Source organism: Ictalurus punctatus, chromosome 19 (genome assembly GCF_001660625.3).
Source record: "Ictalurus punctatus breed USDA103 chromosome 19, Coco_2.0, whole genome shotgun sequence".
Classification (NCBI taxonomy): Eukaryota; Metazoa; Chordata; class Actinopteri; order Siluriformes; family Ictaluridae; genus Ictalurus; species Ictalurus punctatus.
The window spans coordinates 18939400-19063325 of NC_030434.2; the positions used below are offsets into that span (position 1 = coordinate 18939400).

Here is a 123926-nt window from a genome sequence, read left to right on the forward strand (position 1 = left end):
TCACAGTGCTACATATTTTCCCATAATGCATAGTATTTAACAATAAAATACCGTACTGTTTAAAGGTTTTAAAATATCAAAAGAATCGATGCAATTTTTCAAATTCATTTATTGTGCTCAAGATCGTTAAGAACAGGATTTTTACATTATCCTTTCATTGGTACGAGATTTTCACAATAAGATGCCTCACTTAGAGCTCTCAATCATTTTCTTCAATTTTGTTCTGAGTTCTGTGTGGTCCAGAGATGCCCCTGACATTACAAGAGGGGAAGCTGGTGTACATGGGCTAACAGGGCCGAAGTCTTTCAAAGCTAAAAACCCATGAAAGTGAGGTTTAATTTTTGGCACTAATTTCAGACTATTTGCTATTAACAAATGTCTTTTGGAACAGCACCACCACCGGTCATGAAAAATACAGAGAACAGTATGAAGAAGCGAGGCTGGGGCTGACTTCTTTCTACCCCAGACTGTAGATTCTTGCAGCCTATCCATGACGGTTATGTCAGGCGACAATCGTGTCATGCCCTCTAGATTTCCTCTCCATTTGGGCAGATATAGTATTTCAGTATGTTTCGACTGACACATCCATAATGCTACATCAGCAGTGATAGAAAAGACACACATGAAGCAATCACAGGTGTAATGAATACACTTGGGCAGGGGCGACTCAACGGTTAAGTCTCAGTTTACTAATCAGAAGGTCGGGGGTTCAAGCCCCAGCACTGCCAAGCTATCACTGTTGGGCGCTTGAGCATGGCCCTTAACCCTTTATGCTCCAGGGGTACTGTATGGCTGACCCTGTGCTCTGATCCCTGTTTCCTAACAAACTGGGATATACTGTGCTGTAATGTATATATGACAAAATAAAGGCTGCTTCAAACATGATCACAGTCTAAAAGTAATCAAAGTCATCAAAACAGGGATAATCCAATTTTTCTTAACAGAAAATGCAAATAAATCACAGCCTCAATATGTAGGGGATTTCGCCTTGTTCAAGTTCAGCTTCAATAGAGGACAGTGTATATTATCACCAGATATGGCAATCACAGTTTAAACTATGCAAGACCAAACCATTTCAAATAGTTACATCTGACAATATGGCAGTAGGAAAAGTTTTGAGCTCCTGCACCACACGATACCCTCAATCCACAGGAGTTGAAACTCCTAACATTTTATTTGCACACTTGTACGGGTGTTGTGTCATACCATCGCAGACATTACACATGATATAACTCTCTCAATATGATATTTCGTTGTCATAAAACAAGAACACATTCATCCAGAAGTGGTAGTTAACCGAAATATTGTCATGAACGATTACATTTACCACTGGTGACATGAAATCTACCAAGCAAACCCAAGAGCGAGCTTCTCTCCCACACTTCTCACTGAGCATTGTGTAGTGTGTGTGTGTATGTAACCAGGTGGTAAATGGTCTGTTTTTGTTTCTTTCCTTGCATTGTATGAAATATATTTCATGTTCAGATGAACGTTTCTAGCTAAGTATAAAGGCAAGAAAAGCTGTTATTGCCTTAGTTATGCTGGAGGTGTCAGTAAGTAGTGATGTTAGATATTATATATATTATATTGATGTTATGATATATATAGTTTCGACTCAGGACAACTTTCATTTGCTGCTATTGTCAAGCAACTATTTGATGGTGTACACAACAGCACTTCACCTTCGCACGTTCGAGAGTAGGTTAATGATTGAAAGGCAGGAGTAGTTGCTGCAAGCCTTTTATAATCGACCAATTGCTGTGGGCTAGAAGGCGGGCGAGAATTACAGAGAGTGGTTAAAGCAGTGCAAACGTGCACACATGATGTGGTATTAGACCATAAGCACATCATAATGAAACTAACGCTGAATCCCAGACATTTTCTCAAATTTAGAAATCCCTGCCGGACGCTTTTTTAAGGTCTGAAAAAGAGGACGTGTCTGGGGAAAAAGAGGACATGTCTGGGAAAAAGAGGATGTATGGTCACCCTAATTAACAGGTCATTATAGTAGACCTGTTTCTAATTTGATTCACTGGCTGATGAGGAAATTTAACAGCTAAACCTTTAACTGCACACAGGTGTAATTAATAGGAAGACAGGAAGGAAAGCAGCAGGTGATGAATCTCAAATACATCAGCAAAGTTAGAACCGTGACCTGAACCACATGAACCTTTTTTAAGATTGGATTCTTCTTTTTGTATTACAGGAAGTATATTTGTTGAGAAAAATCCTTGAGACATGAAACAATGATATGCCTAAATATAACTTATCTATCAATTTCCTGAGAGGGACCTTTCCATCCTGAGCCCACATGAGCTGGTGTTATATGAGCATTACTGTGAGTACACATCCACCTTGCTCAAAAAGCAGATCAGGCTCTGTAAGGGTGGATGTTTAATGATGACACTGACTCAGAGCACCACTCAATACAGCATGACTCACGATCCATGCTCCTTTAAACAACACCTATGATATGATATGAACGTCAATTCAACCAATATCCAATGTGAATTCTCCCCATTATTCATATTCAGACAACTGTTTTCACTCATCAATATAATTGGCAATGAATTATCATTAATTACCATTCTCAGATGGCTGATAATCAGGATTTGTATCCATGCCAAATGGTTCAGCACTCCTCTTCAGTAATGAAGGAGCCAATTAAACCTCTTTAGGATCCCTGAGCCCAGTGTAATGCAGGAGCACCACATGCTATCTTTTTGTTCTTTCATGCTGTAAAAGTCCAAATTAAAGGAACTGTCTGTTCCTGAACACTATTCACTCTATTCACACGAGGATCTACAGTGAATGTGCCAAGCACATGCTGCTTTGGTCATGAACACTGTTGAGAAAGTTACTCAAAAAAAGTAATCCACTACAGATTGCTAATTACTACTTTAAAATTTCAATCTGATTACATTACTGTTTATTGCATGTAAAAAGTAATCAGATTACTAATTACTTTACTTTCACGTTACTGTCAAAACCTATCAAACCTACAAAAAAACACCACAAAGTGAAACTCATAGTTCTTTCAGTAATTTTAGTGTGCGTCAGTGTGTGGCATGATCAAACAAAAACAAAAAGTTGGATTTTTCATAAAACCTGCCTCGGGTGTTGTCACTGTTTGTAGGACTATCAGATCGATAAAATATAAAACATTGTAACTAGTAGTAGTTTGGTAGTTTGGTGTCGCTAGCCAAGGGAAGGCACAGCTAAGCTATCATTGTATGGGTTTAGCTGCTACAGGTGTTATTCTCTGCTCATATCATATCAATGGTTTATGTAGTTTTCTACAGTTGGTGGGAAGAGCTGATGTAGGTGTCATGTAGCACAATGTATATTGTCCTTCAAAACTGTAACACAAAACAGGAAATTAACTTTAAGCTTACTTTAAGTTGACTGTTTAACAATGGTATGTGTGAATGTAGAAGTGGTTTATTAATAAGTCTTTTCAGTATCAGATCAATAACGATTATTTTTGGAGCATGATATTGCGACCTGGCTACCTGTATGTGTGTGTGTATATATATATATATATATATATATATGTGTGTATATATATATATATATATATATATATATATATATATATATATATATATATATATATATATATATATATATAATGTGGTTGGCTGGGAAAACCATCAAATGATTAAAATTTGCTACAATATAAATTTCTGTCTACCCCCAAAAGTAAGAGCGGAGAAAATGGCATTTGTAAGATTTCATTCAACTCCACTAAAACACACCAACGCACTGGTTCCTAAAAGCAACTGTTATTTAATGATGTATGGATTTAAACACTAAAACAACATAGACAAGCATGATAATTTATCATAATTTCATTGTTTTGGTGTTGTTTTTTTTTTTTTTTTTTTTGCAATTCAATCACAATGGCATCTAATGAGTTTTCAAAATAGATTTTTTAGGTACCCTATTATTATTATTATTATTATTATTATTATTATTATTATTATTATTATTTGCAAGTACCCTTTAAAATAAACGGGAGCTTGTCAACAACACTGGAGGCTTAAGAAAAAAAGAAAATCTAGTCTCTTCACTATTTGCTCCCTGTGAGGTGTGATTCTCAGCTCTTGGCTCTCAGCATGCTGTCTCAGCTGATAATGAACCTGATACACTGCAGGGGGTGACATTCGGCAGCCCTGCTGCTTTATGCCCCATGAATGGTGACAAAAAGAGAGAGCTGAAGAGAAGCTTAGGCTGTCCGGATGCTTTGTCCTCACATCTGTCTGTGAGAACCTAATTCATTTATCTCCAGCTTCTGTGGGTCTTCAACTCTGGGTGAATGTATGTCTCAGGTGTGCACAGATTGTCCCTTTGCTGTGAATTATGTGGACAGGCTGTGAGATCAATATCAGATTTGTGGTGCATTCTATCACATTCTGCCTACAAGTCACTGAGCTGTTATATGAATTGCCACATGCAAATGAGCTGTATTGATTTATACCTCTGTGCTTGGCTACTTTTGTGTGTGTGTGTGTGTGTGTGTGTGTGTGTGTGTGTGTGTGTGCATGAGTGTGTGTGTGTTCTATGTCTCTAAAATCATCAGCAGGAAGCGAATAGGAGCTGTTAAGCAGCCAACCATCTGCTTTGCTCACTGCTCTTTTCTACCAAAAACCATCTCAGTAGGAATGTGAGAAATCAGATAAAGTTAAACCCGCAAATTGCTAGAGCTTTTCACTACAGTGCTAAAACACCATGCCTTCCACTCTTACTCACAGCAGGCAGAAGAAATGAAACTGATAACATCCACAGATATTGCAATCATAGGGGGCATGTCTAGCAGAGATACCATAATGTGAGAATTTGTCCCAAATTGATAAACAATAAATAAATCCTAAAAGTCTGTATCACATTTAGGGTACTTTTGAGTTTATTTAGGCTTGTTTAGTCTTATTTTGTGATAAAGATGCGTTTATGTAGCTTCACTATAAAATTTTATTTTGTCTAACTCAAAATACTTTTACATCTAATTAGTACCACATCTACCACATTAATATGTGTATATATAAAATGGTTGATGTGAAGGATGCTCGGGAAGAAACATCTACTGGTACGGTAAGCACTTCATCCTGGTAAGTGTCGTGGTGGATCCGGAGCCTATCCTGGGTACACTGGGTACACCTAGTCCATCTCTGGGCACAATGTTCACACATATTCACACGCTCATTCACATCTAGGGGCAATTTAGTGTAGCCATTACACCTACTGGCATGTTTTTGGGAGGTGGGAGGAAACCAGAGAACATGGAGGAAACCCACATGGACATGGGGAGAACATGCACTGAAACGCCACAGAGACAATAACTGAGCTCAGGATCAAACAGGGGACCCTGAAACCCTGTGAGGCAAATTAACAATGTTCACATGTAGACAAGAAGGTAGGAACAAATATGCTAATTAGTATATTATATTATTATGTATAAGACATCTATACTGTAGCTATGTGATATATATCAATTTAAAGCTAAGAAATATGTTTCATAAGACATGTTTTGGGTATGCATGTTTTAACAGCTCTGTTAACTTTATTCTGCTGATGTGGTCATATTGCTTGTGAATTCTTAGTAATCACCAGACACCTGTTAATGTCAGCCACTCGAGAGAGAGAGAGAGAGAGAGAGAGAGAGAGAGAGAGGTGTATCTCAAGCAAAAAGCAGAAAAATATCATTATATTTCCTTTTATCCTGGCATATGGCACAGCTGCTTGAGCTTCTCGTTAGTTCAGAGATCTTATGTAAGGATTCTCCTATTATATAACGTGTACCTGGTTTCATAACAGTCATTGAGGAATGGATGGAACATTAATTTTTTCAGTCCAGCTTCTCCAGAAATAACACCCATACACCATCTAATAAACCCCTACCAATTTCCACAAGATGATTTTAAAGGAGAATGATTGGGGTTCTGACCTAAGTCCCTGGCCAGAAAACCAGTATGAGTAGACTCTATTTTGTGGGTGGAAAACAGTGCAGACTGGGTAACAATCTCCAACAACATTTGCCTCTCATGATAATATATCTCATTTACCCTGTCCTCTATATAAATAAAAAAAAGGCAGGAGTGGATAAATGCTGCCATAAATGAGAGACTACCATAAATACCATTTGTGAAACATAGTGGATGATCCAAACAGAGTCTTGTTGGGCAAAGTGTGTGAGCAATTAAATAGGACTGGAAAGACATGAATTGCCATGTTGGTGTGAAATTCAAGTGGCCTGCACCTAGACCTGACCTCAACCACACTGGACACTTTTGGGATGAATTGGAACTCCAACTGCATGCCAGACCTCTTCATCTGACATCAGTAATGCTCTTGTGGTTGAATTGGTAGAAATCCTCACAGCAACATTCCAAGATCTAATGGAAATGGGATGTTTAACAAGCACATAGAATTGTAATGGTCAGGGGTCCACATACTTTTGGCCATATCATGTATATTTCTCAAACATAAGCACTATTTCACTAAATTAATGCTAACAAAACACTATGTTGAACTTCCCTTATATGTACAAAGTGTAACAAGGACTCAATACATTTCCCCATCTCTGCCTGCAGATGTCACACTCACCTGAATTGGATTTTCGCTATATAAAGAATTAATAAGCATTCATTTAGTATTAAGTCTTGCCAACATTGTGTTTGAATAAGTTCTGAGACTTGTTTAATGCTGCCTGATTTGTTGTGCCTTGAACCTTTGTTCTGTTTATAGGATTTGTCTTTTTATTACCCTTTTGTCTTTTTATTATTATATGGACTTAATATATATGATCAATAGGGTTATGGTAAGGATTAACTAACCAATGGATGCCAGAACAGATATGTTGCTTGATGATGATACTAAGGTGCAAAATTTAATTTACAAACCAGATTTATCTTCCCTGGAAACCAAGATGTATACTCAATAATACAGATTCCCATAAGTGAGACTGCTTGGCAAGATATAGTACCTGAAAGAAAAAGAGGCCAGAAGAAGGGTAAGTGGGCTGTCTTCACCATAGTACCACTCAGTTAAATTATTCTCAATCATAGGCCAGCAAAGCATCAGTAGTATTTCCTCCAAGAGCTAAACCTGAACAGCGCTGGAACACCATTTGGAAGAAAGAGTTATTACATACCATCAGTCCTCAAACCTGAAAAGAGAGCAGCACTATCTCCCATGGTCAATCACCATCACAAAAGTGGGTGTTTATTAACTTTTCAAAAACATAAAGTACTAAGCAGCACCAGGTTTTGATGTGATACTGACAAAGTAATGAACAACTTTCTATTGCTACGTTTACATGGACAGCAGTAATCTAATTATTGACCTTAATCTGAGTAAGATAATAATGTGATTAAGGTGTTTACATGAGTCGCTTTTAGAATACTCCTGTCAGGTTCCCGTTTTACATGATTTAGAACATAATTAGATTAACAGCCCGCGTCATTACGTCACGGCACCACGCCGTCCGACGTCCAGTTTGTCTTCGTTATGGTACCGTATATACAGTTTTGGGTGCTTTTATTATTTATTTTTTTTACGGACGCTTTTGTCATGCTGTACGTGCTATTAGACAACTGCTTGAAGCAGTGGGTGTGACCCAAATCGCATAGTTACTGTCTATATAGTAGCCGAGATACATGTATTTTTCCCCACAGGGAAAAGGCCTATTCTATAGGCCTATAGTAGGAAAGTATGCGATTTGGGACACAGCCGAACTCTTTTGTTCGTCGTAAAATGTAAAACTGCCGTGTGTGATCGTGTCCTGTCGCAAAATGCGGTGAAAACTCCCACACGACATTCATAATGTGATTAAGGTGTTTACATGTCACTACTACACGTCCATAATGCGACTAAAACAGGAGTACTCCACCAGTCTGAATTAGATTATTGCTTACTTCAATTATGACCTTAATTAGATTAAGGTAAGTAAAAATTGCTGTTTACATGGTAGTTTCTTAATTAGAGTATGGTCTTAATCAGATTAAGAGTGGATTATTGTTGTCCATGTAAACGCATCTAATGACGACCTAGTAAAATAAACCTGCTGCTATTCTCAGTCTGGCTGGGTAGGGTAGTAAAGGAAAGCCCCCAACAAGGATCTAGCACCACCCAACTTTTACTATGACTTATATTTGAGCCTTGATCAAAGATCTAACAATAGCAGCTTTGGAAGTACCAGGATTCAAACTCACAACCTTATAATCAGTATGTGAGTGCCCTAACAGCTGAGTCACTACTGCCTCATAACTTACTACACTGACCAGTAATCTCTCCATCTACAAGGTGGACGCTTCTATCAGGCATGATGTGCAAAGGTTCAAGTGGGCCTACATTAAAACTTCAGTTTCCTCTGAGTGTGTTTAATGGTCATATGAGGTAACATGTGATATGGTGGCTTCACCTGTCTTGGAGGAAGCACATGTTAGCCCTCACCCTACCCAGTTGGTTGCTGTTGTGTAATATAGGGCAGCTAAGTGGTGAGTGAGCATTGGCAAATTCTCCCCAAATTGGGAGGATATGGGGAAACTAGGGTTAAATAAACACTGCCCAGAAGGGCATTGCAAAAAACACTGGAGACTCAAAGCACCAGCCATTAACAGCCACAGCCATCCACTAAGTTTCCAAGATCAGGCAGACCAACCTAAACTATGCTTGTATGCACTAGAGGACAGCACAAGATGCCAGTTAAAATACAACTGCCCAGGTTACCAAAATGTGTAACATATACCAAGTAAATGCACTATCCACACTGCTGTTCAGCACAGGCCTCAACCAAATCACTAATAAGAGAGGGAATGGATACAGATGGGGCAACAATCAGCCACTTATAGTTGGATGACATTGAAAGAGACATTGACCTGAACCTATCCACCTGAAGATTGGAAAAGGACGGTCAGAATTCATCAATCACAATACCATATAACAGACATGTAGAACAGCTACAAATACCAACCTTTGGGTTTTCTTTTTGTTTATTCACAATCCAATCACAGGGATCCACTTATCACTTGGGAACCACAAGACACAAACTAGAAAATCAGAGACAGCAATGTACCTCTAGAGAGTAAAGCAGGTCCTTAAGAGACAGATGAACAACAATAATAAGATATATAAGATTAAATAATGAGTATGCCCTGTCAGTCATCAGATACTGGCAGAATATGTTGGTCAACAAAAGAACCATAAGCTGCTGCTATCAAGACCCAGAAATGTGTCATGATGCATTGCACGTTGCACTTTCCCCAGCATCCAGACTGAAAAAAGAGGGTGTTAAATCCAATGTCCTGGATCAAAGATAACGTCCACCAGTAAAATGAAAAAATGGTACCCAGGAGTGAGATGCTAAGAAAATGCCTCAAATAGACTGGGGAGTGGATAATGTGGAAACAGATAGAACGCCATAGCAGGTTAAGCCTTTCCATTGAATGTACCCTGCCAGATGTGAGGTGGCTGAAATTCGGAAAATCACTCCAGTGGCTCTACAAAACGGGGCTGAAAGATTGCACATTGCGGAATTAATCATGGTAGAGCAATAACAAGCATTCATAGCTACATTAGTCAAATAAGGGGTGTATCACATCAAGCAAGACCAAAGGCTCAACAAGAAATGTGCAGAGAAGTCTTTGAATTGATTGTGATTCTAGGAATTGATTGTGTGTGTGTGTGTGTGTGTGTGTGTGTGTGTGTGTGTGTGTGTGTGTGTGTGTGTCATAGTAGAGCAATAACAAGCATTCATAGCTACATTAGTCAAATAAGGGGTGTATCACATCAAGCAAGACCAAAGGCTCAACAAGAAATGTGCAGAGAAGTCTTTGAATTGATTGTGATTCTAGGAATTGATTGTGTGTGTGTGTGTGTGTGTGTGTGTGTGTGTGTGTGTGTGTGTGTGTGTGTGTGTGTGGTTGTCTGAGAGTGACAATTTTTTTTTCACACCAAATTGTTGAGGCCCCCTGGTCGGCCCCCACTTTGAAAACCACTGCCTTAGACCAACCAGACACAATTATGATTGATAAGATGAAGAAAATAGTAATGGTGATAGATATGTAAATCCAGAATGATGGAGAAGGAAATAGTAACCCTTTATGAGTCATTTTTAAATGAGGATGAGAATATATTGACGGCAAATAATGTTTTTTTTTTTCTTCTCTGTGTTAACTCATTAAATTGTTAAGCATATTATGCAAAAAAAAAACAAAAAACAACTCCATAGTTTTTGTATATTTATTTAGTTTACAGTTATGTCACTCATGGGCTTTCCAAAAATAAATAAATAAATAAATCAATAAAAATGCAGTCAAGGGCCATAGAGGGATTAGATTGCAGGTATACATTACCAGTAAAAGAACACTCAAAGTTAAATCAGACAAGCTAACATTAGAATCAGAGAACAACTAGAATACCTACACCTAGAAATAAACAGGAAATGGAAACTTAAACATTTAATCAATAAAAAAACATATTATGATTACAGTAGAATTCACAACATCATACATTTAAGTGCGGCATGGCAGCGCAGTGAGTAGCATTGTCGTCTCTCTGTGTCTCAGGTGTTTCCTCCTGGTTCTTTAGTTTCCCAAACAGTAACTTTAGATGGACTGCATGTGCTAAATTGCCCCAATGTGTGAATGAGTATGTCAGTGTGTGTGCAGGGTGTCTTACAATGGACTCGTGTCACATCTAGGGTGTATTTCCACTTTGCATCCAATGTTCCCAGGATTGGCTCTGGATCTACCATGACACCCTGACCAGGATAAAGCATTTCTTGAAGATGAATGAATGTATGAAAAATGAATATGTGGATGGATGGATGGATGAATGAATGACTAGATCTTATTAAAAGATCAGACTGAATTAAATCTACATCAGTTTCTTTTACACAAGTTAGTGGATTTTGAAGGGAGTCTTTAAAATGCAGTTTTTTCCCATTTTACTTGTGTAAAATGACAAAATATCACCGTATGAAGTATTTACCAAGGCTACACATTATTCATTCAAATTCAAACCATTTTTTATCTTTTTAACTTTTGTAACAGTACCCTGCAGTGCGTCCACATCCGTTATCCGCTTGATTCTATTTCATTTGAAGCGATTCCTCTTTCCACATGACTGCTGCTCACACACGTCTCACTGGAGGCTGTAGTGGAGGTCTGTGATGGACGCCAGCTCTAATTGGGGTTTAATTACAACTGTGTGAAGCGGAAGAAACACCACCAATACCCTTCCACCCCACCTCCCAGCCCACCACTATTGACTAGTAACGGGGTTGCTGTGGTAACAGGGCAATCAAACAGCACGCCTGATGAATAGTGAGTGCCTATCATTGTCACACACACATGCCCATATACACACCTACACAAACGTTGTGTACAAACACATAAGAAATATGTCGACCCATTTACTGACCCTGTTTATTTATTTAGTAGCCTACATTGGTAACTGACACATTGCATTTTAACATGGAGTGATGATGTGAAATATAGAAATCCACATTAGCAAGCAGGATGTGTTCAGAGTAACTCTGATTTGACTCTGTTGATCAAAGCTGATCTTGTGCATGGTCTCTACATTAAGTATGTTTAGCCCTATAATGGTAGCCACATCTGTAGGACAAAGTGGGACCAAAAACAAGCTTGCTTAGCCAGTATGTTCAAAATAATTACTGTATGTCTGAACATTGAGCATCTAGCATTGATGTTACAGTAGCTTTTATAAAGACTGAACAGATAAGCTTTACAAAATTAAATGTAACTACTGAAGTATAGACTCAGTTCAGTGCAGTTCACTGAGACTTTGCAGTCACTGCCACATGTGCTGTACTTCTGTATTTTATTCATCAGGACACAGAATTGAAAAAGGAAATTCCCTCTATTATTTTGAATTCAGTCATACATTCATCTTTAGAAGCTACTTACTCCTGGTCATGGTTATGGTGCAGACAGAGCCTATCCCGGAAATACTGGGCATGAGGGACCCATAATTTGGGAGGTGGGAGGAAACCAGAGAACCCAGAGGAAACACAAGTTGCCATGGGAAGAACATGGAAGACTCTGCACAGAGAGTAAATGTAGATAGTGTTGACAGTAACAACTCTACCTGCCCTGCCATCATGCCACCCACTGCAAATCATGAGCTAGTTTATATATAGCAGATCGTCTAGAAATTCTAGTTTTTATGGAACATAATAAAAGTTTAGAAATAACTAACAATGTACTAGTTTTTTTAAAATCAGTATACCAGAGATAAAGAAAACAAGCCAATCATAAAGAAAATGTTCTGAGTGGAAACAGAACCTTGCAGGCTTCAGGGTGGCAGAAGGAGCATCTGGGATGGAGCAGTGGAGAGTTTGAGCCTTGGCATAGTTACCCCAAATCTGAACTCATTCACACACTCATTCACACCTAGGGGCAATTAAGCAAAGCCAATCCACTTACAGTACCTACTTATTTTTTTTAACAGTTGTAGGAAACTGGAGAATGTAGAGGAAACCCACACCAACATGGGAGATTGCAAGATTGAACTGTAGATTATGAAGCTGGTAAGAGTAATGCTGCACCACCATGCCACCAGTTGTCTAAAGTTGTGCGTGAAATGTTTTAATTAATTTTTTTTTAAACTACATAAAAAACTTACATACTGTGTCCACTTGATTCATTCTTTTTTAGCCATCATTTTTCATAAATTCCGTTTAAATTACAACACTTGAACCAGAGTCAAAACATGTGCCATTTTCAGTTCCTGCTGATTTGTGTCTTCCCTCTTATCATCCATCCTTCTGTTTCCTCTTTCATCACCTGATTTTTCCACAGGGAATCATTCATTTCAATTGTTATGCCAGAGTCATCCTGTCTTTTCCATCTTCTTTCATGCAGTTTTTCCTGTTGCGTTACTACACACTACTACTGCAATATTTTAAACCCTGTCTTCAGAATCCTTTATTTTTTTTATCCATGCTGAACTCATTCCATTAAATTCAGTTTGTCTGTGTGCCTGGCTGTTGTTTCCATTTGCTCTTACCCTTCAATTTTCTTGTATCAAATGACTGTCTAGGTTGGGTCGGCACACTAATGGGAGCATTGAGAGGCGGTCTGCATATAAAATGTCTTTGCCAGAGTTTCACTGTCAAGTGTGCACCTGACACAAGTCATTCTGATATGCTAAACCACGTAAGGATAAAACATAATAGGGTGTGTCGTTATAGAAGATAATCAACAACATCCTGACGTGTATTATTCCTCTTATACCACAGCAATTTAACAACTGTTACAATCTGTATTTAATAAAGAATTATATGTCGTATTTAAAAAAAAAACATTTATAGCATTGTTTTTTATAACAGTTATAACATTTGCACCATATTCCGTATTTATATCTCCTTTCATGCAGTTTTCCCTACAGAGTTACTACACACTGCGATTTGAAACCTTCTCTTTAGTGTCCTTTTGTCCTTTATTTCTTAGAGGCGAATGTTTTAGTAGATATTTAAAATGTGAGTTGCTCAGTTTTGTTGGTTCGAAGACATAACAACTGTTTCTAGTACTGCATTTCATTTTAACTGTGAAAAATACCATTTGTAGTTGTCTCTGTATTTTGCTTCTTTATCCATGCATATTTATTCCTCTTGAATACTCCACCTCCACTTCAAAGTTTATTAGTTGTTACATTATCAATTTCCTTCAGTTGCTAGTTCACTTTTATTACTTATTTACAGTGCATTGTTTGTTTTCCTGAACTTTTTTCTTTTTTTGCTGAAGAATTAGCACTCATAGTGGATGCGATAAGTACTTAGGATAAGAATGAAGAATAACAGGGCCAGAGAAAAATAAGTGAGAAAAATTATTCTGTTGAACATTGCAAATGTGTTTCTCAGCAAATTAATTCCCATTATATGAGGCCCAGCATTGACATTGCCAGTGCAATCCCCATCGTGATGTGTAGGCTTTTAAAATCATCAGACTGCACACACAAAGACAACAACAAATCAAGCAATAATGGCTTGTTGTGTCTCAGCTGGAAAGCCACATTCTCTCTGTAAATATAGAATAATTTGATACAAGAGCAATTTAGGATCCTCTGTGAAGAGAATCTTCACTCTGCCCTGGGGGCTTTTAGTAGTGGTGCACCTTGGAAACTGAAATGTAATTATACTGTTTAGCAAACAAACCGGGGCAACCTTGCTCCTGAACTCAGTGGCACACTGCAGTTCTGCAGCCTTCGTTATAGAGACATTAATTGAAAAGCTCTAAAAAGGTTTGCTTGTAATAAAGGTCAGTTCTCGGAGTTGGGCCATTAGTCTCATGGCCTCTGTTGCTTGACTGGAGGAGGAGAAAATGTCCCCAAAAGGATAATGGTTTATAGTTTTTCTAGATGCAAAACTGTATGTAGTGTATTTTATGGCCCTTTTATAAAACTAAGCGATATATTAAGTGATGAAGTTTAACCTTAGCAGTTTCACAGGTATTTACAGGTATTACTGTATGTAGAGGGTAAATTATAGATCTTCTTAAAAAAACAAGAAACAAACAAACTTTAATTGGAAAAACAGACAGAAGTTTATGAATATAGGCAGCCATGCGTGAGCAAGGAAATCATTATGAATGCCTCATACATAAATTGGCATGACATTTAACAAAATTGCTTTTCCACTTTGAATTTCCTCGACTTGTAAGCAAATAAAGTTTGGGCAAAAACATAGTTAAGAAGAGGTAAAGGTAGGCAAAGACAAAACATTGAAAATGATATGGAAAAAATGAGGAAACGTGAATATGTCTAAATAATGCTACATACACCGGACATGTTTATCAGTTTGGTGTGGACAAATGAGGTTTCCTTGAAAAGCCCTTATTGACTGCAATGAATATGCTTATCTAGCTGTTCCACCCTTTTATAACTTCACCTAAGATAGTAATTAGTGATGTAACCAAATGACAATATATATTTTGGAATGAACTGTTTGTCATTTTCAGTCCCACCTGGACTGTGCATCTCTGGAGGTGGGTGTATTTTTCATGGATAAAACGTCTCAACATTTACTGTACTTTACGCTTGTCCTGTTCATTTTAGAGTTTTTAATAGGTCTAGCTAGCTAGTTGTTACTAACTTAGTCAGTATATCTGATTTTAAAAATGCCTTTTGATGCCATTAAAGTCCCTGTGAAGTGCCTTGAAACACGCAGCATTATGCAATGTGTTGACATTATTTCCACTGAAACAGGAAGTCGGGGCGGGTCAGCGTTTAGATTACCTCACAGCCCAGGAAAACCGTACTTGACAAAAGAAATTTAAGTTGAAAAAAATTAAAGTGAATGAATTCAAGCCATTTCCTTCTTAACCAACTTACAGTTGGAAAACTGAATAAAACGCACACATTTGAGCAGCCAAACACACATTTATGACTATGATCCGTGCTTGCTGATATGATTTATCTCGCTCAACAATGCAAGTTGATTTGGGGCAGTATGTGACATATTCTAGAGAGAATTTTATTGGACAGAAAATTATGATCTGTATTGGTATGTGTAAGTGGTAGAGAGAGACTGTAAATTTTTAATGTATGTATCTTCTAAATGTGAATTTTGCCATTGTTTTGGAGCACACTAGCATATAGATAACCTTATGGCTAACATATTCATACTAAAGTTAATTTTTTTTTCAATTTTGATTATATGGGGACAAGGCCAAACACCTGCACATTCACCCACCCACCCACACACACACACACACTCACACATATATAAGATCATTTTGTAAAATCCAAATAAGCTTTACAGATCTTTCTTGGAAAGGGTTTAAACAATGTTTTTCATGCTTGTTCAATGAACCGTAAACAATTACCGGTCACAATTACAATTACTTAGGACACTAAAGAGACCTTTCTACTGACTCCACCAGAAGAAAGATGTCTCGGGTTCCTGCTCACCTGCGTGAACATGCCAAAGCCTGCTGCAGGGAGGCATGAGGACTGCAGATGTGGCCAGAGTAATAAACTGCAATGTCTGTAATGTAAGACGCCTAAGACAGTGCTACAGGGAGACAGGAAGGACAGCTGATCGTCCTTGCTGTGGCAAACCACCTGTAACCATGTGTTCCCCCAGACGTGACCGAGAGCTTGCAAATGCCTTGGTGGAAGAATGGAGTAAATCTGGTGCAGTCCATGAGAATGAGATGCACTGTAGTACTTAAAGCAGCTGGAGGCTACCACATACTGACTATTGTCTCATATTGACCAATGTCTCAAATGTCTGTGAAACTTGTTCAGTTTATCTTTCAGTTGTTGAATCTGTTTATGTTAATACAAATATTTACACATGTTAAGAAATTTGCTGGAAATAAAAGCAGTTGAAAACCACCAGCCACCCCTGCACCTACTTGAGACTGGAGGTGTGTAGTAGGACTGGGATATTACCAAAAACTGCATGAACTCTAATCTTGAACATAGGCTGATGTGGCAAGCTGTAATTGAAATGCATAATCTGTGCATATTATTAAGGCAAGAGGAGTGAAAAGAGGCTAATGCACAAAATAAATATAAAGTAAGTATAAGTAAGTATAAGTAGTGTGGCCTAAGAGCCTTCACCAGCCCTTGAAACACTCTAAACCACTTTAATAATCACTTTACCAATCACACACTCTAGAACTGCAAGGCTGGCTAAAGAATCTCTAATAAAAAGCGATTATATAACTGAATTATATTTAAAAAATAATAAAAAAAAAACTGAAAAAAACCTCTTTCATGCTTATTCCTTAATCTTCTGATTTATAACACTATGAATTAATTGGTTAGATTCTAACTCGCTTAATGAATTATGTTACAGACAATTGCTTATAATATAATTAGATGCATATTATAAAATGCTTTACTCAGTTTATATCCAGTGCAAATCCAATATATGAATACATTCGTGGTACTAGTGCTGAACTTTACTGACATATAGTTGTAACTGTACAACTTTTATAAAAATAAATAATAATAAAAAAACACAACAAGAGCAACAACAACAACAAAACGTGCTTACTCACTCTCTACTGTGAATGTTGTGCATTTTTAGAGCTGTCTATTTTCTTTCTGTAGGCCACATACTGTATGTTCAAATAATCATTTATTGGTGTCTTTCTTATCAGGTTAGTGAACAAGCCTGAGTGGTTGTTAAGGAGATAGGAGTCTATATGAGTAGCAGTGCTCCCAGAACACATAGTCCTATATTCTCCACACATTGATGATTCACTGCACTTTATACATATTTATATCACAGCACTGCTGAATTCTCGAATCTGATAAGTGTTGATTCCTTTTTTTTTTTTTTTTTCCGGTCACAACAGCTCGAACAATAGTTCCAGCTGTAATGCAAATCACAGGTTTATATTCAGGTACTCTAATACGTTCTAATACGTTGTTGTTTTTATAGCAACAAGTCATTCACAGGGACTTGAATGGCGGGTGCACCACATAATCTAGGACTAATAATATATCGATTAAAAGTGTTTTGTTATGTAACAAAGAAAAATGTACAGTATATATTGTTGATATGGTTAAGTTTTTTTTTTGTAAGGAGATGTTTATTTGACATTTATGGAAGGAGTCTCCAGTGTCAGCGCTTTATATAACTATAAACTGATCAAAAGTATGCTGTCATTCTTTAATTAATAAAAAAGAATAATTATTTATTTTGCAAAAGGTTTTACATTACATTGTACCAAGGTCACGAGCACAAATAAAAAGCTTGAATGTACACTATATGTACCAAAAGTATATGGACACCTGATCATCACAACTATAGGTGATTATGGAAAATCTAATTCCAGATTAATCGCCTTTTGCTATTAATATAACCTCCACTCTTCTGGGAAGGGTTTCCACTAGATTTAGCATGGCTGTGGGGATTTGGTCAGTCAGCCACAAGCACATTAATGAGGTCAGGTACTGATATTGTGGTGCAATCAGTGTTCCAATTCATCCAAAAAGTGTTTAGTGGGGTTGAGGTCAGGGCTTAGTGAAGGACCCTTGAGTTCTTCCACTCCAAGCTTAGCAAACCATGACTTCATGGACCTCGCTTTGTGCACAGACACACTGTCATGCTGTGACATGCTAGTTCCAGTGAAGGGAAATCTTAATGTTACCTCATAAGACATTCATAAGACAAGTGTGTGCTTTCACTTTTGTGGCAACAGTTTGGGAAAGGCCCACATATGGGTGATGGGCAAATGTCCACATACCTTTGGTCTTATAGTGTAGCAATAAAGCATCTGGTCCATTGCTGCGAGACTCTGTAAGAGCTTCTTCCTTGAGGCAGTGTCTCAGTCTCATCAACAGCCTCTTGTCCCCAACACCCAACTAAACTGAACTGAACCACCTCACTACGTGCACTACACCATCGTACCTGCCGGAACTTATTCATATAGCTTCTGGACTGTATTCAATTCTACAATTTACAATCTGATATCATGTGGGAATTCGTATACTGATCCGTGGCATGATGGTGCAGCGGGAAGCTACATGATTCGATTCTTAGCTCAATTTACTGTATGTGTGGAGTTTCGCAACTTCTCCCCATCATGGGTTTCCTCCAGGTTTGCTGCCACCTCCCAAAAACATGGGTGGGTTAGCTAAGATAAATTGCCCCAGCATGTAAACGAGTTTGTGAATGTGCCTCATGCACAATGTTCCCCGGATAGGCTTCATAGCAACCTTGAACCTAACCAGGATAAAGCGGTTACTGAAGATGGATGAATGAATATGCTGCTAATGATAACTAAATAATCGAGTTTTGCTTGGCTTCTGTACATTATGTCATCAAACTCCCATGATGCTCTGTACAGTGTATTTAGAGTATTTTAATTTCATGAGTATAAAATCTGGGTTGCCAAAGTTTATATCATCTATTGTTATGGAGTGAAAAGGTAAATGCACTTTTTTTATGTACTTTTTTAAAAGTTTTTTTCAGGGTAGGTATAAACTGCTTATATTGTGAGTGAGTACATAACATTTGCATTGGGGGGAAAAAAATGAGTCCCATTGTACAACTGTACCTGCAAAGTAGCACAGCTGTAACAAGGACTTGGTCACCACTTAAAAACATCAGGAAAAAAATCGATTTAAACTGTCATACATCCTTTAGTTTGTGTTATATACTGTACCTTTGAGGGTAGTTTGGAAAGTATTTCATAAGTCATGACAATAGATCATTGGATATCCATTACACAAAGAAGCACATGCAGAGCAATCACCCATTTAAAGATGTCTTGCAATTAATTGATGATGTACTCTAGATCTTATAAATATTTTGTCATTTTTTTTTATTTTTGTTTAAATTTTTTTCCATTTAATTTTTTTTGTTATACTGTATTATAGTCACCATGATTACAATGGTATGGTATATGGTTACTACGAATTCATCCTGTTCCTGTGTTCAAACTAGCATGTGACAAGTTACTCATGTCGCTTGTAATTTGTCTCTTGTGGGTGTGGAGTGAGCGCTACTGTTGTCGCTCCTGGGCATCTACTATTCCTTTTTTTGAGCCAAGGAGTACATAGGAACTAACTGCAGGTAGAATCTAAAGCTTATTAGAGGAGGATGCTGTAGCAGGTGTACCTTAAGATTGGCCTGAGGAATCATTCCATCTAGTTGTTGGATTTGTTGCTTTACCACGTGATACCTAATCTGTATAAAGTTGAGAAAATCTCAACGCACTTGTCACACTGTCACCAAAATTGTGGATACGTGTCGCACATGTACATGAAAATGAATGGTCTCGTGTTGCTTTGTCACTCACCAGTGTGAACGCAGCTTTATGAGGGTGGAAATAAGTGCATGCGTCTTTTCTGCCTCACTGCTGCCCACTTTGGCTACTCTTAACAGTCGGAACCAGTCGGACCAGTTTGAAGCTAATTGCAATATATTTTAATATACATAGCTGTGTTAAAATGGAACCAGTTCAAGTACCTTTAATTTAATTAATTTAATTGTACTTCTTTACATTTCATTTCAAATACACTTTTATGCTATTCTTGAAGTACAGTTGTAATATACTTTAAGCTTCACATAAATGTGTTTCCAGAGCATTTTCAATAGCATATCAGCTCATTAGTACTGTAATGTATTACCAGTACACTACAAGTACAACTATAAGTATTTTAAAAAGCGATGTTATAAAACCATTCTGTATGACAATAATTTTTTAATACTGTATTAAATATACAGTGCAAAATGCCCCTTCAGTACTATAAAAAAAAAAAATTAAACACACACACACACACACACACACTAAGGCCGCGTTATCCCAACAGGCATCATAGGCTGCAGCCCAAGGCTCCGGAAACTAGGGGGCCCCTGAGAGGATACTCTTTTGCATTTTAAAATGACACATTTTTGTCCAGGTAATTATCCGTACATAGATCAGCGTGGACACACACACAAGTCACAAGTCATGATCAGTGCCTCATTAAGCCTTCGCGGGGCCCAGGGCTAATGCATCCCTTGGGGCCCCAGTAATATGCCAGTTAAATTCCATCAACTGGTAAATCAAATGTGCAATCAAAGAACCGTAAAGACTGAAGGCACATGGTACTTGGCAAACAACAAATATGCCAAAATGCTCAAACAAGGAGCGCATAGTGAACACTTACATTAAATTTGTTGATCAAATAAAAATAAAGAGAAAAACAGAGAGCATATCATCAACCCATATAGGCTAACAATAATCCACATAAATTAAACAATGATATCGAGTAATTATTTTACATATCAGAAACAACCCAGCAAATAAAATTAATTAAATCTCACTCATCACTAAAAGGGCTTCTTCCTGCTCTTTTTCCAAAGACAATTCCTTGATGAAATCCTTAAAATCAAGTTAATGCAGAATGTCGTACTCACTTGACATCACTGGCAAACAGTTAAGCCTTTGTTCAGGCATTGATGTCCTCGGTTTTTTATAAGCCCCAATTTTGAAACACCTGTTTCAGAAGTGTTGGCCGAAGGAGGGGGCATATCATCATCTAGGTGGATGCTACACACTGGTGTTGGTTGAGGAGATTTCCCCTATACAGTGTAAAATTCTTTCAGTGCCTAGAAAAGTGCCATATAAATCTAAGGAATTATTATTATTATTATTATTATTATTATTATTATTATTATTATTATTATTTTATTCGGCCTACCTAAAGTGGCAAGGTCGTCTCGATAAATCCAGTAAGCCCTCGGTCCGCAGCTGATATTGATAGTTGATGTAGTAAAATTAGCCTCATTGTTGTTTATCAACGTCTAGGAGTTCTTCTATATATATTTTTAAAGAAAGTTGAAAGTTTAGGCATTTTGCTTAGAGTTTCTTAATTTCTCTGTTTTTTTTTTTTTTGTTGCTGCTCTTTTCTCTTTTTAGCACCACTGTCATATTTTCTGACATTTTTGTGCGACATGTTGTTGAGGTGATGTTAACATCAGAATCAGCAAGGGCAATCTGAATGGAATAAGAAAAAAAGCAGGGGTGTTATAACAATGATTCCCACTAAATAAAAAGTAGGCACTATACTACTGGATTTTCTGAAGTGGTCACACAGACACACAGCTAAAAAACATTCTTATTACAACGATAACATTTTGATTTTCAAGGTGAAAATTAAGCTGTGAGATTTGAACTTAAGCTGTGAGATGAGCCTCTGTTCATGACCTCTACGACATCTTTGAAAGAGGCAATGATCACAGGAAACTCTGGAAGGAAAAAAAAAAAATGCAGTTGCAAGTATGTTATACAAAGTTAGGGCAGTACTAACACCTAGTTTGGTTTGTTCTTCCATTTGCAGTTTACTGTCTCTTGACTCAACACTGGGATTTGTTTTGTAAAAAAAAATGCAATGCTGTTGCTGCAGTACATGTTTTTATTATTCTCTTGAATTTGTTGTGTCAAGGCAGGAAATCCAGAATTACATCTGGGGAAATTTGGTTACTGTTGTTAAAGGTTTGGGTCAACTATAAAAATCTGAATACAAGAGATACAGCCATACAAATGTACAATGGCCATAAAGTAAAGCCTACTTTTTCAGTGTATCATTTGTCTAATGTTAATAAATGTGGCTAAAACATCACGGTATTGTATGATCTGGCCAGGCCTTACAAGACAGAATAACATTTTTTTCAACTCCATCTTAAAACAATACTCACATACCCATGCCTACATAGACATTACTGTTATTACTGAGTCACCATAATGATTTCTCCTGTCCATGCTGACCGTGAAGAGATACTCTCTCAAAAAGACTGCAACTTGGGGCGCACGTTCGCCTCACACCTCCAGGGTTGGGGGTTCGATTCCCGCCACGGCTCTATATATACATATACAATTCGTATATAGTATATAGTGTTTGTATATAACTCATAGTTATAGGTTTTTCTTAAATTTTTCACGTCAAACAGTACATGGGCGTTAATTGCAGGGCGTAAACTGGGCGTAAACTGAGGACCATACGGCCATAGGATTGTTCTGAGGAATCAATCGAGCCAATCATTTAGATTTGACGCTTTATAGCACTGCCAAGCTGCCACTGCTGGGCCCTTGAGCAAGGCCCTTAACCCTCAACTGCTCAGATGTATAAATGAGACAAATGTAAGTCACTCTGGATAAGGGCGTCTGCCAAATGTCGTATTAAATGTTAAATAAAAAAAAAAATTAACTAAATTTCATACAACTGAGAAACTCTCAGTTCAAATGTTGTCCTGAACACCCATGGGAAAAAAAAGATTGCAGTTGTTCCAGCTCTTCCTTTTATCATTAGAGGATGTTTGTATCACATTGAGGAAAAATAGATGCAAACTTTTTATTGCTATCACTTTATCATTGTATGCAATGGATATCAACTTGTGGCCACAGTGTAACTTATGCACATATCAACTGGATGAACCGTGTGCGTCCAGCAGACAGCGTCGAGTGTCGGAACACTCTGTGCCTTGTTTTCCTATTGGCTCTTGACGAAGCACGCTGCAGCGCGTCCACTCTCTCCAAAGCGTCCGCGAGTTGCAGGTGCCAATGAATGAGACGCACGTGGACGCGTCGCGCACGCGCTTCCCTTTCTCCTCGCGGTCAGCAGCGCACGCGGCGTCCTGATGAATCCTCGCGCGCGCGGCTCCTCCAACATACAATGGATTAACAGGAAAGACATGAGCGCACGCACCGAGGACGGCGTAAGCCTGTGCCAGCGGGCGCTACAGATCATCACCGAGCTGTGCCTCGCCGGCCACGTCAACCGGGAGAAATGCGCGGACATCTTTCCAACCGAGAGCAACATACCAGGTAAAAGGAGTTCAGGTAAATGTGACTAAAACATAGTTCATTTAGTTTTAAAATAGCTGTTTAAACGCTGAAGGCTACTCTTTCTGACTTTACTTCACAATTCAGTTGTGCCAGAAAGTTCTTCCTGTCAGTAGGAATACTAGAAGAATGTTTTTCTAGCACTTTATTATTATTATTTTTCCTGAAAGGAATTGTAACATTCTCAAAAGACCTGCAGCTGGAGTGCAACAGGTAGCCGCATGTTGTTGTTTTTTTTTCTTTCAGCATGACGCATAATTTTGAGGAAAACTACAGTTAATCGTTTTGTTTACGCGGTCGTGCATAGAAAATATTGCACAGATAATAAAGATTGCCTACTAAATGTGTCAGAACTGTGGAAATGTAATCCACCACTTATTTCACACATAATAAACTTGGACTATAATTAATTATCCCACGCCATGTGTTCAAGCTCACTATACTGACTTTATTCCTAATTAGGAAGAAATTATCACATTATAGCCTATTTAGTGTGGTATCTTGAGGGGAAAAGCATATTCTCAAACACACTTCATATTTCCATCATTATATGATTATATAGCCTATGTTTGTGCTTTTACAGGTGACATATGCATGCAGGCATGCTAATTAAGAAATAGTTGCAGGATTGTAAATGTCGAAAGACACATGCTCCTGACACAAAGGTAAATGTTTCTGAAGGATTAATTATTCGATTGAGCAGCAGGACCATGAAGCCTAGTCTGCTGCTATGGTGACACATGTGTCTTAGAAACGTGTCTATTGCATTACCTCCAGATATGACAAGATGGGACCACCCCTCACTCACACACATACTCATAGATATACATATACATATACACAAACACACATGAACACATACCCATGTGTAGTTTAACTTGTTTGATGTTTCACGTGTTGATTCAGGATGTATCCGTTCTTTATTGGTTTGTAGATGTGTAAAAGTAGCAGATTGTATGCAGATATGACTTAGATTCTCAGACACTTGTGACACTTTAATAAAAACCCATGTCAGATTGATTAAACATGAGGAATGACAATGCTGATAAACTGTGTGATTTATTCACACTATGACATTGTGTCATTTTTTTCTATTAAAAGTTTGACTGCATATAATTCTGTTCCCTTCTCTGCAATACAGTATTGTAAGTCTTCTTCCTTTCTTATGCATTTCCTTCTTTTTTCTCTCTCTGTCTATTACTCTCTTCCTTGTGTGTCCTACACTTTCATTGCTGCTGGCCTTTTCTGTTTGTCTCATCTGTCCTTTCAATTCTTCACTTTACCCCATCATCTTTTTCTTCTGTGCTCATTTCTCAACCTCTCCTGTTCTTCTCTTCCTCTCTTTCCTCTCCTCTATTTACTCTCAACCTCTCCCTCTGCCCTCTCAATGTTCCTCCCCTGAACCATGTCTCATTGCCTGTAGACATCTCTGTAAGTCTCCTAGCTGTGCTCGTGGGTTTCTGTGGACTCGCCCTGTTGGTAGTCTCTCTCTTTGTGTTTTGGAAGCTGTGCTGGCCCATCTGGAGAAGCAAAGCAATCTCTTCACACAGCGAGACTGTCTCCCAAGGGGTGCTGCCCGAGGCACCAGCGCCCGCACCTCTTGTCCCGCCGTCTCTTCCAGAGCGCCAGGGCTTACAAGCCGAGAAGCAGGAAAAGAAAGAGGAGGAGGAGGAGGAGCAGAGGAGGAAGGTGCCTGAGGTGAAGGTAAACGGTTGTAGGTCAGTGAAATCTCTTGAGGCAGCCATGAAGATCAGCCAGACATCTCCAGACATCCCGGCTGAGGTGCAGCAGACAATACGCGGACGCCTCAGTAAGAAGACCAAGATTCAGAAACAGAGCACTGAACCCACCTCCTTCTCCAGGTATCCAGATCCTCCTAGCTTCTCTCATGAGCTTCTCTCTATTTGAACTCCCGTAACTCCTCTCAGCTCTCCAGGTTCATTAAACTCCTTTCAACTACTTCTCTAAAAAAGCTCAACTCCTATAAGCTTCTCTCTTCTTCTCCTAGTTTCCTAAAACTCTTACCAGAGATCCCAGGTCCCTATAGATCTGAATTCCTCTCACCCTTCAAATCTCTGACCAGTTTCTATCAACTCCTCTCAGCTTACCTAGCACTTTTTGCTCTTCTTGTTCCATGGGCACAGCAGATCTTAAAATGATACATTAAATTTTTTATACAAAAAAATTAAACAGTCCTAAAAACAGTGTCTAGCATGAAACTATAAAATGTTTGCTTCATTTGCTCTAATTATTAAAAAATATTTTAAAAGATTGTGGCATTGGTAGTTTGCCACTTCACTTTAGGGTCATGGGGTTGATCCTGAGCTTGGGTTACTGTCTGTGTGGGTTTCCTCCCAGTTCTTGATTTCTTCCCACTGTCCAAAAACATGCCAGTAGGTGGACTGGCAAATGTAATTTACCTGACCAAGATAAAGCGCTTATTGAAGACAAATTAATGATTTATATGAAAAAAAAGACGAGTTTCATCCCTGTGACAGTTCCTCCATCTATTTTGCACAACTGTGCACATACATACATGGGCCATCAGGATTTGGGGTGTGGTTAAACATTCATTCATTTATTAAATCTATACTATCATTTATATTTACAGGTCAGCAGCTCCAAGGTAAGGGGACTTCACATTTACATCATCAAATTCTGAGGCCATTATAAAGCAAATTTCTTTTTTCATCATAAGCAAAAATAAATGCAGATTATAATACAGGTCACTATATATTACTATGTGCAGTATAAAGGAAAAAGGACACACAGTTGAGTCATTTGTTAGTTTTAATCCATTTGCATTTTATATATGAGTAAAGTAGAGTCTGAAAAATAGAGTCCAAATCCAAGAATATTTTTTTATGTAATTGTGAACATTTAGCACAGATTTGATCTTTAAAATGCTATATAATATATTGAAATTTTAGCAGATTTCTCAACCAGGTAAACTATTTGTCACATTTGTCCCAGTTTTATAAAAAATAAAAATAAAAAAATAAATAAATAAATATATATATATATATATATATATATATATATATATATATATATATATATATATATATATATTGAACAAAGTATGAACTGATTAACTTTGTATTTACAAATGTAAAATGAAAACTCCATTTAGTAAGGGAAGCAGAACTTGTAGTCCTTGCTGCCTCACTAGTTATCAAGGTTGTTGCAATTAAGGAAAGAAATCAGTGCACAGAGGATTCAGTATTAGAACTAATTAATAATGTTTATATCAGATTTAAAAGCTTGTGACGGCATCGTTTGCTATTTTCACTCCATGTCTGACAGGGCTGAAACAAGCCCCCTACCTTCTTTCAGTAGCCCTGTAATCACTATAGCCTTCCAGCCTGAGCATCCAAGTCACGCTGCCATGACAACGGCAATTAAACAATCAGCTGTTCTCCTCTTTGTTTGGTTCTCGACACTACACTTAAAGCGAAAGGAGTTGTAATTAGTATTGCCATGCAATAGAACCGACATACTGTAAGAGCCTGTGCTGCTGGGGACGTAACGAACAGCTGCGCTCCTCTACTGATGGTGGCCATTATTGAGTTCCCACAGAGCTGCCATTAAAACTCTGATGCAGCCTAATAAACTACGTATCTCCTAAATTACATGTTGATAGGATACAGAGAACGGGCAAATGAGGGAGCTTAAAGGTCAGCTGTAAAAAATGGGACAAGGATCGTTTTTTTCTCCTGCTTCATTCATTTAGACGCTGTCTCATTGGTTTCTATCATGTCTTCTACTTTATATTTTATTATGTGACCTGTTTTTCTTTTGCTGATTATTTGTATGGATTATACAGTTACTAGACTTAACACATGACCACAGTTAATTTCTGGTTATTTTCTCCAGTCACGTTTACTTGGAGCTGCTGAGGTGGTTATTCACAGTTCCCTCCTATTGGAACAGCAAGGCCAATTCATTTGCTTTGTCTGTAGACTGGAGACATTTGGGTTTAAGATCAAAAGATGAATATGAGAAGAGAGGTTAAAATTTTACCCTTTATTTTCTGGTATCTATAGGTAAATTTGTTAAACAACATAGAACATAGCACATTTTTGTTTCAGAACACCCAATTTGTAGGCAAGCAAAAACATTGTGGAACATGTGACTGACAGGTGTGTCCTGTTAGATTGATTGTTTAAACAATAAATAGCTCTGAACATCTACTCTTGGTTTTAGCTTTCCGTTTAACATGTGAAGACTGCAGTTGTTGTTAAAAAAGATAAGCCAACAAGAAGATCAGAGAGCTGTCTATGGGAGAAAAGCAAACCATTTTGAATCTGAAAAAGAGGGAAAATCTATCAGAGGCATTGCACAAACACTGGGCATAGCCAATACAACAATTTGGAATGTCCTGAAAAAGAAAGAAACCACTGTGTACTGAGTGACAGACATTGAATGGGTTAGCGAAGGAAAATAACAACAGCTGATGACAGAAACTTTGTGAGAGCTGTGAAGAAAGACCCAAAAACAACAGTCGGTGACATCACCAACAACCTCCACAGGGCAGTGGTGAAGGTGTCACAATCCACCATTCGAAGAAGACTTCGAGAGCAGAAATATAGAGGCCATAGCACAAGATGTAACCGACTTATCAGCAGTAAGAATCAGAAAGCCAGATTGGAATTCACAAAGAAACACAGAAATGATCCACAAAAGTTTTGGAACCAAGATTAACCTCTACCAAAGTGATGGAAAGGCCAAAGTGTGGAGAAAGAGAGGATCTGTTCATGATCCAAAACATACAAGCTCATCTGTGAAACATGGTGGACGTAGTGTCATGGCTTGGGCTTGCATGGCTGCTTCTGGAACAAGTTCACTAATCTTTATTGATGTTGTAACTCATGATGGTATTAGCAGAATGAATTCAGAGGTTTACAGGAACATTTTGTCTGACAATTTACAGAGAAATGCATCCAAATTAATTTCGAGGAACTTCATCATACAGTAAGACAATGATCCAAAACACACTGCCAACACAACCAAAGACTTTATTAGGGTGAAAAAGTGGAAGGTTTTAGACTGGCCAAGTCAGTCAACAGACCTTAACCCAATTGAGCAGCATTTCAGGGGAGAACTGAAGGGAGAACCCCCCTGAAACAACAACAATTGAAAGAGGCTGCAGTAAAAGCCTGGGAAAGCATCACAAAAGAAGAAACCAGCAATTTGCTGATGTCAGTGAGTCGCAGGCTTGATGCAGTAATTGCAAGCAATGGATATACAACCAAAAATTAAGTGTTATTTACTTTAATTTACTTCAAGCCTCGTTTGTTCCTATAATATTGCTCGCCTAAAAATTGGGTTGTCTGATACAAAAGGTTCTGTGTTTTATGTTGTATAGCACATCTAGATGTAAAATACCAGGTAATAAAAGCTGAAATTCTAAACTCTCATCTCATAACCATCTTTTGTTCTCAAACCCAAATATTTTTGTTTTGGTGTATACCAAAAACAAATTAATTGGCCTTACCATTCCAATAGTTTTGGAGGGGACTGTAATGATGTGTTACTATGACATAATGTTATAATGTTGTACAGACTACAAAACAATATTGAGGCCAATATAGTATTAGTATAGCTATTACATGGCAACTATTTTATTTACAAATGTTTGAGGCACTTAGAAATCAATTGAATTAGACCATTCTTGTCACATGAGCCTAAGCATGAAGATGACTGATACTACTAATATTACTAATGCTACTTATTACTACTACTAAAAAAACCCTTTATTTAAATCTGGAAATGATGCATAAAAACATATTGAAGTCACTGACATTGTGACATGGAAATCCTTTAACCAAATACTCAAAGCAAAGAGAGTTTTGCTCATTTCTGCCAAATAATTAAGTGAATAGTATGTATTGAGTATGATGTTTCACAACTTAAGTTGTGGCCTCAAAATATTAATTCAAGGCCTCAATGTATTAATTTGTGGCCACACCTTATTAAAAACTACAGCTCCATACTGTTCTCCATTATTCTTTTTCATGTGGACAGTAAGCCACTTAATTCTATGCAATACATCCTCAGTAGTCCCAGTGGCCTTATACCATATTGGCCAGACTTCCTTGAGAACACAGTTACATGAGCAGTTTCATCTTACTGAAAGAGAAATGGGTTGTCTTTCCCCGCTTTGCCTCTGTTGGCATGTCTGCATGGTCACATGGCACAGTGGAGCAGCTATGTTAAAGTATAAACATGCCAAGAGGGCTGTGCTGTTGATAGCCTGAAAAAAACACAAGCTGTTAAATGTGTGAATCGTGCCGCTTTTGTCCTCTGTGGTTGCTTGTTTTTCTCCTATATGCAGAAGCAGAGATCTCCTACAATTTCCTCTAACTGCATTCTAGAGAATATCTAGAGAAAACCAATGAACGAGAAATAAATAGTGTTTGTCATAAATACTTTAGAGCAGCACTTAGAATGAAAATGTTCAGTCATAAAGGTTAATTTGTGACAGGAACACTAAGTTTTTAATATGGGTTCAGTCTGTGAGGAGATAATGGCTTTGAAATTGCCACTTTCTGGCCATCTGGTTGTTAACATGGACACATTATTCTTGCGTCAGGCTCAGCTGGGTCTGGCCATGTTGGGCAGCTAATCACCAGCTGAGGAGAGCCAAATGGAGGAATGAGAGGCTTATTGTAATGATTTTTGTATTCATCTTGAAGAAAGAGATAAAATGGTAAACCTAGACAAATTACGTTAGCACTATCCCTTATGGAACAGTTAAACTGACTGAAATAATTTCCTTTTTAATACAAGACTGCCCACATGAGATTTGAAGACACCAGAGAAACACCAAAAGAGAATAATAACAATATGACACAGTGGATTTCTTATTAAGAAGAGTCATGCATCAAATACCACGGAGGGGATATTTTTTTCTCCCCTATGGAAATGTGAGTGTTATTGGACTGAGCTGAATATCCCTATGAAGGATTATGTCACAATTATTAGTATTATTTACTGAATTCATGTGGCTTGTTTGCAGTTTGATCGTCACAGACTTCTAGAACATGACTCTGCTACTGAATATCGAAAGGTCTGAGCAGTTGTTCAGCATTTGTCAGTAAAACTTCATTATTTTTGCTGATTCTCATGACTCATTGAAAGAATCTGCTGCTCACACACTGGCTATTCAATCATATTATTCCTTTGAGTCACATATTTTGTAAACTCATTAATTTGCTAATATTCAAATATTACAATTATTTTTATAACAGGTGAGCAGTACAGGCACATTGATACAGTAACAGGCCGAGAGCAGGTGGAACTTTCAAGCCCTTTTAGACATGCCATATCTATTGTTGACCACAATTACAAGTGTCAAACACCTTTCAAAGGTTTGTACCGTAGTGTGCAGTCGCAACTGAGTGTAAACAGTTTTTTTTCTACCGCGAAAAGTGCCAGTTGCTAGGTGACATTAAGCCAAAGTAAAAAGCCATGGTATAGTTTAAATATGGAAGTCATTATGCATCTGAGGACATGGGCTGAAGATCCATTACCGGAATAGGGCTGTTTGTTCATTTAACAATAAATTCTTAAAAACAATCTGAGTGGCTCTGTGAGTCAAATCTACAACCTCTCCAGCAGCAGAAGAAGTGAGAAATGAAGCAAGCATCTGACATAATTAATATAGTTATTTGGATAAATGGAGATGGGGCCGATTGGGAACAAGAAGTAGCCGTGAAATTTGCTTTAATGTGGCCCCCTACATTTGTCCAACAAATAATAGTGCATCACCAAGTATCACGACCTGATTGGTGATACTCTTAGAGCTTCTCCTCTGCTGGGGCCTGCAAAGTTTCCTCTTTGGTTCACTTGTATTAGATATCACATGCTTTCACATAAACTACAGCAATCAAATAAGCAATATGCTGAAGGCATTGAAGCCATTTGTGTTAACTTTATGAATATCTTTAATAAAACATTGACTTAATTGAGTGGTAAGCAGTTTTTCTGTCAATTTCAATTTTACCAGCCAGCATGTCCTTTTAAGTAGATTAGGAAATTTTCTAAAATTCTAGTAAAAATTCTAGCACAACACAAACAAGTTACTAAATACAGGCTGTTGTAAAAGAATGCCTTATTTTGCTATCTAGACCCTGCCATTGAGTATTTGCTTTCTCAGTCCTGCTCTCCATATCATCACAATCAGCAGCAGCCAATTTGGAAATAAAAAATTAATTCATTTTTTTAAACAGCTTGCTACATTTACAAGCCCAGCTTTTTCTTTATTTCTTTTCTCACACTGTCCCCAACACCTGTTTGTTTCCCTAGCTTTGTCTCTAGTGTTGTCTAGGAATATTGAGTCACCCATAGGGAAAATTTCAGAACTTCCTGATGGCTAGTCCGCCTTGAGCTTCTAGGCCTACCTCTGAAAATGGCTCGTTTTTTGGACTTTGATATGTCTATATTCTTCTGGAATAACTCATCTCATTTCTTGCTAGACACAATTCCTTTCGTCGCCTTCTCCGACGGCAGATGAATGTCACCAGTGTGGACTTTACCATGGACACTCTGCCAGTGAGACAATCCTCAGCAGTCAGCATTGGACGCATAAAGCCAGAACTCTACAAGCAGAAGTCTGTGGACTCAGAAGAAGGGAACAAGGAGCCAGTGGAGACATGTGGCAAGCTTAGCTTTGCACTGAAGTACGACTATGAGGAGCAGGCTTTAGTTGTGCGCATCCTTAAAGCGCTGGACCTGCCAGCCAAGGACTTCACAGGTACCTCCGACCCCTACGTAAAGATCTACTTGCTCCCTGAGCGTAAAAAAAAGTTCCAGACACGGGTCCATCGAAAGACACTCAACCCTACATTTGACGAGGTATTCTGTTTCCCGGTGGAGTACGATCAGCTGTGTAACCGCAAGTTGCACTTCAGCGTCTACGATTTTGACCGCTTCACGAGTCATGACATGATCGGCGAGGTAGTGGTGGACAACCTGTTTGAGCTCTCAGACCTGTCGCGTGAGGCTGTAGTCTGGAAGGACATTCTCGCATCCACTACAGTAAGTAGATTGTGTTTTCTGTGAGTGTGGTATTAAATGTTTTCAATGTTTCTTTAACTCATCCTGTTTGCATTTCAAAAGAAAGAAAAACCACAAGTATAATCAACATAATCAATGATCCAGATCATATACTTACTGGCAGGCCATTGTCTCTCAAAAACTACAGCCCACAAGCACCAATATGGCAAGAGGATTACAGGGTATTTCATTAACAAGTGAATTGATCTGTTATGCAAACCCAGGTGTGAAGGAGGGCTCAGCACAAAACTGATTCACCCTTCCGGACACCCACACACCTAATCCAAAGAGAGACAAAATTAGCTCCCTGCTATGCCATGGGGAACTACAGACATTAGACATGACTAATGCTGCAGACTTTGATTAGCCATGTCCTGCCATCCCACTTCAGTGCTGTAGACATGATTCTGGAAAAGAAGGCAAACATGACTTGTTTTCTTTCCATGTCAGCCTTTGGATATGTTCTATTGTCTGGTTGGCTTCTTCATCCCACTCCAAACGACGCCTCAGCAGATCTCTCAGTTTATGTAACAGCTTCAGTCATAGTGTGTCACAGCCATGTTTTTTCTCTTGAAAAATGCTGTTATCTTTTCACACGGAAGTCTTCTGTGCTATAAACAAGTGTTCTCATCTTAAGGACGTAGAAGTGACTATTTCCCCAGTCTTAAGAAAAGCACTATATACTTAAAAGACTACCACAGCACTGCTGAATCCTCTAATCTGATTGGTCAGAAGGTGTTGATTCATTTTCAGCTCGGACAGTAGTACTGGCTGAATTCCAGATCACAGGTTTCAAATCAAGTGCTCGTTGTAATACATTTCTTTAGTAACCACTAATTCACAGGGACCTGTAAAGCACATGCATTACAGAATATACAGTAAATGGGTTGGAAAAAAACAAAGCAAAGTCTATCTCTAATCATTGATATGGTGAAGCTTTCTGTAAGGAAATTTATTTATGTTTGACAACATAAAATGTAACCATCAAAGGTTAAAACTATGATGACTTTTTAAAATGAATAAATAAAAAATTGCAGTTGCTGTAAATTTCTGTGGTATAAGAGCAATAAAACACTATAGGATGTGCTCTTATATGACTTCATGCAGCACACCACCCCAGCATTGGTTATTTTCCCAAAACTGCATTCCTTACTTGTTCAACTTCTATACAAATAACATAAAATATGCATATCAACAAACACATAAGCAGATGCATATCTTAGTCTTTTTTCCTTGAATAGATGCAAGCCACTCTCAAGATGTATTTGCCCCCTCTGTCACCAGCAGTGTACTTGTTTATAATCTGGTAGTTATTATAAGATAATAAGACAAACTGGAATTGAAATATCAAATTTGACCCATGTTCTAAAATATTCATCAGATATGAGCACAAGTACAATTAAAACATTTGTGGCTAGACCTTATCAGACTCAGTTAACTCTCAGTGAAGCAAATGTGTTTTCTAATTAAGTCCACTTGCCCCACTGCAAAGCTCAGGTGGATATAAGGAAAGTTGACCCTTTTTTGTTTACTGCTGAAAGTTGTGTTCTCTCTGCGGTGACTCACTCACACTGAGCCCTAATCTCCACTCTGGAAAGTTTGACACATCAGTCGCCGCAGGATTGATAAACACTGATTGTTGTGTCCGCGCATTTCATTTCATCTCCTTATTGTTGTTTAGATGCCTCCGAGTACTTCAGTCTGTGTACAATTTTGTTGGTATGGCTGCGTATTATTGTCCCTGTCACGTTTTGACGGTTTGATGTGTTATGTCTGTGAACTTGTCATTCTCTATTTCTTTGTCTGCCAGTCCTTATTTGCTTATCACACACGTCTTAAGCTCTAGTCATGAAAAGCCACAATATCTCACAGGAATTATTTAATTGAAAAATTATGCAGTCCTTCCAATCTGGAGGTGTGGCTCTCTAGGACAGCTTAATCTTGGATAAATACTTTCTATTGTATTTTTCCTCGTCAAATTGTATTGCATCAGTACATACAAAAAGGTTGTACATTTTAAGATTTTGATTTGTGTAATATTTACTGTTTATTTCATGGTTGTTGTCACAGAAGATTGGAAGTATATCATAATAAATTGAATATCATCTTTATTACTAGTCAATATCTGGTAAGATGAAAGAGCTTGTAATGGAACCAGCTGCTCCCTGAACTACAACTGTAGAGACAATCTGGTTACTCAGATCACCCAGAATAGACCATGCCATTGATTTGCAGCCTTGAGAAGTCACTCTTCCCCCTCACATTCTAACACTCCATTTCATCCCAAGTTGACACCGTGAAGTTTAATTTGGGTACCGCATGTTGCTGCACATGCATCCTATGGTTGAATGATGGTTAACATTACAAAAAAGGGGCAACCCCTTACACTAGTGTTCTTTCAGTTCAACTCAATATACAGTATATTTATACCTATATGGCTTTTAACAATAGACAATACCACAAAGCAGCTTTATAGAAATCCAAATGTACATCCATAACGATCAAGCTAGAGATGACTGTGTCAAAGAAAAACTCCTTGAGATGACATGAGAAAGAAACCTAAAGAAACCAGACTCAAAAAGGAACCCATCCTCTTCTGGGTGATAGCAGATAGTGGGATAATAAGTATTTATTCTTCTACAGCTATATACTATAAAGGCAAGCAGTACTAATTGTTTTGAAAGGATGTCCCGTTCAAGTGAATAAAAGTCTTGGGATGAGCACAGGTCAGGTTTTATGATTACAGCAGCAGAAGCAGTAAGCAGTTCCTCATTAATGCTTCAGTACTTAAGAAGTCAAATGTTAACATGGTAGGTAGTTCTTCATTAATTACTCCTCAGTATAATTAACTGTGATTTTGATGATTAGTAATCATTGTGAACCATTATTTAAAAAAAAGAAAATGATCTGGGAATCAAATGGTACATATAATAAACATTCCAATGCATTTTAAATAAGAAAGATTTCTGCTTAATAGTGCACCAGTTTCTAATTTATTTGACCATAAACACAATATTATTTCAAGAGCATGATTTAGGGGAAAATAGCATTTCAGACTGAATGTGCATTTCAACAGTAGTGCTGCTGCAATTCTAATAATAATAATGCTTAATGGAGGACTCAGGTCAAGTAATACCCAGTGTACAGTACATTCTGGACAGTAATTTCTCTGTATCTAATAGGAACATGCAAACAATTACCATGCCCTCCACTAATATTGGCACCTTGGTAAATATGAGCAAAGAAGGCTGTGAAAAATTGTCTTTATTGTTTAACCTTTCGAAATTTGGGTCAAAACATTCACAAAAATACTCTGCTCTCATGGATTTCAAACAATTGCAAACCCAACACAGGTTTATCAGAAAATATCATTGTTAAATATAGGTGTGCAACAATTATTGGTACCGCTATGAATTAATATGAGAAAAATATATTTGAAGTATATTCCCATTGATATTTTACGTTGTTTTTTTTTTGTTTGTTTTTTTTAGTATACCTGGGTGACTAGGAATAGGAACTTATTCAACCATGACTTCCTGTTTCACAGGGGTATAAATATGATTTAACACATAGACCAAATTCTCTTAGTCATTCATAACAATGGGTAAGTCCAAGGAATATAGCTGTGATGTGCGGCAAAAGGTTGTTGATCTTCACAAAATGGGAAGTGGCTATAAGAAAATAGCACAAGCATTGAAAATGGCCATTTCCACCATCAGGGCAATAATTAAGAAGTTCCAGTCAACTGGAAATGTTAGGAATCAACCTGGAATTGGACGTGTGTCTATATCGTCTCAACGCACTGTGAAGAGGATGGTTCGAGTGTCAGAAAATCTCCAAGGATCACAGCTGGAGAATTGCAGAAGTTAGTTTGATCATCTGGGGTCAGAAAGTCTTCAAAACTACAACCCGAAGTCACCTACATCACCACAAGTTGTTTGGAAGGTTTTCAAGAAAAAGGCCTCTACTCTCATCCAAAAACAAACTCAAGGGTCTTCAGTTTGCCAGACACTACTGAAATCTTCAAATAGGATCGGGTTCTATGGTCAGATGAAACCAAAATAGAGCTTTTTGGCAATAAACACCAGAGGTGGTTTTGGTGCACACAAAGAGGTAGCCATAGGAAAAGTACCTCTTGCCCACGGTTAAATACGGTGGAGGCTCTTTAATGTTTTGGGGCTGTTTTTCTGCCAGAGGACCTGGACATTTTGTTAGGATACATGCCATCATGGGCTCAACAGATATTAAACGAAAACCTGACTGCCTTTGCCAGAAAGCTTTAAATGGTCCGTGGTTGGATCTTCCAGCAGGACAATGATCCAAAACATACATCAAAATCAACACAAAAATGGTTTACTGACCACAAAATCAAGGTCCTGGCATGGCCATCCCAGTCCCATGACTTGAAACCCATAGAATACCTGTGTGGTGAACTGAAGAGGAGAGTCCACCAGTGTGGACCATGAAATGTGAATGATCTGGAGAGATTCTGTATGGAGGAATGATCTTGTATCCCTTGCCATGTATTCTCCAACCTCATCAGGCATTATAGGAGAAGACTCAGAGCTGTTATCTTGGCAAAGGGTGGTAGAACAAATTATTGACTAAAAGGATGCCAATAATTTTTGCACACCTATATTTAACAATGATGTGGGTATGTGTGTGTGTGTGTGTGTGTGTGTGTGTATATATATATATATATATATAATATATATATATATATATATATATATATATATATATATATATATATAATATACACACACACAAATATATATATATATATATATATATATATATATATATATATATATATATATATATATATATATATATATATATATATATATATATATATATATTTTATAAAACTGTGTTGTGTTTGCAATTGTTTGATAGCAGAATATTTTTGTGAATGTTTTGAGCAGAAGATCAAAAGGTCAAACAATAAAAACAGTTTTTCACAGCCTGCATTGCTCATATTTACCAAAGGTGCCAGTATTAGTGGAGAGCACTGGATGTGCAAGGATGTTTTGAACCACTTTTGTCATTTTGTACCACTCTTGTCAATGATCGATTATAACATTCTCGTCAAGGATCATTTGTAACACTCTTGAGTTACCATGTGTTGCAACAGAATAACTGAGAGGTTTCAGCATTTGTAGCATTTCTAGATCATGGTTTAAAACAATGACAGAGCAGTCTTCAAAATGTTTTTTTTTTTTTAAATGGATGATTAAAATATTTAAAAACTACTGTATTTAGTTGATTATTTACTTTGTACTACATGGATCCCAAAAATAGCATAAACAGGAAAGACTTTCCATCTAGTCATAGGTATTTTTTGGCATTCAAATCTTGAGTACATATAATCAGCAGTCACTGACCACTACCTCTTGTATTACTCTAGTGGATTATGGGTAAAGGCTTTGATTATTCACACAACATAATAAATAACAGTGTTGTGTCAATCAATTAATTAATTAATTAATTAATTAGTGTAAGAAGCAAACAAAAAAACGAATACTCAACGTGTCACACAACATGTCATTAAACTTATCAAGTCATTATACTTTTAACAGCACAGTGGATAAATATTGAAAATGATCATGCTTTCTTAATTTTTTTATTGTTTATTTTACACGTATTAAAACACTAATTAAGCAAACATTTAACCCCCTAGCACATATCGATGGTGTATATTCATAGTATGTTCATAGTCCCAGCAGGGGCAAAGAAAGTCTTTAAGAATTTGCTTTATTTTATTTTCCAACAAGTATCATCAGTGGAGTGTTTTTATTTTGCTGTAGTAATCTAATGATATGTGATGTGTGTGCGAAATATCTTTGTGCTTCTCCGCAGGAAAGTGTGGATTTGGGGGAAATTATGTACTCCCTCTGCTACCTTCCCACGGCTGGCCGGATGACTCTGACTGTCATCAAGTGCCGAAATCTAAAAGCCATGGACATTACTGGCTCCTCTGGTGAGTATGGATTCATGCACACCTAAAGTATATAACGTTACATTTGCTCAAGTAAAGGGTCTTAAACCATCATGGTGGTGACTTAGCGGTTAAGGCTAAGGCTAAGGCTCTCGGCTCTGGGTTATCAGACGGTCCCAGCACTGCCAAGCTGCCACTGTTGGGCCCTTGAGCAAGGCCCTTAGCCCTCTCTGCTTCAGGGGCGCTGTATCATGGTTGACTGTGTGCTCTGACCCCGACTTCCTAACAGGCTGGGGTATGCGAAGAAAAGAATTTCACTGTGCTGTAATGTATATGTGACCAATAAAGACTCACTATCACTATTATTTCTTAGTTTCAGCAGAAATACAAAAGTTAACGTGAAGAAGACATAGACATTGTCTGTTTAATGGTTGTGTAAAGTTTGAATCCAGACAAGAGTGCTTGCTTCCTCAGACCCGTACGTTAAAGTGTCGCTGATTTGTGATGGTCGAAGGCTGAAGAAACGGAAGACCACCACTAAGAAGAGCACACTCAACCCTGTGTACAACGAGGCCATCATCTTTGACATCCCTCCTGAGAACGTAGAGCAAGTCAGCCTGTCGATTGTGGTGATGGATTATGACAGGTGAGTGGTGTCATCTTACGAGTCATTTTAATCATGTGGCAGTTTTCCTGGAGCTGCACTGGCATAGTTAGTTACAACAGTTGGAGTTAGAATCTGCTGCAGAATTATTGGTGCTCTTCATAAAAATTACTGGTATAGCTGTGGCGCTGTTTACTCTGCATCAGATCACAACACACAAGTGGTAAAGTTCAGACATTTATTTTATGGAGTGCTCTTCAGCAAAGGCTTGTATTGTGCGACCGTTTCAAACAACTTGTTATTACGGAGGTAGTTCATGACAACCCCAAGAATTAACTATGACATTCTGAAATCCTTGGGTTTCTTTTGTGGCTCGTTGTCCATTTTATCAGTTCTTTTGAAAGGATGCCAGTCATTCTGTATTGACTGCATGTTATTTAATCCTAACACTGTAGTCAGAGAGATGCATATATTTAAGTGTATGGGTTTTTTGTTGTTTTGTTGTTTGTTTGTTTTATAACCACTGTATTATTCCAGCTGCAAACTAGTGCACCATAATGCTATACTATATTACTATATTTCTCACCAGAGTTGGACACAATGAGGTGATCGGTGTGTGTCGGACAGGACCCGATGCAGAGGGGCTGGGTCGAGACCACTGGAACGAGATGCTGGCCTACCCACGCAAGCCCATCACCCACTGGCATGCCCTGTGTGAGGTAGGGAGAAGATACCATCAGTTCATCAACTTACCTATGGCATCTTTCAGTGTGTGACATATTAACATATTAAAACTGTTGAAAAATAATCAGTAGATTTTGGATACTTCAGTATAGAAATTATTCCATTCTACAGACACCTAATGTTAATTACCTCTATTTGTGCTGAAAGTGTATGTGCTATTAAAGCCATGAGCTAAACTGTGATGTGATTGACAGCATAATGGTCATATAACACATGTGTGTTTTGATTTGAGTTTATCAGCATGATATGAATGTTATCCTTCTTTAATATGGATGTTAAACAAGGTGTATGAAATACATAAAATGTAGGTTAACGTTGATGTGTTTCTGAATTTGCTGTTGTGTTTTCACATTTGCTGTGATGGTTTTGGTTTTGCTGTCGTGTTTTTAGTTTATTTTTATTTATTTATTTTTTATTTGCTGTTGCATTTTTGGTTTGTTGATTTGTTTTGCAGTTATGGGCCACCATACCTACCTGTTTGCTTTTTCCCAAGCAGAAAAAGCATATAAGGCTATGTCCACATTAATCCGGATAGATCCGAAAACTGCATTTTCATTTTAAACGCTCTTCGTGGAAATACAGTGGCATTTCCAAACGTTTTCCAAAAATTGCTCGTCCACACCGAAACGTCTGAAAATGCTTACATACCTATACTGTGCATGTATAAAAACATAAGAAGCTTTGGCCTGCATCATCTCCATCAGGCATTTATTTCTTTTCTATTCACTATCTTATAGCAATTGTGAGTGAACATTCTGTCCCCTTTGGAAAAAAAAATCAATCTGAAGGTTGTACTAAGTGCAACATTATTTTTTAACCATGGTATTTAAACAGGCACAACAACTGCAGTACAACATCATCCACCATCTTCTTTGTTTTGTGTTGAATGGGTCACATGACTGTGTCACATGACTAAAAATACATCATTGTTTTTGAATAGCTGCGTTTTCTCAGTCCACAACACAATGCAAAAACAAGCGTTTTCAAATTTATCCATTTGACAGAGCGTTTTTGAAAAGATCAGTTTTCGCTGGACAAAAATGCCATCTCAGTGTGGAACGAAGGCCAAACGTAGAGAAAAAGATGCGTTTTCAAATTTATCCAGATTAGTGTGGACATAGCCTAAGAGTGCAAATGAGGATTTAATCAGCCTGTGTGTGCTCATATATCTAACACTCTCTCTCTTAATGTTCTTTCCAACAGTGGCCGGGAAGGGGATCCAGTTTTGAAAGCCAGGCTTCCTGCCCTTCACCTAAACCTCCACAGACTCCATGACCACAATGAGATTCTGAAAGACACAAATCTTTTCACACAGCTTAATGGCCATGTTTTTGGTTTGTATCACCAGATATCGCTTTTTCTCTTGTTGTAGCTTGTAAAATTCCAGAATTTTGCCAGAGGATAACATGCAGTGCAGGTATCCCATGTACACACAGCTAATGTGACTATTACCTCTAGAACCTGTGCTGAAAGTGTGTGGGTTAAAAGCAATGGGTGATGCAGCAAATTTATTGAATGGTGTTGTGATGGAATGTGATGTTTGACAGTATAATGATACTACATTAGTGACATATTAGTAGCCTTTCAATTTTTGTCTTTTGCATAATAGAAAAAAATGATGAGAATATTTGATGTTTTAAATATTTATTTTTTTAACTGACAACCATAATAGTGTCATGTGAATTTGAAATCTAACCTTATTTTGTGTGTGATTTGGAAGTTAAAACAGCAGCCCTGAATAGTCACATGACTGATGTAGATATATGATGTAGATACACATCTATGGTAAAAAAAAAAAAAAAAAAAATGTATGCAAATGTTTATGCTCCTGCTTTATGGGTACGTATACATTTCTTACTTTTGTAAAGTGAATCACTTTTTTTTAAACTTTCCATTTACTATAATCACTGATCACACAGCGAAACGGAAACTGGACATTAAAGCCTAGTCTCAAAATATAGCCTATAACGAACTGTTCATCAGAAAACAGGTCACAGCTAGTCATTTCAGTTCTTTAGACACATTGTAGTGTATGCTCCAATTCTGAAGTTGGTCTTAAATGTTTAATATGCACAAACCATTTTATCCAACAAATATAGAAAAAAAAATGTATGAATTTAAATCTGCAATTTCCTGATTTGGGGAAAGACCTCAGGCTTACGAAAGCAATCCAGCGTAGTGGTGCTTCTTCACTGACAGGAATAAGAGCTAGAACCCAGCAAGCCATATGTCAAATTAAAAAAAACAACAAAACATTCAACAAGATGTTAAGAAGAGAGCAGAAATCAAACTTTAGTTAGAAAAATGAATGCGCATTTTAGGAAACGGTTTACAGCATGGAGGAGATGTAATGATCTGTCAGCCTCATGATGCTTTCATGACAGTACAGATTTTGTAAAAGAGGAAATTCACAGTAGCATATAATGTAGCATGAGGATTTATTTCTTTTATTTCTTTTTTTTTTAAAAATTATTTATTAAGTCATCACATGCGCAACAAAGGTAGTAAATTATCACAATAAAAAAATACTCATAGAGTGCAGTAACCAAAAATAAATAATGAATCATTTGTTTGTTATGATCTTTTTCACTCCTTCATGTCTCCCTGGATATAATTAAATATGCACTGAAGCCCATGTGCATAAGGCAGAGAATGCTGTTTATATCTATAGAAGTGTTTAAAGGCTCATTGCTAAAGTCTATTTTTATTGATCAATTATGAAAATTAGATATTACACTATTTTTGAAATTAAAATGTTGAAATTAAAACCATTTTTGACAGCAGTGACAAAATGAAGTATTCAGTTTCATACAAGAATGAGCTACGAAAATTGTATTTTTAAATATGAAAAATAAATTAGGTAGAATAGTTTAAGGATGAAATAAGTTATTGGTCGTGAACTTGGATTTTGGGACATTTGATTCTGTCCCTTTAACCTATCTGTTATTTCCTCTTCTTTACTTAAGACTTAGAATGTAGAGCTAAGGATAACACGTCCCAGCGAATTGTTTAACTTAAAATAGTAGTAGTAAGTACTAGTATTTTAGTTAGTAGTAAAATGAACCTTCCTGTGTATTTTGTATGGTCTTGATTTAATTCAAGTTGATTAAATTTTTTTATTTTAACTCAGTACATGCTTTGTAACTGAATAAGAAACAGGTATATCGAGGAGATTAGAAGCTTGGAAACATTTATTTTCCCAGTGGGTTGCACAAAAACAGTTGACGCAGCAGTAAAACTGAAACACCTTGCAATTATGCAAATTAGCCTCAGTATTTAAATTTTATGCAACATTCTTTGGACCAAAACTACAATCCAGAATTTACATTATGTTTGTCTGTTCCCCATAACCACTGATTTCATGTTACCATTAGCAACACAGCATTCCTAGTATGAATTAGTGATTGAGTATCCACGTAGATTTGGAAATCATATAAGATACGTGAATTTTACAACTCTCAAACAATCGGCCGCTAAAAGTGCTCTGTCTTTTAAGTGTTTGCAAAAGTAATGCAATGAACATGGCAAATATATAAAGGCTGTGTACTGTTACCTTTCATTTGCACAGTAGGACTATGTTTCTGCCCCACTAAAAAAAAAAGTAATGCGTTCTTGTAGCATGTTGACACCAGTCTCTCTATTTCCTTGATAATATTCGAAATTTTAAATATGAACTACTGAATTTTGGCGTTGTCCTTGTATTTGCACATATCCTCCTTTCCAGTGCCAACGTGCATAAATACTTGAGCGTAAATACTTGATTTTCTTGAAATATGTTGGTGTATTTCTATGGGTTGTTTGGTGATAATTTGATAAACTTGTGATCTTATATAACTTTATATACAATTTGCATCTATTGTGAAATGTTGAATTGAACTTGCTGAAAGTGCTATTCTTTGAGCCATTGAATAGTTACTTGGTAAAATCCCATGCTTTTTGTCTTACTTGTATCTGGCAAAGAAAAAAAGTGTTCACTACTCGTCGTCATGAAATGTACAGTTTTGTGATAACTTTTGTAACTATTCAGTAAATACTGAGTATTGTAATTTTACCGTGTCTGTTTCTTATGTACTTTAACTAAATAAATGCTGTTTGTCAAACTGCACGCCATGATTTTTTTCATGATGGAAATATTCAGTCCAGTGGTGGACAAATGATGAATTAATTACGTAGCCCAACAGGCAAGTGGACACGTGCTGCTTGGGAACCTAATTGACTAGGCTAAAAAGTGGCCCATAAGATTACACATTTCATTGGAGGGAATTCTCCTGATAAAGTTTTTGATGTAGCATCTTGTGATTGTGACTGAAAAAGTCACAAAGTCATTGGTGAACTAGCTATGCGCTGTCCTCACATCACAAGTAAATATATTACTCAAATCTGGCTAGTCTTTATTTTCTTTTTCTCGTTTTATTCCCCCCCACCCACTAGCTTACTCTCTCCTTTCACATGACAACTACCAGCCAAGGTGGGTGGGGGCTGTCAAGTGCTTCCTCCAAGACACACAAAGCCAACCTCCTAATTTTTTTTTCCCAAACTGCTGTTCATGCTGCATCACAGGGCAGCACAATGCACCTTAAATTCCACATGAAATCAAAATTGAAGTTTTGTGGCTTTTAGTATGAATATGTTAGTCTTAAGGTTATTTACACGCTAAACAATGACAGAATTCACATCTCTCTACCACCAATACAGAGCACCAATTTTGATGTCATCATGTTTCTCATCAGATTTTCTGTCCAATTAAATGCTTTCTAGAATTTGAAGTGTCCCACCCCCAAAATTATAAAAAATCTTGTTGCCGTTATTGAGTGAGAGAAGTAATATCAGCAAGCATGGGTTGTAAATGTGGCTTTGGCTGTTTGAATGTGTGCATTTTATTCTGTTTTCCAACTGTAAGTTGGTTAAGAAGGAAATGGCTTGAATTCATTCACTCTGAAGAAGGAACTCGTCTAGAAGTGAATCCAGTGCATCGTTATCGCTTGGGCTTGCAATCATTGTACTAACTGTCAAGTATGACTTAGCCTGGGCTGTGAGGTATTGGCTATTTAAAAAGGGGAGGATCTACTCAATATGTCCCACCCTGACTTCCTGTTTCAGTGGAAATTACATCAATAATAATAACGCTATGTGCTTCAAGGCACTTCACAGGGACTTTAAGGAAAGCTTTATTTACCCTTTCCTGCATACATGATTTCACAGATCTGGATAGTGTCATTGAGATTGATAGGGGAGAGGCAGCAGTGCCATCCCTCCCACCCAGAGAGCATGGCCAACAACATCAAGATGTGCTGCATCACCATGAAATGCATAACGCTTAGACATACACACACGCACCAAAAAAAAAAAAAAGTATATATGTGTGTGTGTGTGTGTGTGTGTATATATTTTTTGCAAAAGTCAATAGGATGATTTCTCATGTTATTGAGCCTACCTGTCTGCTGACAAGAAAAAACTCAATAGCCTGGATATGAAATCTGCTTGTCCTGGGCAACCAGTGTAGCGATTTACAAAAGTGAAACAAAATCTTGGATGGTGGATAATATTGGATATTGCTTATAGAGTACAGATACCCATGCACATGCATTAGCTTTTAAAACCATGCAGTCTGCATTGCTCAGGTTAATTACCTACAGGCTCCACATTGCTCGTGATGCTTAAGTTGTCTTCCAGAGGACTGTAAACTGCTACTGGCAAATATAATTCTGGAGAATTAACTCCAGACAGAGTATAAATAGAGGCAGTAGGGGACAGACAATTTCAGATTTGTTTTTCACCCAGCCTGATGTTGTTGTTTTTTCCCTGTCAGGACCCATAATTGAAAAAAAGCCATAGCCTTCTTGATTTAGTAACGTGCTGTTTTTAAAACATTTGTCTTTATCCCACATCAGTGACACCCCAAACTGTGAAGATGGTACCAGTAATATTCAGTAATGATGATGTATTTTCTTCAAGATGTGTCAGTCTTAGAAGAAAAATGTCTACTGGAAGAACAAGAAGTGTTCTTTATAACTACAAAGGACTGCATCAAACGTGCTGTGCCCATGGGAACACCTTGATCAGGTCGTCTTTGTAGGAGGATATCAAAATAACCGTCTGCTGCCGAGACCTGGCACTGACAGCTTCATTCAGCCGAAAAGCTAAGATCTGCAGCTCTGAATGTGTTCCCTCTTACACTTGAGCCAGTCATCTACTTTTCTTGAATGGTATTTATTAGAGGCACTGTGGATTATAGTTATACACCCACTATGAATTACTAGGATGAAAACTTTTCCAGAGAGCACAGTAGTCATTGTTCCAAAAAGTATAAGAAAGAAATTTCACATAAACTTGACGTGAATAATCCTATGTGCAAAAATGTATCAAATCACTTTAAATTACTTCAAATTACTCACTATGTTTCTTTCATGTAGTCCACGTTTTCACAGGAGTTCTTTTTCACAGTTCATGTAGTGCATGTGGTTTCATTTTGAGACCATTTTCTCACAATCATTCCATGACATGTAGTAGACTTTTCACATGTATTGTGTTTGTGATTGTGTTTTTATTTTCAGATAATGAAAAAAATAATAATAATTTAGTTTCACATGTAAGACATGTGGTTTCATTTTTCAGATTCAATTTAAGGACATAACATGGTTAAATACACCTTAACATTTGTGTGTGTGTGTGTGTGTGTGTGTGTGTGTGTGTGTGTGTGTGTGTGTGTGTGTGTGTGTGTGTGTGTGTGTATAGACATAGATTGTATAGTGTATAGACATAGATGTGTGTGTCACATAACTGTATGTGACATGTATATGGTTTTTCTCATTTGCGTCACTGTGACTTTGAAACTTAGTGTTGAGTGATACTATACGCTCTCTTCCTTGTCTAGTAAGAGCGCTAGTTCTTGGGCATCTCATATATACAGAAGAGAGCACTTGGCGAGAGAAAATGGCCAAATACCTTAAAAAAACTCAGTCAAACATGACAAAGTTTACTGTAATTAGGGGACGCATTCCAGGAATGAGAGAAAAATTGCTTCAGAGAGCTAAAATGTAACAGCTGGAAGGCAACAGGTTGCTAGGATCTGGTGATAATTTACACAATTATGCAGCTTCGTCTTACAAGAAAAAAACCCCCCACTAAGCTAGAGGTTATATAAGTGGAAATCTAGCTGTCAGTGCCTACATAGACTCTCCCTATCTGATCAAATGACTCACATTGATGCTGGCTCTGATCAGGTGTGAGACTGAGTGTGAGAATGTTTGACAGGGCCGTACAGTATAAGCATCATATAATGCATAGAATTTAAAGCACAACAGGCAGCAGAATTGCAAAAGCTTTTAATGTCTAAAAAGGAATAATTAAGGAATAAACCATGGAGTTTCTGTAGTCAGTAGTTGGAGTAGATTAATTTGTGTAAGTGTGAATTTGAGAGTGCATGGTAACCTGTGATTGACTGGTAACCCATCCAGCGTGTATTTCTGCCTCACTCCCAGTGTTCCTAGGATAGGTTTCAGATCTACAGCAACTTTGACCATGATAAAGCTGTATCTGAAAGTGAGTGAGTAAGACAGCACACAGGCATGCTCAGAGTGGCTTATTTATCTTAAACCATAGCAATATTCCAATTTATTCATTTATTAAAGGACAAAAATTCTGCATTTTATCCATTTATAGCTACAATTGGTTTCTTTAATCCGTTACCTTGTAGTAACAATAAAACAGTCATTTTATGACAATTTAATCGTTTACCTGCCATATCCTTTGAATGAGCGCTTCCTATTCAAAAAGATAACGTGTACAGAATGAGCACATTAACATAAACTAGAGTTATGCCAACTACACTTGAGACTACCGTCAGAGCTGATTTTATAGAAAACTAATCGCCAGAATTGAGAATTCAACTGGGCTGTGGTATAAATAGCATCTAAGCCTGCAGTCGGCCTTGCTGAGGAAACTGGAGGGGCTACACTAGTTATCGAAGCGCTTTCGGTGTCCTGTAGGGTGGTGCCTGCAATGCCAACACATGTCATCATGTTCACCTTGTCAGTTTAATTACAACACTGTCACTCATAACAAGAAAGACAAGACCTTATAGCCTGAGCATTTTCCTGTGGTCACTCTGGCAATGCTGAATTCTAGCTAATGTATAGGCTCTCAGTCAATATGTCAGTATTACATTAAGATTTACAGCATCTGGCAGACATTCTTCTCCAGAGTGACATACAGAAGTGCTCCATCAAAAGAAATATCCTCATGCTAAGCACAAATAGGTCAGGATCTAAGAATTCTATCAAGCTAAAAAGGCTGTTAGAGACGTGATAGTACAATGGATTGTTACAGCAAAGAAAAAGGTACAATTTTTGTACAGTTTGTTTATTTATTTATTTAAAAAAGCAATCATTTAAGTGCTTGTCAAGAGGTCTTCGTTCATGATAAAACAAAATGGAGAGGCATGATTGCAAGGAGTATTCACAGCGAAACAAACAGAGACATGGCTAGTGGATTTTGCCAGGCTTTTGATGATGTTATAGCCCACATGTCCGGCCGCACCATATTTCCATCATTAAGGCGTAAATGGTCCCTGAAAACACATCAGATAGCGGCATTCAACAGACTTGCTTTAAGACACAATTGACAAACACATAACTGCTTCTCTCAACAATGCACCTCAAAAAATAACATTCAATTTGGGAAAAATATTGGCCATTCATGTCTCAATAGCAAACCTGGTATGAGGTGAAAATGACCAGGCCATGCCTAAATAAGGTAGAGAAATCATGAGTGAGACTGCAGTCAGGGCTCGTGACGGATCATTTATATCGACAATGGTGGAAAGGAATATCAAGCTTTACCTCTGTTACGAACTGTTACAAAGCACTGACACTGCTAAATAAACATCTCCTCTCTCCTCACAGAAACCTTCAACTGCCATAATGATAGTATATTAGAATGAGTGCATTAATATAAACCTGTGATCAGTCTCGCAGCACTACTGTCAGTGCTGCTGCTATAGGAAATTAATCAGCAATCAGAACTGAGGATTCAGCAGCACTGCAGCATAAGGAGTGATTAAATGTTATAGCATCTTGCTTACTTCAATCATAAAAGAGTATCGCAAATCCTTTGCAATACCTTACAGCAGAAAAGTCTCTTTTGATTATTATGTACCTCTTGTCAAAGAAAGCATAACGCATTTGTTCATTCGCTTTTGATTCATATGTTAAAAAAAAAAAAAAAAAAAAAAACCTCTCTCAGTGATGAAAGGTCATAGTCCCTGTTTACAAAAGCATCCAAAAGAAGTGCCGCCGGTAGAAACATATTGATATGAACGACCAGGAATAGACATTTTGCCCCTTGGATCTTACACAAAAAATAACAAAACATCATTAGAGCTCTCATGGCTGATTTCATTTGACACAAGCTCTCTCACTTTCTGTTTTTCACACACACACACACACACACACACACACACAGAGAGAGAGAAATACACAAGGGCTCCATGTGGCAAGCCAGTAAGATGACAAAAGATCACAGTTATATGTTTTTCAAATAATTACAGAAAGATGTTTACATGTGTCTTTGACATTTCTATCTAATACAACCAATACAGTTGGACTCAAACATAACAACAAAAACAACAACAACAATAAAAAACCTCCTATTTCCAAGGTTGTGGTCGATCTACAAGGTGTGAGTGCACTGTGGATGTCACGGCAATCCATAACACAGAATCACACACTCATTATATTGAGTTATTTTTGAGTTGTTTATTTAAAAAAATAAACAACCAATAATACATTATTCATTCTCCGAGGTGGCAGAAGTACAAAAATCCATAATCAGTGCAAATATTTATCTAAAGAAATCTTCTGGTAAAAGTTGATGTACAATTTAAAATTATTTACTGAACTTAAAATGTAACTAAAATTAAAATTTTTTTTAAAGGTAAAAATCAAACATTAACTAAAGGTAATGCATGACAGCTAATACTTCTTACAATATAAACCAGCTTGCATGATAATATCTATTACTTTACAAATAAATTCATTTATGTGCAATTATAGGAGTATAAACATTGTTCTGCCATAACATTAAAACAACAAAATGTTTCCTCAGTTTAAACATTTGATATGTTTTCTATGTTCTATTGTGAATAACATATGCGTTTATGAGATCTGCAAATCACCGCATTCTGTATTTATTTACATTTTACACAGCGTCCCAATTTTTTTTTGGGAATTGGGGTTGTATCCCACCCCTTGACAGGTGCCATTGTAACAAGATAATCAGTGTTATTCACTTCACCTGTCAGTGGTTTCAATGTTAGGTTTGATCGGTATATATATATATATATATATATATATATATATATATATATATATATATATATATATATATATATATATATATACACTGTAAATATCATGTACTCATAGTTCTGATGCAAAGTAAAATTCAGTGTTATTCCAGCAACAGTTGTAAGTCCTCACTGTGCTATTATTCTACATGAGAACCAAGAAAAGTGGACTGACACAGTGAATCACCAGAGCAAACAGCCGAGTGTGATAGTGCACTGCAATGGTGATATTCATTACCGAAACAGATTAGGGAACATGAGGCACCTTGAAAAAAAAAAGTTTCTCACACCAGTGCCTTCTGTAAGATCTCCAAATGGAATTGTATAATTGTTACATTGTAAAACCAAGTGTGTAGGTTTTGAATGCATAATTATTCCTTTATCAATAACACAATACGTGACAGTGTTTGAAATATTTTTCAAACGTCAGCAAAAACCTCCTAACCTGTATTTGTTACAATGTTCATTATATTCCCAATCTGAAACAATACAACTTGGTCATTATTTTATCATTCCAATGGCACAAAGTAACTTACCTTTTTTCTGTGCACATATTTACTGTACATTATATCTTCTGTGTCAGTATAGAGTGCAATGTACACGGTAAAATACGTGGATCAGCCATAACATTAAAACCGCTGACAGGTGATGTGAATAACATTGATTATCTCGTTACAATGCCACCTGTCAAGGAGTGGCATATGTTAGGCAGCAAGTGACAGTCAGTTCTCAAAGGTGATGGGTTGAAAGTGCAACACTTTCACCCTGTAATCAGGATGAACATCTTAACAACCTTCTCATGCAGAGCGGCCAAAGAATGGATCCATTAGTAGAGTCTGACCAGTCAAAATGACAGAAATGAAAGCTTTAACCAAGGGCTCAGGAATGCAATAGTGAATGCTATAACACAATGACCCACCAGGCAGTGCTAACAAATGGTGCAGCAGGAATGCCAGAAAGCCCTAGAGATGAGAAGACGAACAGAATAAAGCGAGAACATGAGTGCTCGAACACAGGGATCAAACTCAGCTAGAACCTGGATCAAACCAGAATCCTCCTGGGCAGAGACAAGCACTTTATTAAGGGAGCTATGGGGGAAGGGTAGCCTGAACCCACTGAACTCTCTCAAAGGCACAGTGAAGAACACAAACGCGTGGCCAAAAATAAACCACAGAGGGCAAAACTATAGTGAGATGGGAAACTGCAGAGTATGAAACGGCCAGCCATGGCCACCGATCTTGACTCAGAAGAAAAAAATATATCCCTTTGCCAGCACGTTGCTACACGGTTGATAGCGACACATCCCAGAAGACTTGCAGCTGTAATTCCAGCCAAAGTTGGCTCTAGCAATTATTGATACCAATTAAATGACTGCTTTTTTGTTTGATTAACCTTTGTGTCACAATAAAAAAAATAGTTTTCACTTTCAACTGTTATACTGATTGTGTAAATGGAATGGTTACAATCCCAATTATGTAAATTTCTAATCCAGTTTGTAACACTACACAATGTGGAAAATCGAAGCAGGATGAATACTTATGCAAGTCACTGAATCTGTTGTCTGACTGTATCAGACTGGTAGGTATGCAGCTTTCTGGGGCAGAAGGCATGCATCTGAAACAACTTCAAGCCAAGCTATGATGCTGTATGTAGCTTAAATTCCCTTTGTAGTAGTAGTAGTAGTAGTAGTAGTAGTAGTAGTAGTAGTAGTAGCAATAATAATAATAATAATAATAATAATAATAATAATAATAATAATAATAATAAAAATAATTGCAGTTGTTGGCTTTATGATTGCAACTTTACAGATTTGCATGTGCATGTATGATTGAGTAAAGGAAAGAGTCCTTAGTTTCCCCATAAATCACAGATCTTAGAGACTAAAAGAGTGTTTCTATGAATGGGCTGCTGGACGCCCACTCTCCACGAGTGAGTCACTGACTGGAGATGTGTGTGCTCCAAGTCAGTGGGTGGCTGCAGTCAGGAAAGATGTGTTTATGTTGCCCTATATAACCTCATTCCAGTCTCCGTTTATAGCAGAAAAAGAAGTGTATGTCCAAACACAAACAGACACACAGTACACCCAGATTTATATGTTTAATTGATCAAATACAAATTGTGGCACTGTTTAATCTTTTTTTTTCTTCTTTCTTTCAGCAATAGGCAAGTTTTATGACTGGTTTCCAGTAACAGATGTCTATAGATGTCTCTTACTGAATTTTGGGATTGTATATTTGCAGTTAGCCTGCGATAAATGTCTAGAAAAGTCAGAATATGAGCATGGTGGTGGATTTGGTTAGACTGATGCCCTATTGTTCAGGCTTAAGCATCTTTATACCCTTGGTTTTATGCAGGTCCCTGCTCAATTTGGTAAGCAGTGGAGATAAGCCCACTAGCGCACTGAACAGAGCTGACCAATTCATCTTGGAGTGGAGGGAATGTGAACTGTTTATACTTTCTGTGAGTGTGTACAAATCTCAAAGGGTATACTGTATGTAGCTAGCATGAATGAGTTTCTTAATAAAAACAGTAAAATTGGTTTTAATTAAAGAATAAAACAACGGGAGAGGAAAGTAATCAACAATGAGGCGGTGTGATGTGGCCTGATGCCAACTGGACTTACCGTTATCAGCCTGAAATTGAGTATTTTCCCATGACAACACATCTCCAAGTGTTTTATTTCTCTTTTATTCCTCTTATAGCACAGCAATATGCCAATGATTCATTTTTTTTTATTAATTAAAGAAAGGCATGTTGTATTTTTTTTTATCCATTTATGGTTACATTTAATGTTGTTTAATGTCTATAAAGCAAGATTGTTCCTGTTATGACTTTCATTATAGAAATTATAATAAGTCATTCCCTTAGACGTCTTTCTTTTTTCTCTCTTTGGAAGTTAATAAGATTTAATAAAAAAAAAAACAACAACAAAAAACAACTTCGCTTGTCATGTAGCTGTACAGAGACATCGGAAAGCACAAAGTCCTCTGCCCAGAAGACTTTCTCAGGGTGGAAAACTTACTGATGTTACAAAGTGCTCATACTGGATTTCCAATATTAGCAATTATACATTTTTTTGTTCTTGATTAAATAACACATTTTAAAATCTATTTATTTCTATACTTAGATTATGAGGTTATGCATCCTCTATAGTGCCAAAGTAAGTTGTTACAATACAGACTATAACGTATTAGAAAGAGATCGTATACATAAACTTGTGATTTGCCTTGCTGTCAGAGCTGCTGTTATAGAACATTTATCAACACCAACTAACCAATCAGATTTAAGAATTCAACAACACTGCGATATAATAGAAAGTAACATGCTATAAGAGAATCATGTACTGGAGATTACCTGAGAGTAAAGAACACAAATTATACTGTATATTGTAAATTACCTATACTTAATCATAATCATCTATATTTAAACTTGCCTAACTCAAAAACAGCATTTAAAATGAATCTTCAAGCCACTATAAGGTCACTATAATTATTTAATTATGATGATGCAGATATGCATTATTACATGTTTTTAAATTAATATAATAGTCTAATATTTGCTCTCCCAAATCATCAGAACATTCTTTCACTTGGAGTCGGAGGCAGAACAATCAAAGAGAATGGCGTTGTGGCAATGTGAAGAGTTATGGGGGTTGCTTATGGTGTCCTTGGCCTCCTGCAGTCTCTATGGAAACACCCATCGGCAGCAGCCGTCTCTGTAAGCATGTAATAGGTGCATGTTCGTTCCCACAGCGACCAGACAGCAAAAAACACCAGCATCAATCACCTCTGTGATTCCTTGATTGCTATTGCAGCTTGTAGAAACACTGCAGATAATAAGTATGGTTAGCGTTTCTGATTTTAATATGTTTGGGTATACTTGGCTCTCTGGGACTTTGTTAGAAAAGAGAGACATCATGTGACAGATGTGTGACAGGTCTCTATAACACTGGTAACTAGGTGAATAGCAGAAATATGCATGTTATGCATGTATCACCTGATGGTCTGGCAAAAGCAGGCCATATTTAATGTACAAAGGACATCCTGTAAAGAAACAGCTCAACCAAATGTGTGTGTTTGTTTGTTTTTTTTTGCTTCTTAAAATGCCAAAAGTAGTTCAACAACAAAGATGTGTTTGGCGTCAGAAGTCTGTCTTTTAACAGCAACGAGGACAATGTAGATAATAAGAAAACATTTGATCATCTTATAATCTACATTCATGAACGCAGGAATAATTTTCTTTCTTAACAGATGAGATCAGTACAGAATGTTTATCTGCTTACAGAGACACAAACATGTTCTTCTGTTCAAGGTTCGTCTAAACATCTTCCAAGATCCTAAAACAAAGCCTGTTTGAACTGCCTCAAACTGCTTTTTATCGGTACACAGAATTATGTTATGCTCTGCGTTTCATATATATAGTAGTGGTTTAGTACAAGGGCTTCAGAGCGCTGTCATTATTCTATCTTGCTTTATTGTATCCTGTATTAACCATCTTTCCGTAATAAACCTTTTTACCTTCAGAGGACGAGTCTGCGAGTGTTGTCTAATTTCCACGACAGCTGATGTACTATATTTGAGGTTAAATGGAGGAAAATTCACTTTTGGTCAAACTGTTTACTTAAAGGAAGCCTTGTCAGTCTTGTCAATTAAAACCTATGAGGGATTAGAGATACGTAAAATAAAATTGTACATTCTATTTTTGTGTAAATTTGAATTTCGGATGTTTTATTACTAAACTACTGCTTTAGGACAGTAAAAGGCAGTAAAAATGTTTACATACACTAATTGAAGATATGAGGAAGATTACAGACATTACAGACTAGAATACATCATGTGAAAATTGTGACAGATTCATCAAAAACCTTGTCAGATAAATAGAGCTATTTTCTGAAAAGTTGAACAGTTCCATCTAGTGGTTAAAATTGTACATGCGTTATCGACAAACATGAACCTTTCTATTTTATTATATACTATATTTATATGTACATTTGTATGTCTGCCCATATATTTTATACGGTGACTGTATACTATTATATACAAGACGCTGCTGTGTTACAATTCAACTTCTTGTGTACAGATAAAGATCATCTTGCCTTATTTTACCTGAATGATGTGTTATTTCATCTCAAAATATCTAAACAAGTTCCATTAGTTACTCAATTTGAATTTGAGGTTTAGTACATAAACCTGCAGGCCAGTCAGTACAGATGGGTGATAAATTAAAGGCTCTATTATGCTGTAAGGAAGCACTTTTTTCTGCCATGGCTTGGTTCCACTTGTCCCCTTAGAGGTAATCTTCACTACAAATCAGCACAAAGTTCTTCTTACTGACCTTTACTTTATGATGGTAAGATGAAATATTTCTATCCTGATCAGAGTGGTCCGCCCCCATCCACGGGGCTCACTGAATGGTTTGATGAGGATGGAAATTATGTAAATCATATGCTATGGCCTTCACAGTAAACAGAACTCAACCCAAATGAACACCTATGGGAGATTTTGGAGCGACATGTCTGGAGCAAGCACCAACATCATCATCATCATCAAAACACCAAATCAGGCTTTAATAGGCTAATTGGCTGCATAAATGAGCTGTGTACAATTTTCTTTCTAAATAACATTATTCAGTGTAGCCATGTGAAGATTTTTAACAAGTGACTTTACTAAATCTGATTTAAAGAGAATATAAATGAAATTTGGTGACATTTCGGCAAACAAAACTAGAGTTGTTTTGTCCATAGTTACAAAATTTTAAATACTATATCTAAAGTTGAAGTGAGCAATGTTCAGGAAGCATACAATGATATGAACTGAGAGCTATGGTAAATTGAAAGTATCTGTTAAGTTCATTGAATTCTCAAGGTAATTTCCTGAGAAAATGCATTTGGGGGTAGTTCTCAGTCTTTCTGAAGCGGTTCCACGTCATCATAATCTGGAAAAATGACCAAATTTGCAAATGAACAAATTACAAAAGTCTAAAAACAACATAACATAGTTTAATATATTTTCTAGTGGTAAGTGTACTCAAACACTTTGCAAAAAAAAAAAAAACAGTCGTCAAGTGAGCCCTACATAGCTTCTGTTAAAATAATTATTTTTAGCTTCTATGTAGGTTCCAGCATTATGCCACTGTATCTTTGAAAAAAAAAAAAGAATTATCTTTTATGATACCAAATATTGTTTTAGCATTATCCATTTACATAATTCTTTGTATTAGACTTTGCATTTTAAATTGGATTACCGGTCATTTCTTACAGTGCGATACCTGTGAACATCCTCACTGTTGTACATTTGAAATGTGGCAGCGTATACAATAAGCCACTAACCTTCTGCATCTTCTACATCTTGTCCAGCAGTGATGACGTCATCATAGTCCTCTAGTGTGTCTATTACAGTGACATTGGAAGAGAAATTATGCAATCAATGTGCAACAAAACTGACATTGTTGCTGTATTGTTTAAATTCCATTTCATACTTTAAGAAAAAAAGTTACCTGTTATAGTATTTGGGATTATTCCAGTGGGAACTGCGTCATCATAGTCTTCTGTCATATCTGTCCAAATTTAGAAATAAACATCATTACAAATTCTATGTAGAACTCACTACAATCACATTATATCTTATGCTATAAATGATTATAGCACTATTGATACCACAGCAATATTATATGTTTGATTCTGATTGGTCAGAAGGTGTTGAGTAATTATTAATAACAGCAGCTCTCATAGCAGTTCAGGCTGCAAGGAAAATCACAGATTTATATTAACATGCTTGTTCTAATAGGTTAATTTTTCTTTAGTAACAAATTACTAAAGGCTTGTGAAGAACTGAAAACAGGAACTTGTTTCGAGGATGTTCCACAACATTAACCGTGATTGTAAAAATGGATAAAAAGTATCACTTGATGTTGATCCAATTTAAAAAATTGTAAGTGTTGGCAAATTTCTGTTTTATAAAAGGAATAACATGCTCTGGGACGTGCTGTTATAGGAAAATAATCAGCTTCAGGGTGGCAACAATAACTCAGCTTCACAGCAGGGCAAATTACACCACCTGCTGGTTGATTATTTTCCGATAACACCATGTCCGGTCCTGTTTAATTTCCTGGATAAATGACATCCTAATCAAACAGAAGTAAAAAATTAAGCCTGGGATTGAACCACACCATCTGCGTCCTCTAAAACCGGTCCAGCAGTGATGGCATCATTATGGCTCTCTGGTGAATCGACTCTTGAACTATCGCCTAAATTAAATACAAGCAGTGTGTCTTTATAAACAGCTAAAACATAATTCTTACATTGTAATTTAAAGCAATGGCAATAAAACCATGTGAACACACAATGGTGGACCAAAGAGATAAATGTGCCAGATTTGAAACACTGCATTTACTGTATGTATTGATTGATTTATTTTTGATAAAAAAAAGAGTAAATATATTTTTTTGAATAGCTCTGACTGGATAGCTTTAGTAAAGTAATTGATTTATTCTAAATTGCATTTCTGTTTCTTTTAGCTGAGTGCAGTTCTTCATCTACATGCTTATATCCAGAATGATGTTTTTCAGTAATGAGACTTCCTGATAATGCAAAGCAGGAAATAAGTTCAGCTGATCAACAGCAATTGGGCAGCAACATGAGTGTTATATAAAACTGGATTTTGGGAGACAGTATGTGTGTTTAATGTGTGTATTTTTGACGAGTTGGTCAGTCAGCATGTAGATGTAGTGGAGAAAATAAAAACAGTACAATGCATCAATACATAATACATTTAACCTCTGGAGTGATTGCAGGCATTTGGGTGAAACAAAGGCAGAAATACCATTATTTTTAAATAATTGTTGTTAGTGAATGTGTAAATACGTCTACTACTGTTTGCTGGAACATTTAAATCCTTGTGTGTAATCATGATCGGGTGCCAATAATTATGGAGTTGGCTCTAACACCATTAGGCTTATGTAGAACAAACCACATGTCACGTACCCCTCTGAGGTAAGCTAGTGGGTCTTGTAGTGATAAATCTGAGATTGATCTCTTCATACACTGCCTCGGACACTGAGTTATGTCTCCTTTTGGAGGGAACTGGAAGCAGAGACAGAAACACATAGCCAGTTTAGTAAAAGAGAGGACTGCTGGGAGACTGCTTTAACTTGCTCTGATTGACAGACAGAAGTTTCGAAAAATGTCCAGAAAGAGTTCTGAATATCTCCTACCTCTCCTGAGCATTCTGTTATGGTAAAACTGAACAACAAGAAGCACCAAGGCCATGAAAAGCAGTGTTCCTAGCACACACATGGCTACTGTAGGGATAGAGAGGGTGTCTCTGTTTTTTTGACCTAATGGGGTTCAAACACAGAAGAGACTCTGTAAAATAATGGATATAAAACGTCCATAAAACTGGCTAAAAGACTAACATTTTTACCTTTTGTGGTGGTGGTGGTGGTGATGGTTGTTGTTTTGAATATATCAGAAGGAGGCATAGATATCTCTGTACTTACAGAAGTAACATAATGACAATCAGATAAGCATAAAATGCTCTTATTGGGCCTCCTTTTTGAATGTTTCAGCAAAACTGGGTACAAATGCTTTCATAGGGCAAGCTGAACTAAAAACAGTGACGATGCTAATCACCCATAAATTAGCACCAATTTACTGTATATTTAGTGATGTTCACAAAACTCCAATAAAGCAATAATAATGTCCAATAATAGCTTTATGATATCTTTCAAGTCATTCATATGAAACAAGCTAATTTCTTGGTGTAAATTCTCTAGGAAATGATTGAGGAAAAAACACATTCATACCGAGTTTGATTAATGAGGCATTAACAGATTCTTCATTATGATCGTTTTAGAAAAATGAGCTAGAACTCACAGACCTGCACAGGTGACTCCAGCATCCTGTCTGTGGAAACAGTCAGTATGATTCTTCAGGGAATAAAGACAGTCCCACAGATGAATTTCATTCCCTCTGCAGTTCACTCTGTTCAGCCAGATAACCCTTTCACCCACACCAAAGGCAGAATTCCTAGAAGCGCTCACAGCCTGGCCACAGCCAAGCTGTCTGCAGACCACTTGAGCATCCATGATGTCCCACTGATCACTACAAATGGTGCCCCATGTAGCATTATAATACAGCTCAAGCCTTCCAGAGCAGACGCCATCTCCTCCCCTCAGCCTGAGAGGCAGATGCTCTACATACAATACACACATCCAACATGAGAAGACATAGCCCCTTTGACCACTTTGACACACCTGGTTTAAGGTTAACACTAATAAGAGGAGGGCAACTTTTAACTTTTGTGATTACTACATCCAAATGTTAAACACAGAACTTAATTGTTATTATTTATAAGCGTCCTTACTTGAGCATTGTTTCTGGCAGCCAGATGAAAAGCCTCTCAGATGTTGTTGATGCTTATGATGCTTTTCTGCATCTGTGAGTACGGTATGGTAACCGGTTAGTCTTTATGTATTTACCTCTCCAGAGACAATACATCTCTCATCAAATCATTTAGGGACACCTTGCCTTTTTGTATAACTTTCAGAGTATTATTTGATTAAGAATACCAAACATGCCCCAGTCAAGTGACCAAAGTCTTTCTAGTAAAGTCCGTCCACTTGGCGGCCATTTTGTCAACACTCCTGGTCATTTATTTTTGGAAGGGACCCATATACCAGATGACTTCATAGACAGATTTCTAAAACATTTTTTTTTTTCCAGGTTTCTCTGGATTCTGTGAGCAATGAGTTCTGTCTACTCAAACAGCCTCTGCCTTAACTCAATCAATCCGCTTTGTGAAGTCCATATAAGAAATTTAAGAAAATGCTCATTTATTAGTATTTTAAGGTCAGCTGTCCCCCAGTATTTAACATTCAGTGTAGCTGTTTTCTTTCTTTATTTTCACCAAACAAAGTGAAAGAGAACATTTTACATGTGTTGATAAAGAGAAGTTCTACCAACCTGTGCATGTAATGTGAGCCACATGATCACATTTGTTACTTCCCCAGGGTGAAGATGGACAGTGCCACAGAGTGGCATCATGCTTCCTACATTTCAGATCATCCAGCCAGTTAGGAGCAGATTTCAGTCTGGTTTTGGACAAGTACTCTTTGCCCGTTCTTCCACAATTCAGTTCTCGACAGATTAAACTTGCTGTGTCTTTATCAATCGCATTTTCACACACATTACCCCAAGTTCCATTGTAAAAGACTTCCAGATTCCCCTTACAGCCCTCAGTAAGTCTGATCTCTTTGAACTCTGGTGGGAGAAGGACGAATTCTTGAACTGGTGTGTGTGTGTGTGTGTGTGTGTATATATATATATATATATATATATATATATATATATATATATATATATATATATATATATATATATATATATATATATACATATATGATCTATTAGTAATTAATGTAAACATGCATTAGGTAATTTTCTGTCCAGACAAAATTTGCATATGCATCCATTAGGTTAATAAACAAGAGAAAAATGGAAGAACAGCAGAAATTAGCACAGTGTACCTGAGCACACAACTCCTACATCTTCCTGGTGTCCACTTTCATCTTCTCCAGAGAACTGAAAGCTGCAGTCCCACAGAGCTACCTCTTTTCCCTTGCACTCCACCTGATTCAGCCATACAGGTCCAGTTCCAGGACCAAACCAGGATAGAACATGGTCGCTGAGAGCTACACCACACTGCAGATGTCTGCATACCACCTGTGCATCCTCAATATCCCACAAGTCATTCCGCACCGTCCCCCATGAGCCATTGTAAAAAACCTCAAGCCTTCCTGCACAATCTCCTCTGGAACCAACCAGCCTAATAGAGCTGTGAGCTCGGTTAAAAACACCTACACACACAAATAAACAAACAATTACATGACCTAAGGTTCTTCTAAAAAAAATTTAGCCCAAGACATAAGATCTTTAATTTAAATTGTTATTACTGCGCAATATAACATACAGTTCTACACAAAAATGCTCTGCTCTCATGGATATCAAACAACTGCAACAACTGCATCAAACACAACAAAGGTTTAGGAAAAAATATGTCTTTGTAAATATAGGTGTGTAACAATTATTGGCACTCTTTTAGTCAATAATTTGTGATACCTCCCTTTGCCAAGATAACAACTCTGCTATTTTTCTCATATGAATTCATAGGGGTGCCAGTAAAAGTGGCACACCTATATTTAACAAATATTTCTTTGATAAACCGATATATAATATATTTAATTAATTAATTTAATTTGTTTACTATTTTAGGTGTTGTAACTCTTACCAGAGCAGGTAATTGACAGCTGTTCTCTTGAGCCGCAGGTGACAGGCTGTGCACTGCGGCAGTTCCCCAGATGTGCTTCACTTCCAGAGCAACTAAAACCTACTGCACACATGTTGCTATGTTCAGTTTTGGAAAGAGCAGAATTGTAGCTAAGCACAGAGCCGCAACCCAGCTGTCTGCACACCACAGAGGCCTCAGACAGACCCCAAAAGTGCAGGAGAACTCTCCTCCAGTCCTGCATGAAATAAACCTCCACCTCCCCCTGACATTCACTCCCTCCAGACAACCGCACTTGTCCTTCATGAAATGCCAATGATGAACCTCAAGGAGAAAAAAAAAAGTAATTTAGCCCATAATATTTCTATATGAATGACACTGAAACTTCAGAAATGTTTTTCACTCACCAAACACTTTATTATAAACACCTGTACACTTGTTTATTCGTTCACTTATCCAATGCGGCAGCAGTGCAATGCATAAAATATCACAGATACAGGTTAAGAGTTTCAATCAATGTTCACTGTAAGGGGACAGCCGGCTTGGCCTTGTGCCATCAACAGAAGGAAGCTGAGAGCAACCTGAAACATTGCCAGACTGGCTACTGCCACCAGAGGGGAGCAAGAGAGTTATCACAATTTTCTTAATTATAATCAGTGACAAACAACTCCACCTGTGCCTGGGTTTATTTAAAGAAGGCTCTCCACTAATTCAGTGTTGACTCTTTAGTCAACCTTGCTGTATACTTAACCAATATTTTCTGGCTAGCTTCCTGGGCATGTCTTGGTGATTTTTCTGGCTTCTCTAGCCAGTTCTTGAGCTCCTTAAGCTCTCCGTGTAAGCATAGCTGCATAGCATAGTCAAACATTAGAATGTAGTGTTGGTGCTGTGGGCTGGTTTGAGTATTTCAGAAACGTTCACACACAACACACTTGAAAATTTACACAAAATAGTGTGAAAAGCAAAAACCACTGAGGGAGGTAATGTGTTGTTGATGAGAGAGGTTAAGATGAAAATGACCAGACAGGCCCTGGCTGACAGTCTACAGTAACTCCAATAACAACTCTTTACAGCTGTGGTGAGCAGAAAAGCATCTCAGGATGTAAAATGTCAAACCTAATGGCAGATGGGCTACAACAGGAGAAGACCATATCAGGTTTCACCTGTGTCAGCTAATCACAGGAATCTGAGGCTAGAGTGGGCTCACCAAAACTGTTGGGGGGAAAAAACATATTTTTCCAATCTTTAACCGTGCATGAAAATCCCAGCGGGTCTGCAGTTCCTGAAATATTCAAACCAGATCTGGCACCAGCAACCATGTTATGATCAAAGTCACTGAGATCACATTTCCCCCCACTGTGATGTTGATGTGAACACTAACTGAAGCTCTTGACTTGTATTTGCATGATTTTATGAATTGAGCTGCTGACACATGATTGGCTGGATAATTGTATGGTGTTCCTAAAGTGTATAATATGCAAAGATAAAAAATAAATAAATAACTTAACATTAGCTCACCATTACAAATGACTCCAGCATCTTGTTTATGAGAGCAAGCAACTCGATTCCATGATGAAATTGGACACTGTGACAGATGTGTCTCATTCCCCTGACAATTAAACATGTCAGCCCAGATCTGGCCATTTCCTGCCCCAAACCAGTCAGATTCCAACACAGCCACAGCACTTCCACAGTTCAGCTGTCCACAGAGGACATTGGCAGCTCTCATATTCCAGTTTACAGCACAAACGGTCCCCCAGTCGCTGAGGTATTTGAGCTCAACTCGACCAGAACAGGAGTCTAAGCTGTTCACCAGCCGTGCATCTGTATGACCTGGACAAACACCTTAGAGATTATTGAAGGAGAAAATATAGTAGAGTCACTTAAATTTAAAAATCAGTCATTCATTAGGCACTGACAGTTTTACTGACATGTATGCAGCCTTTATCTGAATAGATGTTACAACTTGATACTTAACCAGAACATATTAATCCCACATCATTTTCATGGGAGCAGTTGTGTTCGAGTGTAAATGATCCTTGACAGAAATAAATCTGTGATTCGTTGCCTCTGCACTGAAGCTCCTTTATCCACACCTGGCTCTTCCCTTTGCCAAAAGCAGATGCCCTCAACACCTCCACAGGAAGTCCACAGCCCAACTCCCGACACACAACCTCTGCATCCTGCTGGTCAAATTCATCGTCACACATTGTTGCCCACGTCTTTCCATGAAGCACCTCTACTCTCCCAGAACACTCATGAGGGCCATCTGTAAGTCTGGGTTTTCTGTGACCTGTGTGTTTAAAAAAAAAAAAAAGTCATCACTGTACATGTAGCATTTGTTAATCTAAATGGATTCATCTTTCATTTATAAATAGCATGCTCAGAAGTCAATTAAAAAAATGTAGTTAATGTTAAAATTTTGCTTGTAGGTTAAGACTGAATGCAGCTCACTTGAACAAATGACTGCAGGATCTCGATCATGATGACAGTTATGTCCACCCCACTTACTTGACCCACAATTCTTCAGGGTAGACTCTGATCCTGTACAGTACACATCCATCCAGATTGGCCCTGATCCTGGGCCAAAGTGAGCATTAAAAAGTGTGTCCTCAGCTTCCCCACAGCCTAATTCTCTACAAACCACTGCAGCAGCTCTCATATTCCAGTTATCATCACACACTGTTCCCCAGAGTCCTCTATGCAAGACCTCCACTCTTCCTGCACACCGGCTGCCACCATCCACCAGCCTCACACCAGCTGTTCAATGAAAAAATGAACAAAGACCCATAATCATGCATATTTTGTGTATTTTTTTTAGCTTCATATCTACTTGTAAATGCGAATGCAAGCTAGCCAGGGAATATATGACTAGATTATTTATGCTGCAGCTCTTACCAGCACACACCAGTCCAACATCATTGGAATGGGAGCAGTTGAGTTCGAGCGAAGATGTTGGACAAAAACGAATCTGAGACTCTGTGCCTCCGCACTGAAGCTTCTTTTGCCACACCTGGCCATCACCTCTTCCAAAAGCATCTGACCCCAGCACCTCTACAGGAGACCCATAGCCCAGCTCTCGACACACAACCTCTGCATCTTGCTGGCCAAAGTCAGCACCACACACTGTGGCCCAGTTCCTCCCATGAAGCACCTCCACTCTCCCAGAGCAATGAGAACCACCAATAAGCCTGACTCCTAAAATGATACCATGGGAAAAATTAGACAATGTATGAATAGATGTACACCCATAAAAAATACTTAAATTCCAAAAAAAAAAAAAAAAAAGTCAGCACATACTAAAAATGAACAGTGATGGAATTAGTAGTTGTGAACTACAGGCATCAAATAGTTAACTGTTACAATAAAGTAGAGTATAGTTTACCTGAGCAGATAACCCCAGCATCATGGTCATGGCTACAGTAATCTTCACCCCATTCTCCTGATAAACAATTCTTTAGTGTAGACTCTGACCCACTACAGTCTCCAACAACCATCCAGACTGGTCCGGTTCCCTCTCCAAAGTGTGCATTACCCGGTGCATGGATGGCCTCGCTACAGCCCAGCTCTTTACACACCACTGTAGCAGCTTTCATATTCCAGCTATCATCACACACTGTTCCCCACTGTCCTCTATAGAAAACCTCTACTCTACCAGCACACTGACTTCCACCATCCACCAGCTTCACACCCTCTGGATCGGAGAGAAAAACTTTATTAAGAATATACACGGCCAGAAGTATATGGACACCTGAACATTAGATCCATATGTGCTTATTGAACATCTCATTCCAAAACGATGGGCATTAATGGTTTGGAACTCAGTAATGACTGTTGCAACCAATGACAGAACATTTTTATGTGCTATGCAACATTCAGTTTTCTCATCCTATGAACTGTTTTCCTTAAATTCACCACTTCCCAATAACAGCATAATTGTTGACCATGGCAGATTTAACAGGGCATAAATTTGACATGGAAGGTCATTTTCATTGCTGCTTGTTGCAGATGCATTGTATGTAGTCAAGTATATCAGTGCTGTCGATTATCAGTATAAATGAAAATGAATCTTCTTAATGAAACACAGAGTAACACTGATGCGGTCAGTCTCCAATTTGGTCCTCAAAATGGCACTGATTATACTGTGTGACATCACATGAAATGTAAGAATAGAGATTGTACGGCTGTAAGCTTGATTTGATGCACCTTTAATCACTGTGGCTGAGATAACCAAACTCACTCATTAGAAAGAGTTAGGTAAGGTAAAGATACACTATATGGCTAAAAATATGTGAGCACATGACCATCACACCCATATGTACTTGTTGAACATCCCATTCCAGAGCTCGTCCCCCGTTTGCTGCTATAATAACCTCTATCTACAAGGGAAAGCTTTCCACTAGATTTCGGGCATGGCTGTGGGGATTTGTGCTCATTCAGCCACAAGAGCATTAGTGAGGTCAGGTACTGATGTCGGGCGAGGAGGTCTGGTGTGGAGTCGGCATTCCAGTTCAGCCCAAAGGTGTTCAGTGAGGTTGAGGTCAGGGCTTTCTGCAGGCCACTCAAGTTCTTCTAAACCAACCTCGAGATACCATGTCTTTATGGATTTCACTTTGTGCACAGAAGCATTGTTATGCTGGAACAAGTTTGGGCCCCTTAGTTAGAGTAAAGGGGAAATCTTAATGCTACAGGATACAATTGTGCTTCCAACTTTATGGCAACAGTTTAGAAAAAAACAATGTATAGGTATGATGGTCAGATGTCCATATACTTTGGTCAGTATAGTGTATGCCCACATACATTATACTTAAAAAAAAATACATACATAAAAAATATAAATAAGATAATGTTCATTTTAAGCTCTTACCAGCACACACAAGCCCCACATAATTAGAATGGGAGCAGTTGTGTGTCAGTGTAGACCTTGGACATAAATGAATCTGAGATTCGCTGCCTCTGCACTGAAATTCCTTTGTCAACTCCTGCACCTCACCCATGCCAAAGCTAGCTGCTCCCAGCACCTCCACAGGAGGCCCACAGCCCAGCTCCCGACACACAACCTCTGCGTCCTGGTTGTTGAAGTCAGCATCACACACTCTAACCCAGGTCATCCCGTGAAGCACCTCTACTCTCCCCGAGCAGCGAGAACCACCAACCAGTCTGACTTCTAAAATATTAGCATGGGAGAAAGGAGACCATGCAAAACTTTCCAAATTATGAACATTACAGAGTTAAAATATTTAATAGAACAGAGGTTTTTAATATAAAAGAGGTGGGAAAATATTGACCATCCACCAGATGGCTGTATCATTGGTGAAATAAGTAAACTTTTAGTATTATCCTAGGTTAACCTAAGTTTGAGGTTAAGACTTGCATACCTGAGCAGATGACTCCAGCATGTTTATTATGATCACAATCATGAATGCCAAACTCTGCTGAGGCACAGTTCTTCAGGGTAGACTCTGATCCTTTACAGACCACATCATCCATCCAGATTAATTCTGATCCAGATCCAAAGTGAGACTGATGCAGCGCATCTACAGCTTCTCCACAACCCAGCTCTCTACACACAACTGCAGCAGCTTTAATATTCCAGTTATCATCACACACTGTTCCCCACTGTCCTCTATGAAGAACCTCCACTCTACCAGTACACTGACTGCTACCATTCACCAGCCTCACACTGTCTGTGCAGGAGAGAATGTACATGAGCAAGAAAGAATGAGGGAGGGACATAACTTACAAGAAGAATCATACAGGAGAAAGGTATGAAGACAAAATGAAGAAATTTATGATAAACTATGTAAGTTACAGCACTTACCAGCACACACCAGTCCCACATCGCTAGAATGGGAGCAGTTGTGTTCGAGTGTAGATGTTGGACAAAAATGAATCTGAGACTCGGAGCCTTTGCACTGAAGCTCCTCTCTCCATACCTGACCTTCGCCTCTGCCAAAAGCAGCTGCTCCTAGCACCTCCACAGGAGGCCCACAGCCCAACTCCCGACACACAACTTCTGCATCTTGCTTGTCAAAGTCAGCATCACACACTGTAGCCCAAGTCTTCCCATGAAGCACCTCTACTCTCCCAGAGCAGTGAGAAGCACCAACAAGCCTGATTCCTAAAATGTTATTGTGATTAACAATAACTTTGATTATGCATCACATTTTTACAATATTGTCCAAAAGCAACAAAAGCAAGAACAGTGCCTGGTATAAGAATTCACCCCTTGAACTTTTACATATTTGGAGTGTTACAATCTGGAATAGAAATGAACTTAACTGGGAGTTTTACCATTTGGTTTACACAATATGGCTAACATTTTAAGGTGCAAAATTGTCTTTATTGTAACAAATTTGTTCAAGTTCAAATTGGATAGAGAACAGTAATTTTCAAGTATCGCCACAGAGCCTCACTCAGATTGAGATCTTGACTTTGACTGGGCCATTATAACACATTCCGGTTCTTGGGTTTGTTCTACACTAATGTATCTTTGGCAGTATTCAGTACATTTTTTACATGTTTAATGTATAATTGGTGTATTTGTATTTGTTTGTCTTGTTTTTTGTGTATTCCATTGCTGTAAAACAAATTGCCCTCAAGGGGGACAATAAAAGGTTAAGTAAATGAGTAAGTATGCTTGTTGTTGTTGTCCTGTTGTAAGTCTCTTGCAGACTGGAACAAGTTTACTTCTAGGATTGCCCTGCACAGCAAACTCACCACTGTTGATTTAACACCCAGAGTGTTGAATTTACACCCTACAGTGTTTATATAAGTCCATTGGACACAAATGAACACTCTGGGTGTTAAGTCAACACTAGGGATTTTACTGTGTGTATTTGGCTACATCTTGCACTGAACCCTGAGCAGTTTCCCAGCCCCTGAAGATAAAAGGATTGCTACAGAATTATGCTTCCAACCACCATGTTTTACTGTGGGGCTTGTATTCTCAGGGTGTTGGATTTCCAACAAACATAATGCTTTGTATCAAGGCCAAAATCTTTCATTTTGATCTCTTCAGACCAGCAACCTTTTTCCCCCCCCTTAGTCTCCAAGCATGAATTCATATGTTTCTTTCAATAATCTTTCTGCCACTTTCCGTAAAGCCCAGCTATTTGACATGTCCAAGCTATGGTTGTCCTGTGAATGACTTCACCTACCTAAAGTGTGGATCTCCATGTTACCCATGGCTTCTTTGTTTGCTTCTCTGACTAATGCCCTACTTACCTGGTAGCTTACTTTTGGTGGATGGCTTTATTTATTCCATTTCTCAAAAGAGACCTGAAAATAGTGATGCAGTGACATTCCCCTACAACCTGACAGAACTTGAGAAGTTTTGTAGTGAGGAAAGGAGAGGTTACCCAAATTCAGATGCTCAATGGTTATAGTATCGTATTGAAGAACATCCAAGGCTCTAATAATTTCAGCTGATTGCTGAAAGAGCAATTTAAGGGTAAGACCATCAGCTTGATTAGACCCAGAGCAGCAATAACAACCTACTAGTCCTAAGTGATAAAACTTGACACTTGAAATTGAGCTCAAGTGCAACTTGGTTCCACTGAAACTAGATTTTTTTCATTACATTTACAAACCTTTGTGAAAACCGGCTTATGCCTTTTTGCATTATGAAGTATACTGATTAATAGAAAAATAATTTTAGAGTAAGACTATCATCTGCACATATTAGTCATTCTACAACATATTATGTCTACATAACCTATTAATTTTTGCTTTACTTAGCTCATACAATTGCTTAACAGTAACTGCCTACATCAGAAAGTGAGTAAACTTGCTTGCACGAAATTGCGAAACTTTCAATGACATTCGGTATTCGGTGCTTAAATTAATTCCCCTGGTTATTCCCTCAGTTATTTCTCACACACATACATGCAATTCACCCTATTTAAATGTATGCCAATCTAGTCCGTACATCATCCCATATTTGAGTTATTTTACCCACCGTTTTCTTAGTGTTTTGTGTTAAATGGAATTTTACTGATTCCCATCGTCTTGTCCTGGTAATGCTCAAATATTGCCTGAAGTCAAAACGAATGAATATTTTGTTAAGTTTGATGTTCTCTATTAATAAATTACATTTTAATGTATGTCTTAAGATGAACTAAGGTATTATGGGACACATTTCCCATGTTATATATTTCTGAAATCCTATGTACTATTCTATTAATTATATTAAAAAAAAATTATAAAAATTCTCATTTTGGTTTCTAAGGACAAGGAAACAAAATTATCCATGTGTATACTATTACCTTAATTCGCCCTAAATGATTAACCATAAATATTTTGCAAATTAATTTTAATTAACTCCTACAGACTCTGCATCCACTATAATGTAGTGTAGTATAGTGTTCAGAGCACTGTTAAAGCATCCTTTTATTCACCTCAGAAATATAGCAAGACTGGGCCCTATGCTAAACTTCTCTGTAGCTGAAAAACTGATTAACTCATTTGTTGTCACTCGGCTAGATTACTGTAACACCCTTTTAGCCTGAGTTTCCAAATCCACAATCAATAAACTGCAATATGAACAAAATTCTGCCACCAGGATCCTGACTGGGACCAGGAAATACATATTACTCCTGTTTTGGAGTCCTTGCACTGGCTCCGGTCAGGTTCCGTGTCGATTTTAAAATTATGATGCTGACATACACAGCATTACATGGCTTGGCTCCTCATTACTTATCTTCTTTATTAATCCCTTACACCCCAAATCGCAAACTGCACTCCTCACAGTCTAATTTGATAACTGTTCCACAAACCCGCTTAAAATCTATGGGTGTCTGGGATTTTTCTGTCTCTGCTCCTTCCCTTTGGAACTCTCTTCCTCTCGAACTTAGGGAAGCTCAGACCTTTGGCATTTTTAAAGCTCAACTTAAGACTTACTTTTTTAAACTTACATTTGACAGCTGATGTCTATTGTTATTATTTTTATTATTATTATTATTGTGTACTGCTTATTTTGTGTACAGCGCTTTATAAAATAAAGTTTATTATTATTATTATTATTATTATTATTATTAATGGACAGCACATTTTTCTACATTAAGGCAAAGACCACTGATTGGTTGTTAAAGACTACTGGTCAACATATCAGAGTCAAAAATTTTAATGAGTGTCACCTGGAAAAGTTTAATCATTCATAAGTGAAGCATGGCTTATGTAGTATAGAGACAGAAGAGAACATTATCATAATTATTATTAAATATTATTTTTAATTAGTATATTATAATAATAATTATTAAAGTACTTCTAACATCCTTATACATGTTTTTACATGTTGATCCCTACTTAAAAATGATATCAAAATAATAAATAAGGGTGAATCAGGAATAATTATTTAATCTTTTAAATACTGAAGATATATATATATATATATATATATATATATATATATATATATATATATATATATATATATATATATATATATACACACACATATATATTAAAGATGCACCGATATATCGGGCGATAATCGGTATTGGCCGATAAAGGCTATTTTTCCCGCTATCGGGTATTGGCCGATAGTTTAAAAACGTCTGATGATCAGGGCCGATTATATCCTGTCAATCAAAAGAAAGCAGGAAAACACATCGATTTCGTGCTGTGTGTAAAGATGATGTCACTTGTGTGGAATGACAACAAAACTGCAGTTTGTAATCTCTGTAATCTCTGCACTGCTAAAATTTTACACCGGATGCTGCAGCAGTGAAGTTTGAGTTTCGGCATCGAGTCTAATTAAAATATATATATATTTTAAATTAGTGTCCATTGGGTATTAATTGATGTCCATTACCGTTTGCATAAACATAAAGAAATGCAGTTTTAGCAAAGCTATTTACATTATAAACCCTGCATTTTTACACCGAATGCAATGTTTTTATAGCATTACAATTATATAAAATGTTCATCTAAATGTTTTTATTTAGCATACACAGCATTTAGAGAAAGACAGACTCTGAAATTGAGGATGTGTGGTCTGAGGATGAGGATGAAGATCCAGTTAAGATAAGAGATAAGATGTATGATAAAAATAAGAGGTTAGGACTGAGGCAGTAGATTAATTCAGAAATGGCAAACATTTTTGAAAAAAAAAGAAGAATCTTTATAATCATATAATCCAATCATCCATTTTTTTACGCATGATTTTTAGAGCCTATCCAGGGAACTCAGGGCACAAGGTGAGAAACACCCTGGACATGGTGCCATAACCCATTGCATGGAACAATCTCAAACACATTCACACACTACTGACAATTTGGAAATTCCAGTCAGCCTACAGTGGATTCCTCCGGAGTACCCAGAGGAAACCCCTGAAGCACGGGGAGAAGACTCCACGCACACAGGGCAGAGGCAAGATTCATATTATCAAGCCTGGAGGTGCAAGGCAAATATACTAAACACTATGCCACTGTGACCCCCACTCGTCATAATCAAGTTATATTAAACATAATATATATTATGTTTAATATAACTTGTGTTTAAATATATATATATATATATATATATATATATATATATATATATATATATATATATATATATATGTGTGTGTGTGTGTGTGTGTGTGTGTGTGTGTGTGTGTGTGTGTGTGTGTATATTTATTTATTTATTTATTAATTAAACATAAATAACTTGAGTTGTGAAAAATTCAGTTTGAATGTCTTTAACCTAGGTGTATGTAAACTTTTCGCCTCAAATGTATTCTCAGTAACAAGTGGTCATTGTACTCATACAAAACTCTTACAAAAGGGAAAAAAGTCTTCAGTTCTGCTGGTTCCACATTATAACTAAATATTTATATATATGTATTTTTTCCCCCACACTTTCATGTATAATTATTCTGAATTATGAAGTCTGTTGAGTTATAAACCCTATAGAGTATGAGGGAAGAAAAGCTAAAGAAAACATAAATCCAAATGATAGACTTTTAACAATATTGAAACCCCAAGTCCATTACAGTGGATACACACACACAAAAAACACATTAAAGACATAATGTTTCATAAATAGATAAATAAATAAATAATTCAGGCTTATTTGTCAAAGGTTTAACTATAAGAGGAAAAAAAATTGTGCCTAGAAAAAATTCCAATCTTTTAATAAAACGGATTATTTAAGATTTACAGTAGCAGCACCTACATGGTCATTAAACATAATGTACTATAGATATAGTTCAACCTACCTGAGCAGATGACTCCAGCGTCCTCTTCATGATTACACTGATCTACCCACCACCCACTTGAGCCACATTTTTGCAGAGTAGATTCAGATCCACTACACTCCATATACCTCATCCAGATTGGTCCTGAACCCGGTCCAAAATAAGCATCACCCAGTGCATCAACAGCCTCCCCACAGCCTAACTCTCTACACACCACTGCAGCAGCTCTCATATTCCAGTAATCATCACACACGGATCCCCACTGTCCTCTATGAAAAACCTCCACTCTTCCCGCACATCGATTGCCACCATTCACTAGCCTCACATTGTCTATACAGAAAGAGTATACGAGAGAGAGAGAGAGAGAGAGAGAGAGAGAGAGAGAGAGAGAATAACAAAAAGCCGTGGAATTTAAAAATAAAATAAACATTTTTTTTTTGGAAACATAAATTCCTTTCCCCTCTTGTTCTCTTCCAAAGGACATTTAATGAGTTATTGTGTATCATGAGGACATTTCTACTCCTTTTAATGCATAAAACACATTGGTACCACTTATAATGTACACTCTTAATAGTGTTTACTTGCCAGTTTTGGTGATCATGACTGTAGATGACAGAAAAATAAGAATCAGACACATGTCCATCTCTCTCAGCTCTTCACTCTGTCCCCTAGAAAGAGAGAGTGAGGGAGAGAGAGAGAGAGAGAGAGAGAGAGAGAGAGAGAGAGAGAGCAAGTGAGCGAGAGAGTGCGCCACCAATCACATTCACTGTTACCTTATTAGAAAAATAACAGGAAATGTTCAAACATCTTCAGTGACAAATCAGAAGAGGCATTTTTACTTTTTCCATATATATCAAAATGATATACATAATATACGACTCCACCCCAACTTTGTATCTAGAAACATCTGACTTAGTAGAGCCAACAACAACTTACAGAGACCGCCGTCAGAGAGCGGAAGCACTCTAGTGTAGGTACAGCACTAATGCCTGCCACCTGCATAAAGAGCAGATTCAAACACTGATAAATAACCATGTGCACAACCCGTTACTGAATTAGGGCTCACACATGTAGAAATCTTTTCAAAAGTGACTTAAAAATTTCCCAATTCTTATCTGTGACTTCAGTTGGTGAAGCTGCTTACTGTTGTTGTAAGTTATGAAACTTCAGCACCTTCAGCCCAATAAGATCTGAAAAATTTTCATGCTGTGGTAATTTTATGTAGCTTTATCTAAGCGACAAATGTAGTAAGTATGAAGTGTATATGAGCACTTTTGAAGGAAAAAGGGTAAACTAAGAAAAATCTGTCCAAAAAAATAATGTAACAAATCAGCTTCTGAGGATTCATCATGTACAGTCACACACACATTCATACACTATGGACAATTTGGAAATGGTAAATGGTCTACACTAATATACCGCTTTTATCCAAAGCACTTTATACCGTGTCTCATTCACCCATTCACACACACACCATTGGTAGCAGAGCTGCCATGCAAGGCACTAACTTGCCATCGGGAGCAGCTTGCAGATTCAGTGTCTTGAACAAGGACATTTTGGCATGTGGAGTCACGTGTTCGAACCTCCAACCCTACGTTTAGTGGACAACCCGCTCTACCACCTGAGCCACAGCTGCCCCACAGCTGCATTGGAAATGCCAATCAGCCTACAACGGATTCCTACTGAGAACCCAGAGGAAACCCCCAAAGCATGGGGAGAACATGTAAACTCTGTGCACACAGGGCAGAGGTGGTAATCAAGGCCTTAATCAATGTGCTAACCACTAAGCCATTGTGCCCCAATCATATAATCAAGTAAAAAAAAAAAAAAAAGACAAATCAACTTCTCGGGATTCAGCATGTACTTTTATTGCCTTTTTGTTCAAATGTGTAATCCAAGAACTACTTATATACTACATGGCCAAAAATCTGAAGAACGCAGTACTGTGGGTGTGTCAGCCACACCCACTGATAACAGTGCATCAGATCAGGCAAGTGGATGTCTGAATGCATAGCGCAAGCTGTAATGTTTGGTAGAGGAGAAAAACTGAACAGGGGCTGTTTGACCAAGACCCTTAATTCTAGTAAAGGAAAATCTTAATGCTGGAGCATACAATCACATTTTAAAGAATTGTGTGCTTCCATGTTTCTGGCAACAGTTTACAGAAACCCTTTTCCTGTTCTAGCGTGACAATTCCCACTGTGCACCAAGTGATATCCATAAAGAAATGGCAACAATATTAGCTAAATATTCAACACTAGGCAAATCCTCAGAGCCATGTTCCAAAATGATCAAGAGTCCACATAGTCCACACTTTTGGCCATGTAACATATAAGCTACAGTATATCAATAATAAAATTACAACTCCAATTCCAAAAATGTTGGGACACTGTGTAAAATGTAAATAAAAACAGAATGCAACGATTTGCAAGTCTCATAAACCCATATGTTATTCACAATAGAACATAGAAAACATATCACATGTTTAAACTGAGGAAATGTACCATTTTAAGAAAAAAATAAGATAATTTTGAATTTGGTGACTGTAACATGTCTCAAAAAAGTTGGGACAGGGGCAACAAAAGGCTGGAAAAGTAAGTGTTACTTAAGAGAAACAGCTGGAGGAACATATGGGTTTATGAGATTTGCAAAGCATTGCATTCTGTTTTTATTTACATTTTACACAGCGTCCCAACTTTTTTGGAATTAGGGTTGTACAATTACAAAATGTATAAGATAAAGCAGCAGGATAAATAACCAAGAGAATTTCCAAGGAGATTCTCAGATAAATCACTCACAGACATTGTGAAAAAGTGAAAAATAAACAGAACACTGTAATAAATTAACATGTACTTTATAAACCTTTATAAATTTACTTTATAAAACACTATACAATAAGACACTTCCAAACAATTTCTCTTTCATTTTGTGGAATGTTCTTCATGATAGTCATTGCTTCAGGACATTTTACTTAAGCTCGTGATCTTCACACAGTTCAAACTTCAGTAATGCAAATTTATTTCCCAAATAAAAAAAGCACAACTAACACATTTGATTTTGCAGTGCAGACATCACACTGTAGGTTCCTGGAGGTGAATTTGATGCCCTGTGACTCACACCAGTACTGGTTCTGGCCATTCATAAAGGCAAGGATGTTCCCTGACCATGTACCTGTTTATTTCAGTGTTCCCACAGGGGCCCATGCAAGCTCCTTCTCCTCTAAATCAGTGCTGTGGTGCTGAATCAGATTACTAAACCTCTCAACACTAGAGGCTCGCAAGCCTCAAATCCTCACTGTCAAATGTATCTGCTTTACAGAGCTTGGGATAGAAAGTATGCTCATGACCCCACGCTCTTCAGGCCTCGTTTGTGCATGACATTCCAGAGTTTGCGCAAATTGGACTGCGTGATCAGTTCGTCAGGTTTGAGCTGCAGCGCGCGCAAGTACTTGGCCTCGGCCTCCACAAGCTTTCCATTAAGATGGAGGATGGCCCCGAGGTTCAACAGAGCAGCAGCATACTGAGAGAAACATAGAAAGAGAGAGACATAGAAAGAGAGAGACAGAGAGAGCGAGGGAGAGAGAGAGAGAGAGCACTTTTACATTTCACATCTAATTCTGTGCCAACCATATTTTGTATAGAACATTACAGTTAATAAATTGAATTCTAAAGTGTAATGTGTTTGAAGGATGATAAATAGAACAGAGAATAAATAGCTTTATCTAGACAACATCTAGACTAGTACACACTGAAATACTTGGTATAATGTAGCAACTTCAATGAGTGTTGAAGAACGGCTCAAGTGTACTTACATCTGGTCTAAGGTCTGCTGCCTTCCCATAATACCTTTCAGCTGCCTCGTTCAGACTTGCCTGTCTGGAGAGTAGAAGCAAGGACAGATAACACGTCATTAATAAGTGTTTGTGTATCAGGAGGTATACACTATTTGTGCTTGCTGGTCAGTCACATGTACACTAGCTCAAGAGAAGATCAGGTATAAGGTTGGGCAAATGGCTCGAGAAAGATCTAGAAAAACCACTGTGATATTCAGCTATATTACATTAGGAAAACTGACAAGTAATAAACAGATCTTATAAGACCACGAAGATGTTCCTCATCCCCATGAGTCCATGTCCTTGCAGCCAAACATCACCAATAACACCAAACCAATACATCTTCCTGCCTTCGGTGTCAAACAGCTGAGCATCATCTCTCACATGCACACACCTGAGTATGTGAGCAGCACTGAAAACTACATCGAATTCTGTGTTGTCCAGTTCAGCAGCTTTCTCAGCCATCACAGCAGCTTCTCCTAATCGAGACTGTTCCACCAAAAACTGACCTGAGAGACAGACAGAAAGACAGCGTGAGAGAGAGAGATCCTGAGAAAAGTTTAACAGCATCCAGTACTGATATGACAAGAAGGAATAACTGACAGAGTTAGACACAAACCTAAAAACAACATGCATACCACACACAGTACATCGCATAAGTATTCGTCTCCCTTGAACTTTTCCACATATGCAGTGTTAGGGCCTGGAACTGAAATATTCTGGGCTGTTTTGTATAAATTCATAACAAACAGTATAATCCTAATTACATCCAAATTAGTGTTGTGTTTTGAAAAGAAATGTCATGATACAGAGCCTGTGCTGATGAAACGTGGTTCATAAAGAGAAAGGATGATTTTTGGAATGAAAACACGGACCTTATTCTGTATGTCTATGCTTATTAGTAGTGTATAGATGTAAAAGAGTTAAAGCGGTGTTCTCTATGTACACTCCTACCATAGTGCATATAACACATCCCCTTGGTGGGCTCCAGCTCTATTGCCTTCAGGAAGTAATGCTCTGCCTCAGTTTTATGACCCTGACAATGAGATTACATTATAATATTCACACATGTAAAAATCAATCAATAAATAAATACACACACATTATAAAAACAAGACCAAGGCCAAATCAAGATGATGATTTTTATACCAGCGTCAGATACTAAATCGTCTTTTTTTGGTGCTATGTATTTAAAAATAATACATTTTGCAAAGTTAAGCAAATGTAGCATAACAAAACAATAACAGTCCGTCTATTATTCAAAAGCCACATACATACGGTTGAGCCACACACAAAGGCTTTCACACAGCACATCATCTCGACTTGAAGAAAAATGGTACGCTACATTCAGTGTTTTCTCTCATTTGTCAATCACTGTGAAATGAAAATCCCATTATAAACAGACGGTAACTGTCTGATTCCCCCTGCAAGGCCTATTTCTACAGCTCAAACTGCTACAGTACATTTATCTACATCAGTTCCCTGAAGTATAAATTCCCTGGCAAATATCTGTGGTTGCTTGAGGTTGAGGAGTAATGCCCATCACGCCTGCTTACTGGTAGCAGATGTGATATCTTATTTCAATTTAGCACATCTTCATAAAGAGCACAGAAAGCTTGCCAGGGTAACTCACCATAATAGATAGCAACTTGCCATATGTCAGGTGGGCAGGGACGTGGTCTGGTTTGGCCTTAAGTGACTCTCTGTACCAGTGCTCTGCATCTTCAAACTTATTTAGTTTCATATAGGCCTCACCTGAGGGGTTCACAACCAAATTATAAAGGCAAACCAACATATATAGAGAGAATAGATGAACACTGTCTTGTTAAATGCTGCCTGTGACAACAGTACACAGTGCAAGAATAAGTGTGAGGAACTGTAAGAGTTGTATGAGTAAATGTATTTAAGTATGATGCATCACTGATGCCTTAAAATAACTAAGTACAGGTTCCCTTTTCTTTGCCTTTAAAAAAAAAATCGATTCGTCTGTGAAGTTCTGAATTTGCTTGTGAGTTCTAAACATATATTGTAATCTATAGATTTTACTCAGTTTTTAAACAGTAATCTATCATCTCTAATGGCAACATGTGAAATCAATCTTTTATTAATCTGAACGTAACACTAAAATCCCAGTGTTTGATCTTAAATTTGTTGTGGCAGTTAATTCTGGGTTAAAGATGGCATTCAAATCAGGGAAATCAGCAGGAAAATCTAATGAGAAAATATGAAACACTATTTTGGTGAATTCATTTTTGTCCACCAACACTAGGTGGCATTTCAGCTAAGCCTACAATCCTACACAAGCAAAAGCCCTTTGTGTTCTGACACAGATTTGAGATTCTTGTAGTCTATTCGACCACAAAATACAGCTATCAAAAATAAGAATAAAAATTAAAATCTGCCAGATTTTCTCTGTGATGGACAGCTGGATGTAATTCCAGGCTAATTTCATTCCAACAAATGAATGCTCAATTACAAGCAGGACTACGCTATTCTTCCCAACACATGAGAGCAGAGCCAAATGTGCTTTCATGTACTTCCAGCTACAGATGACTATAGCATCGTTGAAAATCAAAATTCATTTCCAAAAACAGAATAAAATTGGGTTTTTTTTCTTAGTACCCCTGAAATTTGGTGATGAGATAATGCAGTGGCGAAACAATCCCACTCTCCACTCACCCATCATGTTGTAAAGGCTCTGTGGTGCAAACTGATGAGGCATCTTCTTCACAGCCTCTTTATAAATGGACAGGGCTTCCTGTGGAATCCAGAACATGGGCAAATAGGAAAGCAGATAAAAAGGTTGAACCAGTACAAAATGTGAAATAATGCAATGTTTTGGCACTGAACGCTGTAGGATGCATAGAGAATAATGAAAATCTACATTTACACACTCTGCTTTTGAGATAATCGGTTAATTTCATAATTGTTTGTTAGACTTTTCAGACTGGGTCCTTCATCCTAGCCACTTCCAACCAACGGCTGAAACTTTAGACCCCCCCCACCCCCCCCACCCCCACCCGATTGCTCTGCTTTGAGATTTACTGTAAAACTTATCATAAGTATTGAGGTATCATAAGCAAGCCAGTAATGTGTAGTGGCTACCTCTTGCTGACCCTGTTCATGGAGCAGCTTGCCAAAATTGTACAGGCAGCTAGTGACTGCACTTTTGTGAGCATGAGGGTCCTTCAGGTTCTCATCTGGGATGCTGGCACACTTCTGAAATGTGCGCTTGGCCTCTTCCACATTTCCCTCAGACTCCAGTATAATGCCAGTATTCAAATATGCCGCTGTTGAGGACAGACAACACATAAAGGACAGAGCAAATAGGCAATTAGACAGATAACCAGAATTGAATACACTTCACAGTTTGTTTAAAGTTCTCTCAGACATGAGAAGTTCTCCCGTAGTGTACTGTTTCATGTTCTCAGTTGGATGTATATAGCAAATTATTATTGTTTATTCCAATAATTCTGCCATTTCAGTTCAGTAATGGTCTCTTTTGGTATAACTAGTAGGAAAGACTAAGCTTACATGCCAGAGTCGGTCTGCTTTGGATGGCCAGTTTATAGTAATCCAGAGCCTCAGAGAAACGTTCACTCTCTTGCAGCAACAGACCGCTGAGTGAGAGAAGACAACTAATGAGGGCAACATTTGGACACAGAACATCGATTACATACCAGTACAGCTGAAACAACAGCACAGTAAGGGCTTTAGAAATGGATAAGTGAGTACATTTATATATTAGGACATAAAAAGATCATGTCCCATATGGGCTCTGCTTAGTGAAATTTGTTGTTTGTTATCTGCAGCTAGATTTATATTATTTATAATAATTTATTATTTATTATTTCTAATTATTTATTTATATTATATATAGCAGCTGCCGAGAATCTGAGAAGGACATACTTGTTGAAAAAAAAATCTACACTGTATTTTCTTCATTGATTTTCCTACTTAGGGAGGGGTATAAACAGAGGGACTCTGTATAACAGCTGAACGGTGGGTTTTTGCCTCTTTTCATTTAATGGAAGCAAGGGATATGTCCACAAATGACATTTCTTAGATAATACCCTTAGGTGGAATACAACCAACCATTTTCCCTCTTTTCCCACTCATTCTCCCAGTTGACTTTCTATTTGTTTCTATCTCGAGGCATAGAGAAAACCATTTTAAAATAGAGCTCTTTCAATATTCAAAGTCAGAGCTGTGAACTCATATGCTGCAAATTTGTTCAGACTCATATGTCATTATGTATGCACGTTTATACTGTAGTATGACTGACATTATAACCCTACAACATTAGGCATTAAAGAGGCAGTAGTGGCTCAGTGGGTAAGGAGTTGGACCACTCATCAAAAGGTTAAAGATTTATTAATCAGTGGTTAAGCATTTATCAGTTATCAATTGTTAAAGATTTATCACTTATCAATTGTTAAGCATGTATCAGTTTTCATAAGGTTAAGGATTTATCAGTTATCAATGGTAGAGAATTTGTTAGTTATCAGTGGTTAAGAATTCAACCCCTACCCCCAACATTTTCACTTGTTGCCAGTGGTTCAAGCCAAAGAAAATGTTTGTAGCCAAACGAAAAAAAAATGTTTATAGAGCTAGCAAGAAAAAAATGACGGTGTCAGCAGAGTCTGAGCTAAAACAAACATGAGATGTAGCAAAAGCTTCAGCATTTGCAGGGATTCAAAAGTGCTGAGGAAACAACTTTTTTTTTTCTTTACAGGTAAAATATTACAGCTGCTCACTAACTAGCTGTCAAAATGACAGCCAGTCACACAGTGCTGCCTGACACAAGCACAGCCTTTTCTTCTGTAGGCAAGCTGATTGTGTATGCTGTAGTGGGACTGACTATTAAAAACTTGGAACAGTGAGGCCTTAACAGAACATTTTGGGGTTTTGAGTCTTTTGTTAGTTATTACATTTTTGCTTGTATTTCATGCATTTTTTTTTCTTGAATTGTAAAGAGACACTGGGTGTAAGAGAGGTGATATATTAATACAGCTCAGATGGAAAACCATATTGTTAACTGTCAGATTCAGCCTACAGTGCATGTTTTTGGATTGGGGGAGGAAACCGGAGTACCCAGAGGAAACCCCCAAAAGCATGGGAGAACATGCAAACTCTGCACACACAAGGCGGAGGCAAGATTCAAACCCCCAACCCCGGAGGTGTGAGGAAAACATGCTAACACTACGCCACTGTGCTCCCCGCTTACAATATCATTTATACAAGAAGGGCCTCCAAATGCTTAAATACCAAACATTTCACACAGTTGGTTTAGTTATTAATCTATCCTTTTATTTAGCCCTTTATTTAACTTGTTCATCACTTGTTGCTGGAGAAAGTCAAAATTATTGAGTTTGCATGCCAGATAGATGACTCACAGGTTGTAGAGCATGTCAGCCATGTTGCCACGGTAGTATAGGGCACTTCTGTATGCTTCCTCTGCTTCTACCACTTTACCCTGGGTCTTCAAGACATTGCCAAGATTACCCCAAGCTAAAAGACAGAACATTTATTTTAATTGCTTAGAGTTATTAATTGCTTAATTGCTTAGAGTTATTAATTGCTAGACTGGGTATCTCAAACAGTTCTTCATTTTAAATAAGCTTTTTACTTTATATCATTGGAAACATTCTCAATGACTTGCTGAGATTAAAGTACATCATTGAACATAATCTCCAGTGTTTTACCTTTGGCGGGGTTAACAGTGATGCCAGACCTGTAGAGCATCTCTTCGCTCTGCCAGTCCTGGTTCCTGCACACTGTTCTGAGGCTGTAAAGCAGGACAAGTCCAGCAGCACAGCCAACAAGCAGTGCCCTGGAGCTTCTCCGCCTCATTTTTACAAACATGGACCTAATCCCAAGTGTCACTAGTAGACAGAAGCCCATGCTGGGGATGTAGAGAACCCTCTCAGCCACCACAAAGCCGACATAGAAGAACAGATTGGTGGCAGGGAGAAAAGGCAAAGCCAGCAGACCAAGTGAGAAGACCACAATGTTCTCTTTGGATGGCAGTGATGTGTGAGTAGCAGTATGAAGGGGTTTGGCATACCCATTCTGGGCGCTGACAAAAACTTCTGATGAAGTTAAGCCACTGTGGTGGTGGCTGTTGCCATGTTTATCATTGATGTCAGAAAAATGCAGGCCGTGCCCATTAACCGGAGATTTTCCATTCATGGTATGGGATTTTCCATTGGTTATTTGGAAAGTGGCAGAATCTCTGCTTCTTAAGCCAAAGCAAGCAAGCAGCACAAAACCTGTGTAAAATGCCAATGAGCACAAGTTCCTCCAATCAGAAATGTTTGTGACTAGTGGTATGGCATCCATAGACCAATCAAAGCTAAGGGTGTGTGGAAAGAGAAGGAGCCAAGCATTGGCAGGTGGCAGGTACAAGAAGGTGAGTGTTCTGGTGAGGAGGTGAGGTGAATCAGCTGCTGGGTTGTCTGAGTTGGAGAACTGTGGCGGCTTGCAGCCCATCCAGTACAGTCGAACTGCCAACAGGACTGCTCCCCAACCAGCCAGCCAAGCCAGGCTTACCAGCAGGGTTGTATTTTTCCTCTGGAAAATATGAAAGTGGAAATATGAATATCAACTCCTCTCCCAAAAATGCTTCCACTCAATTAAGTCAATGCTTTGCTTGTACTCTCACTCACACTGTTCTGACTATATCACAAATGAGAAAAATAACAGGCCCTTTCATTCTCTCTTATCTTCTTCTTCTTTTGACATTTACAAGTTTAAGTGAGAGTGACAAATTTTATTGCAGTAATGAAGCATAATGTTGACCTGACTGAATCAGATTGAAAAATTAATGATCAGAAATAATTTATTCTATCTGCTGCTTGGGCTTGGTCTCATCCAAGCCTTTTAGACTGCTGATGGGATTAAAAATGGACTTCTTTCTATAAATTGGTTTGAACGTTTTGAGAGTCAGACCAAGCTACATCTACATCTTATTTTTTGAATGCAGTCTGGTCAAATGAAATCAAACCTGATAATGGTGAAAATCAATGAGGCAAGCCAATTTTGTTTCCTAAATTGTGTCTTTGTGAGAGCGTCTTGTCTCTTCTTGTGAGTGTGATAATAGAAATAAATTGTATGCAACATACAAACATGGAAGAACCATTACTGAAAAACTTTGGAAACTTCATAGATTTTTTTTTTTTTTTTAATTTAATTTCAAGCAGGAGTCTAGAAACTCTAAGAAACCAGGCCAGCCAGGAGAAAGAACGAGATAAAAAGAAGACTTTCCTTCCCTACTTATTTCCTCACAGCACCTCTCTCTCTCACAATGTGTTTGTGTTCCCATACTCTTCTGGCTACAATCTCACAATAGCCTGGGATATCACCTATGACGTGGTCCTCAAGTGTACGTATAACCAGACAGACTGGTACAGTAGACATGATAAAAACTCCAGATGAAGTGGCACCAAATGCATGGCTGGCATGTCCAGACGGAGGTGTGGTCAGTGTGCTCATTGCGTAAAAAAAAAAAAAAGGGTGGAAGCAACTGTCGAAAAAGCAGGATTTAAGTTCAATAGATAAATCCAAGGTTAACACCTAAACAGGCTACAGCAATATGCGTCTCTTGTCTTTGATTGGATGTTGATTCCTATTTACAGTAGTAGTAAGAAACCTTTCCTTCAATAAAAATCCTGTAACTGCTTTTAGGTGCAAAGCTTCCACAGAATCCAGAGGAAGCTAGGGCACAAGGAGAACTGTTCACAAACCAAAATGGAAAAGACAATAAACTCCAAACTTCCAAAATGTTTTCTCTGAAAGAGTTGATTGTTTGGGGGAATGGAAGTGTTAGTTAGTCTGTTTAATAAGATGGTAAGGATATCTATTCATATTTATATTGACACACACACAGTATTACTATTTGCCTTCATACGGCGAGCAGCTTGCATCTTCCTGTTTAGGAAGATGCGTCTTTCTGTTTAGGCAGGGCAAAGATTCACAGAACAGTATAATATTTATACTCACCTTAAGGAGGACTGCTAGCACATGATACAGTTGCATGCGGTGGACAACACAGATGTCATAGACAGCTGACACGGCCAGGACGGTCACCCCCTGCTCTTTCCACAACATGGCTGCTGCTGCAGCAATCAGGCTACCAGCCAGCCATGCCTGCACTCTCCACCTCATGCACCACGAATTTCCAGCGTGTGGCCGGAGCCTGCAGTGGCACCTGTAGCAGAGTAGGGAGAGCAGAAAGCACAGGGCAGCACCCATATCTGCACGTCCTACCAGTCCCGCTACTGCCTCAGTATGCACTGGGTGAGAGGCGAAGAGAAGTCCAGCCAGCAGACTCCAGGATCCTCCGGCTAACAGGAGGTCACAAAGTGCAGTGAACAGAGCTGTGACACAGCAGTGCAGGCACACATTAAATAAGTGGTAGCCTCGCGGCTCTAGGCCTCCCAGAGCATAGTTGAGGCGGAAAGAGAGTGTGCAGAGTGGCCGAAAGGATTTATGGCTGCCGCTGTGAGTGAGCAGAGTGCCCCAGAAGTCGCTGAACAGTACGTTGGTCCAAGGCGTCTCAGGCAGGAGATCTGGATTGGTTTTGATAGCACGACTATTGCAGAAAGGGAGAGAAAGGTAGGACATAGAGAAGGTAAGAGAAGAGAGGAAAAACACTCTAGTGTGGCCCATTTTGGCAAAAAAGACAGGTCGTACTTATAGGGGCATCTTCCCTCTAAACACTTCCCTCGATTCTTACCGCCCACACAGAACACTAGCGGTGAAAATGTCCCTCATTACATGATTAATACGTGGTCTAACATAATAGAGCACAGACAAGGCCCTGTACTCAGACTCAAAGAGCTCTCAAAAGCCTATTTTTGTGATCATGACGCAAGCACAAAAATAAGGCATACAATTAGGTATGGGTAATATGGCAATACAATATAAAATATAAGAGCAGTACAAAAGAGAGCATGAACAAGAAAATGGGGAAAAGGTAAATGACAAATATAGACATGATGGGAAAAGTTCACCAGCCTTACACAGTGAGTCTATAATAAAGAAGCACAAAGCATACCGTATTCAATATTCATCCTCTATTGTGCAATCTAGACTCATAATATACACAAACGCTATATTTTTAACTTGTACTACTACTTCAGCAGTGCCCCAGCAGTTATAAATCTCACTGGGACATTCTGACTGTAGTTGCCAAAGCAGAGCAGAAATAAAGCCAGAAAATCTAAATGTGCTACAGATTTCATGTTTCAACCTATGCTCACGTTAATATTTGGGTAAGAATCAACTGTCATGTTTATAGTGTGCGTGGTTTTTATTTTTAGCTATTCAAAAATGGTATACAGTATTAGAAATTACTATTTATGTTTGAATTTGTATTTTCAATCATTAATCATTTTCAGGATTGGCTATACCTATCCCTAAAAGTACAGTAAAATGTACAACATCCATCGATTCTCTGTACCGCTTATCCTACACAGAATCGTGATTAACCAAGATGATTAACCAACAAATAGAGGGCAAACAAAACAGCCTTCATCAACAAACATACAATGAAGCTTAATGTGTTCATTTGTCTTTTTGAGTTTTAGTGCTAGAAAACAACATTTCCTATAGATTTCCTGTCTCTGTACTGGATTCATATGTATGTAACTGATATTCTACATAATACAATCTCACATTCTTATATGTGCACTCTGACAGCTGCTTTAGCTGACTCCCAACTCAAAAATGACTTCATTTACTCATTTACAGCCAATCTGATCAAACAGCAATAAGGAAATCACATGAAGGCCTACAGATCCTATGAGGAATGGGCAGAATGAAGCACAGTGGGTTCAAAACTGTGCATGAACAGACCTTTACCCAGTGCATTGCATTTATTGTAATGCATTACGTACTCCAAAGGGAGTGGCATGGCACAAAAGTGGAGTAGTTTTGCCTGACACACTCAGTCTCCATCACATATCTCAGGGGAGTAGTCATTCAGCCGGAGAATGGCATGCTTTGTTTTTAGAGGGCTGGAAACACAATGCTGGGAAAGTAAGAGGCCGACGTTTGCCCTCATGCTATGGGTCCACACCGGAGTACCAGCCCATGATACACAGACCAGATATTGCTTAAATACTACACACACACACACACAGACAGGTTCATTCAAACATGTGTCAGATTACACACCAAATGAGTATTACTTCTTGATGAAAATATTCTATTTTGCCCATTAGCTTATATGTCATGTTACTATAAAGTGAGTTAGTCTGTTGCATTAGGGAAAAAAACAGCAGTGGTGCTGTGCGTGGATAACGCCTGGCATTAGTTCTTAACTAAACACCACAGCAACAGCCAATAATAAACACACAACACACATTTTAATTTGAATACACTTCCACTCTTACTTTTGCTAAGTTTATAAGTGATCAAATCCAGCAGCACGAGTTTGAAATTGTAACTAATGGTGCTAAATAAACAACTAATACATGCAACGCCTTCTGAGTCTCTGCATGTTATCCTCTGCAAATTCAGAGTAGCAGTAGTGACTGCGTGCGCACTTCAAGTGACCCATTAGAACCATTTTGAAAGCTGGAGCATTAATCAACATCCTGTTGTGACACCCAGCACTCGAGTCTTTCCAAAATACTCAACTTTAAACTGTACGTCTCTGCTTAACATATCGTGCCACACACAGTGATATCTACCAGTATAAACTAATGTTGCTCTGAATAAACAGTCTGCAGTTTAACGTGACATACAGGAGGGAAAACCCTTGACAGAAAATGGATTGTAAACCTCTAGTGGACCTTGTGTTATTTTCTTATGCACCCTTACAACTCTGTATTTACGATGCTGTTTAATCTGTACATACGTTTGATCCATGCATAATGCATCTTGTTTACACAGTATGCTTACGTTTGTTTCTTTTTATTCATTAATTAGGGATTGGGAATATACACGATATGTATCACTGTGTACTGTTAACAAACAGGAGTGTTAGCTTATAAAACAGTCAGTTCAGTTATACTTGTACTTAACATCTACAAAAATCAATCACTTAACATGGAAAAGAAAGGAAGATGGAAAATTCAGTGCATTTCAGTGCAATTATTTTAATGTTATAGGTTCCATATAAAATGGACTGAAATGCTTCCATTTAGAGTTTGTAACTGTTATACAAATACTGGTGATATGTAATCACAATATCGATATTGCTCAAGTTTAGTTTATCTTTCTTATTTCTTGCCCCTTAGTTTACTGGTTAAATTTGTATTTTCCTGTTTTTCCCTGTTTTTTTTTTTTTTTTTTTGTTTTTTTACAATAATGCTTAACTTACGTCAAGAAATGAGACCTTACTTATCATACTTATTGTTATCAAAATAATTCTGGCAGGTTAATGTAAATCAGTGGCATTGCCAATTTTTCAAACGTTTAAAGTGTGAGGTCAATTTTTATGCATTCGCTGATCTGATCACTGACACAGAAAGACCAGTATGTTCACTCTGACACATTCTGGATCTGTACATAATTCTTAACACCTAGAATAAAGTTATATAGGGATTAATTTTATGTACTTCTACTGAAGAGGAATCTGTATGTGTGGAGCATTTATTTTTATGATGGCAGTCCAAATTACAGTATGTTCCAAATACCATGTACAATTACATGACATTAATTACATGTTGACAGAATGTGAGGTAGATCATGATCCACGTATATTAGATCAGCCATGAGCCAAGTGTTTAATCCGTCTGAATACGCTGAGATGTGTGAAAGGTTTGAAAATTTTTAACCATACAGTGCCACCATATATTTTGCATGACTTTTTTTCTGTGTTGTATGCGATGTTGTTTGTCTCACAATCCACATCTTAAATGCCTACTATTAAAATGTTAAAATGTTAATCCAATTTCTGGTTATACACACACAAGCTAATCATAATGCTGTAATACTGGTATGGCGATAAATGGTCACATTATGCTTTTTGTGAATGTACCTCTATAACATTGACTGACTGTACTGTTACAGCAAAAAGTGGCTGACTGGATATTAAAATCTGTTATGTTGTTATGTTGTGCATCCTGAAAATGTATTGTGATATGATTTTTGCTATATCACTCAGCCTTAATACATAAATATCCCAAACACCATTTTGCAAACTATTTCACTTGCAATAAACCTCTTTCATAAGAGCAGACTGAAACAGTCATCACTCTTCATGCATAATCCACACAGAGTAGTAAACAATAGTGTTGTGAGACAGCAGTGGAAATACAGCTTCCTGTATTAAATACCACCATCATAAATATGACTAACATTCACCAAGCTCATGAAATCTGCATGGCTCCGACAGATTTGTGGTTCATTTTCCTCAATCACACTTGCTAGATTATGTGAAGAGTGAGGGAAGTGTGCAGTGTTGTTCTTTCCTTTCTGAACAGCTTTCTTTCATTTGTTTGTTTTCTTAATGTGGGAGTGTGGAATGATAAAAGCTTATTTGGTCCTGGAACAATATTAATGAATGTGCGTGATATGTGTCCAGCCAAAGAATGCTGGGGATGAGGAAATCTGGATTGCTGTTTGCTTTCTGAGCAGACCTCCGACACAGGGTGGGTGTGAGATTCAGTGTTTTTTTACATACCAGACACAGATAGAATCATTCAAATTCATATGTATTTGTATTTCAGTTATACATTACACACTCTCTGGACTGTGTTTTATTGTCATGACATGTCAGTATCAATTCCATCCATCCATCCATTTTCCATACCGCTTATTCTACAGAGGGTCATAGGGAAACCTGGAGTCTATCCCAGGGAACTCGGGGCATAAGGCAGGGGACACCCTGAATGAGGTGCCAACACATCACAGGGCACAATTGTACACACATTCACACACCATAGACGATTTGGAAATGTCAAACAGCCTACAACACATGTCTTTGGAAATAGGAGAGAAAACCGGAATACCTGGAGGAAACCCCCAAAGCACAGGCTTTTGTTTGATTTGTTCATTGCAAACAGCTGAAAGTCTGTTTTGACAATAAACCTGATTTTCAATGGGGTTGAATAATTTTGATTGCAACTGTGTGTGTGTGTGTGCGTATATATATGTATTAGTGATGTCACGAGAACGATACTTCGGTACCAATTCGGTACCAACATGCTTAAAACGTGATGGTACTTGTTTTTCTGCATTTGCGTAAGTACCGTATGTACCGAGGTTGCAGTTCCTCCGGAATTGAAGGGTGCAGCGTATATGCGTAAGTGTATTAGTCGGTCCACAATTGGTGAAGAAGAAGAACGCCTACAAGCACACGGGAAACACTACAGAAGATTAGCTTAGCTTAACAAGTTTAGCTCCGCCCCGACTCATTGAGAGGAAAAGAGAGGAAAGCTAGTATCGGTTTCCGGTGTGCAACCGAGGCTATCGTTCATTTAAAAAAAGCGAGGAAACACCCGGGATTTGGCGAAGCACCTGAAAGACGGTCCTATATTATGTTTGTTTGAGGCAGCTGGCATTGTGGCCGTGAAGCCAGCTAACGTTATGCTGCATGTAATGTTTGCGATAGCCAGTTATTTGTTAATGATGCTAACACACTGCAATGTTATAAACTACCTCCTAATGGGCCACCATGCATCGCCATTCAGCCCATGTCCTGTCAGCTAAACGTAGCCTAATGTCACTAATAATTATTCAAATGTTCATGCTTTTAATAAATCTTTTTGGCCTGCCACCATATCAGTGAATTTAAACTAATGCTTGCATTCAGAGTATAAGGGGTGTGTGTGTGTGTGTGTGTGTGTGTGTGCATGTATTTAGGAGTGCACCTGAGCACTTGTTATTAGTCACTGTCAGACAGTGTTTGATAACTAAAATATCCCTCTCTCTCTCACACTCTCTCTCGCTCTCTCTTTGCCAGTATCAACCAGAGGAGGATGTCCTCCAGGAGTTTTAAACTTTATTTTTAAAAAAAATATATGTTTACTTTTTTAACCATGACTTTGGTATTGAGTATCGTATACTTTTTGTGGTATCAATACCGACTACTAGATTTTTGGTATCGTGACATCCCTAATATATATATATATATATATATATATATATATATATATATATATATATATATATATATATATCATGAGGTGAGTTGAATTAGATTAGATTATGTATAGTAAACATAGTAAATATGTACAGTGTAGAGGTTTTCTCTCTAATAGGAAACTGAGAACAACTGCCTTAAATAATCTTTTATAGTGAGCAAAAAGGATTATGAATATGGAAATCCACATTCTATGACACGGTATCTGGTGAAGAGATTATGATCATTTCATTATGCCTTATTATGTGAGTAAAACATCTGCAGGAACCTGCTTATGGCCTTTAGGGATCAACCTCCAGATGTCTTTTGTTAAAAGCACTAATCAAATTAAACTGAAACTTTTTTCTCCCTCTATCTTTTCAGAAAAAAAACAACATAAAAAAACACTCCATTCTGCAGATTCTTAAATTTGAAGATTATAAAATTATATCATTTGGGTAAGTGTTTTATCATGTAATACATATCATAGGAAAATGTAAGAAACACTCAAATGGCCTTGCTTAATACAGCAATAACAATGTGCACTTTACATATCAATAGAAAAACTCTTTATTCCTCAATGACAAATGCTTTTTTTTTCTTTTTAATCCTTTTTCCTGTTCACATCACCATACCTAGCATTTCTCTGTTTTATGCACCTCACAGTAATACAATAATTTCTCAGCCTTCCCTACCTTAATATAGCTGCTAGTGCTTGTGGTACATCTACTGACCCGAAAAAAAATAAAATAAAAATGTTGTAGTGAAAGTAGACCTGCCAGTTGCAGGTGTTGCTGATTTTCCTCTGTAAAGTCAGCTTTCCTTTTGTCTTTCTTTTTTTTTTTGTTTCTCTACCTCTTGTTTTCTACAATACTCTCCAAACTTGTTTGGCATTATAGGAAGAGACTGTTGTTATTCCAGTAAAGGCATCACAAAAATTAATTGTAAAGGTGCCAATAATTTTGACACATACATTGTAAAACTTTTTCTCCTTAATTTTATGGTTGTTTATTTAAAGAAATGCTTAAATGATACTGTACAATGTCCTTGTACACTCACCAGCTACTTCAATAGGAACGGCAGGCTGGTTTGTGTATTCTAGCTGACAGGAAGGAAGCTACAGTAACCCAAACAACCACTCTTTACAACCCCGGTAAGCAGAAAAGTATCTCAAAATGCACAAACTTAAGGCTGATGGGCCATAATAGCAAAAGACCACATCAGGTTCCACTCCTGTGAGCCAATAACAGGAATCTGAGCCTACAGTAGGCACAGGCTCACCAAAACTGGACAGTTAAAAATTGTAAAAAGCAAAGGGAACATTTTTCCCTTTCTTCGACTATACAGTTCTGCATTGTATTGCTGTTGCTTCATGTTTGGTTGATTGGATAAGTGCATAAATGAACAGGTGTTCCTATTAAAGTGGCTGGTAACAGTATGTTTAAGCTCAAAGTATCACTATATATATATATACACAGTGTGCCAATAATTTTGGAGAGCACATACGACTGCTAGCAGCATTGTCCATCCTGTAATGCTCCCCTTGACCCCATGCTGTAGCCGGTGAATATCCTGAGCTTTGAATGACCGACAGAGGAAATGAGGCATGGCAGTGAAGCAGCACTTCATCAGCTCCACTTTATTCTACTGAGGTGAGAGCAGCTGTCTGGAATACTGATCCGAAAAGCAATTCATGAGCTGATTAGACATACTGCTGGTCAGTGACTTTCTTTTTTTGTCAGCATGGCTAAGCCCAATGCTCTAGAATGTTCATTAGTATCATCCTCTCGCTCTCTCTCTCTCTCTCTCTCTCTGCTAGGCAGTATTGACTTGGGAAGCAGTGATATCAGTGAACAAAGGAAATTGAGGAGGAGGGAAAGAAAGAGTCAGGCAAGTTTACCTCTGACTAATCACAAAACTCATCTTCCCTTTCAATACAAATGCTTGTCTCAGGGCTACCTTTCCTGAAAACGGATACCATAATCGATATGTGCTTACAATGCAAATAATGTCAAGAAATTGATTTGAGAGCCATGATAAGTGGCTCTGGAGGGGATGTCCATGCAGAAAGAGAAAAGGAAGTGACAATGAAGGGAAAAGCAAAGAAAGCAGGAAGGACAAAGGCAGTGATATATTGCAGTTAAAACAGGTTCAGTTTTCATACACACTTATCAAGGTGGGACAGAACTCTAAGTGTATTTAGTGTGTCTGCATAAAAACAATTACATCAGTGCATTAATGTACATCATGCAAAGAGAGCGGACACACAGATGTGCATTATTATTGGCTTTAGGCTGGAATGCAGAATGAGCCTTGAAAGGGCACCGACACGCTGACTGACGGATCGGCACTGTTAAAACACATGGTGGTTGCTTGTAACCTACACACTAGTTACAGATGGCCCTAAAACCAGTCCCCACACATTCATCCAAAGCCCTTTTTGATTCATGTGCGTCGAATATGAATACAGCTAAAATGTTGCATTTATCAACAAACATCACTGCAAAATTTTTTGTGCTTTTGCGATTTTGCCAATTCAAAGTTTTCCACAAAAAAAGCACAAATACTCTGCAAGTTGCATCACACATATTGACAAAAAAAAAAGCTACTGAAAAATCTAACATTTTTGGCTGCAACAATAAAAAAAAAACCTCTGCAGAATTCTGTACAGACTACATGAACTAGCAAACTGAAAAACTCAGAAAAGCAGGCAGGCAGTCCATCGCAGGGTACAATCACATACACACTCACACACCCATTCATACACTACGGACACTTTAGACACGCCAATCAGCCTACCCTGCATGTCTTTGGACTGGGGGAGAAAACCGGAGTACCTGGAGGAAACCCCCCCAGGGAGAACATGCAAACTCCACACACACGGCCCTGGCGGGACTTGAACCCCAGACCCTGGAGGTGTGAGGCGAACATGCTAACCACTAAGCGTTGCATTAACACCCAGAGTGTTCATTTGGACTTGTATAAACATTGTAGGGTGTAAATTCAACACTCTGGGTGTTAAATCAACACTTGTGATTTTGCTGTGTAGTTTATTCAGTTTTGCTCATATTGTGTTTTTCAACTAGTGCTGTAACAAAATACCCTAATATCTGAATAATTCTTTAGTCAATAGTCTGTTATTCATGTGAGCTATTTGAAAGATAACTGATTAATCACCTTAACTGTATCTTATAAATAAGCAGCTGTAACAAACACAATATCATTTGGCATTTTTATTGATTTTGATTGATTGATTTTTTTCAGTAATATAATGTAAAGCAAAACTCTAATAATCTAGTATTTTGTAAGCGTGTGCAGTTGTTTAGTGATTCATATGAACCTTGGAGAACATTCTCTATTTTGAGATACTACATCTTTTTCATAATGACTTAGTAGATTTTTTTTTTCGTCTACAAGTGACAGAAACATGCTGATGATTTGATAAATGAGAAGCCAGACTGTGGGAAATGTAGATGAATATCCAGAAAGCAGGAAAAGAGCAGTGCAACTCAGTTAGTTGTTAAGACAGACTGCAGTCTGAGAAAACTATGCTTGTTCTTCTTTCACTGCATCTGTCCCTGCATGGAGGATAGCAGATTTACAGTTAATAACATGCTTCCATGCTTTCAGATAGAGACTGCTAATATATTGAGAAGTAAAATCGGGTGATGCTTCTCTAATATTAGAAGAGAAGCAGACAATAAAGTTCATTTAAATATTTTATGGTTCTTTGTATTTATAAAGAATCATATAGTTATAGTTGTCATATCTTAATTGACTGTATAACCAATTACTTCTGCACTACAAGAAAATCCTTAGAAATGAAAGAAATTTCATCAGATAATTCAATATCATATGAATAGGCATTTACAGATATAAATTTAAACATTTGACACCACACATCACTTCAGATTAACACAGCTAGGCACATGGATCTGAGCTTTCATCACTATAGACCAATCTGACTAAACTATGCTTTCCTGCTTCAGACTTCCAGAAAAATAACTGATATTTTGATGAAATAGGTCTTCTTCATCCTGTTGGAAATGTTACACTCCGTCTTTTAATGAATGAGTTCAACTGACTGCTTCGCCCTCCCTCACTGTACATTAAATAAGCTCTAATATCAGCTCATAAATAGCAGCTGTGATGACAGGACCATGGACATTAAGCAGCTTTACTTGGGATTTGAAAATATCTCAGTATTTTAAAGAAACTTGCCAACTCCATTAGAACTTCTTAAGTAGGTTAAAAACAGAACAAAAAAGTCATCAACTTGGTCCGGTAGTGTTGCTGGATGACAGACCATCATTTTTGAAGCACAGCCAGAAATGCAAAGCAATCAGAAATCTTCCTAAAAACAAAAATTGTACCTTCCATGGAGTTAAATCTGGAATCTTATCTAGTATATTTTATCAAATAGATGGCCATTTTGTAGGCATAGTAATGTGATCCTGATACATATTTGTGGACACATTTGATACCAGATTCATTCACGCTGCCAAAACAAGTATAGTTCTTAACTGTGCACATGAAAAGTTGAGTGTATGTGCACATGCAGATCTCATTACTGACTGTTCGTCCTGTCTGAAATCCCATTCGCTATATAGCTATATATATATATATATATATATATATATATATATATATATATATATATATATATATATATATATCGTTAGCTTGCATCTCAGGAAATATTGACCTGTGCCTTCCAGGGCAAGTGTCCCAAATGTTTCTAAAATATAATGTATTTTAGAGCCAAACACCCAAATGTGAAGAGGATAAAAATGTATACACACCCACAAGTTATTACACCTGAAATGTTCTGGTTCAGTGAATGGACAGAAGCTTAATGAATTGATACGGGAATCATAAAGCCACTCAACTCCTGACTCAAATCAAATCCAAACCACACCATAATGGAAAAATGAGAGGTTTTATTATGCTGTAGGCAAAAGTTCAAGTTTACATGCAGCACATGACTGAGCTTGACTCTAATACTGTTCAACATACTACACTGTGCCAAATCAGTATTAGTAATGGCAGTGTCAGTGTGAAGGTTAGATCTTTTTATAGAGTAGAACACAGACTCAGTGATCTCAATGATGGAAAGTAAAAATGTTAAAGCTATGTCTGTATGTCTGCAGTAGTACTGTACTCAGTATGAACTGATTTGTAATTTGTTTTTTGCATAAATACTGTATATTCAAAGCATTATTTCCTGAAGTTACAGCATGTACAAAGCTAATATGATCCAAGCCACTATTTTAACAATCCTATTTTGACTGGTGAGATGATGTTCTCATACTGAATAGTCAGGGTTTTGCCACAGGAGTTTAGTGGGATTAGTGAGAGATCCAGTGGCTATGGGATTATTTTCCAAAAGGCGTCCCGTCAAACCAGTGGGAAGCATTGCCACCTCACAGCTCCATGGTCCTAGATTTGACCCTGAGCTACTAGTAACCCTGGTTACTGTCTGTGTGAAGTTTCGTAAGTTCTTACATAGTGTTTACATAGGTCTCCTCCAGCTTCTCCAGTTGCCTCCTACTGTACAAAACCTTGCAGGTATGCAGGTTGAATATGCTAAATTGCCATTTGGAATGAATGAGAATGTGAATGTGTGTCTGCACGGTGCACTGTGATGGTCTGGCATCATCTGGGGTGAATTCTCACACCTTGCTCCCAAGATAGGCTCCGGAGAGACCAAGTTAAAGTGGTTAGTGAAGATGAATGAATGAATCTTGACAAACATGATTTGTTGCTGTTTTTCACAATACTAGAATGGTAGCTACAAGATTCCATTATTTGATAGCTACATTAGCCTCCTAAGCTCCAGTGCAAAGCTAAAGAAGCAAACAACAGCAGCAGGACAGCAGCTGACTATGATCGGTCCTGGTGTGATGTGTATCTGAAGTTCACCAAGATTGGTGGATTTACAGGGATTACATTTCATTCACACACATGGTGGCTTAGTGTTTAGCACGTTTGCCTCACACCTCCAGGGCTGGGGGTTTGAATCCCACTGCTGCCCTGTGGAGTTTGCATGTTCTCCCCGTGTGGCGGGGGTTTCTTTCAGGTACTCTGGTTTCCTCCCCCAGTCCAAAGACATGATAGGCTTTGACTGGCATTTCCAAATTGTCTGTAGTGAGTGAATGTGTGTGAGATTGTGCCCTGCGATGGGTTGGCACCCTGTCCAGGGTGTCCCCCACCATGTCCCCTGAGTTCCCTGGGATATCCTCCACGCTCCCTTTCGCCCCTGCGTAGGATAAGCGGTACAGAAAATACATGGATGGATTGTTAATGTTGTGGACCGTCCACAAAACAAGGTAAGGCAGACAGATGATGATACAGGTTTTAGACACATAAAAGAGGTAAACTCTATGTAGGGCACTTATGTAGACAGTAGCAATGCCCTCTTGTTTAGGACGCAGACGTGCTCTCTTGTTTGCCGTCAAACGGTTGTGTTTTATTAAGGTGTGTACATGTCAGTCTATCAGTACGTTTGCATGGAGAGCAATTATTAACCCGATAAAGATGATACTCTGATTAAGAAACTAGCATGTAAACAGCGATTATTGCTGACCTTAATCCGACTAAAATCATACTCAAATTGAATTAAGACATGTGAAGTATTCCTGTTTTAGTCACATTATTGAAATGGATTATAGACATGTACACACCTTAATCACACTATTAACGTCGTGTGGGAGTTTTCACCGCATTTTGCGACAGGACACGATCACACACGGCAGTGCTCAACCGTTTGACGGCAAACAAGAGAGCACAGCTGCGTCCGAAACCATGTACTTACCTGCTATATAGTAGCTGAAATATAGTAAGTAAGTTCGGAGCAGCTCACGGCTTCAAGCAGTCGTCTATTTGCACGTATAGCATGACAAATAATTAACTGCACTTGAAGCGTTCATAAAATTAAAAATAAAAACACCCAAAACTGTATACGTTACCATAATGAATACCAACTGTATGTCAACGTCGGACGGGGTGGCGCGGTGACGTAATGACATGTGATGTTAAACGCTCTATGTTCTATAACATGTAAAACCTGAACATGAAAGGAATCTTCTAAAAGCAACTCATGTAAACACCTTAATCACAATATTGTCTTATTCAGAATAAGGTCCATAATTAGATTACTGCTGTCTGACTAAAACAGGAATATTCCACATGTCTTAATTCGATTTTTGATTACTTCTGGTTAAAATATCGATTTGACATATTCTTATACATATTGTTTGTGGGGGAAAATCCTGTATCTGTAGCCATATAGGTGTTTTTAAACGATTAGGCAAAGTTCTCTAGCTCAACGGTCATTAATCACACGCGCGCACTTGTAACCAAAGTAACATTAACGTTTAAACCGCGACCGTTGTGGCTTTTTGAAAACCACAAAGCCGAACACTGTGGAGAGAGAAATAAGTGACGCCCAAAACAGTTCTCTATCAGTCTTAAATAATGAGCTGTCAAAAAAGAAGGAGAAAAAAAAAAGAAAAAAAAAAAACGAGAAACAGCTCACCTGTCATCGTAGCAGAAATCCGCGTCGAGTGTGTTCACGTACAGGAGCAGAGCCACAGCGCCGCACACCAACTCCCTTAACATCTCTCAATAAAACACAAAGGAAACACACACAACTAACATTACTTCTCGCCTCTACGGGTTTTCTTTATTTGTTTTCCCGACACGACAGAGGAACACTATTCTCTCAGAGAAGACATGTCGACTCGACACAACGCGCTCTGAAAGCGGCACCGTGCGTTTGTTTACGCGCACGCGGACGCTCTGTCTTTTAAATACAGCACGCGAGCAGCAGCCGCGACCGCGTGAACTGATTCACAGACGCGCATGCGCACTGGCTGGATAATGAGATGTCCAGTTTACTGTCGTCATGGATTATGGAGGCTAGTTGTATTAATACAGAGCTGTTTTAGAAATGTTACTCTATCTGGCAGTACAGGTATACAGGTATGATTGTCTTTGATGAAATGGGTTTGGTGTGATGAATGGAAAAAGAAAAAAAAAGAAAACCCTGACTAACAAAGAAATAAAAGAAATTTCATTACCTGCCAACCAGACTTTGCAGTTTATCATTCTACATTATTAAAGAAAAGATACCACCATATGCTTTATTAGCTTCACGGCATTGCCTGGCTTCAATCCTTAATTAGTTTGAAAGCTAATGAAACCCCGGTTCGTGCTTTGATAACCTCACGGTTAGTTTACTGTAATTCATTAAAGGAAAAAAAAATCTGGTAAAATCCTAAACACACTCCAACATATTCAAAATTCATCTATTAAATTCTTTACTCATACCTAACATTCAGCAGACATTACACGTGTAGGCTACTCCAACGGTTACACTAGTTACCTAAATACAAATACAAACTTCTACTACTCACTTACAATGCACTGCATGTCCTTTACCATAGGGCTCACCATCGGTCCACCATTATTGTCCAACATAAGACCAGACTGAAATCAGAGCAGCAGATCTTTTAGAGTGCCATAACTCCCAAACTTTCGACTGGCAATCCACCAGAAACTTTGTGACTGCACTTCTTTCCCTAATTTTAAGAGTAAAAATAAAATAAATATAACTTTCCTTATATAATAGTCTTTCATACTAGTATGTGATGCACTTGTGTGTCTGTACATGTATAAGAGAAGAGTAGATAAAATATCTTACCATCTTAGTGATATAGTAAGCCTGTGACCCTATTAGATGTGATTCATCTGTCACTTTGAAAATATAAAGCAGCCCCACTGTGAACCATTGTGTCCAGTGTGTGCCTGTGCATGTGCATGTGTGTGTATACACACTTGAGTAGGAAACAAGCAAAAACAGATGTTAGAAAATTGGAGAAAGCGTGACAAGTTTTCCTGACCTGCACATGACCCATTACTGCACTTACAACCTGTAACCTCTGACTTTTATTCTCATTGAAAGAACAAATGTTGTTTCAAGAGCTCTTTAGAATTTGTTTCCTGAACTACTATCCCTCTGTGTACAAACATGACAGGTGAATAAGCTGTTAAGAGACATGTGTAATGTGAAATCTCAAGCAGTGCCAAACAAAAGCTGTAACTTATATACTGTAGTCAGGTAATATATCTTACTTTATAGACAGAAGAGAAAAGATGTGTCAAAATATATAATTTTAGTGGAAGGAAATAGTTTTATATGGTAAACATCATAATAGTTTCAATCCACACTTAGGTCTCACATCTCCAGGGTCCATGGTTCAAACCTGAGCCCAGGTTACTGTCTGTATGGAGCTTCGCATCTGTGTGTTTCCCGCGGATTCTCCGGTGTCCTCCCACCTTTTTAAAAATATGGCAGTCGGTGGATTGGCTAGTCTAAATTGCTCCCATGTTTGAATGTGTGCATGGTGGCCTTTGATAAACTGGCATCCCATCCACAAAGTATTCCTACCATGCACCCAATGTACCGAGAGATGCTCCAGATCTACCGTGACCTTGACCAGGATAAAGTGCTTACTGAAGATGAGTGAATGTATCGCTCATTTATTATTCTAGTTATAAAGAATCACATTTCTTTATTATTACTGACCCTGAGTCTCCCCTGTGCTCATCTCAGGGTTCTAACAGTTTTCAAGATTTAGTCCAACAAAAGCATGAAGAGGCAGAGCATGGGTAATATACAAACCCAAAGGCAAACCCAAACACTACCCCATTTCCTAAAATGTGACTAAACTCATCTCACCACTGGTTCTATCCTATCACCCGTCTACCCACAGTTTGACCATATGCACAAGCGTTTTCTTTTTGAAGATGAAAAAACACAGAAAAAAAGGTTTCACCCCAGATGGGACACCAGTCCATTGCAGGGCACCATGCAAAGACACATTCACATTGATGGGCAAGTTAGCATAGGTAATCCACCTACCAGCAAATTATCTGAGATTAAAATACCCATAATGCAACTAAGCAGGAAAAGGGAATAGTTTAAACAGGAACACAGGAAGGCATTTTACGCATTTTACGCTGGAATTTTAAGCAGCATATATGTGGTGTGGACTTGTATATTATGATGATTATGATAATGATGATTGTTATTATTATTATTAGTAGTAGTAGTGGTAGTTGTAGTAGTAGTACTGAAAATCAGCACCCTCACATCCCATGAGTTTAAGCTGAAATCACTGTAATAAAATCAAGGCTCTGTTTCTAATATCCATATACACTATGTCTCATTTAGAGTCATATTTTCCATAAAGCCTAATGAATGTTGCAGAGGCAACCATAAATCATAATCAGGAGTGGCTCAGATTTGAGCCACTCCCTTTCAGAAATAACACTAATTCCATTCAGCCCAGTGTAAAATCAGTTAAGATCTGATGTACAAAACAACTAATAGCAAATACCCAAACCATTCTGATAAGAAGCAAAGGCAGAAAATCAACATCAGGCCAAAAAACATGGAACACATGAAAACTATTGTGGCAGTTATTTGGCACAGTGGCTCATCAATTCTTCCACTGAATCTATGCCTTTATTTCTTTTTTACTGCCCCTTTCCCCTGATTACATAACTGGCTTCATTAATCATAGATATGATAACTTGATTTATTTTTCTGCAAATAGAGCAGAACTGATGGCTTTGTGTACTCATTCCCTAACATTCACAGCTGTCAGATAGATATGTTTGAATTTCTTTCCCTTTAATCATAGAATAATAGTAAGCTGATTATAGTGAACGTAAACGATTTGGAAGCTGGAATCTGCCATCATCCACACATGTTTAAAACAGCTGTCTAGGGATCATCTGAACAATAAGCAACTGAAACTGAAGTTTCAGATTATATTTGATCAATAGAGCTATGTTTAGATGAATTTGTACAACCGTGTTGATTCGTTTTTTCTAACAACACAACTTGGACCATAGTGCCAACTGTATTTCAAATGATAAGTTATTCTTTCTATAGTAAACGTGTTGGTGGTATTCAACAAAGAAGATGTATGATCAATGATAATGGTGTTTGGTAAGTTTTTGGTATGGAGACAATTACTGAATCATTTATGGAAGGAGTCAGCACTATGTAACAGTCAGTAGGTTTTCCAGCTCAGAGAAGCCTTCAGGACAAATGGTAATAGACATTCAGACATTATTACATTGTTATGCATTGGCAAATTGCAGTGTTATAACATGATTAAAACACTTCGGTACAAGCTGTTATTGGAAAATAATCAACTTCAGGGTGGAAACAAACAGTAACTATGCTTTCGTCAGGCCACATCACCCCACCCCACTGTTGATTATTTACTTACAACAGCATGCCATGTCAAGTTTTATTCCTTTCTTCACAATTTGCTCATGTTCTTATTATTTTCTTTGATCACACTACCTAGCATTGTCTGTACAGGCTTATGTAACCTTGTGTACAACTTATCAAATGATGTTTGTCACAGTAATCTTCATCTTCAATTTAGAAGTATATATATATATACTTATTTAACAATCTCATTCTAATTTCTTTTCTAATCTCTTCTTTTTCACAAATTTCAGTTTGAGGAAGTTCAGCCAACCCTTCTGTTTAGTCTCCAGTGCTTGACATTTATTGTTTGTTGTGTCTAGTTAGATGTTAAAGATGTTAAACGGCTAAACCCTAACTCAGCATTCCCCCATTGCAAAGCACAGATGACTAATTATAAACAGATGTTATTTTGTCCGCTACTAATATATAACTGATGTTTTCCAGCTTGAATACTGAACGCATAAATACTTATGATATTTAGTTTATTGGGCATTGTGATATGTTTTGTAATGATTTTTTTCTCAACACCACAATCTAAAACTGAACACTGAAATTAAACTTTAAAAATCTAGCTTTTTATATCTTAACATAATTCATATATTCATAATAACAATTTGGCTGAAAACTACTCAGCTGAAAAATTAGATCAACAACAACAACAACCACAACAATGCTGTTGTGGTTGTTGTTATTATTGAACATGACAGATTTTCACCCAGTCAGTGTTAGGAAACAGAATTAACTGTGAAAATAGCAACCCATCACCTGAAACACATGTTCATATTGGTGTTATGAAGACTTAACATCATTTGGAGATTATTAAAGGATGAAAGTTTGCTCATTTTCCTACCAGAGACAGCAGGACACTCTTTAAAACGGAATATGAAAGTGTTCCACTAAGTTGTTATTTTTAGTTCTAGTTTTAACTAGTGAGGAAAGTGTTTGTGCATTGATTTTGCTGTTCATGCCCTGGACTAGTGATTATTTTCAGATGGAGCTCATCATGTGTTGTTATGGACAGATGGGGTGCGTGTATGTGTTGTGCGATTACTCCAACATCCCTGCATCCTGTTTGCCCCCACTGACGGAGGGTCATTGATAGAAAAGACAAATTGCACCTCTCTTTCCTTCCAACTTCCCCCGGACTTTCTCATTCCCATGCGGTGCCTTTTTAAAGCACTGATGCCAGATAAGGAGCATTACATGACGCGGCTTGACTTCCTCTGACTCTGCTTCCTCTGGCCGGAAGCTTATTGCGCTCCCCCCGCCAAGCTGCATGGAATCAGCTCCTCGGATCACACAGGGCACTCTATGTTTCACAGTACTACAACCAGAACGTCTAAGCCTTACTTACTTACAAAAAAACGAACAGTAATTCATTTAGTTTTATACCTGTGCTGTTGAATTCTTACTGTATATCTGATCTGATGGTCAAATGGAACAGCAGTTCTGTCAGTAGTGCTGACTATAATTCAAATCAAATCAATTTTATATAAATTATAAAGAAAAGTTATTATTTAACAAAGACATCAAATCACTGATATGATGCGGAGATGTTTAACATTTATGGAAGGAGTCTCCAGTGTCAGAGATTTGACAGTGATTTCTGCCATGGGAGAATCTTCAGGACAGAGGACTTTGCACTTTCTGGTTTCTCTGTAACATACCATATGACAGAGCCATATCGACCTGCAGTTCTTGCCTGGTTTCCCACTGAAACTAAGCAGGGTTGAGCCTGGCTAGTACCTGGATGGGTGACCTCCTGGGGAAAACTAAGGTTGCCGCTGGAAGTGGTATTAGTGAGGCCAGCAGGGGCGATCACCCTGTGGTCTGTGTGAGGCCTAATGCCCCGGTATCGTGACAGGGTAAAAACAGCAAGGTCTTTCGGATAAGACGTTGAACCGAGGTCCTGACTCTCTGTGGTCATTGAAAGTTGCAGGACACTTATGGTAAAAGAGTGAAGGGTATAACCCTGGTGTCCTGGTGAAATTCCCCCATTGGCCCTTCTCAATCATGGCCCCCTAATAATCCCCATCTCTGAATTGGCTACATCACTCACTCCTCCGCACTAATATCTGGTGTGTGGTGGGTGTTCTGGTGCACTATGGCTGCCGTCGCATCATCCAGGTGGATGCTACACACCAGTGGTGGTTGAGGAGATCCTGCCCCCCCCCCCCCCCCCCCCATACTATGTAAAGAACTTTGAGGGTCTAGAAAATCTCTATATAAATGGAACTGTAACACAAACTGCATTTTTGTCTTATTAACTTCAAGAAAGAGAAAAAAGAAAAGCTATTGAGTGAACAGCTGTTTCACAACTCTAAAAGTAACTAGAAATGGATAAAAAGTACAGCATGTCATTTTAAATAAATAAAAACATGTAATCATCGACAAGATACGCAGTACAAATAAGAAATAAACACTTTAGGAAATGTTGTTATTGGAAAAAACTTATTAATCAACTTGGGGTGGTAACAGTAACTCTGTGCATCGGTCGGGCTGCATCACACCACCCTGTTGATTATTTTCCTATAAAAGCACATCCTGTTCATTCCCAACATAATACACAGCTATTTTACACAATACTAAACAGTGAGAAGTTTGTAGCCATGTGTTATTGCTATCAGTGAGCCACAGGCAAGAGAGGAAGAGCAATTTATTAGTTTTTTTCATCATTAGTAAAATTCTATAATGTTAACAAAGATAGTAACCTGAAGAAAATACAATAATTTCTGTTGTCATTTAGGAATAAAACAGCTGTTTCTGTTTTACAGAGGTATTATTTAGCATTAAATGTGACAGTTCTTGTAATGAGAAAAAAAAAAATCTTTTCCCTTCCTCTCAGCTTCCAAAGATTCCTTCTTCTCACACTGTAATTTCAAAATGGGTAACTGGAAACAATAATTAGATTGAAAAAGGAAATAAACTGTTTCCCTTGGCATTGCAATTTCCATGGAATACATTGAATATATTGCATCATAACATCATATCCTGTATGTGTCCCAGATCCTGATTTAGCAACAGGTCAGGAAACAGAACCACAGCTCTGTCGCTTGATGGCTTTGATTTTATACGTTAACCCTAACATACCTGTTTCCATGCGCTTGTTATTCTGTGTCTACATGGGAAAACACTGCATATCTAACTAAGCTAATATTACTTCAAAAGAGTCAAGGCTTGAAGAGTGGAAGGGTCCCTGTTTGTATATATGTATGTGGGATAGTGACACAAGTATGTGTGTTCCAGCCGTTCGTAGTTATCACTAGGGAGTCAATGCCGTAAGGACAGCATGATAGGATATAAAAAAGTATGATTTGCTTGGTTTGTGCTGTGAGAATGGCAAACAAAACTGAGTCATGACCTTTTCACAGCATAAACATCCCGAGGAGAGCTGCACTATCTCTGAGACTGCTGACAGATATCTGGACTACATTGTGATATATGAATGTGTTGATGGAAGCAGTAGAGGAAACAGCAAGAGTCATCACGAATAACAATAGCAGCACTTAGTACAAAGGCCAACAACATCCAAAATGCAGCGGATGGGCATGTTTTTACCATATAAACAGGGCATCTATAGAATGAGTAGAGGAACTGTTTAGCCAAGGTCCCTTACTAGAAGGGACCCTCTAGGTTTTGCATGTTTAAGAGTATTTTTGAAATGTGGTAACCCCTGCATATGACAGAAACACACACCACGGTTTATGACAATGCTACAATGCTACCACAATGCTATTTTAGCATTTAAGATCCTAATCCCATCCATCCATCCATCCATCTTCTATACTGCTTAATCCTTTCAGGGTCACGGGGAACCTGGAGCCTATCCCAGGGAGCATCAGGCACAAGGCGGGGTACACCCTGGACAGGGTCCTAATCCCATTTCAGCTATTAATAACATAATTAGTGCACATTCAAATAATGTGGTTATGGTGTTTTTTTGTGTGAGTCAATGAGGTGTAATTGTCCAATTGCCACCAGGAGCAGACAATTTAGTAGATCTGCATTGCAGATAACAGGTTTATAAACATTACTATAACTATACGTTATTACTGTTTCTGTAATAACACCTTAAACAAGGACTTCTATGGTGGACACAGGACACAAATGGATTTTTTATGAGTCTCCAGATTACGCACTTTGTAACAGTCTGAGGTAAAATTGGAACTTTTCTCCCACAGAAAAGTCTTCAGGACAAACGGTTTTCCAGTTTTTTGGTCTTATTAGTTTCAAGATAGAAAGAAAGGGAGGCTGGTGAGGAAACATCCATTTATAGCTACTATAACACAAGTGATAACAGGAACTTACTTGATTTGTGGATGTTCCACATTAAACATAACTATAAATACAACCCCAATTACAAAAAGCCTCTCTAAGATACTCTTTTTATACCTAATCATGTAACTGACCTGTTGCCAATTAACCTAATTAGTTGCAAAATGTTCCTCCAGCTGTTTCTCTTAAGTAACACTTACTTTTCCAGCCTTTTGTTGCCCCATCCCAACTTTTTTGATGTGTTGTGGCCATCAAAATTCAAAATGACCTTAACCTTTTCTTTAAATGGTACATTTGATTTCTGTTTTGTAGTTTCTATTGTGAATAACATATGAGTTTATGAGATTTGTGAATCATTACATTCTGTTTTTATTTACATTTTACACAGCGTCCCAACTTTTTTGGAATTGGGGTTGTAGACACAAAGTATGTCATTGTTTAATAAATAAATATTTGTAATTGTTCACAAACTGCTGTGGTGTAAGAAGAATAAAGAACCTCAGAGCATGCTGTTATTGGAAAAGAATCAACTTTGCGGTGGAAACAGTAACTCATCACAACATCTCATGAATGATTATTTTGCCATAACTGCACACCATTGTGTTTTATTAAAACCCTTTAGCTACTTTTAATACACAGATTAACTTATTGCTGCCAATACTAACACCAGTAAAGACCCAAATCAGTAAATGTTCTAAGTAAATGTAAAAAAAGGGGGAAAAACAAAAAAACATGCAGGTAATTAGAGGAAGGCTCCAATAATATTTTTTTCTTGAGCAGATGAGTTTTGTATTCATAAGCACTTTTGGCTTGTATGTATCTATACACTGAGTAAATGTGATTCAAACAGGAACACAAAAGATCTTTTTGGATTAGATTTCAAAGAAAAGATTAGATATGTATGCCTGTGATCTGATATGGATTAATATTTCACATATGTGAAAACTGCTTTGGGAAAATTCGCATGCCTGTGTAAACATGGCCATATCCGGTTTCCTTTCATTCACCCTGGTGAATTAGTGTCTAACCCTGTCTAAGTCTAAATTCATTCTGACACATGTTCTGGGTTAAGTTAGAATGAATAATATCACAAAAAATTAAACCAGAACTTGCTTAATCATTATAATTTGATAATATATAGAGCCGAGCCATAAGTGTGACAATGTTTATAATGGAAAATTGACAATTAAGACATGAACCTACAATGAAAATATAAAATTTGTAAGTTTAATTAAAACAATAATAGGACTACAATTAAAAAAAACAGACTTGACTTAAAACATGTTTGGGTTTTATAAAATACCAGGACCCTTTATTCCGACAATAGCGTAACATCTAGGGGACAGGAGTGGGTCGAAGAGCTGCACCAGAGTGGAGTAGGCCACATTCTCCTGTTAAAAAATATCATTTAATATAAAATTAATACTTTAGAGAGGCACGTGGTAACTATATCTATATCAGTAGTGCTATATCTGGGGCTGCAGGCCAATCATGAATAGCTATGAAGTTTAACATTGTCCACTAAGCACAGTACACAACTCAGGTACTAGTGAATTGACTATTGATCCGTGTTGGGATTTTTACACAGTATGATATTGTACTTGTCCTTTAGACAACGATGAATGAAAAGCTAACATCAAAGCTTGTCCCGGGCTGCTGATTTCTACACATTTGCAACTCCATCTCCACTATAAAACCAATTAAATAAACCTAACAGATTCCAGTGACTTCTTTACCCGTTCCTTCAAGTAGCACAGACGGTCCAGCAGGATAAGACCTTCAATACAGGGAGCCAAAGTCACCTTTAACTGAGAAAGAAAACAACACTGAGTCAAACACCATTTCTTTAGTGTTTTTTTTTTTTTTGTTTGCTTGTAATATTGATAAACACCTACAGATGTTCAATATTACAATAAAATACTAAAGTAGGTTTTAAAAGCCCTGTTTGGACAGGGTTATCTCCGGTATCTCTGTGAAGTCCAGCCAAATCGCTCACATCAGTAATTTTTACAGGTTACACTTTTCTGTGTCTACTTTGTCTTTAAACTACTACTATAAAATGACCTGTAAAACTAATATACATCCATCCATCCATCTTCTATACCGCTTATCCTTCCTTCAGGGTCACGGGGGAACCTGGAGCCTATCCCACGGAGCATCGGTCACAAGACGGGGTGCACCCTGGACAGGGTGCCAATCCATTGCAAGGAACAATCACATACACATACACGCACCCATTCATACACTACGGATACTTTGGACATGCCTATCAGCCTACCATGAATGTCTTTGGACTGGGGGAGGAAACCGGAGTACCCGGGGGAAACCCCCACAGCACAGGGAGAACATGCAAACTCCAACTAATATACAGTACTGTGCAAAATTCTTAGGCACAGTACTGGTCTTCACAAATAATTAAATTAAATGTTTCTGCATTAAAAAATATAAATACTATAAAGAACAGTAAACAGTAATAAATAAAATAAAGTCAATATTTGGTGTGATTACCCTTTGCTTTTAAAAAAAATCGTAGACTCAGGTAGAGTTAGTGCAGGTTTATAAAGAAATGAGCTGTAAGTTTTATTGAGCATGTTGCAGAACAAGACACGGTTCTTCTGGAGACTTTGACTGTCACACTTGCTTATTATTTTTGCAGCAAAACCCAGCAGCCTTCATTATGTTTTATTATGCCTTCATAAAGTGTCTCTTACGTAATACGCTGCTTTCTTTACTGACATACAAGCATTTTTCTGTAACATTTATTTTTGTGCTGGAAAACTAATGCTTGGAAATTTAAAAATGTTTTTGTCATAAAATAAAAATCTATAGCAATGTTTGTACTGAAAAAAATTAGGGTACCTAAGACTTTTGCACAGTACTGGATATCCTGTCTAAATTGGCATGTTAGTAAAAAACAAATAAATATTATTTTACATGAGAAAAAGAGTCATAACACTTTTTCTTAAGTATGGGAATACTCCAGGGAGCACTCTTTAGTATTGCCTTCCCAAACCAAGACAAATTTGGTCAGGCTTAAAATAAGCAATAAAATATTACAAAGAACATTCTAGTAATGATCGTTCGTAGAGAACATGTTCTTTTAAAGCACCTTCTATTCACAATTCACAATACAGTTCCGTCCAGCGCAACTACACTGTGAAATACATGTATTATAATGACTGTTTTCTTTTTTTTAAAAGATATCTTTTAAATATAATATCTTCCATTACCCCCCCCAGATTTTTTACTTTTGGACCACAGTGTATATGCTACAAACTTTTGTGCCAAGGCTGAATCTATAACCCCGATACTAATATGTATATCTCATACTAAGTTGTTTCAGAAATTAAAACAAAATCTAAGATAAAGCAAAGGAAACATGACTAAACACAAAATACAGTTTTTAAATGATAACGTTATTTATTGAAGCAAAAAAGTTATCCAATTCCAACTGGGCCTGTGTGAAAATGTGTTCGCCCCTGTAGTTATCAACTCCCCAAATCTATGAAACTGCATTCATAATGGGGTTCAGCTGAACTAGACGCAACCAGGCGTGATTACTGCAAACCCTGTTCAATCAAATCGACACTTAAATAGAACTTTTAGAAATGATGAGGAAGAAGGTGCTTGAAATATGTCAGTCTGGGAAGGGTTATAAAACTATTTCGAAAGCTCTGGGTCTCCAAAGAACCACAGTGAGAGACTTTATCTACAAATAGATAAACCTGGCACAGTAGTGAACCTTTCCAGAAGTGGCCGACCTTCCAAAATTCCTCCAAGAGCACAGCAAGGACTCATCCAGCAAGTTATAAAAGAGAGAAGGATAACATCAAAGGACCTACAGGCCTCTCTTGCATCAATAAAGGTAACTGTTCATGGCTCTACTATCAGAAAGACATTGGGCAAAAATGGCATCCATGGAAGGGTGGTGAGGTGAAAACCACTGCTAACCCAGAAGAACATTAAGGATCATCTGAATTTTCCCAAAACACACCTTGATGATCCTCAAACCTTTTGGGAGAATGTTCTGTGGACTGATGAGTCGAAAGTGAAACCCCGTTACGTCTGGCGTAACCAAACATGCTTTGCTGCTTCAGGCCCTGGGCAACTTGCAGTCATTGAGGGAAACATGAACTCTGCTCTCTACCAGAAAATCCTAAAGGAGAATATCCGGTCTTCAGTACGTAAGTTGAAACTAAAGTGCAACTGGATTATGCAGCAAAACAACGATCCAAATCATAGGAGTAAGACCTAGTCCTATAAGTAAGTGAAAGACTGATGTTCAGTTATTGGAAGCATTTGGTTGAAGTTATTGCTGCTAAAGGTGGCACAACCAGATTTTAAGTTTAACGGGGCAATTAGTTTTTCACATTGGTGATAGGTGTTGGATAACTTTCTTTTGCTTCAATAAATAAATAAAAAACTGTATTGTGTGTTTAATCAGGTTGCCTTTGTTTTATGTTGCATTTCATTTGAAGATCTAAAACTATTTAGCATGATATATACACAAAAACAGGAGAAATCAAATACTTTTTCACAGCACTGTACAGTTCAGACCAAAAGCCCTGAAACGAAGCTCACCATATTGAAGGCCACCATCTCCTTCTTCCTAGAGGTGTACAGGTCATGGTAGCTCTGAATCACACTGTCTGAGAGCTAATGAAGAAGAATTAGAGAAACAAACAAAAAAAAAGAAAACTTGTACGTAAGAAGCAAATCCTAAACTCAATCAAGAGACACACATAGTGCACAAACTTACATGCACTAAAACCAATTTACAGAATAAAATTCACTTCAGTGTAACTGTCCTCTTTCAAAATCGATATACTGTAAACGCTCATTAAATGCAAATGAATATGTTCAGTTTAGCAAAAAAAAACAACCCAGTATTATCATATAACCCAGATTATAATAAATCAAACATAAATCAAAAAGCAGCACAATTTATGACATGTGCTTGAGATCAAAGGAAAATAAAAACAGGGTGTGTCTCCATCGTTCATTTTCAGTGTCACCACCTCTGACCTTTGATTCGTCCAATTCTAGTTTCCTGAGAGCTCTCCTCACATAGTCCACAAATGACGACGCTTTGGAATAAACATTCCCAACACGCTTCTCACTGCCAACAAGAAAGCCAGTCAGAATCGTGTTGCAAACTTGTCGATTAATAATTGCATGATTTATAAAAAACGAATAGTTTCGGTTTGATCACATTGGCTGAGCCATGATCGAAGATCGATACACACACATACACACACACACACGACAACATCACAGCAATTGAATTCTGTATTAATGCAGAAGATTTTAAGCCAATAAAACGGTTACACTAAAGTCACTGTTCTGTCCATGGAATACCTTTGTGGGTATGGAGATTTTAGGACACCCTTACCCTTGAGAAAATCACTCTAAACCCCCCCCTACGTCTAATTCTGTTTGACATTAAAGACCTGGGGCTTTTCCACTTTTTCAATTATTCACCCAGAAAATAAGAAAAATACAAATGTTTGCACTGCCATGTATATATAATGTCATATAAGAGGTACCTTTTATGGGCGTCATAGTGATCCTGTAAAATAACATGAAGAACAGCCCGATAGAAGAGTGATTCAATAGGAAGCTGAGAAGAGGTGAACAAGGCAAATAGAGTGTGTAAATGCCTAAATAGAAACATCAACATTTTTTACTGATTATCCAAAAAAAAAAACAAAAAAAAAAAAACAACAACCCACAAACACAAATGAAACCACTAAGTCATAAATATTAATGACAATGATAATGAGTCTTCATTGATCACATATACATATGCACAGTGAAATTCTTTTCTTCACATACCCCAGCATGTTAGGAATCTGGGGTCAGAGCAGGGAAGCAAATATTCATATCCCTCCACTCCATTGTAATGGTACAGTAGGACTGGTATTCACCATGTTCTTATTACTGTCACACAAAATCTCTCTCCGTTTGCTTAATGGAAGCATGAATTGATTTAATGAGTTACTCACCCCTCCTCCAACTGATACTCTCTCAAGAGCCTATGAACCAAAGAACAGAAAATCCTTGACATACAACCCACATGGTTTGTAAGGTATTATGGCATTGAAAGTGACTCAATTTATAATTCTATCAGTCGATAAATAATAAGACCAATATCTTAAACAAAAGCTGTTTTTTTAACTTACGAGACATGCAGACATTCTGGCATTCCGCCCACAGAAGCACGCCTGGTCCCGTAGATATTGACTCATGGGAAACCCATACACACCACTCTCACACTCTGGTCAAGATAAGAAAGTCATGGAATAGAAAAGATGAAGTCCAGAATGAATAAATATCATTATATAGTTAAAACTATTCCCATATCTCAGAAATGAAACCTGATATAAACAAGAAGTTAGACTGGGATACATTATTGCTTCACTGTAATAAAAGGCTCGCTAGTCAGACCCAGCTTTCGCTAAAGAGTCTGGCCCATTTGTTTTCTCATTAGAACCCTGAGTATGGGAGTACACATACTCAGAACTGAGGCGAGCCAATCAGACTGCAACCTTCAGGATCTTGAAACTTGGTGCACAAAAGATACTAGACATTCCATGAGATGCTTCATGAGGTGCTCAATGAGACAGTCTATAAGATGCTCCATGACATGGTGCATGTGATGCTCCATCAAACAATCCATGAAACACTCCATGAGACAGTCCATGAAGTGCTCCATGAAATGGTTCATGGGAAGTTGCTTCATAAGACACTCCATAAGCCAGTTTATGACATGCATCATGTGATGCGCCATTAAATGCGCCATAGGATACTCTATGAGATGTGCCATGAGACGTGCCACATGACGAAACATAAGACAGTCCATTACACGGTCCATGAGACATTCCATGAGATGCTCCATGAGTGTTAGCGTTAGTAGAGACAAAGCTGCTAATGCCGGCCTTTACTAAGAGCTCATATTATTGTGACGCGGGGTGGACAGAAGGGGTGGACTTGACTAATCCTATGCAAGATTGTTCACTGTTGTCTATGTCCTTTTCTTGTCTTGTTATGTTATTAAAATGTGTAATGTCTATAAGCACAACGAGAGCTCAACAAGAGAGCCAAATTCCTTGTATATTCTAATGTAACTTAATAAAGTTCACGAATGAATGACAGCACTTTGAAAATATTTTTTTTTTGGGGTTGAAAATGTAGTTTATGTTGGTAAATTAGTGAGAAGAAGGAATTGGTCTATTCTTTTCAAACCCTGCATCAGGCATTTTAACATAATTACATATTATAAATCATGGAGTTGGGCACGATCACTGGATCGCAGCCACTTGGCTCCTGAAGTAACTGCAATGCTGTATGATTGAATCAACTCTGTGTGTGTGTGTGTGTGTGTGTGTGTGTGTGTGTTCAGTAGCTGGGAGTGCACTCACCCTGTGCATCTTCATCAAACTCCTCAGAGAGGAGGTGGTAGCAACAACCCACGCTGCACACGGCCTGAAGCTCCTGTTTGGCCTCGAACATGCGCAGTGTGCTGGGAGCCAGATCTCCACACGTATGCAAGCCCACCATGACTGCATCCTGGAAGAGAGACAGCGAGAGAGAGCGATTTGGTTTATCTGTCAGAACACAGCATAGTGTTGGACTTATAACACAAACATCTCATGCACCTCAATGTGTCATTCCTGAGCCCCGACTTCCCATGCTCATTCCACACCATGCTCATCATTGGAATAATTACAGGCTACCTTACTGCTATATCACATCAGAGGAATCTCATTGCTGGTTGTCTGAATTATTACACTTCCAGGGGCGTGGTCACATGGATGGCACAGATCCTTTGATATAAGCTGTGCAACCTCAATGGTCATCCAACCTCAAAATAATTAAATAATTCTGATTATTCAATTCTTTTGTGCTGAAACGGGAAGCATTGCCGTCTCACAGCTCCATGGTCTATACAAAAAGCTGACATACAAATAAAGATGAATTGAACTGAAATTGAAATCTCATTATATGGCTAAGGAAATCAGATTATATTTGTTCCTTGGCCATTTAATGATTCATATTTTTCCATATTTGCTCTTGATTCTACCCTCCTTAAGCAATTACAATTCTGTTTTGCAAAAACTCACTGTGCTGTTTTAGAATCTAGAATCTAAACAGTGTTAATAGGAGAAGTTCTCCTTGCTCAGTGTGGTGCAGTTTTGCTCATCCCTCACCTCCAGCTCTCTAATAAGTGTCCTGAGCTCTGTTTCAGCTGTAACATAAGACGTCAGAGGTGAGTACAGATTTTTGGTGTCACTGTTGCCTTTTCCATCCCGTGCCTTCCTCTCGAGGTTCTCTCTCTTCCTCCTCTCTCTCTCCTCTGTGCTCAGCTGGCTGGGGGGAACCCTAGGGGAGGCTTGCTCCACTATATCAGGTGCTAACGCTGTGAAAAAGGGGTTCTCTATATCAGCGTTTGTTGGTTCTGATTCTCTGGAGCCACTCAAGGCTGAGAGAGCATCCTTGTCCAGATCTGATGAAGAAGAGGACTGAGCTTCAGCCATGTGATTATTTCTGGCATGCTTTTTGATTTCTCTCTTCTCTTCTGCACCATATTGCTCATCTTCCGGCTCATGATAAAGTCTGGGTCTATGATGGCCTTGCATTCTCTCTTCCTGTTCATCATCATTTTCTTGTCTGTCTCTCATGTCTTTATTTGGAACTTCCTGGTTATTCCGGAATTGTCCATGCTTTTGGTAGGCTCTGGAAAACTTCTTCAGTTTCCTGTTCCTCTCCTGAGCACCACGCGTGTTTGTGCTGGAACAGTCGATGCCAAACACCTGCAGGCTGTACTGCATGGAGAGGAAAGAGCACAGGTAACCTTTACCTGAGCCCACGTCTATAACCTGAGAGAGAGAGAGAGAGAGAGAGAGAGAGAGAGAGAGAGAGAGACAGAGAGAGAGAGAGAGAGAGAGAGAGAGAAACCAAATTTAATGGAATAAGAGGTAGTATTAAAGGACCTCAGTTCTGGGCACATTTGTTTGTTTGTTGGTTTGTTTGTTAATTTTATACATCTCTTCTACTGTATGAAAAATCTTTGAAAACTGAGATCTAATCGTTACATCTTCTCATTGTTCTTAACAGAGCTCTCAACATTGGCAACAAGAAAACCCGAACTGGCAGAAAGAAAAAACAGAACTGTAACGCAAAAAAAATGATTACAGGTCATAGTTCACTTCAACAAAAGCAAAAGTGACTGCTACCAGGAGCAAACATTTCTCTTTCAAATTCCTCGGCCTTTCCCCTTCAGTGCGTTGTTTTTTTTCCCCGCTGTGTGAATTTTATTCGTGTTTGTTATGACTGCTGTTTTAGCTGAAAAGAACAAAAATGTAGGTTTCAGTTATATATTGTATTGCCATAGCAAAGGGGTTGCAAAGAATTTGCAAATGCTATGTTTCAACTAGGGATGCACCGAATGTTCGGCAACCAAAATTATTCGGCCGAATAATAATGCAAAAAAGCACTTTCGGTGTTCGGCTGAATAAGTGAAAAGGCCAAATAAATTTGACCGAACAATGACGTCTTTGATGACGCGCCAAATAACCTAGCAACCAGAGTGAGACACGTGAATGTCACGACCTCCACTTCCGGCAGCGCGCTCGGAGTGATGAGGGGGTGCGCGTATGTACGAGCTACGTTCACGAGCGCATGCTCTTCGGACGTTGACAACCGTGACATTGTTTACTGTGGACACGTGCATTTGTTTTGTTTCTGTTCCGGAGTATTCTGTCACATCGCAAGAGGTAAGGGAGTAGAGTACGGAAGCAGATAAAGACGTATTTATTTAAGGGAACATAACATTAACAACATATCTAACTATCCTATATCTACTATAATACTCCACGAGGTGTACAGGGACGCGAGCGGTATATATCCCCAATATAATCAGCCGTATAGAACTGAATAGAACCATTTTTTGCACTTTTGTCAATGCACTTTTTAATGCACTTCTTTGTTGTAGGCTACAGAGTGTTCCATTCTTTCAGCAGTCAGGTATAGGCCTAACATCGGCTATTCAAGGGGGGCTGAACGATGACCACATCAAAATATTTTTTATTTTACTCATTTATTTATTTAAAGTTATATTGGGCCTTGTTGGTAACCTATGCCTGCTGGAATGAAAAAAAAATGTTCAGTGTTAAATAAATATTTTGAAATTGTAGTTTTTGTAATTGATTTTTTTCTTTGAAAAGCAAGACAAAATAGTAAAAAGCGCATTTTGACTATTTAATTTATGCAATGGTGGAAAAAATGGTAAAATAAATGGAAAAAAACGTGTTCGGTATTCAGCCTTCTGCCAAGTTTTTTATTATATTCAGTTTCGGCTTAGGCCAAGAATTTTCATTTCGGTGCATCCCTAGTTTCAACCATAAATGTTGGTAACACTGTTCTTAATAAAAGATATTTCTAGTTCAACCTGCTAAAAAAATGTATACAGCATGTTGTAGGGACGTCTGAATGTCATCATTAGTCCATAAATTCGAGAACGACTTCAGTTTCCTTTGCATACTACAATATGAATATGAAAATGTGAAAATGTGAACTCTAAAACTTCAACTAATCACATTATTGGCTGCCAAGGCCTGCAGTCTCTTTCATACTTGGTGAGGGCTGCACCCATGTTCACTTGATGTAAACCCTAGACCAGTAATTTAGACCTGGGACCATACCCGGGTTAAAAAAACAGCTTTAACACTAAAACAAATGCCCTGATCCCCATGGTGCAAACAGACCCATGCCTGGGAAAAAACAAAAACAAACCTATAAGTTCAGAAAATGCAAGTCAAGTTCGAATGATTGGGACTGTCCTGATTACAAGATGCTTCTTACCTGTTTGACTCTGCAGTATCTAGATAAAGCAGCCACCACTTCAGCCATAGCTGGCACCTCATGAGCCTTCTTAGAGTTCATGAACTCATCAGGTAGGAGAGGTCCACCTGACGTCCCATCTGAAATAATTCCAGCATATATACAGTAACATGCAAAGCAATGTTGTACAGCAAAGATGCCTTCAAAAATAAAGAAATTAAATGTTTGTACATTTAAAAAAATACTATAAATAAAGTAATAAACAGTAATAAATTAAACAAAGTCACAATTTTGTTTGACGACCCTTTTCTTAAAAAAAAAAAAAAAAAGAGTAGTTTCAGGTACACTTTCTACAGGTTTATAAGGAAATGTGCTGTAAGTTTTATTGAGCATGTTGCAGAACCAGTCACGGTTATTCTGGAGACTTTGACTGTCACACTCGCTTCTTATTTTTTCAGCAAAACCCAGCAGCCTTCATTGTGTTTTTTGTCCGAAAAGTGTCTCTTACGTAACATGCTGCTTTCTTTACTGACACAAACATTTTTCTGTAACATTTAATTTTGTGCTGAAAAACTAATGTTTGGGAATATAAAATGTTTTTGGACTGATTCTATAATGTAGAAGTCATATATATATACACACTCAATTTTGAAATTTGAAATTTTATGAACACACTAACCTTGGGTGTCTCCACCCATCAGTCTCAGCGTGCCTATGAGTGTCTGCCGCTGCACACAGACTCCCAGGCCAGGCAGAGAGTGTGCTTCAGCAGCCCTCAGCAGAGCCGACACATCCACCAACTTCTTACTGACATCGCAGAACCCGAAACTAGTGTTCACTTTAAAATCAAAACATAAAAAAGCAAACACAGAGATCAAATAACCATCTTAGACAGGAATATGAAGCACATACATGTTATTAATAGACAATTACATATAATTTGTCTCAATACCAATATCATCAACATCTTCAAGTAAAGAGTATAACACTTTAGGGCATGCTGTTACAGGAATATAATGAATGACAGGGTGGTGCGCTGTGGAGTTACCAGCTGATCATTTTCCAAGAACAGTCCGTGCTAAAGTTTTTTTTCTCCCTTCTCCTTTCAACACAGCAATTTGACAATGATTACCATGTTTATTCATTAAAGAACAACATGTCATACTTTTTGTCCATTTATAGCTACACTGAATGTTGTGTAATGTGCATGAGACAGGTTCCTGTTGTCACTTATTTTATAGCAGCGCTAGACAATTGTTCCCTTATCAGCCTCTTTATAACAAAACAAAACAAAGGAAAGCACAAACTCCTCTGTCCTGAAGACTTCCCCATGTTGGAAAACTGACTGTTGAAAATCACTGACACTGAAGACTCCTTCCATAACTGTCAAATAAACATCTCCTTAAAGCAAACCTCACCACATCATCAGTCGTACATTTTCCTTTGTTCAATAACAATTCAAGAACATGTTTTTATCTGTATGTTATACTGAGATTAGGTAGAGTATGCGCCTTGCAAGTCAGTGCCAGTGAATTGGCTGTTACTACAAAAAGAATACTATATTAGAATGACACACATTAATATAAACCTGTCGTCTGAATTACAGCTGGCACCACTTTCCGAGCTGCTGTTACATCAAATGAATCAACACCTTCTGATCAATCAAATCTGACCATTCAACAGTGCTGAGGTATAATCGTTAACAAGGAGTACTCTTAGAAAGATTGTTGGGTGGTTAGTGAGTTTAGTCTAGCCTAGGACACTTTTCTTTAAGGAAAACCCTTTGTTGTAGGCAGGCCCGGATTACTAATTCAGAGGCCCCTGGGCACAATGTCTTGTAGACATTCTACACGCCACACTCCCTACGGCCTACGTCACTGTAGATGTTAAGTGGCGCGCGTCTTTTTTAATCTTTTGTGGGCGAACCAGACATTGCTCTCCATTTTCGACAATGTGAAGAAAAGAAAAGAAAATTTCTTCACCTTGCTTGGGTCCAAAGTGCGCATGGACCCCTGGGCCCATAATGCCCATTGGATAATCCAGCACAGGTTGTAGGGATTGACATACAAGCTAGGACAGGGAGAACCCTTGTCCTGCATATTTCCGTGTTTTCCCTGAACACCTACTTCAACTCAGGAAATGTTAATTACCTGAATAGTTGAATCATGAGTGTTGTGATAGATAGTTACCCATTCACATCCATTTTACAACTACTTTGTATATATAATATCACAATGTACAGTGTGCTACACAGTTGAACTTGCCTTCTGGCGCCACCGTGCGGTCACGATCGGAATTAACCGCGGTTAAAACCTCCTCAGGATCCACAGCCATGAACGCGCGCCAAACATCGCGCGTGTAGAAGTCTACAGTGTGCGCGTTCGCGATGCGCAATGACACGGACAGAAAACTTCGAACCTCGTCGATCTTTTTCTTTAACGAGTCAGTGGAGATGTTAGAAAAGGCCATAATGTACTGAATTACACCAGAGCTGCTTCTGGCATGTTATACACGCAGCACAAATGTGACGTTTCCACTTTCACAGACAGTGCTAGTTGCAGTTTGGGTCTCGGAACCACATCAGAAACAACATTATGTAAAGTCAAGTTTGCTTTACGTAAGCCAAAATCTTCTCTCATGATTAAATGTAGAGTATGTATGTATTTTATTTGCAATATAATTGTTTACAGCTATTAAGGTTCTGCCTGTAAATTAGTTGCCTTCGTGCTGGATTACTAATGTCTGCTGGTCACGCTTACGTCATAACTATGCGACATAGTTATCGGGCGGCGTGCCTAGCGTTGTGTTTCTACATTGATATTGAGTGATTTGTACTGTTTAGAAATGGCACCTGTAAATCCACATTTTGAAGGCAAAGCTTCATTTAAAGGTAGAAACACGAAGAGGAATTATGCAGATAGTTATCCGTCAGCTGTGAATAAAAAGAAGAAAATATGGAATCCGGCGAACAAGGTTTTCCAGGGCAGTTTACAGGAAGGTAAGACTCCAGTATTTATTTTTGCTTCATGTCGGTGAGAATTATTTATTTATTTATTTATTTTTGGCAGGTTTGGATTTTTCAGGTTTTGCAAATCTCCTTGTTTTTCTTCGTATTATTTATTTTGGTTATGCCTGACCAAACTGGAACGAAAATCATGTTTATTCGGTGATTTACAGCATTGGGGAAATAAGCAGACCTAACCAGTTATTATACAGTTAAATGCAGGCAAGTTCATGTCGGCTACAAAAACATAATTATATAATCGAAAATATAATGTTGTCATATCCTGCAAAAAGACAACCATCCAAAACATGACATGACAAAAATCAGAAAAATAGTTGGAAAACAACTAAAAGAAAGATGTCTAAAGTTTGCCTTGAGCCTCTCCTCTTTTCCACATCATCTTGAAAGAAAACAGTGTAGGACATGTCAATACTCCTCCTCCTACTACTCCTACTGCTACTGCTACACCTACTACTAATGATAATACTGCTACCACCACCACCACCACTACTACTAATACCACATTTATTACTGCTACTGTTACTGCTGCCACCATTTACATTTATGGCATTTGGCAGATCTCATTTTAATACAACCGAGCAGTTGAGGGTTTAAGGGCCTTGCTCAAGGGCCCAGCAGTGGCAGTTTAGTGGGATTTGAACTCATGACCTTCTGATCAGTAGTTGAGTAGTAGTAGTAGTAGTAGTAGTAGGAATAAAAGTAGTATTGGTAGTAGTGATAGTAGTGGTGGTGGTAGCAGTAACAGTAGCATTAGTAGTAGTATTGGTAACTCTGATAATTAGGGAACATTTTTGAAACCCAGTAAAATAGGTCTTTTTGATATATGTTGTATTTCGTTATTTTGTCCTGAACACTGTCAGATTTTAACGAAGCCATGTTCCTGTAGGTAAGGGCTTTGCCTTCCAGAGGAAGCAAAAAGTACAACAAGAATACAAGAAAATTCTGCGAAAAGAGAAATGGAGAATGAAAGATAGTAAGTCGAAGCTGGAAGAGGAATACCCCGAGCATCTGAGGCACCTCTACTTGGCCGAACAGCAGAGACTGAACGAAGAAGAGCAACTGAACAAGGAACTCCGGAGGAAAGGAAGAAGCGTTGATGCAGGAGAAGAAGAAGAGTCTGTCTTTCCTAGCTCTGTCACAGTGATTTCTGAGACAGGAAGCCCTGAGAAATCAACTGCTTATTTGATTGACGGACCACAGACATCGCAAATTGAGAGGTTTGTAATTTGTCATACAAGTTCACCAGAACAGGTGACCATATACACTGTGCACAAATAATCCAGAGGTGTCAACACTTTCAGTTTAGCTGTAGCATTTACAGATTTAATTGTAAATCCATTATAATTGACTCCTTAGTACCGTGATGTGGGAGACACCTGAAATCTACAATTCTCTGTTAAAAAGCCAGAAGTGAATAAAATTCAGCAGAAAAGGGAAAAGATGCATTTGTGTCTGGTAGCTTTGTGCCACATTTATCTAATAGTCACATGACATTTTTGAGCAAACATTAAGCGTTGACACTTGGAGTGTTTTTCTTTTTTCCCTGTAAGCAGCTGGGCTGTTTGTTAATTACAATGCAGTACCATTTCAGGAAACAATTTCAGATATCGTTATGCAAAGAAGAATAATCAGTGGCCAAAACCTGTACTTGCATTCAACTAAGTGTTAAACCTGTTCTTACAATATAATTACTCTATGATGTGATTTACTTGTAGCAACACAAGACGTTTTAATGCCAGTGTCTAAGCATTGTCTTGATGTGTCAGCAGTTCTGGTCAGGACCAACTGAGGAAAAAAAAATGGAAGAAAATGTCTTCCAACCAGAAGATGATCGAGGAGTATAAGAAGAAAAAAGAGGAGCGAGAACGGAAAAGAGAGGTGAGGGAGAAATGGTATTGTTTACTATAAGACTTTTTTTTTTTTTTTTTTTTTAAACCATGCAGGATAATTACATTTCACTGTTCATGTATCATTGCACCTGTATGTAAACACACACCGATGTTTGTGTTCTGATTTAGGAATACTTGAAAGACAAAGCGCAGAGAGAAGAGGCTCTGAAGAGGTACAAGGAAAAGAAAATTGCGACATATCAGTTGCTGAAGAAGAAGACCAAAAAAGGTCAACCCAACCTGAATCTGCAGATGGAGCTACTGCTTCAGAAAATCCAAGCTCAGCAGAAATAACCAGAATGACTGCAACCTGCTGTTTAAAAACCTAAAGTGCAATTTATGACTTTTGCAGACAGTGAGATACACCTGGAAGTGTGTTTATACTACAAAGAGACTGAAACAGAGTAATATGTACTTGTACATTGCTCTGTCTGTGATGGTTATGGTCAGCAGATGGCGCTGTTTGGTGTGTTTATAAACTGGTTAAATTTTTACAGAAACCTTTATTTTGTAGTTTCTTATAATTTTTGATCTCAGATTTAATGAGATCAAACTTTAATGTAAATGGAGGCTATTTGTGCCATATTTATCTTTTTGGAAATAAAACTACTGTCACCACTTTACCACTTAGACCTACTTTAAGTACAATACTTAAAACCATGAATTTATCCACATATTTTTGGTTTTGACAGCTTTTCAGTTGTAAGCCACATATTTTGGTGTCAGTATTGTACTTAGAAATTGCTCCAACTGGAAGTTTATTTGAACTTATATTCTTCTCTTGAACTACACATACACTTGGTCCTTAGGAACACACATTATCCCCACCGTAATGGATGGATGGATGAATAAATACTGAATAGTGATGATGAATGAATGGATGACTGTAAAGGTTATACTGTAAAACAATCAAGCAGCTGTGTTGTGAATTATGTTGCTCTGAGTTTCATGTAACTTTACAGCTGGTAAATTATATACTGTTACAAACAAGGGATTCCTTAAGGGTTCTTTGGATAAGTAGGTGGTTCTGTTTAACCTTCTCTGAAGAGGAAACCCTTTTTTTAGGATCCTTTAAGGGCGACCATGAGGAACAAAATTAAAAACCCTTTGCTGTTCGTTTCATGAGATTTTTATAAATTTTTTAAACTGGAGGATTGACATGTATCTAATATAAATAATGTAGGAAAAGAGGAAAAAATATGTCTGAGCCATATCTCCCTGAACTAAGCAGGATTGAGCCTGGCTAGTACTTGGATGGGAGACCTTCTGGGGGAAGCTAAGGTTGCTGCTGGAAGTGGTTTTAGTGAAGCCAGCAGGGGGCACTCACCCTGTGGTGTGTGTGTGTGTGGCCTAATGCCCCAGAATAGTGACGGGGACACTTTACTGAAGAAATCGCACAGTCTTTCGGTTGAGACGTTAAACCGAGATCCTGACTGGTCATTAAAAATTCCAGGACGCTTATCGTAAAAGAGTTATGGCTATAACCCCGGTGTCCTGGTGAAATTCCCCCATTGGCCCTTCTCTATCGTGGCCCCCTTATACACTGAATTGGCTATATCACTCTCTCCTCTCCACTAATAGGTGGATGCTACACGCTAGTGGTGGTTGAGTAGGAAACCCCCCCCCCCCCCCCCACCACCACCACCACCACCATGTAAAGCACTTTGAGTGTCTAGAAAAGCGCTATGAAAATGTAACTGTAACTAACTAAAAGAAATCTGTTGAACTATGTAAAAAAAAAGAAAAAAAACCTAACATTTCAACTTAGGCATATAGATCAATGGTTCCAAACCCAGCTGAAAAAAAACAAACAATAGAAGCCATCATATAATTTATAATGGGTTTAATGTTATAATGGGAATTGTATAGGTTTTAATGGAATGTGTAATGGTTCCTGTGGGTTTCTACTGGTAATTTGTCGCCTTCTCTTTGTGGCATGTTATGTCTAATGGATACCTTTAAGGAGCTATGTCCTTAAAGGGATAGTTCACCCAAAAATGAAAATTCTGTCATCAATTATTCAGCCTAATGTCGTTCCAAACCATTAAGACTTTTATTCATCTTCAGACTACAAATGAAGACATTGTTAATGAAACCTGGGAGATTTCTGTCCCTCTGTTTACAGTCCAGTAACCAAAACTTTCAAGCTCCAAAAAGTTCATAAAGTCATTGTAAAAGTAATCCATGTGTCTCTAGTGGTTTAATCCCAAGTTTATGAAGCCATAC

The 123926-nt window shown here is 37.9% G+C and overlaps 5 protein-coding genes across 6 annotated transcripts; 2 read left to right on the forward strand and 3 right to left on the reverse strand.

Moving 5' to 3' along the window:
• Nucleotides 1-23050: 23050 nt before the first annotated feature.
• On the forward strand, nt 23051-43743 carry syt10 (synaptotagmin X). Of its 2 annotated transcripts, none has more exons than XM_053688448.1 (7): nt 23051-23309; nt 24736-25174; nt 31793-32354; nt 38235-38355; nt 38788-38959; nt 39507-39636; nt 40865-43743. In XM_053688448.1, exons 1-7 carry the CDS (start codon nt 23108-23110, stop codon nt 40934-40936), a joined length of 1698 nt encoding a protein of 565 aa, XP_053544423.1. In that variant the 5' UTR covers nt 23051-23107; the 3' UTR covers nt 40937-43743. The 2 variants fall into 2 exon arrangements, with proteins under 2 accessions (XP_053544423.1, XP_047018246.1); XM_047162290.2 differs by having other exon boundaries at nt 23051-23294.
• Nucleotides 43744-53443: 9700 nt separating this feature from the next.
• si:dkey-21h14.8 (antigen WC1.1) lies at nt 53444-67096 on the reverse strand. The gene is made up of 18 exons (XM_017494763.3): nt 66667-67096; nt 66156-66455; nt 64674-64982; nt 64187-64486; nt 63743-64048; nt 63267-63581; nt 62807-63121; nt 61292-61612; nt 60531-60860; nt 59968-60264; nt 59369-59440; nt 58883-59197; nt 58427-58492; nt 58218-58340; nt 57988-58086; nt 56502-56561; nt 56335-56394; nt 53444-55940 (listed from the first exon to the last, which is right to left on the reverse strand). The coding sequence occupies exons 1-18, from the start codon at nt 67022-67024 to the stop codon at nt 55906-55908; spliced, it is 3981 nt and encodes a 1326-aa protein (XP_017350252.2). The 5' UTR covers nt 67025-67096; the 3' UTR covers nt 53444-55905.
• A 7217-nt stretch (nt 67097-74313) lies between these two features.
• On the reverse strand, nt 74314-98197 carry tmtc2a (transmembrane O-mannosyltransferase targeting cadherins 2a). Its single transcript, XM_017494764.3, has 12 exons — nt 97914-98197; nt 84304-84895; nt 82008-82875; nt 81699-81813; nt 79837-79922; nt 79408-79592; nt 78982-79060; nt 77936-78057; nt 77257-77338; nt 76697-76811; nt 76282-76345; nt 74314-75989 (listed from the first exon to the last, which is right to left on the reverse strand). Exons 1-12 carry the CDS (start codon nt 97994-97996, stop codon nt 75810-75812), a joined length of 2571 nt encoding a protein of 856 aa, XP_017350253.1. The 5' UTR covers nt 97997-98197; the 3' UTR covers nt 74314-75809.
• Nucleotides 98198-106518: 8321 nt separating this feature from the next.
• mettl25 (methyltransferase like 25) lies at nt 106519-119454 on the reverse strand. Its single transcript, XM_017494808.3, has 12 exons — nt 119051-119454; nt 117466-117624; nt 116808-116926; nt 114155-114823; nt 113366-113513; nt 112127-112221; nt 111950-111979; nt 111491-111564; nt 110970-111063; nt 110526-110600; nt 107681-107752; nt 106519-107335 (listed from the first exon to the last, which is right to left on the reverse strand). Exons 1-12 carry the CDS (start codon nt 119253-119255, stop codon nt 107237-107239), a joined length of 1839 nt encoding a protein of 612 aa, XP_017350297.1. The 5' UTR covers nt 119256-119454; the 3' UTR covers nt 106519-107236.
• An 85-nt stretch (nt 119455-119539) lies between these two features.
• On the forward strand, nt 119540-122323 carry ccdc59 (coiled-coil domain containing 59). The gene is made up of 4 exons (XM_017494809.3): nt 119540-119784; nt 120698-121028; nt 121581-121689; nt 121830-122323. The coding sequence occupies exons 1-4, from the start codon at nt 119631-119633 to the stop codon at nt 121992-121994; spliced, it is 759 nt and encodes a 252-aa protein (XP_017350298.1). The 5' UTR covers nt 119540-119630; the 3' UTR covers nt 121995-122323.
• The last annotated feature ends 1603 nt before the right edge of the window (nt 122324-123926 follow it).

What these genes read in the sequence shown, in the direction of transcription:
- syt10 (XM_053688448.1), top strand. Translation starts at nt 23,108, where the DNA reads ATGAATCCTCGCGCGCGCGGCTCCTCCAACATACAATGGATTAACAGG. An exon ending in GGACATTACTGGCTCCTCTG is followed by an intron (nt 38,356 to 38,787) that starts GTGAGTATGGAT and finishes TTGCTTCCTCAG; the next exon opens with ACCCGTACGTTAAAGTGTCG. An exon ending in GTGGTGATGGATTATGACAG is followed by an intron (nt 38,960 to 39,506) that starts GTGAGTGGTGTC and finishes ATTTCTCACCAG; the next exon opens with AGTTGGACACAATGAGGTGA.
- mettl25 (XM_017494808.3), bottom strand. Translation starts at nt 119,255, where the DNA reads ATGGCCTTTTCTAACATCTCCACTGACTCGTTAAAGAAAAAGATCGAC. An exon ending in CCGCACGGTGGCGCCAGAAG is followed by an intron (nt 117,625 to 119,050) that starts GCAAGTTCAACT and finishes TTGATTTTAAAG; the next exon opens with TGAACACTAGTTTCGGGTTC. An exon ending in AGATGGTGGCCTTCAATATG is followed by an intron (nt 107,753 to 110,525) that starts GTGAGCTTCGTT and finishes TTTCTTTCTCAG; the next exon opens with TTAAAGGTGACTTTGGCTCC.
- tmtc2a (XM_017494764.3), bottom strand. Translation starts at nt 97,996, where the DNA reads ATGTTAAGGGAGTTGGTGTGCGGCGCTGTGGCTCTGCTCCTGTACGTG. An exon ending in CACTGTTAACCCCGCCAAAG is followed by an intron (nt 81,814 to 82,007) that starts GTAAAACACTGG and finishes TCTGTCTTTTAG; the next exon opens with CTTGGGGTAATCTTGGCAAT. An exon ending in GAGCCTTTACAACATGATGG is followed by an intron (nt 78,058 to 78,981) that starts GTGAGTGGAGAG and finishes TGAACCCCTCAG; the next exon opens with GTGAGGCCTATATGAAACTA.
- ccdc59 (XM_017494809.3), top strand. Translation starts at nt 119,631, where the DNA reads ATGGCACCTGTAAATCCACATTTTGAAGGCAAAGCTTCATTTAAAGGT. An exon ending in CCAGGGCAGTTTACAGGAAG is followed by an intron (nt 119,785 to 120,697) that starts GTAAGACTCCAG and finishes ATGTTCCTGTAG; the next exon opens with GTAAGGGCTTTGCCTTCCAG. An exon ending in AGCGAGAACGGAAAAGAGAG is followed by an intron (nt 121,690 to 121,829) that starts GTGAGGGAGAAA and finishes GTTCTGATTTAG; the next exon opens with GAATACTTGAAAGACAAAGC.
- si:dkey-21h14.8 (XM_017494763.3), bottom strand. Translation starts at nt 67,024, where the DNA reads ATGTCCCTCCCTCATTCTTTCTTGCTCATGTACATTCTCTCCTGCACA. An exon ending in TGCTGGAGTCATTTGTAATG is followed by an intron (nt 61,613 to 62,806) that starts GTGAGCTAATGT and finishes TTTCTCCTTGAG; the next exon opens with GTTCATCATTGGCATTTCAT. An exon ending in CACCACCACCACCACAAAAG is followed by an intron (nt 58,341 to 58,426) that starts GTAAAAATGTTA and finishes GAACCCCATTAG; the next exon opens with GTCAAAAAAACAGAGACACC.